The sequence below is a fragment of the Pagrus major genome, chromosome 6, assembly GCF_040436345.1.
Source record: "Pagrus major chromosome 6, Pma_NU_1.0".
In the NCBI taxonomy this organism is placed as follows: Eukaryota; Metazoa; Chordata; class Actinopteri; order Spariformes; family Sparidae; genus Pagrus; species Pagrus major.
This window is the reverse complement of record NC_133220.1, coordinates 16318253-16428187: the sequence shown is the minus strand read 5'-3', so window position 1 is coordinate 16428187 and position 109935 is coordinate 16318253. Positions and strand designations below refer to the sequence as shown.

Sequence of the window (109935 nt, the reverse complement as noted above, 5' to 3'; positions counted from 1 at the left end):
AACTCAGACAACTTGTGAAATGTAGCAACACTTTCAGCTCGCATAAATCTACCAGATGAAACCTCTATCACCTCCTGAGGTACAAAGTGGTATTATCAGACAGGACAGACCGGAGCTAGCTCCTTAGCATGCTAACTTCATCTCTACAACACCTACAACACATAGACCTCTTTGACAAAATGTCACAACTGATATTTCTTTAGATTTTGATAATGTTAGCTGATTTCCTGAATGTTTTAACTAAAATTCTGGCCGTTTCTTACACATTGGACCTTTAAGTGAATATCTAAGAAAATATTATGTAACACTACTAAGAAGAGGATTTTATCAATTTACAAAAGTACAGAATTCATGTTAAAGATTGTCTGAATGTCTGATGTGCTCGAAGTTTCATAAAAAATGGACCTCTTAGCAATTTTGGTGCCACATTTAGCTCCACCAGATCTCCAAATTTCTTTAAATGTAGTTTTAAGCTATGGTATACCATTTATTATAGTAAGAAAATAATTATGATGACAAAGGAGAGGGTCGGAGGAGGTGTAAGAACTGATATGAGCTGGAAACAACATCGCACTCATGAATGTAGGGCTGCTGACATGTCACAGTTCAGAGGCTGTATCACTACAGTGAAAGTTATCATGACTTTTTTTCCTTTACCTCAAGCTGAATTATTCAATTACTTACATGTGCAACGAGGAAAAACATACATTAGAAACTGGAGAGAGAAAAGCAGTAAACAACAGTGCTGTGAGACCAATTTCATATAAGGCATCAGAGGAGAACAACATTGTGTTCAGTTATTTTAAGCCTTCTATAAACTAATAATATAAAACTTATTTGGAAAAAAACAAAATTCACTCAGTTCATTCAGTATTTGTTATTCTTATATTTACCAAAATAATAATATGTATGACTCATTAAATGAAGTGGAACAACCCCTTTAAGACACCTTCCTCCTAAAAGTCCAGCGTATCTGAGTGTAGGTCACTCTCAGTAGTAAACAGCTATAATACAATAACAATGTAAACAATTGTAACAACATGAGCGATGTGGATGGCTGAGGCTGGTTCAGACGTTGGTGATTTCAACACTCTTGAAGGTGTGCATCGGGCTGCCTTTGGCCCGAGGAATGGCCTGAACCCGGGCCTCTCTGGGCAGAGAGCCGCAGCTGCCGTGGAAGCCCAGACCTCGTTCTGCAGAGTGGCTGTTTGCACGTAACCTCAGCGGACTCTGGAAAAATGAAAAGGCAATCCAGAATGAGACATTGAGCTTCGAGTCTGATATTATCAGCTGACATGAAACTGCTTTACATTCATTTTCCAACCCGACTAACTAAGGCAACCAATCACAAGCAGAGTAGGGCGGCGGGGCATTCAAGAGATAGTCAAAGACGTTTTTCCAGAAGTGCAGTACAACAAAAATGAAGCTGAATGACCTGAAATGCCTTGAGAGAAGAGATGCTACAAAGACACCCAGCCTGAGTCAAACCAGGGACTCTGCACTTAGCTGGTACATGTCTTAGAACACTACACCACGAGGACACCAATGTAAAGATGTGAAATGAAATGATACCTTGATTGGTCTTCTCATAGACACTCTCTCCTCAGCAAAGCGGTTAATAGCCACAGGTGAAGAGGAACCGATAACCTCAGCAACCTGCTCTGGACTGCTGTAAACACAAGACATATTCATTTATGTGCATGATGTTTAAGTTTAATTCTATAATCATATCTTAAATAAAATAAAACTAAAAAAAATAAAAAAGAGAGGACGTACTTTAATATCGTAGAACAGAACCACCTGTTGCAACAAGAGTCGAAGGGTTTTTAATCTACCTGTGAGGGACGGCGAGTGATTTCATCTCTTCGTACAGGTGCCGATGCAGCATGTGTTTGTTGCTGGGGATCCCCAGGGCTTTGGCCATGACATCTGTGTCAAAGGACGGGTCCAGAGCCATCAGAGCTCCATGAATCCCTTTACCCTGAAGATTGTCTGCATACTCCTGAGGAGCACAACACAAAGGCAGCAGAGAAAAGTGAAGTCAGACTCCATCTACAGATTGGGGTTACTGAAAACTGAGGACTGGTAGTATCAGTCATCATGGATCCAGAAAAACACTGTTTTCTCACGTTTCTATGTATATACAAGTTTTTTTTCCCCTCTATTCTTACAACAGTGGTGAGGCACCAAAGCAACAAAGCTATCATTATTTTTCGAGGGAGTCTAGTTGTGGTGGTATCTGGTTGCAATCTGGCCCAGAAATCTCCAGAGCAAAGGGGAATGCCGTCACTGACCTCCCACCCACCTTGAGGTCTATGTCTCTGATCCACTTCATTACTCTGTGACATGTCCAAACAATGGGGTCCCGGTCTTGGTGCTCACATTTTACCCGCCGTGCCTGCAGGGCCTGCAAACAACACAACACACAGATAACTGCGCTAGAACTAATGTGGCACAGAGAGAGGTCAGGGAAGGATGAGGGCCTGCTGAGATAATGTGTGCCTCAAGCTACGGTGCATAATAATGGACATCACATGCAGTTTAGTGAGTGAAGTCGAGTAAAACTTTATGGAGCGGTTGAGGAGCAACCGTTGATCACTATCATCGTGTGAGTTTCGATCTGTAATCTGACCTCTTTGTCGAAACTGAGGATCTGCAGGAGCTGGATGGCCAGCAGCAGACTGGTCTGGTGGTACTGGTCACTGATGTTGAGGAATCTTTCCAGGTCTCGGCGGCTCAGAGAGTTCAGCACTCGCCCGTCCACTAAATGAGTCTGGAAGGTCTGCGAGTATTGAGGCAAACCCACGTCACTCAGCCAGGATGTTGACACCCAGTGATGGTCCATCTCAGACGCTTTTGATAGTCTAAAAAGATGATTAGATACCTCGTATCAGCAGTGGTGGGAGAAGTTTTTGATTTATGAGGCTATTAGAAAAATGTACAGTGTCAAAAGTAAGTGCTGTTACGTATTATATTATTAGATTATTGTTATTTATACATTAATATGTAGCATTTTACAGTTACAGCTGCTCCATGTGGAGGGAATTTCAAATATATACTGTTGGGTGGCTTAAAATACACAAATACATCATACTTTTCAAATGTAATCTGGATTGATTATAGTAATCTACTTTATGTAATCTGATTTGCCAAACAGATTTGCATGTAATCCATAAAAATCCATCCCTGGCAGTTTGTTACCTTCCACTGCTGATCAGTAATATTAAACTTTAAGAAGTTTTAACTTTTTGTTTTGTTAACTTCTTCTCACCCTTGGTCCCCTTCAGCTCTCCTGTAATCCTCAATGGCCAGTCTTAGCTTCCTTCGATGAATGGGGTTACTGATACCCAGACCTAGCTCTAAGTCCTCATCTGTCAGGCCGAGCAGCACCTAAAGAACAGAAATCCAGTTCTCTATCAAACCATGAACAACATCTGAATATACCCATCTGCTGAAATCATCACACCAGCAAACAAACAGCATCAGAACGGCTTGTGCCAAAGGTGTACCTTGCCACTTTTGACGTTTTCAGAGCAGGCTCGCATGTACATGGGCATTCCCATGACAACCTCCAGCCAGGCCTGGACTGCACCTGCCCTCCACAGTGACATGCATGTGTTTCGAGTGAGCTCCGCCTGCTGGAGGCGGTCCAGCTGCTCCTCTCCATCAGACAGGCTCTGCTGTGTGAGGCTGTCAGAGTCTGGATTGGTCAGGAGAAGTTATGGTGTGGCATACAGGAGGGGGTTCAGGGTCAGAGGGGATATGAAAATCAAAAAAATGACTAATCTGGCGACAGATTAATGTCAAAATCAGATGGTGTTTGCATCAAAAATACACCTCGACATCAGTCTGTAATCACAACAAACTGGACGTTACATTAAAATATCATAATGTTTTTGCTTTTCTGGCTTGTGTTTACTGATTTCAATCAAGCCAGAGTCGTCAGCCAACTGGATGAAAAGTCGTCTCAACCCTTTCTATTGTCCAATATTGACATGAAGTTCAACTATATGGCCACTAGATGGAGCCAGAATAATTCAAATGAGCTACACTTCCTGTGAGCTACAGGGCTAACAAGGTTTATTTGAAGAAATAAACAAAATTAAGTGTTTCAGTGCATCTAAACCTGAAGTGGTGAAGATATACAACACACGTATTTCTTTAATGAGGGTGCAGTAGTCTGGTGAGCTCTAAAACTACAGTAAAAAGTTTAGTAAAGTTGTTAAAATACTTCAGTAGCTACCTGATGATTATGAGGGGGACTTCAGACCATTAGAGACACAGGGATTATTCATAAAACGTCATGCTCCTACCCATTGACCGCCCATCTCAACAGGAAAACACTGATTCATACTGAACCGACGTATCCAGGATGAACTCTGTGTGTTTCCCTGATTCGTCCCCACATGCTGACAAAAATGCTTCATGCAAAGTCCACCATCTCTTTCAAAAGAGTTTCCACGAAAAAAAAAAATGACACAAACTTGATTTTTTTCCAGTGGACCTGAGTGATATGAATAATCCCCAGAGTGTAGAAACAGACAGCTGGTAATCACAGATGAGGAGTTACTCACTGGCAGGAGACAGTTGCCATTATAAAATGGCAGGAGGAGAGGGAGAGACACGTTAGACTGGGACACAAGAACAAGATTACTCATGGAACAGAAAACTGCCACATAGGATGTATTCAGTTACTAGTTTTATTTTTAAAATAAGATTTCATTTCAATTATAATTCATTTTGAAAATGCTAAAACCTCCTCGACATCTGGCCGCAACAACTGCGGCAGATAAATATTTGAAGTTAACTCTTGTTTGTCTTTTCTTTTTTAAATAAAATACTTCAATAGATTTAATCTTTTATGGAACATCTCCTAAATTACAAAGCATTAAACATAGAATTAATAGAGCCACATTTGCAAGAAATGAGGAGGGATTCTACAGAAAGCAAAAACAGCAAAATAAAATAAAAATAAAAAGGGACCGTGCATTCATAATGCAAGGAGAGATAACTCGGTAAAGGGAAAAGGCAACACAGGAGCAACACAGGATTGTGGAGATTATTAATTTGACTGGCAATGAATGGACATCTAACCAAAGCAACACAGAGGGAACATGCACATTCCTTCGTCACATGTTGGCACATGTTAGAACGCTCTCAGTAAGAAATGAGTCAGACATAAACAATGCTACGAGGCTAGCGCGCTAACAGTGACAGAATGAGGCGCAGATTTCCTAAAGATGAGTGTATAAACTTTGGCACTTGCACATGGTTTTGACAGCAGACGAGCAGTGTGCCTCTATGCATATCTGTTCATTTTTTGTTTGTGCATTCAGGTCTGTGCAATTACATTTTTTAAGGATGACTGACCCGTGATGGCCAGTCATAAATGAGAATATCACTTTCAAGAATAAAATCGATGAGGTGCCCTTCATGAAAAAACTCCCCGCTGCTCACACTGTGATTTGTTTTACCCGCACATACTGTGAGCCAGCACTTATACAATTAACATGATGAAGAAGTAGTGTTTTTCCTATCAGTAAGCAATTTAAAATAACAGAATGTGGCCAAGAGATCCATTTTTGAAGCCGATCACGTAATGTCTCCTCATTTATAATAAGAAATGGGCCGAGTAAGACTGAGGTTAAGAAAAAAAACTTAGAAATCAAAGCTGCAAAGCATGATAGAAGCAACTGTAAAGTAACAAAAGCCAGATGACATTTACAGTAAAAACACTAGTTTCACAATAACTCCTATTTACATATGAACAGCAGTCCTTCAAGTCTCCAGTTATAAAAAAACATAAAACATTAAGACATTTGAAAGATAATACAGCATAAACATGTCTACACATAATAATAACCCCATGTATATATTTATATGCATGTAAACATATATACATATGCATACATGTACATCTATAAATATATATCTAATTTACAAACATACAATGTAAGGGTAATATACTGTACATTTATGGGGATAGCAGTCTCTTTTAGGCTTTTCTTTTAAAATTTACCCTCCCTCCCCGCTCCAGACAAAACCACACTCCAAACACTCTTTACACACAGTTAAAGCCAGGTGGATATCCACACAAATTCAACACGCACGCACACACACACACATTCACACTCTCAGCATCACCAGTCGGCATCCTCCTCTATGTAATAATCAGGGGTGGCTGTACCATCAAACAGGCCGGGGTCCAGTGACTTGCGCTGCTTGCCCCGAGCGAACACTCGCGACAGGGATCCCAGAGTCATCTTCTCCTTCTTCTTCTTACGCTTCTGGTCCTCCAGGTCCTCCATAGACTGAACGGGGCAGAGGAGACAGGAAGTTTAGGTTTGTCCTCTCATACAGTTAAAGCAGTAGTTGACGTTTTGAGAAATATTTCACTTTCTTTCTCAGAGTTAGGTGGGAAACATGTCTGTACAGTAAATATGAAGCTGCTATCATCAGCCAGTTGGCTTAGCTTTGCATAAAGCCTGGAAACAGGTGGAAAAGCTAGCCTGGCTCTGTCCTGATGTGAAAGAAGGCTTAACTTTTAAACCTGGGTTCTCCCGGACAATAATAAACTATCCCAATAAACTAACTCAATCCATGGAAAGTGGATGTAATGTATTTTACATGAAAATGGGCCCCTGGGCACAGATAAGTAAACCCCCCCTCCCCATCCCTCCTACAAGGAGCAAGACATGAAAAACTAGAAGGGGTCCAAGACAATGCGGCTGCATCATTGTTGTTTTTAGTGCACAGTATCGAGTGAGCCTATTCAGTAATCCATCCATGATACTAGTAAGTCAACCAGAGGAGGATTAAGTACTGAGGTCTTTTAATGAAGTAAAGTAGCAATACCACAGCGTAGAAATACTCTACACTACTACTACTACTACTACTACTACTATTATTACAAGTAAAATTCATGCATTTAAATTTTTACTAGTAGAAGTACAAAATCACAAGTATGAGTGCATTGATGTGTTCATCGCTTTAATGTTGTAAAGGTGCTTTAATGACTTAATACAGTTTATCTGCTGGCTAGCTTGTGATTTTCCCATCTAGGATCAATACAGTTTTATCTTAATCTATAATATCATAAAATTACAATGTATTTGTTGTATTTTGTATGATTAAATTAAATCTCCAAAGAAGCTAGCAGCTCAAGTTGTCAAATAAATGTACTGTAGTAAAAAGTACAATATTTGCCTCTGAAATCCAGTGAGGTAATTATAAAGTAACAGAAAATGGAAACACATGATTAGTCCAGTACATAAACCCCCATAAACCACATCATTTTGTACTCATTAAACTAATGAGATACAATGTGCTAATTAAGAGGCTCCAGAGGTGCTTGTAGGTGGATTTTGTTGTCTTTTGACAGAGCCAGGCTAGTTGTTTCCACATTTCCAGTCTTATTGCCAAGCTAAACTAACTGTGTAGTGGCTGTAGTTTCATACTTAGCAAACAATATAAGAGTGGTGTCAATCTTCTCATCTAACTCTCAGAAAGAAAGCGAATAAACATATTTTCCAAAATGTCAAACTACTACTTTAAAATGAGTTAAATGCAAAATAACATCACCACCACCACCAGCACGCAGGCAGGCTGACACCCAGCAGGCCGACAGAACAGAGGGACAGACACAAACAGGAGAGGACAAAGAGGTGGGAGGTACTTATAGAAAAGTGTGGAGGTGTGATTACTTGGTCGAGGGGGCCAGGCAGCTCTTACATTGCAGAGGGAGTGCGTCCGGTGACGAGGTGAGTTGATGTCGCTGGGCGTGGAAGAGCGGTCCCCGTCAGCCGCCGAGGCGTCCGAGATGACGGAGGGCTGGCGAGAGTGGCAGGGGCTGATCCTGACCACAGCTGGATGTACCACACACAGAATACATACACACAGATATATTGACACAGTTGACAAGTCCCCGGAGTTAGTTTGAGAAACCTCCAGGAAACCCTCTGTTAGTATGTTGAGTCTGTAAAAGCAACACCAAGCAGCGCAGAGACTGAGAGGCAGAGCAGATGAGAGAGCCTACCCTGTCTGTCCGTGGTGTGTCCGTGGTAGAGGGTCTGTTGGCTCTGACGGATGGCGGCAGTGAGCGGCAGGTCGGCCTGCATCACCCACTCCTGACTCCCGTTCACCACGGGCTCCGTAGGCATGGCCAATGAGTGGCGCTTAGGTACGTCTTTTGTCAGGGTGGCTAGAGACTGCTTCGCCTGGGAAACACACGAGAAACAGAACCTGAGCACAAGCTGGTAAAACAAACATACATAGATACACATGTGTTTTTTATTTTTGTAATTATTTCTCTGGTTTCAAAAAGCCCAATGTGACGTCTTAAAATTGCTTATTTTGTCCAACCAACTGTCCAAACCCCACTAAAACTCTTCATTTATTGTTTTTGGTTTAGTTTCCTGTTTTTCTGTTCTCATGTGTCACAAAGTTGTTTACTTTTCACTTCCTCTCTTTGTCCTTTTCCCACCTTTTTTCCTCTTCACCTGCATTTCATTTGTTAATTAGTCTCTGTGTATTTATGCCTGTCTTTTCCCCTCACACTGTCAGTTTGTTTTTCTGTCCTGCGTCTCCTGCATTATTACTGTTTAACTGTCTGGTTTATACTTGTTGCCTTTATTTTGTTATTCGCTTGCTGGACTTTGGTTTTCAGCTCATCATTAAAACTCACTTTTTGTTGTTGAACCTGCCTCTGTGTCTGCGTTTGGTTCCTCATCTTTTTGTTAGCCATAATATAATGAATATAATGAACATAAATAACAAAGTGAAACAGCAAATCCTTATATTTAAGAAGCTGGAACCAGCAAATGTTTGACATTTTTGCTTGACCAAATCACTGAAATGATCTATTATCAAAATAACTGCCAATTATTTATTTTTTCGATCGACTAATCAATTAATCAACTAATCATTGCAGGTCTAGTGCTCACAACACTACACAACTAAATATACGGTCTGTCTATTTAAAGTACAAGCGATCACTATTATATTTTTCTTAGTGTCAACAAATCCCATGTAAGGACCAACTGATCCTACAAGTATTGTCGGTGTAGCAATAGCTTGATTTAGCTTATCCTCTGTACTATAGAGCTCCATTGTTGTGCAAAGACTATTAAGAACATGTGACTGAGCCACAATGCTACACTGGGTGACATGTTCATTTACTACAATGGACAAATACTGTAGTTTATTTTGAGTAAGTCTCACATTCAAGTGTGTTCGTTCAGTAAATACTCACAGGAGCACCAAATGTGTATTAATCCACATTAAAGCTCCCAACAGATACACTATTTACTGCTGGTTGAGTGATGTTTGCTGAAAACTACAGTGCCCAGCTGTTTCAGGACATTATTATGCCTTTATTATTATAAAAGAGAAGATTAGACTTTATATTTCAAGCCTGCCACAGCAAGAAAGAGACAGACCAACACACCATTGGTTTTGGTCTTTTCATAGGATTGTTGACGACATATAAATATTGAATAACAGCAGCTTTATCCTTTGAAGTTAGCCAACAGCCAATGCTTTCATACCGCATCTGAAAAATTGTCAATTTCTATGCCAAAACTATACATACTCAATGGTTTTCACAGGATTTAATTATTGGAAGCCTCTGAAAGGGCATTCACAGTCAATTGAGTGGTAAAGAAAACAGTGGAAAACATTGAGATTTTTAAATAGAGGAGTGAAGGATAGAAAAAGAAGGTTGAAATATATTTTGTGGCTCGGTTGCTTGACAGCGATGCAGCTCTGGCACTGATGTACCAACAAATCTGATCTGTGATGCCGCTTGATGTGTGGATCTGTGGGTGGTTGTGAGTTGCCGAGGGAGGAGAGAGATTAATGACACACAGAGTGACAACTGTACCTCGAAGGGACCGACACAGCAACACAGAAAAAAGGCATGAATTTCTTCCTCAGCCCGGAGGAAGACTTAATGCTTTGAGAGCAGGAAGGGATGAGGATATATCGCAGAGCGGCTTACAGCGTGTTTTTGAACTGATGTGAATACAGCGGCAGGATTGCAAACCCACACCTTGTTTGTATTTATGACACCAGATAACGACGCTAAGGTGACACTATTGTGCTCGTTGCGGTAATACAAACAAAGTTATGACTGCATCCATTTCATGACTCACCATGGTGAGCTCGGCCTCCAGTTCTTTGACACGGTTCTCCTTCATGTCCATCTGAGAGCGCAGGATGTTGGCCTGTTCTGTGGCTTCTTTGGTCTGCCTCCTCAGGTCCCACTTCTCCCTCTCCAGCATGTCCTTCTCCTTTGCCAGAGCTTTCACTGCATCCTCACTCTCCTGAAGTAAACAGACACACAAAGACGTGGTTAATCCCTGCCAAACTCACTCTGAACGATGAATGGAGCTCCACATCTGAGTCAAGGAGCATTTCACAGCTACATTCTGTTATAATCTATTTGAAAAGTTGTGCTTTTTTTAAAAAGTTGGATACACGATGACACAAAGAGACAACTTGTTTTAGCATAGGTGTCATTTACACTCGGGATGCTGCGGACATGTGTAATATAAACTAAGCAGCAGTCTACAACATGTGTAGGAAAACTATTACTGTTAAATAATCTATGTGAGCAGCACATATTGTAAAATAATGGACTGATTTGATAGCTTGCCAACATTAGTGCTTCTTATATGCCCTTTTTTCCACTATAAAACATTGACTTACAGTCCAGTGCTGCTTGCTTAAGTAGTTTCTAATGTCTCCTCCCTTTTTCCTCTTGAAATTGCGCAGTTTGTGTTGCTACTAAAGTAATACGTCTCCACCACATTTTAACTGGTGCCCTGGGATTTTAGTGATGTTATTGTCATTGCAGCAGGCTTGGCAGTACAGTACAGGCTGACAGCGATACTGGATTGTGGCAGATACTGTTAGAATGTTTGAATTTTAAAAAATCTGATAATGAGACATCAGCGGACTTTTCTTTGTTCCACTTTAAAGCAACAAAATGTAACTTCCTGGAGAAAGATAGTTAAGTGTTTTGGTTTGGTAGCTCCGGTTGGACACCAACCCAAAGCATCATATTTAACGATCGGGGGATGAGACTCAATTATTTACTATTTTTCTCACAGCAGCCTCTGTTTATTAGTGCCCTCAGGAGGATACATTAATTTACACTCATATATCTGATATGGATAAACTGTAGATCTGATGGATATCTGCTTATAGTGTTTTATAAACAATTTCCTAAACTTTCATATACTGCTTATAAAATGTTTCGCATTCTTTGATGGCCATATATTTTGGAGACACTGTTTCAAACATGACTCTGTATTTTGTCTCTAAAATTTCTGATTGGCCGATATATGAACCAGTAAATATGTATCTGCAACAAGCTAATACTGATCAAACGGGCTGGGCCGTCGTTACCTTTCGGTGTTGGTCGTAGTTGCGTATGAATTCTCTCAGCTGCTCTTCTCTGCTCTCCAGTGTCGTGTACAGCTGCTGCATCTGACTCACCAGGTCCGCTTTCTCCACTTTTAGACGTTTACGGTCAGCTTTCATAGCTGCGAGACACAGACAAGCATATTCACACACTGAGCAGTGCATTCACGTGTTAAACAAGTAGATTTTAACAGCCTGTTCTACTTTTAAAACTGAATATAAGAAATACAGTATGTTAGAAACAAAGCTTTGCCATTGCAGCAGGGAGCCACTAGGTGGCACTGTGTCCTCTGATAATCAGGAGCTGCAGGAGTTGTTTTTTTCAGAGAAAATGATGTAATCTCCTCAAAAGATAAGTGTCACACTGACACTTTTTCATTCATACATGGAGCTGTTTCGGCTGGCATGTGGAGGCCCTGTTGGCTCATCCCTGTGAGGACCATTTGGATCTGATTTCTCTCGACTTCATTCTCTTACAGAGACAACTCATCAGCCATGATGCAACTGGTGGGGCTGTTTCAAAGCAACAATAACAGCCATGCCTTCCTGAAAGGCAAGACCTGTACTTTTCAGACCTGCACACATATATCACTCAGGAAGCATTCCTTCTGTCAACGTTCACCCTCCTCATATTTTACACTCATCATTCAAACCTGTTCTGCAGCAGTTACACAACACAGTTTCTGAGCTTCCAGTTTACCACCTGCAAGTCTCAGGGCAGAAACCAAAATGTACTGCTGCAATTTTGGGTTTCCCTCCAATTTTTGTTGCAAGCAATTATCCTAAATGTACTGACCTTATTTTTTTACTCCTCTCCCAAAGATCGGAACCGTTTGTTTGTGTTGTTTTGTAACGGCAGGATTTGTTTTCATACAAGAATTAAAAACAATGCTATATAAAATACTACATACTCAGCACTGCATTCCAGTCTACATCAATACCACATTAATATTTCAGAGTGAAGCTTCTACGCTGTGATTGATGGATGTTAATTAAAATGAGGTGAACCTGGAGTCTACTTGGCTGCTCATCAGGGGGCGACACCCATTTCTGAGCCTGACTAATGTGGAAACACATGCACATATAAAGTGTTTATGTGCACACATTTTACATCTTTGGCACATACAAGACAAAACTGGAGTTAAACCTGCTGGTCGGAGATGAACAGAAATTTATAAGACAATAATCTTTTTTATTGTAAAGAGTAAAGCAGAGAAGTCTAATGTCATATAGGACCTTAATATAAAGTGTTACCATTATGGACTGTAACTGTAAGACTGTATAGGATTGGATATGAAACAATAAATATTAGCCAGTTACTTGCAGTAAGCCAAGCTAAACTTCAGGTACGTAGCATTTCTTTTTATTCTTTTACTATTCGGCGTATATATATTTTAAAAACTGTAAGAGTAGGAGTACTTCTTGGTCTCAGATTTATTTTGTTAGAGGTGATCTTTGGTCTGGGATACATAAAGACAAGAAAAACAGGAGTTTCGGCATCAAGCCTTCATATTTGGCTCCCAGATGAAGGCTTGATGCTGAAACACTCTGGAGTTTGTTTTTACAGTAAGGTTTAACATGACCATGAAGTGACAAAAAAAGGCATTTAATAGTATTAAAGAGAGTGCCTTGGAGTTTTCTTGTGATTTTTATGTCGCCATATAATTTATGTGAAAATTTTGCACATAAACATGTGATTCGACAGTATATAATGTAATAACTGATGTTTTTTCTGATATCATTTTCTTTGGGGAGATAAAGGTGGAAACTTTCCACTAAAGGCGTGGACAGCTGTATTTGGTGTGCATTCGAGGTAGCTGTTGGACAGAATGGCCTCTGGTGGATTAGGTGAGATGCCTGTGCTGACTCCTGACCTTGTAAGGCCTCCTTGGCACGGTCCAGCTCCTGCTCCTTGTCGCCCAGCTGCACGCGGAGCTCAGTGGCCGAGAGCAGATTGGCGGAGCAGCCTTCCTGGGTCTCCTCCAGGTCCTTACTCAACATGTCCTTCATTTGCCTGAGCAGGTGGACCTCCTCTTGAAGCTGGGCCACCTCCTCACGCAACAACACTGAGGGAGAGAGAGAAGGGGACTTTAGAGTATGCAGAAGAGCAATGAGGAACCAGAGAGCACAGGATTGAGGGAGAAGACTATGTAAAAAGAAACAGGAGAAAAATGGAGGGAAAAGACCCAAAATAGACTAAAAGGAGGAAAAAACTGTGGCAGGAAATGTAGTAGTAGTAGTAGTAACATCTGGAACTAAAGCGAGAGCGTGTGATTATGCAGCACATGATAAAATAAGTCTCGAATCAACACATAGAAAACCCTGTAAAGCCTCACAGCTCTCCCTCAGCTGTGGCCGCAGGTGTTTAAGAAACTCAGATAAATGCTGAGTGACACACTCCAGTGAGGGGAGCATGTAAGTGAGAGACAGCAGTCTGATAAGACTTAATAAAATATCAGCGACACACACTCGAGCCATTCTCACTGCTGTGTTTTCCATCTGCTGTGAAATGTCTCCCAACCCTGAGGGAAAACAGGCGAGCAAACAGGAGCAGGAAGCTGAGGTGAGGACACCATGAACTGAGGAGTGAGCTAACGGGCAGGACGAGGACAGAACAGATGAGAGAGATCAGAAGAGGTGGATGAATTTTAGCCCAGTGAGGGGAATCTATAGCAGCAATAGAGGAACAATATGTCATAATGATTTATAGTTCTGAGATAAATGACATGTATGGCATGAGAAACTTGTAACTTATCAACAAAAACCTTGTAAAAGTATTGTTACCTCAATATCACTCATATGGTTGAGACAGCAAAGGTACTTAGTAACTTGGATAATGCAGGAAAGATCAGTAAACCAATCAAGTAGTGGATGAGTAGAAAATGAATGGACTATTTGGATTAACAAACAATGATTAACCTCTAAAATGTATACATGGATTTGTGTCTCTTCATGAATATAAATCTAATATATTTGGGTTTTAGATTTATTTTAGCACAAATATTCAAGATCTGGGAACTTGTTACAGGCATCTTCCACAATATAGCTGACGGGTGGATTAATAATAAAAATAACTGGAGACCATCTTGCGATGGGATCACACCAGCCGTGATGCCCGTCAACATGTTGATGTTTTGAACCATGACTACTCAGCAGTCATTATGACATTATTACATGAGTCATCAATACTCATGGGTAAGAACACTCCACAGACAGATGTAATCACCTGCCACAGTACTCAAAATGAAAAAAGGTGTCTCCAGGACCATATTTTGCCACGATGATGCACACACACAGCCTCACAAAAGGAAACATTACCAGCCAACGCTGTCGCAGCTGGTAATTATTAGTTTTAACCCTAAACGTCATATGAAAAGTACAAAGACTAAATGTCTAAAGCCAAGGTGGCATCACCAGAAGCTGTAACGCTCATGTTAAAGAAAATGAACTATTAGATAGATAAAGATTAAGTTCCAATAATTAGTTTAATTCTTTAGCAGTTATGGTTTATTAAATTGTGTCAGATTGTTTTATGTCACACAGAAACAACTTGAAAACAAAAGCAAATGCTTTGCTGCCAACAGAATTTGTTCAGGTTGAGAGCTTCTTTTCTCAAAGACGTGTTCAAAGACCTACATGTTTTTAATTGTTTAACTCTCAAAGTTGCCCTGGGTTTTCATACAAAATCTTTTTATACTCCCAGTTATTTTGTTAGTAATATTTACTTAAAATGTACTCATAGCTAATGTCTTATTTAATTCATTTTTTATCAAATCCAGAATTTCAGTTTGATGAGAGCATGTGAAACACTAAGTTCAGCTGAGAATGACGGGAATGTAATTAGTTTTGCAACAAAACTACTGGACAAGTTAGAATTTGACATGATGATGGTGCTAGATAGAAACTCAGGGGATCACCAAAGTTTACAAAGACTATGTTTACACCACAACGCATAATCCATCCAGCAATAGTTGACACATTTCACTCTGAACCACAAATGACAATGTGCTGGTGCAGCTACAGTACAGAAAAAGATGTGGGCCATGAATGTCCCCAGAGGAGATTTAATGGCAATCCATCTAATAGTTATTGAGATATTTCAGTTTGTTTGGTGGACAGAGCGACTGACAAACACTTCCATCCCTGGAGCATGATCCCAGGCTGCTCGCATGGCTGAAAAACAGAGCAACTAAAATGAGGAGTGTGCCCCTAATTTTATGCAGATCCCTATAAGACTTGTACAACTATGTAAAATTCCAGAGCAAGTGTGTGTGCAACAAAGTATGTGTGTGTGTGTTAGTGTGCATGAGTGTGTGACTCAGAGAGAAGAAGAGAGAAGGTCTCGGCAGGCCTGCAGCCAGACGTTGTGGGGCTGCAGCAGCTCCGATAAGAGAGGAAGGGACAGTCCATCGGTCTCTGACGACTCAGGACTATGGAAACACACCGGGCAGCTCTGTGCTGTATGTGACAAAAAGAGTTTCTTCCCCTGAGAGAGCAATCTTTCACGGCCTTCTTGCAGCCTAAATCCGCTTATTCATCTGTTTACCTACAGGCTCTTCTATATTTGTTGCGGGGAGACCAGCTGCAGCGCTTGATGCCATCGGACAGAAGCGTGCATTTTTTAGATGCTTTGTTGCATTTAGCTTAACTCTAAACAAGCTGAAATTAGATTATCGTCTGCTCGTGCTGTGATATGAAGGTTGATCAGCTCTTGTTGTTGGATGTTAAATTAGCAGGAACAGCAGTTTTGTTTGGCAAAGAATTTGTTAAAGTATTTCTATAATGAGGCAATTTGAACCTTTTCCCATTTTTTAAAGCAACATTATGTAACTTTTTTGCCTTAAAATATCAGCTTCAAAATCATGTTGATGGTACAGTGTCTTGTAATAGGGTGAATGGTGTCTCTGTCTCAGCCACTATGTAACTTCAGTGAGAGGGTAGGATCACAGCGTTACATACACGTTTACTTCCACATACAAGTTTTTAAGATGTGATGAGTTTTGTTTGTAGCAGCTACATTACGTCAGACAAATTGTTACAGACCTGGGATTTGTATTAATGACAGTGGTGTTGCACTCAGTAACTGCGGGGGGCGCCTAATCACACCAAATTCCAATTTCTAAATAATGTTGCTTCAAGGAGATTCTATTAATATTCAAATAAGGGATTTTTTAAATATCTTATATTGTAGAAAATGATATTTCCATGTCTTTTTGATTATGAAAAAGGTACTAAATAAATACTGTGAAAATATCAAAATGCTCTTTCCACGGAAAAATGCACACAGCTCGTATTCAGAAACTTAAAACAGGCTGTCAGGACTTCTGTGAGGTTTTGATGTCTCTGCTCTCAGCCACGACCCCAGCACAGCCGTGGTTACAGGCCTGTGAGAGCTGACCAATCAGAGCCGACTGGGCATTTCAGGAGGCGGGTCTTAAAGACACAGGTGCTGAAATACAGAGAATGAATAGAGGTGCTGCAGTAATGAACAGTAATTCCGCGTTCAGAAAATAGGAGCGTCCTCTCCTTCATTGCTTTTCATGAATCGTGCTGCCCGCCGATATCACATCTAGTCGCGCGAATAATTTGAATGATAAGGTCCTGTATAGAATAATAATGTTTTTATGTATGCTTTACTGCATCTTGCTTTACCCATTATATCCTCTTTCATCTCACTGCTTTATTCTCAAAATGATGCTGATTACCATCTGCTACGAACACTATGTTACTTGTATCAGACAGCTGTTTTCAGTTTATCAAAGTATACTGTGTCTGTCCCTTTAAAATAAACCATTATTAAACAGATACATTTAGTCTTCTGTGAGTCATTTAAAACCGTGTTAGAATTGTGTCTTAAAAGTACTCACAGCAGCAGATTTGTTGAGATGGGTATAATTCACAGAGAAAATCACTAACATAATTCTCTAAAATCCAATTTTGCAGTAATTCCCAGCATCATCCTCTCACTCAATAATATGCACAGACCCACAAACACCCACACACAGGCTGAAGCATACAGAAATGCACTCGAACACTTTTTCTTCTTTCAGGTGCCACAGATCAGGGGTGAAAACATGGTGCAGAAAACTTCCTGAGATTCAAAAGCTGCGGTACTTCACACTGACTAGAATTCAAGCTGCATTAATACCACTGAAAGACACAAACCATCTACCTATAGATAATATACCTCTCCACACACTTAGTGTGATCAAAAAAGCAGTTTCAATTGACAGGGCTCGTATAAACCATATGCTGCAGACTATGTGCTGATATTGCCTGGGCTCTCTGGGCTCTGACCCTTGAGTGGTTGTTCAGAGAGCTCGGCCAAGCTATTAGGAGTCCTCCCACAGAAGAAGGGAAGCTCACTCTCCTTCTTCTTCGTATTCAGCAGCAGCCCATTCAATTAACTTCTCATCCAAGCCTCCCATTAGAGTGTCCATCAAAGCCAGCCAGGACCAGGCCATCACTCCCTGTCCCTTCTCCCTCGCATAGCGGAGCTGTCACAAGCCAGCACACACACTGGGAAGAGTGAGTGGCGGTTGGCTCATGAAAGAAAGAAGAGGCACCGTTCTCTGCTCTGAGAGGTGAAGTGCAGGCTGGAAATGTGCGAATTGGTGATCAAAAACCTGAACTAGTCTCCTGTGAACCGTGTGCCGGATTAAAGTGGACCCCATTTATATACATGAATGATCAAAGATGCTTAAAGTGAGCTGTGTCTGAATATTGAGTTTGGATGAGAAGTTACATTTAAAGTTATGGCTGTTGTTGCAAAAAGAAAAAAAAACATTTATTTTAAAAGCAGTTTGAGACTCACTATTCTCAGTGCATCTGAATTGAACTCTTGATTGGCTCTCATCATGAAATAATCATTTTCCAATTTTACAGCAAGTGAACTGACTAACTCCTGCGAGGCTTCACTCCTGATCTGAACCAGTGACAGTGCAGAGTATTGTAAGGATTTTAGACTACTACTAATTTTGCATTTAAAGGCTTAAAGGGTCAGATCACCCCAATAACGGAAAAATAATTACCCGAGATTAAAAATGGGCAGACCGCTGTCCTGGTCCGGACCCAGATACCATCATATCCGGACCTACAACTGATTAAATATTGAGAACTATTCCAGTTTTGACAGAGCAATTCGGTTTTAACTGGCACAGCTTTCCTAGTCTTCACAGCACCAACGGCTCAGGAAACTCACAGACCAATTGCATGCATTGTTAATCACTCATGTGAGGCTACTCAGCCAACAAATCTGTTTACTGCGTCATGCATTGTGATTCAAGTCCGAGACAAGAGACGAGATGAGAGACAACAGTCGGATTAAATCAAGAGATTTGAAAACAGAGCTTTAAAGCTGAATGTGTACAAGAAGTGGTATAGTAAGTGAAAAACTTGTTAATTGTTGTATATTGCAATAGTAATCTATGCTTGTAAATCACAACTGCTCACCATTTGGGAATCACTGATCTAGCAATCCATGTTTTATGCATAGTTCTGCAGCTAACAATTATTTTCATTACTGATTAATGTGCTAATTTTTGTCTTGATTAAAAAAATATTTTTTTATTTGTTTAGTCTTTAAAATATCAGAAAATAAACGTGCGTCACATTTTTTCCATAGTCCACGGTAAAAATGTTATAATGAGGATAATGGATATTCAATTTACAAAGACATGAAACTGAGAAAAGCAGTTAAGTGTTCACTTATGAACATTTAGATAATATTAATATTTTAAGGTCTTTGTAAGAAAATTGATTTTTAAGCCTAATTCCCAACATCAAACACTGACGCTTTGGGATTATAGGTCGGATTGGTCACCATTCAGGAAACAACAGAAATCTCAGAAACACATATCTTGGACAAACAAAACAAAAACAGCTACATGGCAATATACCTCTAAAGGGTAAGAGACAAAATATATACATATTTTTGGGTGAACTGACCGATGAAACGTAATGGAAAACTCTGAGTTCAATGGCCCATCATCTATATGAAAGCAAAAAGCATTCAAATAATATCAGACGATTGAGAAAGGTGTCAAAAATCTCGGCAGAGACAGCAGCCCACTGTTCTGCTCTAAGGAGGTACAATGGGCATGGCTGCCACTTTTCCACCTCAGTCTCCCTGACAATTCAAATATGTGTAATTGTGGTTAGGACAGTGGTTCTGCTCAGCTATTTCTGTCCAAGACAAAGCCTGAGGCAATGATGCTGCCTTTCCCTCTGCTCTAATCTCTCAGGTACAGTAAGTGATAGTTGGATACCAAGGTCAGCCTCTACAGTATTTTCAACCGTTACTACTGTATGTAGACACACAGAGCTGTTATATTAGTGTTCTTAGAGCTATATTTTTAGTAAACGACTCCTGAGAATAAGCAAATCATATCAATGTTAATCAATTGTAGGAGGCGTCCAGAGCTGAACCTTCATAACTTTAAAAAGATCTCATTTTCCATAACATATACTGTATATTCTTCATAACATACCCGTTTACACACTGCAGCTGTGTGACAGACAGGTCGGGGTAGGACAGGAGGGCTGGCTGCTTGGGCTGGTTTAACCGCTTTAACTTCCACGGCACAAACATGTTAGCAAGCTGCTGTTAAAGATATGACGATAAAAACTGCTGTGACTCTGCTGCCTTGTAGACGACATGGTTAAAAGCTTCACCTGGTTTGATCCTGTATGATCTCCATAAGCTTCCTTAATACAACGAGCATTGCACAACATATAAACAAAGAAACAGAGATTTTTTTCTCGTGGATTAGTATTGTGTAGGGAGAGTTTAGCTGAGTATTGGGAAAACATGGCATTAAATGTTCACCCTGAAACAAAAAATCTTTCCTCTTACCTGTAGAGTTTTTATCCATCTAAAAAGTTTTAGTGTGAGTTGCAGAATTTTGGAGCTACAGTATAATACATTTAATGTCTCTTTCCAGAAATCATGATGCAGTTACTCAAAATAATCCACAGACCTGTTTCTGTTTTTGTAGGAGAGGGAGGCCATTAATGTTTACATCCCGTGCTATCATGAGAACAAGCCTCTCGTCCATGAGTAGATGCAGGCTGCCTTCCATGCTGTAATACGGTATAGTTTGGAGAAAGAAAATCGGTCCTACATGAAACTGCTCACGACAAGATCTTTGGGTTATCTTGACTGACTGGGTACTGATTACTGGGAAAAAAAAAACATAGCTCTTGAGTTTTATAAATGATATTTTTTTGAGTGTCATCTAGTTCCATTATATTTGACATCTCTATGATAAACTCAGCAACTCAACACAGGAGAATCTAGACGGATACTAGCACTACAAGTGAGAAGAAAAATATTTATTTTGTATTTTGGGGTGAACTGTGCCTTTAATAAAACATATTGTTACACAGAACCACTTCAATTATTCATCCAGCAATGTAATTTGTAATCTGCTGAATTATTCCAACAAACCTGCTCCCTTGGTGACCAATCAAGGAGGTCTTTATCGCACATATTAACTCTGGGGACAAATTAACTTCAGTGAGTTGAACAAGAAAAACAATCAAGAATTGGTATATGCGCCAAATGACTTATATAGAAGTTGAATATAGAAAAACCAAAGCAGCGACTTTATAAACATTTGTTCCTACACTTCTGATAAAGGACGATAAAATAAAACAATAAAATGCCAACTAAAGAAATGAGGGAATGAATGCAACAAAAACAGAAATGACAATGAATGATTGAGGACTGGTATGCACTTGAATGTGTGAAGTGGAGGAAAACTCAAACATTAAACTGTAAAAGGCATCATTGAGCAGCTGAGATATGTCTGTAGCCAAAGGGGAAAATATCTGGAATAAGATATTAAACATATTTTGAGGGCGTGTGTTATGATAATCAGTAAACATGAGAAAATATAGTAAAGTTTTGGGAAATTGTGCCTGAAGGAGTTCTGTTTGCTCCTGCAGTCTTTCACCGTCTCCTTCGCCTCCTGTGGTGTTGGTGCAGAGCTATGATATGCTGTGCTTTAAGGTGGAGAGGCATTGTGTGTATGTGAGGGGGATGTTCAGGGGAATTGGAGCTAAAGAATGAAAACAGTAATGGCTGTCTACAGAAAGTGCTGAGAGATTCTCTGTTGTAGCATTGCAGGGGGTGCAACTTGTACAGCAGGAAGGTATCAAAGCGACGTCATTTATTGGCGCATTTCTCACACCAATTACTCTGCAGCAAATATCAAATCAGTAAACATTAAGGACAGCCACATCAAGATTCATTGGGGAAAAAACAGCAATACAACAAAAGCCTTTCTGTAACCGCTGATTTGAGCAAAGCTGTTTTAAAACAACAAACGTCTTCATCAAAGCCTCCTATTAAGCTATTCTCTCATAAGCTCTTCTTATTTATATACTTTACCTAGAATGAACCAATGAAAACATCAAAAACCTGCTCAGAGGCTCCCTGTGGAATGGGACACATTACATAAGCGTGTACCTGCAATGCAGTTGATTGTGTTGACTCAAACTGTCAGCCTCCCTGAGGGGAAGAGAGCCAGCACCTTGTCTCTGTAACCACTTGTGAGCTAAATGATATGATGACCACTGGGCCAACTAGCTCATGCTTATGTTTACCTCGGTGACACATTAAGTCACATCTCACTCACTTTCCAACCTCAGTGACAAAATGCACATCATCTACATTCTTGATCTAGTTATTAGATCACTTCTGTCTGTTACACCTTTACCTGATAGTTTAAATGTCTTTCAACTAATCAATTAATAAAACTAAAATGGACCTCAGTAGAGCGCATACCTCCATCAAGGCCAACAGTCCCCTTTCGTACTCATTCATGGATACTAGCCACCTAAGAAATTTGTTCAATAGTTATTATGTTATCCCGCTGACAAACCAACCAACCGACCGACCGACCGACCAATCAACCAACCAACCAACCAATCAACAAGGTTAAACATTTTCTAATTCCTGGAAGACAGACAAGCATTCATAACATATTGTGGATGATGCTGAAGCTACTACTACACTACACCACTGTGCAGGTTGGAAAATGAACACCGGAAGGCAAACAGCAGCTTTGGCATCATATACATATGTAATATTGTTTAGTAATAAGCATTATACAATTATATATGTCTGTATTATATTATATTGTCTTCCCCAGTTGCTGCTGGATTACTTGATTTGTGTTTGTGTAGGCGTGTGCGTCTGCTCACAGCTGGCTATTTCTGCACTGTATTATGAGAGGAGGAGCATATGTCTGCTGAGCTCTGGCCTCCACTAATTACAGTATAAAGATCAGCTGAGATTACTCTGAGAGAAGACAGCAGTCTGCTTCAGCTCTTGATTAAACTCATCACGCAGGTAACAGTGTAGCCTTGACAGGCTGGAAAAACATTGTGGATGGACTGAAATAAACCCCGCAAGTTATGTATGGACTTTGACGAGTGCTTCCTCACATGACACTCTGCCTGTCTCAAGAGATTTACGCTGTACAGGAGAGAGTATGTTTAATATAGTGTGGATAGCACTTGTCAACACGGACCGTCTATTATGTTATGAGATATGCTCTTGTGTCTCACACCTTATCTTTTGATTACAGCCTCGCTAGCAACACGGCTCTAGGGATGATGATGTCAATCTGTCGGCCAACCACTTTGGTCCAGACATCGCAGTGCTGAAGTACTGGGCGCAATCTTTGTACAGACATAAATGGCACCCAGAGACATTTCAACTTAAATTTTGTAGTTTAAGTTGAAATGTCTCGACAACTATTTGATGGATTCTCATGATATTTGGTACAGACCTTACATTTCACCTTGTACCAACATCAGTTTAAAATTTCAGTCTCACACTTTGGCATATGATCAAATCCCTGCACACCTAATGACACTACCACCAGCCTCTGCTCTTCTCTGTGTTTAGTGCTAATTGGCAAATGTGAGCATGGTAACACACTAAACTTAGATAATGAAGATGGTAAACATCTGCTCCTCACTGTGAGCACATGCGTACCAGTGTTGGCACTGCTCAAACAGTGATGTAACTGGTACATCCCTTTCACTTTACAGTATATAAAGACAGACAACATAACAGCACCAAACCCCCAGGTGGCCACACTGTGTAATTGCAACACTGGCCCCAAAAAATACTTTTTCCTATAAGCTTACATGGTGAATTAAGGAGCTGTAAAGTGGTTGATACATTTTTTTTTTAGGGAACCCGATAACATTAGTGAGGGAAAAGTAGGCTAGTTACCTCACTGTTATATTATGAGATAGGAATAAATATTTTAAATTGTAGGCTTAGTCATATGAAACAGACCTATACCTTCTATAATGTAGCCAATAATGACATGACAAGACAACAATCTCCTTTTCTATGCTCCCTTATGTACTTTTATTTTAGTCCACAGAACAGGGGATGCATGGGCATATGTGATTCAAGAATGTAAATTAAAGTGTGCTCGGAGGATTAGGCTTCATCATTAGGTCAACGAAATGCGGCTCATTTCAGCCACACAGAGACCAAACAAAGAACTTATAGGCTTGGCTATATTAAACAAACACATAGCCCATATTATGGTCATATTGGTGTGGATGGATTCTTAAAAAAAAACAGCAATAAATGCTTCACTTCGGTTGGTAACATGGATTGTAACACATTACGAGACATAACTGTAGTAATTTATTACTGAAATATTATTAGTAAGACTCTATATTACTTTGTTACCGCTTAAAAGAAATATATTACTGTAGCGTGTTGCTTTTGTAACGCATTACCCCCAACACTGGTTACTGGTCACTCCCCAAAAGTGAAGCAAAAACATCTTGACCGCCCTTTGGTTGGATACCAATAACATTTTTTCCCCCCAAACATTTCTGTCAGTTTAGGTAGTTTATGTTCAAGTGTTAATTTTTTTCTGATAAGTTTAGTTTCAGTTAGTTATTTGATGCTTGGCTCCAAATGACATCAACAGACAGGAGGAAGTGGAGAACTCTTGTGAAACTAGTTCAAATTTTGTGAAACTATAAGTTTTCATTCAAGACCTCATATTGGGAAAATGTCTGCTTGGAGTTGCCCATAAAAGAAACATGCTGTGATTCTGAGGCACTCTGTTTACAACTCAAGACAGAAGGACAGCCCAAACACTCTTTAAGGATTTATGAAAGAATAGCATCAAATCGGCACCCAGCCGAAATCTGACAGAGAAAGAGACAGAGAGGAGGGATAGGGAGAGAAAAGCAGACTGAAACTGAGAGGCTTCACAAATAAACACATTCATTCTGTCAGCGGCTGCCTGCTGAGTCTCAAATCACAGGGAGGTCGGGTGGGTGGGTGGCAGGCAAAGGTAGTCTACAACGATAAGACTGTTTTTTTTAATCATCTGACAAAATATTTTTAGCATTTTTATTGTTAATTTGTGCTATAGTCAGAGGGGGGACATGCAGTAATGGAACGGAGGTTGTATAGACCTGTGTGGGTCGTATAGTTTCAGATTCGACATGCTTAAGCTACAAATAGTGGTAACAGCCTCCATCTCACACACCAGGAGATTGAAAAGAACACAGCGAAGAACACCTAATTCCTGATGCCTCGACATGCTGAGACTCCAAACACTGTATTTTCTGCATCCCGAGAACACCCTGTATGTAAGGGTCAGGTCGATTTCCCGCTGAGGGTATTACACTGCCCCTCTATAATACATACGGGCATAAATAATGCATGTTGCTGCCTCTGAAACTTTCCTGACCAGAGTATTCACCACTTAATGATAAGTCATCATGGTCTGGAGATGAAACACCACTTTCTGCTTTAAAACATCTAAAAAATATGAAAATATACTGTATGTTGATCATTTGTCCTCTAAAAAAATACCAAAAAAATGCTAATATGGTTGAAGTGTGCGTGTGCTGCATGTAAATTTTTGTTAATGCGGGTTTGTACTCGGTGTTCCGTATATCTGTGAGTATACAGTATCTATTGGGAGCAGCTTCCATTAATTAATTGCCCGTGGGTTTACATTACAACCGAGGTCAGAGCAAGGATGCCAAGAGCAGATAGCTGTAATTGATTCACACGTTTATTATCTGCAGATTAGGCACGCTGCCAAGGATTTGCCACTGGAAGAAGAGCACTGAGAACTTGGACGTGGCTATTTAGATTTTCTAAAACTGCTGTCAAGAGCTGCATTTTGCAAAACATGACCTCACTGTCACTTGACACCGGTATCATTTACAGTGCATGGGTTTGGCTTACATGAAGTGAATTAGCCAGTAATTACGCAAATTAACCTGACTGACATGGCGGATCTGAACACAGCCATTTGACTTATGTCAGCAAATCCACGATAATGAGGCGATTTATTTGTACATTAATTGTATTTAAGAGCCTTGGATATCCTAGTTTTCAACTCAGTCAATCGCGATGAGCCTTGTCGCTCTAAAACTCCTCCCTCTCGTTTCAGTGACATGTCTGAGCAGCGAATCAATGAGCTCAAGCTGTTTTGACTCAAATATTGGCTCAGTTCCACCATCCCCCTCTGAGCTCTGAGCATCAAACCGTCACACACTTTAACTGACTTACTGTAACCTGTGTCTGAGTGCAGGAGGATGTGAAGACTCCTGACACTGTATGACTAATTTATGTATGAGGGCCTTATGAAATCACTGTACCTGCAGAGACCTTTCTCTGGACTGAGGTGTGAGGCGGCTATCTCAGATTGAACTGAGCATAAAATGGTGCAAGTTTGATGAGATGAATGATATGACTTTTTCACATGTATGGTACAAATGCAGCTGGAGCCAAGTTAGCTTATTTTAGCACAAATACTGGGGACAGTGGGCCTGGTTCTGTTTAAATCCTAGAAAGCTCGCTAATAAACACTTTACATCTGTTTAAACGGTGCAGTAGAAACATAAAGTTGTGGTTTGACAAGTGGTTATGTGCCGGACCATTTCTTGGAGCGGGGACGTAACTAATGATGGAATGTAACTAAGTACATTTTCTCAATTACAGAGCTTAATTACAATTTTGAGATACTTTTAGTTACAAGTTACTTTGTATATTGTATGCTGCATCAGAGCCAAAGTGTATTTTTGAGCAAAATGATCTTATCGCCAATCAGATTTAAAAAAAAAATGGTTTTGGGCTCTTTTGAAAGTATGAAGTTTGAGGTTTGAACACACTAAATTATGTTTTATTTTACTCGCATGGATCTTTTTAATGCAAATGTAAGCATGCAGATGACCTGTAACTAATAACAATATCATTGAAAATGAACACTAAACATGCAAACCATTCTAACCCTGATTCCCCTTGTTTCCAGTCTTTATGCTAAGCTAGGCTAACTGTCTTCTCGTCTAACTCGTAGCAAGAAAGCATGTATATTCCCAGAATATTCCCTGTAAATAACCACAATCATTGTCTGAGCAAAACAACATATTTGCAAATAATCTTTTTACCATGTAAGGTGTAAATAAATGGCTCAAAAAGTTAACCAGAGAGCCGTCAAACTCTTGCTGATTTCAGCAGATTTAGCAGGAACATATGTGAAAGGCTGTGAGTCCATAAGGGTTAACACTGGAATTGGGCTTTAGCATCTACATAGCATTGGCTGACCAGAGTAATCAGCGAAGGGGGTGCGGTCCATGATGTCGACCAACTTGTATAAGTCACATAGGAACAAAATGCTACAAGGCATATTGTCCCTGTTTTGAATCTGGAATTGGGAGTAAACATCTGTCGAAAACAGCATGATCTGGTCTTTGGAGAACTGGAAATCTACATGATTTGATACACGACCGCCCTCGTGTCCCGGGGCAAGACAGAATAATCCCTCAAGCTGCATGAGGCGCAGCTGCAGAACAGGCTGGAGCTGCTCCTGAAGCTTGTGTAGGAAAACTTTCAAGCTTTTCAGAGGTGTTTGTAATCATGTGAAATATGGCAATATATAATATATACCTGTTCTGAGCTCATTAATATTCTTAGTCTTGCAAATGTGGAGTTGGTGATTGTATATGGTTCTTAATTAGCGCTGAATAGCTCTAGCTCACACATTGACTGAAGAGAAATGATAAAAAAAAATTTAAAAAATGTGATGTAGATGTGCCACATGTTGTCTCCTATGTTCTTGTTGAAGGACTTTACAACCAAACTGAGTGTGAAGCTTACAGTGATGGGACCATCTGTCTGCTGCAGTGCAATCTGTCAAACTCATCTTCTGCAATTTTGAGTGTTGACCTCAGGGTGCATCAGCCGCAGCAGGAGTGACGTAAAACACACTGAGATCAAACTCATCTCTATTCATTCATAAACCACTGCGACACACAACACACAGCCACTATACAAACATCAAAAACATACTCATGACATCCAAGCAGGAAATAAAGACAACTTCTCAAAGACAGTTATCTCTCCCATGGGATTCAATAGACTTCAGTCAACCATAAAGCTTCTTCACATACTGAAGAATATATCTGCTTTCCACATTAATCCAAACCCAAGAGCCAGAGTAGATATTATTGTCCCTCAGTGATAGTTTCTCACAGATTATTCAAGCTCTAGTATGTCTACTGAGCTACTAAAGTCTGTAATACTGAACTGTCTATCTGACCAAACACCACTCCATACATGTACAGTGCTTATACAGTAGAGGATTAACAGATTACCATATTATCCATATGAACATGTCATATCTAGGTCGCCATATAGTTATTGTCTTAATAAAACAACAAATAAGACTGGGATACGGAAAAGATTAAAATAAATCAGCACTTACAGTAAAGGGCTGTTTCAAAGAGTTGATGGCAAAAGTAAAAAAAAGGACCATGTCCAAATATTACATTAAAAAAGTTACTTTTAAAATCACAACCGACTAATGAGCACAATTTCAATCAATATCCAAACCTTTTATTTGCATTTTTGTGGCCAGTAAGGCTGATAATCTGATCACAAACAGGCCAATGAAAACCCTGACATACAGACAAAAAAAAACCTCTGCAGCAGGCAGCAGAGAGGTCACCATGACCAAACAAATATTTTAGAGACCGCTTACCTGATCATTCGAGAAAACATTAGGTATTTTAATGTAGATTCAGCGATAATAAATTAAATTGTTAGTTGCAGCCCTTCTTCAATTAATGTTGGGTGGTTTATAACAATGTATTTTATTTCTTAAACTGATCACATATTTTGTAGTTTAAAGTACAAGAAGCATTTTGGTCGTGACACCAAAATTCCTGTCATACAATCAATCCAGGTAATCACACACATACACACACGTGAACTCGAGCCTGCTCACACACCTGATTCAGGCCACTGTTATGGCCTACACTGTTCGTCCAACACACGCACAAGCAACGTCTTTCCTCCCCGTCTACCTCCTTCTCTATCTGTCACTCACCGGCCTTCCCCTCCTCCTCCTTCTCGGACCTCATGTCCTCCTCGGCACAGGCTCCACTCGGCTCCACTGTCAACTGTGGTGTGAGCTCTCATAGCAGGTGAAAAAAAAGTGAAAACAGTCACAGACCAGTGCACACACCATTCAAACCAACGCACACAATGCACCACCACAGCAGGGCCGCTCCCAGCCCTGCTTGCTGAGGCTCCACCCAGACAGGTTACCAGGAAGTCGTCCCCTGAGAGCCACTCAGCTGCATTTCCTGCTCCTTTTCTTTCTGCCTTTCCTCTGTTTGTGCCTCTTTTTCTCTCCCACTCTCTGTGTACCTGTTTAAGTGACACGCCTTGTGGCAGTGAAGACAAATTTCACCCCACGCCCACTCCTGCTTTTCATCTTTCCCCCCCTAGTAGTGTACAGACGAGGCGGGGGAGGGGGAGGGGAAAACAAGCTGCACCCCAGGCCTCAGGTGGTGAACCAGGTGAGTTGGTGGAGCTCTCACTCCACCTGATGGCCGAGAGCTAGCAGAGGACAGTGTGCAATTATGCTCATCGACTGAACAGAGAACAATAAGCCCCTCTGTGCACAGGCTATGCCCCCCCCTTTTGAGCCCTCAATGCCTTTGTAGCCTACATGAGTTTAGATTACACACTTCCTGAATGTGAATGCATGTTTTAGCCGCAGAAGGCAGGAATGTAAACTCTGAATAAAAATGCTGCGAGTGTCAATACCAACGCCTCCTCAAAAAATGGATCACGGTTAAGAGATACAAAGTTTATGCTTCTAACCAAACTGCTTTAGCTCGACACACTGAGATCGTCTTATTAATAACAGCTCTCACATGTTTTCTCCAGCTCTCCAGGGATGTTTGCACTTTTGGACTTTTCTTCTGCCTGCTGCTGAGTAAGGACAGTCTTGTTGAGGTGGGAACTCGAGCGCGTTGCAGAGTAAATAAAGTTAAGGCTGGTTCACTTTGTCTGGCACGCCTGAAACCCTCAGGCTGGTACAGGTGGTAACGAGAAAACAGATAGGGCGACAGCTGAATTAATTCAGGCTGGAGAGCTCGGCCGGATATAAACTTATAATGGAATTTTTGGTTTACCAGCACTTGAGTAACATAACTAGCATACTAAAGCACAAGTCATGCATGGGTGTGGGAGAGTTAAAGGAGACATATAATGCTCATTTTCAGGTTAATCGTTTTATTTTGGTTTATTATTAGAATAGATTTACATGCTTTAATGCTCAAGAAACATATCAGTTTTCTCATACAGTAGCACTGTATTCCCCCTCTGTCTGAATCGCTCTGTTTTAGCTCCTGTCTCTTTAAGTCTTTAAGCCCTCTTTATGTTAATGTTGCAAATGCTAGCTGGCTAACGTTAGGGCAGTACAGTATGCAAGGCGCTGACGCAACACCGATACCGTGCGATACCAACTGCGGTTTACTATTGGCTCACAAACCTGGTTAGAACCCGGAACCAGCCATCAGAATTCTGACACTGACATAAACAAAACAATCATTTTGGACCCGACAAACATTGTAAAGTTATTCCTTCACAATCATAATACTGTTTTTGAGGAAAAGATTTACTTTTATTCTCCACCTTTCTACAAGCTCTGTAAATGTAATATTTTACATAAAATATCAATGTAACCTTTAAAACCTCTTGCATTTAAAAGATGGGACATCGGTTCAGAGCAAGCGTGCCATTTGTCCTGCCTGTCAGAGGTTGACGCTCAGTGTTTTAGCTCGGTCCAAAGAGCAGATGTGCTCTAACCAGATACTTGTCACATGAGGCAATGGATCTGTCAATCACACGCTGACACCTCAAGGATTTCTGCCAGGCTCATTCCTCTCTGACTGATCAGAGCTGAGACAAAAGATTGAAACGATAACTCTCGTTATAGTGGATACAATTAACACCTCATTAGAAGGTGAATATGTGCTTATTTCTGCGATGGCCTTCACTGAAATATTACAGCCACAAAATCCCATAGAGCCAGATCATTAGATCTGTTACATCTGCTAATTATACCCACTTAGATTCAAGCTGAACTGAATCCAGCTGCTTTTTTACCCGTCGGAAGAGTTACAGCGTTTTACATGAATAGGAAAATTCTGACCAGATGTGGCACATAATAATGTAATTCCAAGGTCATGCTGTAGCCTGCCTCTCAGCTACACTGAATCTTATTCACGGCATTGCTTTTATCCTGACAGTTCTTCAGTCTGAAATTTTCCACTCCTCAGTGTCCTTATTCTTCAGCTTAACTCCCTGTATCACTATGTCATTCATTTGCTTTGCTCACATTAAAGCCAGAAGAAATCCAAAAAGCCTTCTTCTCTCTCTTCCCTCTGCTGTATCGCTCTCCCCTCTCTCAGCTGCACACTGTTTGACCTGTCACTCTGCATTATCAGTGCTGGGGAGTGTAGATAGAGAGCCGGGACAGAGCAGCATTAAAATATTAGCTAGCCTTGAGAGAGAGGAGGAGGAGGGGGGAGAGGGAAAGGAGTGATGGGCAATAAAGAAGCAGAATGAGTGAGTGAGGTCACCACTGTCGCTGCCCATTGTTGATGGAAATGACATGAGGCTCGTCTAATAGCCGCTGAGCTCGTTTTGCCAGCTTCAAGGGGCCAGATAGGATGAAATTCTCTGCCTTGGTATCAGTGTGAGAACAATAAAGAGTAATGGCAGTCATTATAATGAGAAAAAAAACGAACACAAAGCTTATAGATTAAGCAACTACACATAGGATCAATAGACGTTATGGTCAATACCTTTTGTGGTGTGTATTATTACAGGCTGGTCAGTTTGATTACCACACAGGAGGGATCGAGAGCGACTATTATCCTGAGCCTCTTTAAAACATTTTATTTCTCACACTGATGACAGTGATTGGAGAAAATAAGTGGCCTGGCTACGATGCAATAATTGCACCTTACAACACAACTCTACTGCAGTAAACTTCAATAAAGCTCCATTCAAATTAAAGCAATTTGCAAAGTAAAATGCTTTTCTCTGGCAAGAAGTCAATCAAGCTTCACAGTCTGATGCCAACGCCTTTGCACTAAGCATTGGGTGACAAAATACGTTGTTTAGCTGCGATAAATCAAAGCCTGCATTGAACTGTAAGGCCCTCGTGGCCAGGTACCAAGAGCTGTTATCTGATTGTTCTCACACTCTCAGGTCTTTACTCCAGTGTTAACCTCCCAGTCAAGCTGACAGCTCTGTGTCTTTTAACTGCCAGGAAAAATCACTGTGCACACTTCCTGCTGTCACCAAGGCAACACCTTGTGTTTTTTTCGAGCAGTGCAGCCGTACCTTTGCCTAGCGAGCAATCTGGAGTGCCAAAGTCCATCAGGCTGGAAATCTCTGTCGGGTAGCACATGTCTGTCACCATCGTCTTCTGTCTGTGATGCACCGATGGATCTGCAAGGGAAAGAAATCAACAATTACATCAAATGTTTATTTTTTTTAAATGAACACTTCTTATTTATATTCACACGAGCAGCTTGTTAGCTTTAGCAGGCCTTTTAAATAAGTTGATTAATTCTGACACAATGTCTTGGCACACACAGCCTTTAGGAACGTTACAGATCTCTCCCACAAATTATAGAGGTTGTGATCAGCATTTCAAGGCAATAATTACACTCTCTGTATTAGTAATGATGCATGCTTGTCCTATTATTTTGCAATGCTCGGCTTACTTTTCACTCTTTTTTGCCGTACTCTAGATCAGTTTTTCTCCCATTTCACACCTTTTCCTTTTACTTCGTCTCTTCCCTCCTCAAATAAAAGCCTTCCATTCATGTGATTCCATTAGATTCCACTGACCCATTTTTGTGCTCTTCACATTTAGCTAATGACTCTGATCAAGGACTTCTGTGAGCTCCAGTGACTGAGGCTCATCTACTCAACATTTTCCCTGCTCTCACTTAATAATTTCTTGGCAGTTCAAGAAGAAAATGGAGTGATTGAACATATATCTCTTTGAAAAAAAAATCATCAATGTTCCTTTGTCCACTTTTCTAAATGTTTCACTTCCACACAGCATGAAAAAAGCTGTACAAAATGAGGTCCCTGCTGTACTAGGGAGTGGTTTCATACAGCAGACACCATAGAGTTGCAACATAAATGATTTCCCCTTGAAGAGGGCTTGAGAACCCGCTATTGATCGGAAATCTTCAAACTGAAAATAATTCGGCTGATCTTATACATCCTTCTGAGGCTGTAAATGTTAGATTTCATGCCAGATAAAGGCGTGACAGCACCTCTTCTATGTGCAAATGCAGTGTTTAACGAAGGGTTCGTACTGCTGTTTAAGCTCATTTCAAGCACTTTCATACAGCAGCCAACAAGGCCAACTTAACAAAACACATGCAAATTAAAAAAAAACCCTTCATCAATTTGACAACACATGCCCAGCATTCAGGAAACATGCTGCAGATACACACAACACAAACAAATACACAGGCATGCTGCGAATACACACAAAATAACACATAACTGAAAAACAAAGTGTTTCCGGAGGACATTGGTGCTGAACACGGCTAGGACACGCTTTTTGTTGCCAAAGTTTGTGTATTTGGTTGTTTTGTGTGTATTTGCAGAATGTTGCCTAAATGCTGCTCATCTGTTTTTTTGATAGAGATGTTTTCTTAAAGGGTCACTCCACCAGTTTTACACATTAATGTGTTCACAGGTCTTTGGGAGTGCTACTGCATATGAAAAAAGTAGTATAAAGCCTTTTGTGGCTGCAGAGGAAGCTGCCTGTGATCTAATAAATTGCCTCCAGTGATGTCACTTAGTGGCTAAGTTGCATTGTGGGTAATGTAGGCACCAGGTGTTGAAAAGCAGTCTACTGGTCTAGTATTGCACTCCTACAACAGTGTTGGACTCATTATGGAGAATTTTAAGAAAAAATATCAACCAGAACCGGAGATGTCACCCTTTTATTTCTTCTTCCTTTTCAAAGCCTGCTGCCTACATTACCCACAATTCAAATAAAGTTTACATAATTCCTTCCTGTAGACTATATTGTCACTTTGTTTATTTTACCAGCTGTTTGATTGTCTGTTCTGATCATGATTATTCAATGTTTGCTAATTTTGACACCAGGAAACAAAAACAAATATGACAACAGGATTGTTTAATTTCAAATGTTCAAAGATTTTATGATAATCTGATGAAACACTAGATTAAGATGAGAATCAAGCATTTCTTATGGAGTATATCCATTTTTCAAGCACTACATAATGGATAAAATTAAGCATTTTCAAGATCTGATACCAACGCTGTTAAATTAAATGTGTTTTTTAGTTTAACTTAGTTTAGATGAGCACAGCAAATGGCGTCTACCCTCAGGTGCCTTCTGAGTGGTACCATCTGCACAACCACTCTTCCTCAACAATGATCACAGCTTGCCTCCTAATCTGCATATTTTGACAGTTTCAATTTAATGACCGTATGGTATTTATCTAGATCACTGACCTTATCTACCTTCCTCCCGTCCTCCTGACCTGTCGATAACTGTTTAGGTGTTTTAAACTGACCTTTTCCTCAGTCTTTATTATGGAGATTGGACAGCGGGCTGGCTCTCACGCTGCTTTACTTAGCACCAACCATAATAAGAGCGATAGAGACAGAAAGGATGAGGCCGCTGGCAGTGCGACAAATTCACAGACCATCTATTCCAGCACTTAGTTGAGGTTGTCTGTGCTAAAATAAAAGATTTCAACACATAAATGAACGGCTTTAAATGGCTCGGGGAGCCATTCTTTAAAAATGTCAACACTCTTAAATTAGCAGCCTGTCAAATGAGAAAAAGAACAATTTACCTTATTTATTACAATGTATGGTGCTTACCCTCCTTCATCTGGACTCTTTCATTGGCTAAAATTATCTCCCATTCCCAAGGGTTTTTGATTAGCCAGGTGTCCATTGTATTTCAAGGGGTTTAACACCCTGTCATTGTGTCTGCGTCAGTGCTGTAAAGTATGTGAATGTGCACTATAGAGAGGTATATCCTGAGGACTGGGCAGTATATCTGCCACCTCATTTCTGCCTGGTCGAACCTCTGCTGTGAGAGGTCAAAGGTTATAGAAATGATGAGGCCAAGCTGTGCAGGCTGTGACAGAACTGACCAAACCAGGCAGCACAACAACAAGTTAATAACTGTGTGATCTCAACCAATGCAAAAACAATATTTTTTTGTTATGATTATTTCATAACTCATCATCTGAAATTATGTGATTGGCAACGTCAACTGAACTTAAGAAAATGTTTTCTGCTGATGTATCCTGTCCCTCTAGCCCAGAAGCCTCTGCTGGGACGAGCTGTTGGGTGTGTTTGACTGACAGTTGAGCTTGTGTTCTGATAATGTGAGCTGCTCTCTCAGAATGAACTAACAGTGAAATTGACGTGTCCCATTCTGTCAGACGGGAATATCTATCAGAATGGAGGCAGGTCACTTTGTACTACTCTATTTATATTGTCTTATCTCATGCATCTCAGCCAGAAATAAAGGGGTACCCTTAATAGTGTTTTTTCACAGAAAACATTTTGACTTGTCATAATAGGGGAGTCCCTGGTAATGTGTATTCTGACTCACTGGAAAAGCTTACCAGGACACTTTAATTAATAACATCATTGATGTTATTAATTAACAATGCTTTAAATTTCCCCTATAGCGGTTGATAAATTGCCTTCTCAATTCCACCTATGTTCTGTTCTCTGTTCGAACACTTGCTCTGATGTTAGACCTCTGCTTAAGATAATGTTGGGTGGAGCTATAAAGAAATCATATGAGGTCACCAGACTTCACACCTAGTGTGAGAAGATAAAGATGTAACTTTGCTACAACTATGTAGAGCTTATGGCAGGGAAACCTAACAACCACAAGGGGGAGACAAAAGTTCCACACAGCGACAGCGATATTTCAGATAATTCTCGTTGAATTAAATTAATTAAATGATCATGGGAACCATCTGCATGAATATTCTGTATAGAGTTTAACTTTTGTGAACTTTGGCTCGCACATTTGTGCCTTTCCAATAGCGGCCACACTTGACTGTGCTGAAATTTGAGTCACAAAAAGAGGAAGCTATCGTAGCTTAGCCTATGAGCTGTATTCCTCTTTTATTTTCCCTCCTCTGTTGGAATAAAAACTGCTCATCACATGAGGAGTGGTTTGCAATAGTGAACAAAATGCCAGATTGAAGTAAAAAGAACAGTAGAGAGAAAACAGCGAGACTCTAGGAACTACTGTGACTGACTGGCCGCGTTTATCGTTTATCTCGCTAGCCACCACCAGCCCAGCAAGTAGACTGTCGCTTAATAATATCACTTGTGTGGGTCTTCTACTGGTTGCTCATTTTGACCTGTATTTCCTGCCTTACTGTATGTTTTAAAGTTATATTCAACTGGTCGTTGATTTTTTCCTCAACCTCACAGAATAAGCCATTTCATTTGACAGAGTCATCGATGTGATTTTTAAGTGTATTTATTTAATCTGTGAGAGACTTGTGAGATGGGATAATAAGATGCACTGTTAACAAACTTGTTCTTGGTAACTACTGGATAGCTTGTGAGCCTGGATATCAGTCAGTGTCACAGTCATTCTGATGACAGGACAGCAACAGCACCATGTTATGCAGATATGATTTAAAAAAAACATTTTGTTTGGCTATATTTAAATAAGGTCTTTATCTACAGGGATGGATCACCAATGACACACCTGCTGGTGGATAAAGATGATTAAATGTAAATTTCCCACTTTTGTTTATCATTATTTCCACCAAAGAGAAAACAAGATATATCACATCTCTATTGCTGTAGCAAGAAATATGCATTTTTATTCCAGTTGGACTCATAACTGTGATTATAAATCTTTTAAAAATGTAAGAAGCTGCCCTTGCAAACGTCAGGGGAAAAAGAGAGCCCTGACAGCATCACAAGGGAAAACACCAACTAGTTATTAATGAGAATATGCTGAGCGTGTGTGACTGCAGAAACACCCCCAGGTGTGGTAGGAAGTCAGAGAGGCTATTCAAACATTGTGCACAACCTCCCTTCCCAACCAGCACTTGGCTCATGCATGGGGCATGATGGAAAGAGGAGACACACACTCGGTGGGAGTTGAAGAGGGCATTCAAGCAGAAATGGGAGGCAACTATCATGGCTGTGCAGACAGCTCATCACTGCCCACCCTCAGACAACCTTTAATTACACTGGCATTCAGACTGTCATGCAGGAAGCAGACATTCATTCTTGTATCAGTCATTGCACCAGAAAGGAGCAACACCATGCCACTGTGGAGACAGAACACCCTGAAACACAGTCCTGCTGAGTGCAATACCATAGCTACACCTATGTCCCACTTACTTACAATTTACAAGGCTGGAAACATGCTATTATCAGGCCATGGATTGTATATAACAGAGCCCCAGCTTTGAGAGGTGTTTGGCTCTCAGAGTGCCCCTTTCAGAACAAAAGGTCACTGTAGTGTTCTTGTTTCCACATATTCTCGACCACTAAAAGGTTTTTAGTCTTTGTTAGTTCGGAGAGGGGAGCTGTAGTGTTAATTGGGGGTTGTGGTGCAAATTAAAAATCAGCAGTTCAAAAAAGCCTCAGCAAAGATACTGAGGGGAATGTTTTTTCTTATGTGCTTATTTTATGTATTCAAAAAGGAGAGATGATAAAAAAAAACAAAGTAGTGGAACAAAAATGGGGTAAAAAGCTTGAGAAACATGGGGCCAAAAAAAGAAGTGTGATATTTTATGGGTAAAATGTTATAATCCTAAAATGTAAAGCCCTGAAGAATTCAACCATTTTCTTGGGTGCACAGTAATTATTTCCCGTTGGGATGACAATAACCATAGTGCTCAATTTTCTATTATTTCCTCTCATGCATTTAAATTGACACAACATAATGTAAGAAGAATTTGAAACGCTATCTAAATGGAATTTCACAGCATTGCAGACAGTGAATGAATTAACAAAGCTAAATGATGGGAAGTCTTTAGGGTTTTTAACCTTTGGCACAAGAGTGAGCCAGAAAACCTTGTCTGGTTACATAAGACAAAGGGATTGAGTTTGGATGAGATATTTAGTGTTTGAATATTTCACAAGGGGAGACCGCTCATCCGTGACACCAACGCTCAAAGGTCGCTTCTGCTATTATCAGGCACAGACACATGGGGCTCGTTCAAATCCCAGCATACAGAAGAATGCTGACAATGCACTCCAACAGCACTGGTGTCACTAACATGACACAGACAAATAAGTAGGAAATAAGTCTCCTTTATGATGGAGCTAGATATGACATTAGAAAAAAGTAACTTAGTACATTTACTCAAGTACTAAACTTAAAAGTACACCATGTAAGAATCTTTGTTTAAGACATTCAAAAATATGAAGAAACAACATTTTTCACTTAATGTCAAAGAGGTCTGTATTGTGTTGCAGAGATATCTACTCAAGTTATTTCAATACTTCAGTAACTAGTTACTTTGATGATTTATTTTGATTATACAAATAACAACAACAATACAACAAATAAATGATGATATGATGTAATATTAGAGATTAAGATAAAACTTTGTTGATCACCGAGGAGAAATTTACACGCTACAGGTAGAACTGCATAAAGTAGTCTAACGACCTTTACCAGCTTCAACATTAAAGTGATTAAAGTTTCCATGAAATAGCTTCTGGAGTGCTATTTGCTTTGGCATAGTTACATGTTTCTTATAAGAACAGGCACCTATAGGGATGGACTTTATGTGTTTTGGATAAAAAAAATTTCAGCCTCATCATAATTTGATCCATTCGTTCCAATAACATTTGGAAAGAAAAAATGCAATCCCCACTCAAGTTAGCCAAGTACTAAACTGGAAGTTAGCAAAATGAGCACTTTACTTTTGGTACTTCAAGTATATTTTGCTGCTATTACTTCCTGGTGTTTCCAAGTGGGAATATTGTTTTTTGTTTTTGTTTTCGGATTGTTTCTACCAACGACACAGGACAAAACGTGAGTTTATTCTTTCATTAAGTCTATAATGGAGATGTGAAAGCAGATAGAAAAGGTGCCAGGCTGCCAGCCTGACTGAATCACCCGTCAGTGTATATTTTCCCAGGAGATTTTGTGCCGGACAAAACTGAACAATCAATGGAGCAATCTGAACACCAATGGTTTTATTATTCTTAAGCCATCACATTATGCAATCCACATTTTGTTCATAATCATAAGTTAAAGCAAATAACTTGTCTATTGTCAGTTTAAGTTAAAATTTAAATGCATGGCTTTTAATTGTAAAAGAGTATTTCTACACTGTGGTATTGCTTCTTTTTCTTTAGTATGAGATTTGAGTAATTCTTCCACCTTTGAAAAAATGTAATTAAAATATTGTGTAAAACCAGAAAATGACAAATTGAAGGCACAGATTGTAAACATGTCAAAAAATTGTTTAACAACAGCGGTGAAATATTTCAGGGGAAAGCTGACTTAGTATTCAACACACTGTATACACCACAAGAAAAGCAGCAGATAAATTTCTCCTCTGGGATACACTGAAAGTGAAACTGTATGCTATATATCGAAGGTCGAGCTGTCACATCTCTATTACACAACCCAAACATGGAGCCAAAACACTGCGGCAAAATGCCATTCCTCTAACATTTTACTTTGCCTGGAGCTGAGAACTTACTGTCTATTAATCTGTGTTTATAATCATACGTGACACAGTGAATCAATACTCCCAGCGCTCACAGAACATTAGGCCTGAAAGGCTGCTCCAAGGCTGCTGTGATCCATAGCCTCTGGATGCTGTCTGTGTGCTGCCGTTAAGAGCACAACAGCAGTCTGCCCTGAAGAAACATGCGCAAAAAAAGCCCCTTCAGGGACACATCCATTACATCAACGAGGAGAAATTGCTTGAGGAAGATGAGTGTCCAGGGTGAGCGGTGTTATGGTTGGTGTTGTTCAACTGAACAGTCTGCGGTTTTGTTGCATCTCTTCCGCTCTAGAGATTAAATGAAGGAAGGGTTTTAAAAAGCAAAATGTATAGAGTTGGAGAATGCTAAGAGGACTCACAAACCTTGGTAAGATCTGCTCAGTGTTGTTAAAGTAGGGGAAGGGAAAACATACTCTTGCCATATCCACTTAATATCTCAGGATGTATCAGGCCTGTGCAAGGTTAGTAACAGTCAAGGAACTTTATATGTTCCTTTTTTATAAACGGTACTCTTTACTGGAGTACATTTTGGAGAAGGCAATCTACTTTTTACTTTGCTAATTTTGCCATTATACCTTCATTGCAAGTCTGCTCTGAATGTGGGAATTGGGGGTTGAGGGGGAGAGCATGTGAGGAGCACCTCTACTGTAGATGCCAAGTTTCCTGCTGCCTGGAAGAAAAAGGGGAACTGTCTGTCTTTTACCCACGAGTTATGTCATGTGTAAAATTTATTTTGATGTTATGATAATGACATTAACTTATCGTTTAGCTGGGGTGGTCTGTTTTGAGCTGTTCAATTGTTGTGCTTTACTGTCCTTCTTTCTGTGTAAGTAAAAACAAGCACAGCGCTTGTTTTCACCCAAAAGACATAAGCCTGGTTTCATCTGCAAGATGATGGAGGGTTTCTTTCATATTACAAAGTTCTAACAAAAACAATGAAAACATTTTTGTCAGAAGAAAATGGTATGATTATATAGTACAAAACTACACTCTGACAGATATCAACTGAAAGGAGACATTTGTGAGCGTTGCTATGAAGGCATATCATTTTTACTCAGCCTTATATATACATAGACAGGGGGACTTTTAAATAAAGTATCATTTGAATCCGTAATTCAGTATCGCATACAACACCTGCTCAAAACAGTATCAGCATTGCAGTGCTCAACCCTGTGATTAAACTGAGCTGTTGTTATGCTGAAACCAAAACAGCAGAAGGGCTCAAGAGGGCAAAAACTACCTCTGTTGATTATTCATAACAATACCATCAGGAAAACAAGGTTACAGGATGACGGCTAACCTTGGAGTCATAACGGGGTGATGTAGTAATGTATCGTCCCATATGACTGGTATCATGATCTTTACTGGCTGATGAATAATCACAGTGGGGCTGACCTGCCAAACAGGAATAGTAAAGGACTAGAGCTTAACGATAAGCACTCCGTGTACTGCTATAAAAAACATCACATCATCCTTCATGCTGGCTACCTTATAGATGTAGACATTGGACAGATGTAGGACAGTGCACCAAGCATTTATAATCATTATCATTGAGGCTCAACCAGTGAAAAATGTGGAATCCATTATGGCCTAGATAATAAATGTTTCTGTAGCCCTGGAGGATTAGCTACTGTCAGTGGTACACTTGCTAATCCAACACAGCCTCTTTGAAGAGCAGCGTTGTGAGCTCAAGGTTCAGTTGGAGTAGCCAGAGTCTAAAATGCAGCCGTCCTCGACCGCAGTCCTGGAGAACAAATTCATAACTCCAGGTTGGTTTTGTTAGATTTTTTTGTCCTCTGACTTAAACAGTCCAACAGAAAAGCTGTTAAAGCAGAATAGAATACATTTTTATAATACAGCACCGATTTATATTCCACAATGCAAAGCAAGGTTAGACTAACGTTAAAGTTATTTCTATGCCATGTAAAAAAAATTCATACATTTGCTGGTTTATGCATGTACACTAAGATACACACAAAATCCCTTCTTACTTACACACACACACACACACACACGCACACACACACACACACGTGAGCTTGTCCACACACACAAACACACGCACATACAGAGACTTTATGGCTCATCTGGTTGATTCTGTGGGTCACAGCTGGTCATTGCAGGGCATCATCTGCCCTGCCATAACCCACAGGCTTTGCTGGACCAGGGAATCTAGATGAGGGTGGATTTAAACTGAAGATTAAGCAGAAAAAGCTGCCTGGAAGAAATCCAGCACTGACACAACAAAAAAAAATTCCTCCGGCTTCTTGTGCCAACGCCTTTCCTGCCTTTGGTAAAAGCTGCAAAGATGGCAGCAGCGGGCTGGCTCTGCGCTTTAATATTGTCCTGGTGTGCGGGGGTATTTGGAAAATGTGAGACGTTTTGCTGACCTCTATCCCCCTTTACAGGCCTGGGAATTGATTAACACTCTTTTCACACATGCCAGTCCTGCCACGCCCATCCCAGCTGCCTCTGCAGGATCCAATAGGGACCCTAACCTCCTTTGGACAGCAGGACTGGGACAGAGGACGAGCTGGGCATCAATTCCCTGGCTCTAAAAGGCAGCTAGAGAGGGAGTCTCGGTTGGAAATGGTTGAGCCATTCATATTTGGTATCAACATGTGTCCCTATGTTTCAAAGTGGATGGCTTCACTCCCGTCAGTTTACACCTGGCATTAACATGCGTCTTGACATGTGTCTCAAGTGACTGCTTGTGGTCAGGTCTTACTTCCCCACTCTACATGCAAATACACGCTGTACATCACTGATACTATGGCTTTCACACAAAGAAGAAATATCATAATGCATAACATTTGCCGAATAAACAAGACGGCCCAAATAGTTAAGAATGTGTTGTAAACAGTGTTTCACAGAGTTTATAAAGTTTCTCCACATGCAACAACTCGTCGAGAGTCTGGGTACTTTTTCAGCGGGCGACAACAAAATCATCTTTATTGGTTACTGTTACTCTATTTGTAATATCTGACATGTTTACGGTCAACAAAACATTATAGTCTTATAAATTTTGTGTAAAACGGTGAAATCAGTTGAAACAGTGTGTTCAAACAGCGGGATGAAAGATGCACTTCAGACATGAAAACAGACTCGACATACCGACAACTTAATGTATTGCATCTAATGCTGAATTTACAAGAAAGTTTGAAATATTTACAATTTGCTGTAGCCATTTTGCAAAGTTTCTCGTCATGCACCAACTCTTAAAATCACATAATTTGTTAAGGGAGTCTGGGGATATTGCAGTTACTAGTTGAGCGGTTAGGTGAAACATCTGCTGCCAACATGAGCAGGTTAAGAGAGTAAATCAGACAGTGTGTAAATCCATTCTGCCTGTTGTTGTGGCTTCTTGTTGTTGCTGCGCGGAGGACTTCAGTTGAGTAGTCGGTCCTTCAATGTGGCCCAGGACATGTGTGCTGATCTCAAATGTGTCCTTGATGCGTCTTGGGTGTACTTAGAGCTGTCCACTTGTGATCAAATCACTCAGGATGGATGGTAATACCAGGTGTGAACAGCTGTGCCTTAACTGGCCCATCTTTTCTCTTTTCTCAACCAAATGGTGAATTAATAGTTGTGGTCAGAGGTACAGACACATATGCGAGAAACTGCTCCAAAAACAACAGATTAATGAATGGTTGAAGGGTACCAGTGGGAGAGGAGAGCCTCTTCTCCAGGGGAAACCTTACTCATCAAGCCGAATAACACAACACAGTAACGCAGCCCTTGGAGTCAGGGGTGGGCGTAACACCCTCAATCTTCTGTTGGCACTGCTGCAGTATAATAGCTATAGTCGTATGTGAGGCATAGTTTGAAGAGCTGACCAAGAGAGAAGCTGGGTAAAGGTGTGAATAATAGAACTAAGACTACCATGTTCACCGGGCCTCGACAAGCCAGCTACTGATGGAAGGATGACGAATCACCCACGCAGGAACCCACACTGTCAGCTCTACCAGCTAACATACTGTCTTCAAACAGAATTAAATATCATCTGCAATGTACAACATATCAATACAGCAAAACTCAAGCCTAGCGACTATAAATCTCTGCTGAAGCAAACAATAACATTCAAATCAGATGGCAACATGTTTTACTGATTTAAAAAGATGCTATTGTGGTCTGACATCTCCTGCTCTTGTTATAAATAGTGCCTGCCTGCGATAGTTGCCACTACTGTCTGTTACAGTTGCTAATTGCAGGAGAGAAGCCATGAGAACACAAACGGCACGCTGTGCTGCTGGCATCAAATGTAATATGAAAAAAAGCCACAAGTGCTCCTCTGCTATCTTGGAACCAACAACAAAGTCTCGAGCTATTAGTCAAAATTTGTTCTCTCGCTGTAATGATCCTCAAACTGGCAGCCGCTCAATGGCCCTGAGAGTCTGAGAGATGTGAACAAATGCAGTTATAGTAAACAAATTTACTACTAGATCTGAAATCTTTGTGACACACACAATTCACCAAGTAAGCCCCTTTTAAAATAAATGCATAAAATGAATCTAATGATCTTATTTGGCATTAAAACTCCCCAGCTTGTATTTTTATATCTGCAGGAGAGATGAATAAATGAATATTTGCTCCAGATAGAGTACATTAGATTTTCCCAGAGGGGAAAAGCTTATTTCTCACTGTAGATGATCCCCAATTAAAAAGGCATGTAAATAAATATATAGCAGAAAGAAACTACACAATTATTATACAGAAAAGCATAACTGATGCAAAACATACTCACACAACTGTCACAATCTCATCCAACCCACTCATCCATCAACACAATTGTTTTCTCAAGAGGCATCGAAGGCATGGTGAACAACCACTAGGGTCAACAATATTTTACTTTTGTGTTATAGTAAGTACCTTGACCGCCATGGGAATAAAAGATTTAGCTAAAACTAAGGATCCCCAAGTGTTCAATCAAAGGTAAAGGCTTGAATTTACAGGGCTTTCATATCAGGAGTACAAATTCAACAATGTCAAAGATTTCCTATGGAGAGAAAGCTGCTGTTAAATTTAAATTGAACAGTGACCCTCAGTACACTTACCTCCACAAAGTGCATCCCATGAAATTCTAGCCAAAGTTATAAATTATTCTTTTCAACGTCAGTCTCATTGAAAGTACTCTTGGTCCCTTGTCTGCAAATATAAAGCCTGGTGCCAGAAATTCAGAGTGTTATTTGATTCAGACCTAACCTTCAGACCACACATAATCCACACACCTGTAAAAAGTCGTTCATGCACTCATCTTTTCCCTCCTTTGTGACATAGACAAAAAGTCCCAATCTCGCCTCCAACTTGTTCAGAAAGCAACAGCGAGGCTTTGTACTGGAATGAACAGACGACAACATCACATCAGATCATATTCTGATGGTGCCCATTTCCCTGATGTCGCACTCAAAGGCTGAGATAATGTTATGCCACTCAAAGTCATATAAATGTGGGGAATCTGTCAAAATGTTGTTATTTCACCGCTTCTTGATTGATCAGCAATTGAACTGATGATGGATCGTGAAAGTCTGGAGGGACATCAGGCCACATTTAAAGGCAAAATAAAGGTAAAAAGGTAAACTAACCATCAGCTAACATTAGCATTCACCCACTTCCTACTGTTTTATTACATCCAGTGTGTTTCACTTCCAGGCTTAAATAAATCTGTCCAAGATGTGCACTGATATTTTAAAATTAAGTTGGTTCAGGTGTGAAAAGATAGTCAACAGCTACAAGCCATGCTGGAGTATATTACAACAGCGTGACACCAGAGATGTAGTTTTTTAATGTCCAGGTGACCATTAAAAGTAAAGTTCTGGCTCTTTCCCATTCTTTTAGAGGGTTTCCTGGTCTTATTAACCTGAAATAACTGCCCAGAGGTGTTGCAAAGATGGCTGCCAAGTGGCAAGACTTTCTTAAAATGACTTTGTTAACACTGGAGGTCTCCCAACTACGGTTCGGAGCTGCAGCTCTGGAAAGGTAACATATGCAATTAGTTGCAATCAGTATAATCAGATGAGTCATCGTGAAATGTTTTGTTTTCTTCTGTGATTTTATTTAGCTTGTGGCGCAAAACATAAACAGCAGAAACATTAGAACCTTCCTGCACCTGCAGGCTGTTGAAGCGATAACTACCCCAAACAGCCCAAACTCAGTCTGAGCATGTTTCCTCATGAGAGGATGTCATCTAACATCGCCTTCATTTTTTGCCTCCTCACTATTTAACCCGAGTCGGGGACACTGGCGTCATGCTGGCTTTGGAATGGGGATCTTGCTTCAAACACTCTGTTGTTAGCAGATTGAGCACTGCAGTGAACTGGGCCAGGCCAGAGAAACAGTGAGATCATTGCAGAAATCTGTCACACTGCTGGTCATTACTCACATTACTACACTTGAATCTGGTAATAAGGTTTGATAGAGAGGGGACGTGAGAAAGTGTGAGAAATACAAATAGTAAAGTCACAATGTTATCCTTAGAGGAAGAAATATATCACACAGAATTACATCCCTCTGGTGAGGTGATGAATCACCCATTGTGGTGTCGAGTTTTACAGTAATGGTGAGAAATTCAGCAAATGAAAAATGACCCACGCAATGACTTCTACTCACAGCTAATGTTACAATATACTACAGTATTCTAAAGCCTTTAAGGTCACTGCCATCCTCTTGCAATACCTTGCAGTTGTATAAAAACCTGAATCAGCTTTTCGCTCAGTGGTACACGCCGCTCAGAATGACTAATGTCTCGAGAAGGGAGTTGACCACTTACTCCTTTCCCTACCGCATCAGAGAGTCGCTACGAGACGAGTTCCTCTGTAGCAGAACATCCACATCTAAAATCTAATCCTCTCTGTCAGTGCTACAGTCTACATGAGACTGTAATTAGTGGGATAGCAGTGGAAGTGCTAATTAGCATCTCAGAGAAGTTTTAACCACAGTGTTTCATGCACATGTCAGACGCACACACACCACCGACTGAGTCCCTTGCACTTCACACATCTACCAATTACTGAAGATTTACCTGCAGCTACAGTATTAATGTCTGGTTATTTATAATGATGACCTCTATTCAGGGTCATGGAATTTGTTGAAATGAATGTCCTCATTTTCTGTACTCACATCGCTCCCTTCATTTTAGATCAAATGAAATATGGCAGATTTGCTGCTTTTAAGTAATTATCCAAACTTTGGAAAAACACAGCATGTTCATAATGCAAATAATCTGTGAAACAAAATGTGCAATGGTAATGCTGGGTTACAATACTTCCTAAGATATGCTTTTAAAGCCAAAGTGCTTGTTAATGAACAGCAAAGTAGTTCCTAAATTACCTTATTAAGGCGTTTATCTGTATTACTGCAGTATAGTTTCCCATCACTTGGCAGCACAGAGCTCAATCAAGGAAGACATTTTAGCTTTTTGTCATGTTTTACGTTATTAACCCACCTGTCAATTGATGTAAATTCTCAGTAACTGTTTTCAAGATTTCACCTTACTTGAGTTACACCAACAAACTTTATTTGTACCTAGGTTTAGGGTTAGGCAAGTTAGCTAATGCTAGTTTTCTTGTGCTGTTAAGTCAGCAACAACAGAGGGAGGATATCTGGTGTTTAGATGAAAAAAAATGTCTCCATATAAGGAAGAGTGGGTCGCACTCAATAATATGTCTCTCGATTCACTTAATCATCTCTCTCACAATACACAAAACATTTTTGACCTTCACCAGTGTATGTGCTCATCAGACACTGATGCAGGCCAGATGGCCGAAAAAACCTTCGTTCACAAAGTGTCCTTTGTGAATGAATGTTGCAGGGCTGATATTTCTATTTAAGCAGTTAAGTATTTGCAATAGCATTGCTAGAACTTTCTTTTTTAAGAAGATGGATAAAAAGCACGAGTAAGTCACTGTATCTTTATAATATGTGCATAGACAATATTCACATGGCGGCCATTTTCCTCAGACATGTCACTTAGGGTGAGAAGCTCAAATGACGTACTGTTGTGTTCCAGGGTGCACGTCATGCCATATTTCAAGGTAAAATAACATATTCGGTAACCTGTTAGCTAATGTTAGACAACACTTTAGACATGCCAGTCTCGTTACATGATGTTTGTTGATATTTCAGAACTATTTTATGCGTTTTTGTATCATATTGTTTGCCATTATCAAACGGTAATGTTAGTGAGGAAGCTGTTGATTGCTAACGTTAGCTGTTGTCTAAAGGGTTATCAAATATGTTGTTTTTCCTTGAAATTTGGCCCTGAGGGTGATGTCAGAGGAAAATGGCCAACATGTGAATATTGTATATTGTTTCTTATTTATGTGATCTTAAAGGCCCTACACACCCATGCTAAACTCGTAGACCATGTACAGACTGTGTTTGATTGCCTGACTCACAGTCAGCTCAAAGTAGCATCGTAAGTACCTGATTTATTCTGCACACATTCCTCAGGAAATACTCAGAAATGTGTCTGTCTCATTATAAAGTATTTACCACATCATCAATGTGATCAAGGAAGGGAGCACCAATTATATGTTAGCGAATATAATTTAGCCAATAACACTGTGGAAACAGAAATCTCATTAGGGAGAAGGCAAGCCTTAGAAATGAAGCTAATTTGACCAATAGCAGTGGAATTAGTGGAGGAAGGCCATGCACAGACCCAGTCACTCCTGAGAGATGGAAAAACTAAAGCTGGAATTAATGTAAAACTTTTATGTCCAAGTTGAAAGTACTCTTGTCTGATGAAACTATGTCTCAGTGGAAGACAGCACAACTTCCCCAGCAGCTGTCAGGACAACGGTCTGATGCAAGCTGGTGTTGAAGATTTCTGTTCAAAAAACAGATAAATCAGTTTTGGGGGGCAACAAAGCTCCAGAATTTCATTATCAACATTCATAAAATATGAAGAATGCGGTCTGTTGTTTTATCATTATCCTGATATCTTTTATGGTAGTACTCTAAATTACAGGCAGTGCTGTTTTTATCCTCACTCTGCTTGTTTCCCTGCACTCCTTCTGCAGGCTGCAGTGATAATTACTGATAGAAAGCAGGGTAAGTAGGCATCAGTCCAAAAACGCTCCTCCACCTGTCCACAAAGCTGACCTTTTGTGTGATACTGGATATCAAAAGTGCAGACAATTGCCCACTGGCTTATTGGTCCACTGAGTGATTGATGTCATCTCATTAGCTGTGGGAGTTGAAACTGCTGAGAGCGACGCAGGCACTTTTTCTCCTTATGTCAGTGTGTACACTCTGTCTTTCTGTGTACACCCTGCCTTTTTATATGTCGCCGCCAACACTGCAATTGTGCGAAGAGTCCAACAGCCTCCACTCCCTCACTGCCCTCTCCTCCTGCATCCTCCTTCATCAATCAACCTCTTCTCCAAGTTTTAAAACCCCCAAATCCCTCAACTCATCTAGTTCCTTCTCTCTTAGGATTTTTGGTTCCTCATGATTATTAAGATTCCTCTCCTGTCCCCGCACTGTAACTCCTGCAGTGATAGATTGTCTCCCTCTCTCGCTCTCTGTCTGTTGCCACTGTTTCTCCCTCCGTCTTTAATGCTACCTCCCCTCGGTTGGTTCTGCGTCACTGGTCACCATTGGTTCGATCCACAGAGGCTTCTTCCCAGGAGACTAACTGCAGTAATAAGAGCAGAGAGGCTCTGGGATGCATACTGCCGGCGCCCTGCAGGGCAGCTTGTAACAGAGAACCATGAAGTCAGGAAGGCTTAAACATAGTCAAACAGTAAGATCAGAAAGAAAACAAGGAAGTCTAAGAGGGGTAAAAAACATCTATAAACATTGATTTCCATTTTTCACAAATCATCATGACACCAGTGATTGCTTACTGAGACCACTGCAGAGTATCAGCATGGCAACATCATCGTTGTCGAATCAGAAACAACAAGAGTTTTCTGTTAATGTGTCTCCCCGAGGCAGTGCATTCTCAAGAGACAGCGCAGGAGCGACTGGAGACCTGCATTGGTTCCCTCTTCCTCCACCATGTTGTCTGGTTAATTAACAAAAACAGTCAGCTCAGATTCTTGAGGCACCATTTTGTTTCCTATATTTGCACCCCATTTCTGTAGCAAGACCTCCCAAGACACTCCTCAGCATCTGGCCAAACTCGTACTATAACCATTCTTTTCACTTTAAAGAGCAAAAGAAAGCTGCTATTTCAACACTGGAGATCAATTTACCATGAAAGTTACCGTGTGAGATATGTCTGGGGTAAAGTATGCTTACTCTTGAGTGGAGCAGAAGATTACTTCAGAATTCACAGACAGGAATACGTGTCTGAACTGCCTAAAGGAAATGGCGTAACCTATATCTCACTGAAAAATATGAAATCTAATTTTATGGGTCAGTGCTTCCTCCCGTCTCACCACAACTTCAATGTATCTCTGTTTGAGGATAATTCAGGTTTTGTTACAATCTGGGTTGTATTTTGGCGTTCCGGCTATTAATCCTATTGATAACAATTCACCCACAAGCTTTGTTTCCCAGATTCAATTCAATTCTGACTGTATTTCACGCTCAAAAAGAAGTTGCAAGCTACAGAGTTTTGTCTGATGAAGGTCAGGTACCAAAACATTGCAAATAGACGTATTTTTGTGTCAGAGCTTGCTTGCAACTTTTGGCTGACAAAACAAGAGCCCTCTTTTACAAGTACGGCAACTTTGGAATTTAAAAAGCAAAACCACCACAAAAACTCACAAACACAAAAGAGAAAGTAAAAGATGAGATATAAACCAGTGCTTCAAATCACGAGGATGTGAGGAAAGAATCACCAGAGCATTTACAGATACGTTTGAAGGGACAGTTCACCCTAATTAAAAAATATATGTTTTCCTCTGTAGTACTGTTTGTCCATCTAAGTTGTTTTGGTGTGATTTGAAATGTCTGCCTTCTCTTTAATATAATGCAACTAGATCGCACATGGCTTGTGGCGCTAAAAGCTCCAAATAATAGAACTGGAAAAAATGCAAGAGGAACTTTTTTCTTTGCACCATACTACACTTGCCAACTGTATCACTGCACAGAAGGAAGTGCACATCTACTCATGGACTAGAGGCTCGTCGTCGACAGCTGTCGACAGATGTAAACATTAATGGCATCCTCCCCAGCTAAGCTGTAACATTAGCTAGCTTAGTTAGGTAGCCTCTCGTCCATGTGTAGATGCATGCTACCTTCAGAGCAGCGATACCACTGACAGGTGTAGTTCAGTACATAGAAAATAGTTCCTACATGAAACTGCTCACAAAAAGGTCTGTGGGTTATCTTGAGTAACCGGGTCATGATTTCTGGAAAAAGACATTGCGGTTTTTGAGCATCACAAGTCAAGCGCTATCTAGTTATATACGAGAGAAGGCAGACATCTCTATGGCTGATATTTCTAAAACTCACACCAAAACAATCTAGATGGATAAATAACACTACAGGTAAGGGAAAAATATGGGGTTTTGATTTTTAGATGAACCTTTAGTCATGTTCTCAATGAATTCACTGAAACTAGCTGAAGGCTTTTCTTCACATTTTAAACATTCATTTAACTGTTAAATTATATTATTTCTAAATTGAATCTCTCCACACGATCATCTAAAACCTATTTCAGTGCCAGGATGTAATTTAGTTTCTGGAAAAAATACTAAATCCCTTTATTTTAACAGATTGTTTGGCTTTGAGATCAAAGCATTCACGCATTTTAATACTGACTCTAAAAATACAATATCTGCCTAAAAAAAATCACCAGTTCGTAAATGTGTGATGTAACCCTCTCCTCAGGTCATCAAAGCCTCTAAATTGGCAGAGACAACACTGAGGACACGTCCTTTGTGGCCTGCGTGATAGTTACGGCTTTGACTGCAAATTATTCCAGGTGGATGGAGCAGCATATCTGAAAGCAAACTCTGGTTTATGTATTGTGGGAACCTGAAGCTGGTCTGCAGATATTTAATTGGCTTCAAATCACCTTGTAAGAGGTAAAGACACATAAAATGGTTACCTTGGAAGGCCTTTATCAATAAACAAGATCGATAGAAGGTCAGTGGTGCAGTGGTATGTGTTAGAGCTGCAACTATCAATTATTTTTATTGTCATTTAATGGGTTAATTGTTTTATCAATAGAATAATTGTTTGTTTAAATTTACATCATAGGTCAATCTTTAATCTTGTTTTGTCTGACCAACAGTTCAAAACCAATCAATGTTTAATTCACAATGACAGAAAAAAGTGAGAAAAGCAGCTCATCACATTTGAGAAACTTGATTTTTTTCTTGATTAAACAACTTATATGATTCATCAGTTTTAAAAATTGTCATAATTTTCTGTCAATTGCGTCAGTCAAGTTGGCAGAATAAAATGTGGACAGTTAACATTTCTGCAAAACACTGATATGTTCAAATTTGTACATGCCATATGTACCATATTGACATAGGAGATGGGGGAAGCCAGTGACCACAGTTCAAAACTGTGTTTCAACATTTGTAAGGGTGAAACAAATGGATATTTTTCACAAGGGACCACAGCATTTTAACACTTGTAAGCATAATCACTGGATATTTTTAAGGTGACCCTGGGACAATATCCAGCCATGCTTGTGCCAACAAAAAATAGATGTTTTTAAATGAGAAGTTGGGAGATTTCCAGCTGTGTTTCTGGCGACAAAACCAGGTGTTTTTAACAAGATCTCAACACATCTCATGCCATGTTTGTCACGACCAAAGCAGGTATTTAAATGTTTTTTATGGTTCGGTTTTTATAATTTTATGGTTTTTGTGCCTAAATGTAACACGACCGTAAGCACAGCATTTACACAAAAATAAGTTTCACCATATCCATGTTGTGCATGTACATTCCCAACCGTGAGTGTGTAACCCAATACTATGGATGACTGAACTGTAATATTTAAGTGAAAGTTACTTTCATCTGATGCTAGGTCACCTCCTTTTACTGTAAAATGTATCCAAGAACCAAACAAAAGTTTCTTCTCTTATTGACTGAAAGCAAGAAGCAACTGGAGAGAGAATTGGCCTCCATTGTTGCTCCTTGGCATTCCGTCCCACCAGGGTTGCTAAGTCACAGTTGTTCCGGCAACCTTTGGCTTCAACTTTAATCCTCTCTCTGTAGAAAATGTTGAGGTCGTCAGAGAAAGTAGAGCCTGTGAATAATACACCGTGATTATCGCAGCTGAGGAGCAGGGTGTGAGGGAAGTCACCAAACAACTGATGTGAGGTCCTAAAAAGTCTTCATCCATAAGTCAGTTCAGAAACAACGGTCACCACGCACAACTCCCAACTCTCATTAAACTACACAAAGAGTGTGGGCTCTCAAAACTAGTCCACCAAGATCGCATTTACTCCTTCAACTGTGACTGAGATGATTTAGAAGCATTTTCAAGCATTTTAAAAAAAACATTCCCATATGGTAGTGCCACTTTCTGTTAAATACTTTCTACATCCTCTCTGCATCAGTTGTTTTGAAATATTTATTTTACTTTTTTCTCTAATCTTTACAAGGAATGCTTTTTTAATGAGCTAGCCGAGAGATAATATTTGAATGTTACTGTAGAGAATATTAAAGAACATATATAATGGATAGGAGCAGAGTTTCCTGCAGTGTTTTTTAAGATGGGAAAATTTGCCAGAAACAAAGACCAAACTAATACATAAACTTCTGGAGAATATATTTAATGTACCACAGGGAGCCTTTAACCAATTTAAAGATATAATAAAAAAGTGTATGTATTAAATGTGTAAAGTCGACAAGACCTTTGTTGTATATTTTGCTGAGTTGTGTACTTATATTATCCCAAATGTTTGCAGCAATGTTCAAACCCAGAGAAATCCACAAGTTACAGCTAACGCCTGTTGCTACTTCCAGGGTGGAGAAGTCAGCAACGAGACTAAACTTGAGGTGAATAAAACCTTAAAATATTACATTGTCTGTGCACATTTGTGCCTGAGTCACATCAGATGGATTTTCATCAGCAATGGTTGTTGTTCAATGATGTGTTCACAACTAGCGAAGCCAGTTTGACTGTACATTAGCCCTAAGCTAACATTAGCGAGAAACAGCGCACATCGTAGGTGTGTGCGTCTGTATGTTTGAATTCAGGTTAACTCTCACTGATCTAAGCACTCATCAGAGACTGTGGTTCTCTCTTCTTTTTTTCCTTTCCGCTCTGTAAGGTTACGTTTTGGATGTATGGAAGGTAAAAACAAAGCTCTGAGCTGTCCTCCCATCGGTAAACAGCTCCGGATCAGAGCAGAATCCTATGTGACTCCTCCAGGAGCGAAAACACTCTGCAAATGTCTTTTGTTTTGATACAGACTCCTAGCAGCAGAAGTTGCATATCATGCGTTTAATACTGCTGTCTTTATATAACCTACATAAGCAAACAAGTCCATCAGCGACAAGGCTCTGGTGAGGAAATTTCTATGTAGATATTATAGTCTGACAAAAAATATGTTGCCTCCCATTCACTCACTTCTAAGACAAATGCACATGCTAGCTAGATCAAGATCTTTATGAGATGGTGCTCATACTGCTTTTGTCCAAAAGAATCAACAAAAAATTAAAGAACCTGCTTTAACTAAAATATTACAACAATGATGAGGAGACTAGATGTGTCAGGTTGCAGGTGGCTTACATCTCAACTCTGGGAAGACAATGAGGAGTGTCCTGACACAGCTACTGATACGGGTAAATACGTCATTCTATGCTGAGGACAGAATGGAACAATGAATGAGTAACTGTGTGAGCTGTCTGAGAGTTGCACAGATATCAGGCACACAAATGTAAGTAAGAAAATGTATTGTAATCTTATCTTTTAGTGGAAGTGATGAAGCCTCTCAGATGAAGTAAGTGTTCCAGCTCCTCTGGCTTTAGAATAAAATAATAGGATAATACACATATCTTTACAACTACAGATAATCTAAATTAATTTAGAAAAACATAAAACAGATTCTGTTCAAGCTCTTCTAGCGAGTCTCTTCAACACCTAAGTGCTCTGAAATAACGAAGTCAGTGGGTGGTTGGCCTTTCTTAAATTAACCACCCTTCATCTCTGTACCTGGTCCTGGCCTAGAAATGTCAGAGCAGCTGGCTGCTGTTGGATCAGAAGGACTCAAGCTAAATGGGCTAATTTAGTGCTTAAGAATGTCAGGAAATGGCAAAGCCACAGAATACATAAAAGAATAGTATTCAAACAGATTTAGCAAGTGCATTGTAACACGAAACACAGCTGACAGAAGCAAAATAATTGATAGTGTATGTTTAGCTGGATTGCATCATGAAGAAGCTGTGGGATCTACAGAAACAAGCGGCACGAAAAAGTAACCAAAGCCTCAGAAGACACAGCGTTTATTGTGTCAGGCAATTGTATCAGTACACTGAGCAGCGCTGCATAATGATTCACACTCATCCACTTCCTGTTGCATGATGCGTCTGTGCCCCCCTGTGACACAAACCCAATTAATTTGAAACACATCATCCAATCATGTGCATTCGCCTGTGCACAAATACACAGGCATTGTCCCTTAGAATAAGTGGCCTTCGCTATCAGATGTCCACATTTCGCTGATCACAAGGTTAAATGATAGCATGGTATGTGCACGTCCATGCATATCTCATTACAAGGCTGCAGAAACACAACCTCATAAATCAAAAGTTACTGCACTGCAGCTGCCTGACACTCATAGAGGTCAGAGGTGGATAGCAGCTGGTGCATGTTGAGCATCGCTGCATTTCTGACCCTGGTGCGAAGCATAATGTAGTGCTGCTGTACCTTCATTCATCTCAGGTCCTCGCAGCTCCCATGGTATACAGCTGGGCCGAAACATCTTCTCAGCCCTTAACATGAAGGAAAAATCCATATCTTTTACCTCCTTCGGTAGCTTCCTGCTGTTGCTGCGGCATCAGCTTACTGTTCGGATGATCTCAGATGAGGAATGGGACACAGATTACAGTAAGGATCAGTCCACGCCCTGCCTTTATTTCCATCCCCCAACTAGCCTCTTCATCGATTACGGTAAAGCTCACCCTGTGCCACCCTTGCCCACTCAATCCCAGCAATCCCAGTATGGCAGATGGGACAGTCCTGTACAGACCATGACACTGATAACTGCTGGTTTACAATCACTCCTAAGCCGGGACCTTCACCCTTCAGCTGCGTAATCAGACAGTTAAAGTAGTCTGTATTAAAAAGCTAATACGTGATCGTGACACAGAGACATATGTAAGGCCTGAGACAATCTTGGTGTAATCCTTTGATATCAGCAGTATTAAAGGATTGCATCCACTCCACTTGGAACATACAGTACAATGTCTCCACTGCCTCTAATACCAAGAGCACATTTGCACATGAAAATGAGACACTTTCGTAGTCACAGTCTGCGTTTAACAACAGCCACTTCAGTTTCTCACAGTCTTGTCGAAGAAATCAAATGACGTCAATATGCCGTCTCCCCTGACAGTACGTAACCAGCGCCATACAAGTGCGGAAATCAGTAAAGTCAACATAATGTGTGCTGAAACACTCTGAGAGATACTGTATGTCTATGTGTTTACAGTACAGGCTCACTTTGCAGTTATAATTACTACTGTGAAGTCCTCGTATTTGATATCTTTATTATGATTTTTTTCTATAAACGCTTCAACTTCCTTTATAAAATGACAATTGAATGGCTTTCACCACTTACATATTTACTGGCATTTCTGCTGCATTCATCTTCTTCTTTTGATCCGCCATATCTACTCCTTTTACCTTTACTCCTTTTTTACTTCTTTTAGTTTTTATAATTGGACTGACACTCAACTTCACCTGAAACTTCCAACACAGTTTATCGTCCTCACTCCGACTGTCATTTCAAGTCTAGTCAGCAGTTTCACTTCAGGTGAGACTTTGTATCTGTCTTCCTAAGAAGGACAGCATCAGTTGTTTCTACAAGTGCCCCGACACATCTTTACATTCAAGTGACAAAACCCTCTAGAGCCCATTTTAATTATGACAGGAGCAAAGGAGGAGGTCAGTGACATTGTTATGGATCGTTGAGTCTCTTTAAGGAGGTCAACAAACCACCTGACATGGGAGGCTGCTGTTTCTTTCCCTGTTTCTAACGGACAATCAAAGTTGTTGTTACATAACATTAACTGAGTGTTTGTTATTGTTATCATGGTGATTAAGGTCCCATTATGTAACAATTTTTGTTTAAAATGTTCAAAAATTCCACAGGTCCACAGCTTTACATGTCTGAGCTTCTAGTCAGTACTCCTGTCTGCTTCTCCAAACTGGCTCTGTGCCGACCGCCATCTACTGAAGGCAATAAACAGACTTTGTAAGTACCTAATACAACTCAATTTAAAAAGGATTTGAACAAACCCTTTTAATCTAAACAAGATCTTTCCCTAAACCCAACTAAACCTTAACTATAATTCTGACCAGATTTTTAACTACACCTTCTTTCAGTCGTTTGACTTTAATAACCATGTCAACGTACATGAAGCCTTCTCTAGTGACTACAGACATGGATTCAGATAAGAATAGTAAGCAACATTTGAGCATCCATGGAGTTGGTCATTTATGGATGTAAGCACATTTTCCAAACAAGTAAAAAGAGATCCAAACAATGAGGCCTTCGAATGAGGTTTGTAGCGACTCACTCAGCCAACACCTAACCACGGTTTCTGTCAACTACATGAGCAAAGACAGGAGCCATGTCTACAGGAGAGAACCAATTAGTCCTCTGTCCATGGCTTGTCACCTGACAGTCTGCTCATCCACAACCTGATGGAAGAGCCTCTCCAGCCCGCTCATTCAAACCAATTAAGGTCTGGAGGTGTATTACCACACACTCATTACCTGTCTCTCACAGTGCTCTGCTGCTCTTCACATTGCAGCTCATTGGTCTGATGAAAGTCTCAGAGATTTACCCTTTCATATCGTCTTGTCTGTTCCATATCATTGCTTTCTAGTTTTCATAGTTGCCTTCCTCTTTATTTGTCTTTTTCATTCTGTTACAGAAGGAAATATCCTCTCGTCAGCAGAACTACAGAGAATAGCATCCGTGCCTGTCAGTGGTGGAAAATAACTAAGTACATTTACTCAAGTACTGTCCTCAAGTACAGATTTGAGGTATTTGACTTGAATATTTTTGTATTTTCTTCTCATGCCACTTTATACCAATGCTCCACTACATTTCAGAGGAAACCAGCTCATTTACTAGTGACAGTCCTTAACATTTACAAGATTTTTGGACACAAAACATGCACAAGTAGAGCTGAAAGAAGTAGTGGAATAATTGGATCGGAAAATTGTGGCAACTATTTTGAAAACCAATAAACATTTCATTATTTTTAAACTTCTCAAAGTTAAGGTTTGGCTGCTTTTCCTTATAATGATTTAATCATTTTGAGGATTGGACTGGTGGTTGAACAAAACAAACATTGTGGCTTTGGGTAATGGTGACAGAATGTATTACTATTTTCAGATTTTTTAAAAACCAACATAAATAATCAGCAGATTAATCCATAACGAAAACCATCATTAGTTGCAGTTCAAGACAAAATAACTACTCCACTTCAACCAATTATAACATTAAAGTCCTGCTTTTTACATTAATGCAGCAATAATGCTCTAATGATATAAAATATATATATATATACATATATACATATATAACAGTCACAGGCAACATTTTTCTGCATTGAGTACTTTAACTTTTAATAACTCAAGTATATTTCCCTGATTATACCTACACACTTTTACTTAAATGCGAACTGGAAGACGATGGTTTATCAGCTTTGCATTACTACATTTAATGGTAGTATGCTATCCTTTATTGTACTTCCACATTTTGCATCCACGGACACAAAGAGTATAGTCAGTCGAGAGAGAGATCCGCCCTTCTCTCTCTCATTTGGATCAAACTGTCTATACAAGGCAGTGTTGTTTAACTATAAACCAAGATTATATTAATACACTGCCTATTTCTCACCTACTGTAAAATGTTTTCAGAAACATATTTTTGCGTACTGTTAAGCTACAACTGAGAAAGAACCGTTTCTGTATATTGTTCCTTACTAGAGGAAACGGTGGCTAAAAAAACTTTGATCAAACTGTTAAGTCAAGGCGGCGCTGATCAAATATGAACCACAATTTTGTTCACTGGCTGGCCGCCTTACTGTTTTCTGTTTCAAAATGGACAACAAGCCAAAACCAAGCACAGCCCAACTCGCGGTGTATAATCCATTAGTGGGAGTGTGTATTAGTGCGGTGTGGCGCAATGCATTCTGGTTGTTGTAGGTGTTCTACCTTTTGAGCAAAAGGGAATACCACAGCCCCTTTTCTCTGTTTTCTCTTTTATGCAAGGGCCATTCAAGCAGTGAAATACACCTTTAAGTAACATTTTCCATGCAGAACTTGCAGGAGTATTTTTACAGTGTGGTATTAGTACTTTTACTTAAGTAAAGAATCTGATATCTTCCTCTACTTCTGGTGTCTGTGAATGAATATAAATCAGTATGGACATTAAAGAGGAGCGTGTTCATGAACCCATGAGAGTCAGAAATATGGAAATGCCCTCAAGCGCCAAATAAACACAACGCAGAAACATCAAAACATCCATAAATGCACAGACACTGACAAAAGGCTGGCTTCTCATCATTTCCCCAGCCTGCTGGCACACACAACAATAAAACAAAACACTCAGATGTTGGGGTACAAAGGGTTGAACTCCTGTCACAGGCAGAGTGTGTGTATGGACTTGCTTAAGCTGTCCAAACAGTTTATCCGTGTGAGACGGATGACATATCTGGAACGCTTCAAATTCCCTCTTGCAAAAGACGCTACAAACCATGTAACCATAAACCTCTCAGAAATGAGCTGCAATTTCGGGGCACATTTTGACTCAGCAATGAGATGGTTGGAATACCACCCCCGATTGTAGTGGTGCTTGGGAAGAGCAAAGAAAGAGCCATTATTCCACTACAACAGCTTGAGGGAACAGGAGAGTGCCAGACTTTCACTTTCACAAGAGCAGTTTATGATCATTTCCGATTCAGAAGAAGTCTCGCAATCACCTACCTCCATACTGCTGTAGGTCTATGAAGTGAAACCAGCCTTTATAATTACTGTACAGCTCTCCTGCTCCAGGTGCCCACATATCTTTTCATTTATTCATAAAGGCAGCATGTGGGTCAGTGTGAGTACAACCCATTTAAATTCCTACTGGGCTTGTGTTAACTTGAAAGGGCACAACACGACTAATAGGGAAAAGTTGCATCGATTAACAGGCATTAATGGTCACTTGAGCTCGATAGTGAATACCAGGACCTCTAATTGAGTCCAGATGGAACAGCCAGTGAGTAAATCCAGCAAAATAGAGAGCCTGTAGAGGGCCCTGTTGGTCCTGCTGGTAGACATGTTGAGATTTACTTTTGGTGCTTATTAATTTTTAATTAAGTTCAAACTTATTGCATTTATCTTGCCCAGCTATTAATGTCATTTTGTAATGATGAGGTGTGAGCCGGCAGGAACAGCAACACCTCTTTTGTCAGCCTGCTTCTACTTCACAAGGAAGGATTTACTGTTACAGGTGTGTCGCTGACAGCTGAGAATCTTTCACATCTGGTGAACAGTGGTGAAAAGCATTTACAACCTGTAAGTACTCTACTTATGTGCAATTTTGAGGTACTTACTACTAATTTCTTTTGCTTTTAATCCACTACACTTTGGAGTGAAATTTACTTTTTACTCATTCTTGCCGATTCTTTCACAGCTGTAGTTAGTAGATAGTCATTAGTTTGAGGTCTTTAATAAATAGCAAATGATCATATACTAGGGCTGCAACTAAAGATCATTGTCATTATCAATTTTTGCCACGATTAATTGATTACTTGTTTAGTCTACAAAAATGTAAAGAAAAATGCTGATTGCAAGAGCCCGAATTCTCCTTTCTCTCTCTAGATCAGCAGGCGTGTTTAACACACCTTTAAATTACTCCCACAGCTCAGCCAGCCTCCCATTTCTGCCGATCCTCTCCCTCTCCACTAATAACACCATAATGGTGCCACTGTTAGTACAGTGCTGAGGCAGTGTGCTTTATGGACTGACCCCAAAATCAATTCAGGAGCGCATAGGGTCTATTAATGGAGCTACGTCTGAAACTCCTCTTCTCCTCTCCTCTCTTCTCCTCTCCTCTCTCATAACCTCTGATATTTATCCCCTTACCTCTTCTCACCTCTTATAGTTTTTGCTTTAGGACCTCAGTGCAGACAATAAATTACACACACCCAGCTCTTCTCATCAGACCAGCGGTGGACGTTCTGCAGGCCTGTGGCTCACATTAACCTCACAAAGGGAAAGTAATAGAGCCCGTCTCAGCTGACACACAACAGCTATGAAAAAATGTATCACTGTACCTGCATTGGATCAGACCCCTAGGTAAACTTGACTCAGTGAAACACACAGGTATGGTAGGTGCCTTCTATCCCTCCACGGCAGATACGTTTTATGGTCCAACCAGGAAATAAACTGCTGTAGTTTTGCTCTCGTTAGCATCTCTGGTGCACGTGATTTGGAAACAAGGAGGGTTTGCAGCCAGGATGGAACAGAGGCATACTTGGGGCTTTTGAGAGCACATTCCTGGACAGCAAGAGTAGCTGAGTCTCTTGCCGTGGTTAATTAGGGGAGTCTGTGGGAAACCCCTGAATCTGAAACCCCCCTCCAAAAAACCACACCACTCCAAGTAATGGCGGCCATGTTGAATGGAATTCATTGTTCAGCAGCCAGAACGGAAGTTTCCATCACTTGCATCCAGTCGTCTGAGCTGTCATCCCAACTATGAGAGCGCCAATACCAGAGAGTGGCTGGGGTAATAATGCCAGACGACAGAGGAGGGAAAAGTACAAGGATGATAGCGGTTAAAAGGGGCATACATAACATGTCAAAGTAGTCACAAGGAGAACTGCACAGCCTGTGAAAACACTAGCACAGTGTCCTCTTTGGCTCTGGAGGCCTTGTCAAGTCTTTGGTGACATTACAAACTGAGGGCATGAGTTTGAAAAAGGTAAGTGCAGGGAGGGATTAACCTTTAACGGACCCTGGTATAAAGGCAAAAGGCAAAAGGCAAGAATGAGCTGCAGGCCCCTATCGTCTTGACTCCACTGGGTGCACCTCTGTTACCTGGTGTGTGCGACACTGTTTCTTTCCGTCCTCCACATGGCTTCATATCCCACTGGGAGCATTTCAGTGACATTTTTCTTGATTTTTGTGTTTCTACTATGGTTCAGTTGTTAAATTGTTTTTTTATTTGTCTGTTTTAGGTGTGTTTATTGTTAATATTTTCCGACTTTCTTGTGCTGTAGATCCCGAATCTTCACAGGCTGTTTTATTTTGAAAATCGACCAGATGTACAATGCTGTTCCGCTGTCTGACTTCCTGTCTGACTTCTGTAATATTTTGTGAACCCCATATATATAAATAAAGATAGACATATGTATATTAGATATTATTATAGATATATATTAGAAACACCTCTTATTACAACTTAATACAAAAAACCCAGCCACCAACATGATCATTAAGGTAAAACACCACCTCCCAGTACAGCCATGAAGGGAGGATTTATTGCAGGGCTGTTTTAATAAACTACATTAGTTTAGCTGAGGGAATGTAATGAAGTGGCAACTAAGTTTATTTTGCATTGAGCTCCGAAAATGTAAGCTGTAGAGGCTGCACTTAGTCACAGTATGTATTAAAGTATAGTTTTATCGTGTTTTTTATGGTGCAGAAATAATAAAGGTATCAAAACCAAACTTGACCCAGGGCTCTCAGCTAGATGAGGCCTCGATATTAGATAAAAAGGTTAAGTCACCTCAAGGTTTTCATCTTTTCATATTTACTGTGCTGATTTAGTGGTCAATATTACCAAACAAAGGGTATTACGGGTAATGTAGGATCCAGCAAGCAACGAAGTCAACTTATCTTAGTCTCTGCTGCATCATTCAATTCAGCCGTTTATACAAAAAAAAATAGTCAGAAATAATTCATATTTCAGTGTTGCTAAGGATAAGCAGTTCCATACCTTAATTAGAACAAATTAAGACTGCCATCAGCCCTGGCTCCTGATTAGTTAAGAGGTATAGCATGCTGTCCTGTCCTTTTTGGACTATGGCGTTTTTGTTGAAGCACGCGTCAACTTTATGCTTGGACTATACAGCTTACAGTATTTTCAGGACGGAACAACACTAAGGCTGGATTCACACCAAACATGATGCAAAAATGCAGGTCTTCCCATGTATTTTAATGAAGGTAGCGCGTTTGCATGGGGTTCCGAAAAAACAATTGCCTGCAGCGAAAAAGTTGTGACAGACTCAACTTTTGGTCCCAAACACAGTCCCATGTCACGCTGTGGTGGCAGAGGCATGACCGCAGATCATTGTCAGAGCAGAACGGGTCAGTACAGTAATACTATTTAGCATGGTTGAATGCTACAGAGAGAACAATATACATTTCTATGTTTCACTTGTGATCATTCGCCTTGTATCCTGGTTGTTTACTATCATTTTTAATCCGTTGATGTGGACAAACGGTCACTAGTAGGATCAGCATGCTAGTAGCGTAACAACATAGCAGCTTCTCCTTTCATCAAACTGATCGTCTTGGGTCATTAAAGTTCACAACTCCTCACACACACGGGCCACAGAGTGACACTCATACAGTGTCTGTACAACATCTGTTTTAGTTGGGACACAACAATGTTGATGTTGTGAGTGGTGTAATGTAGCGATTCAGCCTGAGATACAAAAAAATGATAGTGAAAAAGAAGGCATAGTAATCAATGCACAAGGCCAAATGACATTGGTGACTAAACTCTGTTGGCCAAAACATACAGTATAATCATAATGTGTCACACACACAAAGAGCTATTAGTCCAGCTTCAGTACAGAATCATTAAAGACATACTGCTGAGACTCTGATCACAAACATCAAACATGTCATTTTGAATAATAAATGAAACAGAATAGAACTTTTTAATCAAAAGATCACATACTCAGTGACCCATCAGATGAGAAAATAATATATCATTTAATCAATAAAGTGAATCACTGCAGCGTGGAGTCATACTGATTAATTTGTCTTATTGCTATGCATGAAAACTGAAATAATGTGGATACAAATGATTCAGCAGCAGCCTGCTGGGAATATAAACACAGCTTTCTATATTCTTGGTTTAATGGGACGCAGATACTGTAAAGCTAGAGAGAAATGCTGAATAGAATAGAAATTGCTGATTGGTTTCATTCTTATTTTTGCATAATTCTGGATCAAATGACTGATGCCGCTTTTATGGAGTAGCCTATGCATAGTTGTATAGTCAATTTTGAATTATATTTCCATAAGCTTAAATAGATTAGCAGGTTTATTTTTGGTGTGTTTGTTTTTTTTATGGAGGATACTGATGTATCTAAAAAAGGCACAATGAGAGTAATTAATCTGCGCATATTGTGAGATTAACATGAGGTGCTTTTATATGAAAAATTGAGGTTGAAAATAGACATTTTTTAGACAAAGAAAGCAATCTCTCTGGCCATTGATCTGGCTGCCTGCTCGCTGTGAGCAACTTTAAGAGGCCTGGTGATGAAGATGCCTGTTTGAATTGCCTCCTCTACAACAAGAATGCACAAATATGCTTCTAACAATACACGTAAGCTTTGAGAAACACCACCCTGTCTCCTGGGATAGTGGAGCACATATGGTTTGAGCTAAAAGTTAGCCAGACACTTATTGCAAACAATAAACAAATTTACAAGAATGTATACACACAAGCTTCTCAACAGAGCCACACCGTGTTCGTGTTTGTGTTTGTATATGCCTGAGCACACAGGGTACAGTAATTGGTGACCTGATAAATATTTGTGCAGAACCGCCACAGCAGGAGAAAACAGAGAGGCATGCTTTCAACACCAATGCCTCCAGGCTGCAGACCAAAAATAAATCAGGGATGGAGCCCACTTACATGCTTCATGTTTTTAGGAGGCCTGGAGAGATGATGAGGATGCGTCAACAGAAACATTAAAATGTAATGTTGTGCTCTTCTGTAATAACTGGTTATGGCTTTTTACCCAAAAGAGAGTGTGATAAAATAAAACACATAAATAATAGAGAGTTTTGTACAAAAACGAAAACAATAAAGTCGGTGAAGTAACTGGTTTTGGGTGATAACAACAAGTAGCTTTAATCCACACAGGCAGAACCAGGTAGTCACATCCTGTCTGACTTTAATGCCGTGCTTCCTTAGGAGTGTGTAATCTCATTTGTGAAAGACACGTTCTCCCTAATGATGAATTCAAACACTGAATTGATTCATTTAAGAGTAATTGGAAATAACCTGAGCAGTGGTGCTCAGAGGAATACCGCTAGAAAGTAAACAGCAAGGTGTGTCGCAGTGTGAGCCATCTGTCGTTCTCTAGGAGAAGAAGTGGAGAGATTTAGTGAAGATGTATGAAGTCAACAACGACTACTACATGTCGACATATATTCTGACTAAGGCAGCAACTAATGAATATATAGATTATCAATACATCTTTGGGCTTTATTTGTGTTGTTGTTGTTCAAGTCCTTTACACTAAATGTTATAAAATGACACTATAAATATGGCCTACAATCATAATACTTGCCGCTGTCATATAGGCCCAAAAACATTTGTTTTTCTATCATGTTCAGGGGTGGAAGTAACTAATTACAGCTACTCAAATTACTGTAATTTAGTCACTTTTTTGGGCACTTTTGTGAGTATCATTTCAAATCTGTAATTCTACTCATAATTAAAAATGCATTACACCATGTAATCCACTTAGTTACTTTTAAAATCATAATTGATTACTGAGTACAATTTGAATTAATATCTAAATGTTTCATCTGCATTTTTGTAGCCAATGAGTCCACCTGATCACCGACGGGCCAATGAAAACCCTGACATACAGACAACAACAACAAAACTCTGCAGTAGGTGCAGGTTTGGAGAGGTGGCCGTGATCACTGAGCTTAAAATTACATTTTTAAAGAACTTGTTTAGTAAGACCAATTAAATTTACAAGGATACAAAGTAGCAAAAGAGAATTTTACATTTCTGTTTGATGAGTCTTTTTTCTGTCAATGAACTTACATCATCAATTAATCTGCTCATTATTTTCTCGATTAATCAACTACTTCTTTTGCTTTAAATGTTAGAAAAAAGTAAAGAATGCCCGAGTTGACATATTTTAATTGCTTGTTTGTCCAACTAATAGTCAAAAAACCAAAAGATCATCAGCTAATTGTCATATAAGATGACAAACCTTAGCATTTTGATTAAAAATGACAAAAACAATTAGTCATTAATCAATTAATTCTGAGCTTTGTGTGATGACCCAAAGGCTGCTGATTAAATTAGCAGGCAGATATGATGATAACGTCCTGACTTCATATACTGTATGTGCATTTACTATGCTTGGTGTCTATTATTAACTAGTTGTCTGCATAGTTTGACCTCCCAGTCCTCGAGTACAATCTGAAAAATGTAAATGTAAAGTGTCTTCCATTTATGGATTGTGTGGGTGTTTAAAGTGCACAGTCTTGTCCTGATGCTCAGGAAGTCTTCAGCCCATCAGTCTTGTAAGAGGCCTGCGTGAACCAGATGATTCGTGGAAGAGGCAAAGTGTTCTGCTTATCCTCTGCTCTGCTGGAATGGCATGCTTTGCGTCCTCTGGATACAAGGGGGGGTGTTCTGCACTTCCTCAAAACTCATTTTCCTCCATGCCTCGTCCATTCTCTACTGGGAATGGATTTAAACTGCAGCCAAGGCAACAATATGTACCAGCAGCAATAAAAAGTCTCCGCTGCTAAAGCAATGAGGCATTTTAATAGGATGAGCTGAGACTGTTGAGAAGGCAACCAGGCTTCCTCTCCCTCGCTCGCTGTCTGTCTCTTTCTGAGAGTTGCAATTGTTTGAAGTTTGGACTCAACAGGGATTTGCATGATTTAAGGTGAAAATGAAGGGTTAGATGTGTAGAGTGGAGGCATGGAGGAGACGGGGGAGTAGGTTCTTAAAAGTCTGATCATTATCTGCGCCCCCTGTTGCGAAGCGGGCACCACAACACCCTGGCAGCGGCCTTAAATCGCCCCACCTGGGAGAATTATACTAAAGACTCTGTCACAGCTCATTTTTTGTCTCATCGCAGACACACTGAATCTTTTTCCCTCATGAGCCCGGTGTGTGTCATTCAAGGAGACACATATCCTCCATCACATGATAGTCTGCTGTTTCAGGCTTCATAACTCCATCCCAGCTTACGGTATCTTGCACTACCTTAGCCAGAGTCAAAGAAATTCTTTCAAGTGAGCTGCTTGTTGCAGGTTTCCCAGTCCTGGACTTATGATCCTCTCCAGATGCACATGATGCAGATGAAACCTCCAGTAGGTCCATAAAACACAACCAGGAAGCAATACATCACCCAACCCATAACATGAATTCTCTACTGTGACATATGGTGGTGATAAATACAAGATACCCACTAAAGAAATGCAGAGTTCTTATGGTCCTATTCCCCACAGTCCATTTCCTTTCCTGATGGAAAAAACAATAGAGTACTTTGCAGGATGCAAAGTTATGATGAGGGGCCCGTGTGAAGGAAATGGGGGAGAAAAGGATCATAAGAGGGGAGCGATAACAGTGAGGAATATCCTCATTAGTCAATCCCTCTCTCTACTCCCCAGCCAATAAAAGCCAGACTCATAATGTGCTCTTAACCCGAGTCATGACCTAGACACAGGAAATCCATATTTAAAGTGCGTCTTCATCAAAAAATCATCTGGGAGACAAAGATTGTTTGGAGCCAGTGGCAGGGAAATAGTTAAATGAAGACTTTTGCTTTCATGGATCTAATTAACATACGGAGACGTAGCAGTCTCACTGATAGGAAGAATATCATCTCAGAGGCAGAGTGTCATACGGGTAAAGCGATTCAATGCTTAGTGTCATGGTTAAAGTACTCCTCAGTTCTCCTTGAATTGGCTTTCACTGAGTTGCTCTGTGAAGTTTCATTCAGATAAAGCTTGCCTGGAAAATTTAAGTGCAGAGGAATGTCTGTTTGAGATGTTTCCTGTCTTTGAGTTGGCATCTTTCTTGCAGCTCCTTTCCCGGGTTCTGCTCCACTGCCTGTCTGCCCTGATACCCGCCTGTCTGCCTGCCTGCCTGCCTTTTTTGCAGGTTCATTCTCTCTTAGGTGGCAGAATGCATCAGGGGGCCGCATGGTGATGGCACCGCAGCCATCTGCCAGCCAAACTGAAGGAGTGCAATCACCAGCTGGCACCCAGGGCAGCACTTCTGTCACCTCCGCTAATAGACCCAAGACACACAGGGGTCAGCAGTCATTAGTCAACTCTGACCCTGAACGAATACTGCAACATGCAATCAGGAGCGCGCCAAAATGCCCTCCTGCTGAACCACAAACTTGGAAAGATTTCAGAGTGAATTTGAACAATACGGGCCGGCTTCCTCTGCCCCTGTATGGACATGAAAGTGGATACGTGCCGCCCAGCTGTCCTCCCTGCACGATGTGTAGCCAAATTCAGGAGTGGAAACTCTTTCACAAGTCAAAGTCCACTGACAGTAAGTTCATTACTGGAGCTTGCATTCCAATGCAAAGCAAAAACAAATAACCAGAGAGACTTTATTTATAGCCATAACCAACTAAGCTCTGTTCAGTTATGTAGTGCAGATACACTCAACTAAAACTGACAAAAGAAAGAAAAAAATAATTAAACACTGAAAAAGGACCTTAACTATGAAGTATCGAATCACATGTTACGTAAAAGTCTAGTGTGTAGGATTTAGCGGCATCTAGCAGTGTTGTTGCAGATTGCAACTACCTGAACACTTTCGTCTCACCCTCCCGTATGGTCACTAAAAAAGCAAGTAAGCTCACTATGTTAGTTAAAAGAACTCACTGTTAACTTCTGGTTTCACGCTGGACATGATCAGCTGTCTGAGAATAAAAGTATCCTGTGCTTGTTTAACCAGACCGTTGATCCCAGACCTACTGCCTGTAGGGGGGGTCACCAACCTTTTGAGACCAAGAGCAACCTCAAGGAGAGAGCGTAATGTGGATGGCAAAATTACATAGTGTTGCTTTAAAGTCCACATTAATATATGCACACTGGCTTGCCTCACCTTTCTGTGTGTCTCTACCAGCAACGGTCTCTCGTTGAGTCGCCCAATACATTTACATACATTTAATTTAATAGGTTACATGTATTAGAGGACATATGCGGGGGACTCATATGTGGGCACTTTGTACAGTGTACAGACTTTACGCTCTTTATACTACTTCTCCTCACTTCCTCCTTTGCAGAGATCGCCGCCTAACATGAAACGTAAATATGGGTCGTAATAAGGTGCTTTCATTGTCAACCGATGTGGTCTTTTTTCTGATGAGGATGGGCTGGTAGAAATATGGTGAACTCCGTGGTAGAGGACCCGTTCCCTCTGTAGATTAAAGTCTCATTATGGGGAAACGAAAACACAATGATTCTTAGTTTCAGGTGATTATACCCTTAAAAAAAAAGGATGAATATCATATTCTGAAGAATAGATCTCCCTAACCTTTGAGGTTGCAAGCCAATTAGCAGCATTAGTATGCTGCATATACTATGTCCATCCATCATATCCCTTTGGGTTGGCTTCAGTCTTCTTCTTCTTTTTGATGCAGGAGTTTGTCCTGATTTGCATTTGTTGTCGTATTTTTCAGCTTTCCTTGATGTATTAATCTAGTTAAACACTAAATATAATGATTAAATTGTCCTTATTATTCAACATGTAATCTTCAATAAAGCAATGCAATAAAAATGTCATGAATTCCTAATTTGAAAGTGAGCACTGTCGGCCATTAGTTTACCATCATTTAAGAGGATAATGAGGAACTGTTAGATCATTACTTCTGTATTTAGAGACACCACTGTAGTCTGCATCTTCTCTAAATGTAAGGAAAAATCCTCCCACCCACCCACCCACCCACCCAGCCCCCTGGCAACGGTATTTTCAACTGGTTTTGAACCCCTGGAGTCTTTGCTATGCCATGATTAGTTCTTTGACTGGAGGAAGTCTAGTGAGGAAGAGGAAGAGAGAGGGAGAAATGTTAGGGGAGTGAGGGGCTGCCTCTCTCTGGCTATTGTTTGGACACAGTTCCTCTCACGCTGCATTGACCACAGACAGGGCGTGGCAGAGGGAGGCCACGCAGGGAATATGAGGGAGGGGGTGGTGGAGGATATTCGGGTGGTGATGGATACAGGGGGAAGGTTAGAGCGCATTGCATATTTTCTCTGCATGTGGACAGCGAACAGGAAGGCGGGTGGTCCCTGGAGAGAGTTACAGAAAGAGAAAGAGCTGGAGTGGGTGGGATTTTGTCCCTGTAGTTTGGAGTTCTGTTCCCAGCCCTGCTCATGTGCACGATGAAGTAATGAGAGACCCGGGGCCTCTGACAAACTCAGGCCAGATGGGGAGAGGATTCTTCCCCACAATTACTCTGCAGCAGAGAGCATTAGAGCCAGTGCAGCTTCTCCTCTACGGAGAAAAGATAATCACTGGGTCTTTACAGAGAATACTTAATCAACACTGTTTTACAGCACAGAGTACAGTTTGGAGGATGTCTTTGAGCATTTCAGCTGTTTTATCTGCTTCTTTATCTGATTATAGAATCCTAGCATACTCCATGTCTCAATAGAAACCATAATAAGGTTGCAACGTTGCTAATCGGGGAAGTATTTCTTACCAATCCATTATAAAGCTTACTTGAAAAGATATTTTCAAGGTTCCTCAACATACTGAAGAAACATAAAAAGGATAGAGTGCATTTTTCTGTGTAAACAAAAGTAAAAGCTTTGGGGGTTGTTCTTTTTGTCCCACTCAACAAAAAATGCTCTTTTGAGTCAAGACCCTTGACTACTGCAAACCAGAAGGAAAACAAAACTGAGGAGAATAAAACACATTTAATGTTTAATGGCTGACACAACAGTATTCTTAACAATCTGAGAATACCAGAACTGCCATTAGTGTTAATTGTTTTAATTTGTTTATCAGAAATCATGTTTTTTTCTTATATGGTGGGTGGTTGTTATTACTAGAAATAACAACAAGCCTCTGCCACTTTCTCTGTGGAGAAGAAAACATTTACAGGCAAATTCAAAACGCTGCAATTAGTCGATTAACAAAAAGATTATTGCACAGTATATTGATAATCAGTTAACTGTAAAAATGGCTGTTTTCAGCCTTTTAAAAATGGACAATTCCTGATTTTCTGTGTTATATGTTATATATTATATAAAAGTGAAAATCTTTGGGTTTTGGACTGACAAAGGAAGGCATTTTAAGGCCTCGCCTTGGACTTTGAGAAACTGGGATGGACAATAATGATAGAACAATCATTACTGCTAGCTCTATTTGTCAGTCCAATTGAGAGGCAAACATGCAGCTATAGTTGCCAAATTCATCCAAAACCGACCCCTAATCTAAAAGTGAACGATTACATTCCCCCGCGTGTAATAATAAAGTAGTTCGTCTTTTTCTTCTTAAACTGCTGAATATTTCATCAGGTTCCAAAACATAATCTTCAGCTTCTGCTCGCTGTTCTGGCAGCACAACAGAATCTTAATTGTCTCTCTCCTTGGGTGTTGTAGTTGTTTCTCTGATTAGGTTTCTTGTTTTTACTTTTAGCTTTTTATAAATGGAGATATTTTAAAAATGTAGCTGCTAATCTTTTGTTCAGCCTGGAGAATTTCATCCCCCATCACTGACCTGAACCTCAAAAAAACCTCCTCTCACTACGTAAAGCCAATGGTTCTAACCTTTAGGCACCTGTTTTTTCCTTGACCTTCACCCATCATGATGCTCTGAGACAAATACAAATTGGTAAATTCATACACATGTCACTGCTTTCTTCTTTTGCATTCAGCACATCGTTCCCTGCTGTGTCACCCTTTATGCCCTATGCCGTATGAGTCACCAACAGCTGCCTTACTGTTGTTTTTCAGAAAGGTTTATGGATTAGTATTAGCCGACTCCCATGAGTCCATGATGAGCACTTTCTCACTGACCGACTGCAGGGCACTGATCTACCAACACTATAAATGATGTAATCTCCCATAAGGTTAGCTTACATTGATTTTAGAGGATAAAATATTTTCATACAGCCTCTGTTCGCTGAGACAAATTGAGTGGCGCTGGATATGAGCTTCAGATGGACATTAGGTATGTCAGCAAGGCTGTCGTTTGGTCAGCGTCATTTAGGAATGTTAAACAAGGCCTTGACTTCACAGTGATGGATTAAGAGGAAGGTCCAATAAAAAAAAAGGGTGTCATCAACTTGGCAATGAATACATTACTGTCAGTGGCTTAAATAAAAAGAGGCAGGTTGTTTATAACAGTCAAAGACCTTTCCATTGACTCTAAATAGAAGATAAGACAGAAGAAAACAAGCTGAGACAAACATGAGATTTGCGTCGAAAAGTTACACAAATTGCACAAAAGCAAAATGAAGTCAAGCTGGATGAAAGTTTTCCAGTGATTAAACTCTTGCTTCTCATGATTTGGTCAGTAAGAAGGACAGACTCCAAAGCCAACACGAACAGCAGGCTGAAGTGCTGTGTTTATAGCCTTATTGGACATCTGTCAGAAATGTTACTAAAGCTCCACAGGGAAACAGCACAAATTCTGACATTTTGGCACAGTGTAATATATTTACAGGAAGTCACCTCATACATATTAATGAAAAAACCTTGTCTGTGCGGCTGCTTTGATCCTGCACAGGGCAGAGCCAACAAATGGACTAACAAACAGCCTGGCCTTGAGAGGGATGCACACCTAAAGAACATTTAATCTCCCGTAAGCCACTGGACGCTGACGCTGGCTCATCACACACCAAACTGCCTCACCCGAGAGATCTCTCAGACGAATCATCTTAAACTTAAAATCTTAAAAAAACATCCTTAAGCTAAGCATTTCTCCGCCTCATCCCTCTTAATGTAGGGGAGGTGAGGGCTCTGCTGTGTTAGTTTTTCAGTTTAACGGAGAAGAGGGTGGTGGTGGTGGTGCTGGAGGAGGACTGTGTGGATGTGTTTGGTTCAATCAGTCACCTGACTGCTGGCCTGGCCTCTGGGAACAGGAAGTATGACATCACTGCTCTGACATTCAGGAATGTGGGAATGTCAGGCTGCCTGTTCACACTGCTGGAACGAAAAAGAGCGAGCAGGAATCACACAACAGATAACTCACTGCAGCTGCGTTATTCCAACAATAAAGACTAAACACTAACAGCTTCAGCCCTCTGGGCAAAAAATGCTGTCCCCGATTTGAGTGAGGCCACTCTGTTGACACAAGGACGTCCCGCAAATAAGTTGAACCTGTCTCAACTATTACTGCAGTGCAAATCGAGACCATACATTGGCCAATCACATACATGCAATTGGTATTCCTGGCAGATGACACTGTAATGTGAAAGGAGTATTTACTGTTGACCTAGCAACCCTCTCAACGAAAGATGATAACTTTTCTGAGTTGTAAAATCCCTCCTCATAAGAATATAAACCACTCACTGTTCAGTGTTTGGGCATAACTTCCATGATAGTTTCCTATGTGCGCAGTATAAACATAACTGCTCATTTGTGGTGGTTACTTTCTTCTTATTGAGAGCACAGGAGAGACAGCAGCTGCAACGACGATCTCAATTTCTCTCGAATAACTTTTACTTGTGGTTGTGATTGGTTTATTGCATGCTGCTCACCTTACATTACATCCTGATTAACTGCCGCTACTGTTTATGTGCTTCAAGTCGATATTATTTACTCTTGGCCACACATTATGGTATGGATTACAAACGTAAAACAAAACTATAATACAATGGCAAACAACCAGAATAGATTCCCAGCGAAGCCAAGTTATCTAAAGAGAGGCAGAACATCACTTATCAGTCTTTATCAGTCTGTAATAACAGTATAAATTTGAAAGTAGGCGGATGATTTACAAAGTATTTTGGCATATATTTTTTTACCCTTTTAGATAAAATCTGCAGTCACATTGTGCGCTGATTTAACGATATATGCCATATAAAAATAGAAATGTCTTTGTTTCTTGAATTAAAATCCAATCATGTTTTCTTCCCATAAAGCAAAATATGATGCGTCCTTATGAAGACTTGAACAGACTTATTTCAACCGATAATGTCATCAAAACAAAAAACTACCACACTTCTTCACTTGCAATCAGAAAAGATTTTATAATAACGTTTCGATACACAGATTTTGTCGACCCTTGGTCTCCTCCTATCGATCCACAGACGTGCAGAATAGGGCTGTCACAATTTCAGATTTTCGTGGCCAAACAAATTCACGATAACGATACTATCATGACAGCTGTAGAAAATTAACAAAAAGAAAATGCTATCAGTAAAATTCTTATTAAACTCTGTTTACTGTTTGTATGGTCTTGTTTCTGGTAAATTACATTCAAATATATGTGTGCAGGGAGGTGGAGAGAGAGTTTGTACCCCTAACTTGACAAAAGTGCACAGAAATAGCAGTTACACTTACTAAATATTGAAAAGGCAATCAGATGAACTGATAAACAAAAGATCCACAAAGCCTTACATCTGCACTGGATTATTCACACAATATTATCATATGTGTATTATGAACACAATAATAATATTCAGTTTATTAATATATCACATTTATCATCAATGCTGGCATATTGCAACAGCTCTAGTGCAAAAGTTTTGCTCTGTGGATCAGTAATGTCATAACATCCATTCATTTGTTAGCTAGCTAGCAACAGCATGGCACGTTGGTGCATCTTCAGATGTTCGCCAACTCAAACCTTCTTCCATTTCCCCCAAAATACTGTGGTTATAGGCCTGCTGGCAAGAATGTAATCCCTTGAGGAAAGCTGTATCGGTGTACACCATGTATACAAGATCACTTTTCAGTGTTCCTCGACTTTTCGTCTCAAAATGCTGTTTCATTTGGACTTTACAGCAGCAATTTCACTTCATAAAAAGGTGGTCCTTGTAGGACATAATTTAAAATATAATGTCCAAAATCAAAGCAGCAAAAGCATGAATGGATTTAACTCGAAAATCACTGTATCCAACATTTCCGGTGCTGCCTGACATCATTATAATAACAGTGTTATTATCTCAGAAGACCTCATTGTGTGAAATCAGTGAGGTGCTCCTTTAATTGCATCTTGAGGACGCATTGCATTAATTCCTGAGAATGTGCAAAGCCACGGCTCTGAGGATAAGTCTGGTAGCTGTGATTCACATGCCAGAGGCGTAGTTAAAAACAAGAACATCAGCGCTCTGAAACAACATTTCACATCAGCCTTTAGGACCAGCAGTCGGTATGAGGGATCACCTGCTGCTGAACAACATATGACCAACAGAGGAAGCCATTTAATGGAAACTGACAGCAAGCTGCTTTGTAGAGTATCTCCATAACCCCAGGCTTCTAAACATATCCAAGTCAAACGCAGAAGACACACAACCCTAAGGCCAAAGACCTGCAACTTTTTTGGCCAAACTTTCTGTACTATCAGGCGATGAAAAGATTAAGTCATGTCATGCTATATTCTGTTGTAAGCCTTATGGTTGCCATGGCTAATTAGTTGCTCCATAAATCGATTTGATCACCAACAGTGGTATTTGGTGTTCAGTTAACAACATCACAGGGACTTTCCAGTCTACACTGTTGTTCCAATCGTTACAAAATAAAACCTGTAATTAATGAATCCAAGATGTCAGCTATATAAAAGTAGTAATAGGGTTTAATGAGACACAGACCAAGCTGAAGCAAACATAAAACAACTATAAAAAATGCAACAGCTAAATATACAACAGTATTCATCAGATTATAACTTAAATAAAAAAGTGATATTAGAAGTCACGACATGAAGCCAAAACTTCATCATTTGTAGCTAATGAAGCCAAAATGCAGTTTATCAAACAGTCCCGTGAAAACTTCAGCTTAAAGCTCATTCCTCATTCATCACATCTCCTTCCCAGCTAAGTGATGGTGCCATATTGTCGCCAGCCCCGTCAGAGATGTTGGCACACAGTTCTTTGGGCCTGAAGCTCAGTTTTGAGACTCCTTTGCCAGGCTCAGGGAGAGAGAGCAGAGAAGGAGCCAGAGCTGGAGGGAGTGCAGCCCCCAGAGGAGCCCAGCTGCTGCCTGGGAAACCAAACCCTGGACCGGCTCTGGCCCACGCTCTCTAACCTCAACCCCTCCCGTCTAATAACAACACTCAGTCTGTCTCTTGTTCTCTTTTCCACTGTCATTCTGGAGTGGAGTTTGGGGAAAAATAAGTCAGTATAGGATGATATTAGTCAACCCGCTGCACATTCCCAGAATACTTCCAAATTCAAAACACTCACACATGCTCATGTTCTCACCCTCACACAGAGACAGAGAGGCAGTGGATTAGTGCACACATTCACCCACATGCTCGCATACATGCTGTGACACTCACCCCGGTAGTGGAGGCTGTCATCGTGGTTGTGCTGGTGGTGGTTCTCCAAAGCAGGGGGGCTGCTGGCACCCAGCTCTGTCAGTCTGCGGCTGGTGGCAGAGAGCTCGGAGCGGAGGTTGGTCACTTCCTGACTGGCAGACTGGATGGCCCCATCGATCCTCTGTGCCAGCTGTTTGTTGTCTTCCATCATTTTAAGGATTTTCCCCTGAGGACCAAATCCACACAGAGCAGCATGATGTCAAGTGGAGCATTAGAGAGAGGGGGAAGTTAGGACCCTTTCCTCTTCCTCCTCTTATCCCCCTCTCCTCTTCCTCCTCCACCTGTGCTTCTTCTCTCACAGTTTACTTTGCACATAAAACAAGCCAAAAAACGCCGGTCCCTCCGCTGTTGTCCGCTGCTGTCTACCTGTTACTGCAAAAAGAGAAACGTCTGTGTGGCCAAGCACCACACCGTCAGAGAAAGCATGTGTGTGTGAGGGAGATAGAGTGCAGGGCAGAGGAGAAACAGGAGTGAGGTGAGCGCGGGAGAAATAGAGAGGAAGCAAAGAGGGAAAAAAGACAGAGGAGGAAAAAGAGATGAAGCTCAGCAGGCGGAGGGGAAAGTGAGCGCTCCCGCCGAGGAGAATGTGCTGTGAGCAGCTGCTCTCAGAGAGGACCCAGCACACACTGAGATGACATGCAGCCTTTTAAATGGATTGTACCATGTGCTGGACCAGGGGAGAGTGCGGGGGGGACGCAGTTGGACTGAGCTGCTCTCCTGCAACTCTCTAACATACAGAGTGTGTTGTGTGGATCCCACACCCTATGGAGTCTGTAATGAGTTAGTAATCGGGTGTAATAGGGGAAAAGTACAGATTGTTTCCCTTTACTTGCTCCTCTCGCTGCGCTCAGAGCTTCGCAGCACTTTGACGAGCACTTGTCAAGCCCTCTATATCTTTCCCCTCCTGCTCCCACGTTCCCTTCCTCCCTCGCACTCACACACCCGCTGTCTCTTTGTCTCTCCCACCCCCTCTTTTTTCATTCCATTATATATTCATCTCTTTGTCCTGGGAAAGCTCACCCCCACATTGGTGGAAGGGGAAGGGGGCTGGCTCAAGGCACCCAAGGGGAAAACATTTCAACTCTGAGAGCAAACTTAGCAGAGGACAGAGGCATGGCCCTCTAATGGGCTCAACACAAAGAGGAGAGGCCAGGAGAATTACAATCGAGCTGCGGCGAGAACGTAGTGGAGCTTTACTTCTTTGATCAAAAACAGTTGGAAGGATTACATTTCAGCTTATCCGTCAGCCCCAACAAACAAACAGCACTGCCATCAATTCTTATCTGTACAGCTGTAAAATTCCATCACACACACAGAAAAAGGTTAGAGACCGTTCATCTTAACTTAAAACAATTCCAGATATTGCTGAGCCATCACAACTTTGAATCTGCATTTGACATTTCATTTCCCAAGTAAGAAAACACACCCTGTCTCTGGCAAGAAAGCGAGGCGGATGAGTGATACATCACTCAGACGCTGTCATCCGAAGCTCATGGTGATAACGGCTCAATGCTCATTGGTATTCACACAATGGCAGAGAGAGACAAACAGAGATGGGACTGCAAGCGTGCAAGACTGAATGAGACACACAACTTGTTGGTTACACCGGCAGTTTGCTCACCGCACCGCACCCTGCTTATGATGGAGTCCCTGCAGTGACTCGGGTCAAGATCAGATCATGTTTATAAACAACAGCCAATCAGTGTGGCCTTGGGCCTCAACTTTAATCTCTCTCAAGTACATAAGTGAAAGGTGTATACAGTGCCACTTTTATTTTATCTTTATCTCTTTTATCACTCTTTTCTTCTACTTTGACAGTGACAGAAACAGTTTCTTTCTGTTCTCCCTTTGTCATAGCAGGTGGTAGTAATGCCCCTGAACGCTGTTTGCCACCCGAGATACAACGGGGAAAAAAGAAGAAGAAGAAGATGCGGTAACTAGACAGCTAGCCATTACCACAGTATGTGGCTACGCTGGAGGAAACGACAGACGGAAGTGAGACACTCTACCTGCACCTGGAAAAAGTTAGCTCGCCAGTGTGGGAGTTTTTGGGATTACGTAATAATGAATTTGACTGATCGCATTATCTATTTTTCAAAATTCAATAGATATCACAATAATATCCTCATCGTGAATTATTTTGGCGAAGATAATCATGATGTGAAAATCTGATATTATGACAGCCCTAACAATGAGTAAAGGCCTCTGTAACAGTATCCCCAGGTATAAACGACCTCATTGTATTTCCTAAAATTAAAAAAGGTAGACTAGACAATCAATAAATAAGTTGGTTAGACTAATCTGAGAGACTCATATTGTTGTAAATGAAATATTTGGGGGCTTTTAACTGCATCAGCTAATTGGATTTAATTTAAAGATGTCACTGTGTTCTCTTGGAAATTGTGATTCCATTTGCCGGCCTTTTTATAGAGAACAAGATCAAGACGTGAACGGCAGTGAGCGACACAATGCATTGTGATAATTTAGGACATGGAAGCTATGGTAGAAATTGAGTAATACTGTAGTAGTGGAGGAAGTAGACCTTATTAAACTTAAAAATCTGGATGGAAGGTGGAAAACATGATGAAAAACACAGATTTAAAAAATGACATCATGCTAACATGTTGATGTTTAGCTGGTAGGCACGAAACACAAAGTAAATAGTGAAAAGCCCATCGATAGAAACGCAGAAATTGCCTCCCACTGTCTTTAATTGTTTATTCTTTTTATAGCTTTATGGAGTTATTAGAATTCATCCTTAGGGCAACATGGAGATTTAATGCCAATCCATCCAATAATTGTCTAGAATTTTTATTAGAAGCCAAAATTGTCACCTGCTGGCAGCAATGAAAGGTCAGAGGATGATCACAGTCTGTAGGATTCTGAAGACCGTGAGTTTCTGTAATAAATTTCAAGGCAATTCCTGACATATTTGTCCAGATATTTCTGTCTGGAACAAAATGGTGAACTGACCAACCACCTCTTGAGGCACATTAAAGGCATGGCTAACAATTGTAAATTAAAGCTGTAGATGAAAGATTTTATCCAATCCTGCACCACAAGGACACACACAGTATCAAAACAGCGCTTCTCTTGTTGCATGCCACTGTTTGTTTCTTCTTCTCCATCAGTCCTCTTTCTGTCTGTACGGTCTCTTTATCACATAATCTATCTGTGACATCCATCAGCATCTGCTCTTCAACCCACGACCAAGATACGCAAACATGACAATTATTTCAGTTACGAGAGAAAACTTCTCCAGCAGCACTGGCATGTTTGATCATATCGCATGTTAGCAGATCATTATCACCGTCTAGACAGTCCCATCACTGTCCCCAATTAGTGCATTGGCCCCAATTTGTACAGACAGACATTGAACAGATATAGCATGAACTATAGGGATGATCGAGGTTCATGTCCAGTTCTTGCTTTACACTGAAGGGCCCCGTTATTCCAGCATGGCTGGTTTTCTTAAACAACATGACAGCTTCATTCATATAAAACCACAAGCACAATCTGCTTTGAGCTCTGTAAGGGAAGGCCTTTCATACGTTCGACTGTGGAATGCGAGGAAATTAATGATTATAAGGGTCAAGGGTCAGGACGTGTCCCAGATACACATCAATAACCGGACAAATACTTTGAGGACTCATAATTGTGTGTGTGTCCAAAACACACAAAGTCCTCCTCTGTCTTCACAACTGGACTGAAAGCATTTGCAGCACAGCCATGGCAGAGACCTTCGACCAGTGCAGGAACTTGACTTCCTTAAACAACCACTTCTCCCACCACTGCTTCTGGTCCACTTTTGCAAACTTGGCCGAGTGTTTGTGTTGTTAGTTTGCTCACTTGTTTGATGCTATTAATGGGAAGTTTAATTAAGTGTGCCGAGGGTGTGCAGTTAAAAAGAGGTATTGATAAACAGTCACCATGACTGTCTGCCTGGGTTAATTGAATATCGACTAATCCTCCGCACACTGGAATGCTTTCCATTTTTCCCAATAGCAAAGTGATATAATGCCCTGCTCAACTATTTATACAAGTCTTATCAGGGGCCTGGGGAAAATATCCACTCCACTCTCCAAGACTCAGTAATGTCCATCAAATACTGTGAGGAAAAGGCAGCTATAGAGCCTGTCAGGTGTGAGAGAGTATGGGAGAGTTTTCTGTGTGAATAGATGGAGCTGGGTGAGGTGTAAAATTAATCTTTAGAACAAAAATACTTTTAGGAGGTACGTTATGTCATCCGAATGATGTGTGTATTACCAGTGAGCCGAGAAGAAATCAGCAACCACATTTCATGGAACAACTTCCATCTGAGTGACGATGAGAGGGCAGAAAGATCCATCAAAGTGCGAGGGAACACTTGACTCTGAGACCTCAGCGATGTGTTGGTCAAGGACTCTTCCTGGTGACACACGGTGCAGAGTTGAGGCTTTCACACCCACAGAAGCACATTTGGTGAGGAGTGATACTTTAAAAAGAGAGCAAATCTTTGAAATGAAGACATGTGGTGCAACTAGGCTGGTGTTTGCAGGTGGACAGAAAGGAAACTCCCATTAAAGAGCACAGATATACTGCAGAGTAACAGCTCAAGTTGTGGCTGTCCCTTTGGGACTAAAGGGGAGGGTGAAGGTGTGAGTTGCTGATAACAAGAAACAGAACAATCAATAATACATGGCAAATTTATAGCTAATTAAACTTAATTACTAGTTATTTCACTGTTAACAAACAATGGAATTCTATAACAATTATAAAGGTTTATAAACATCAGTTGCAACTTTATAATGGCCATCCAAATAATGTTTCTAGATAACCTACACAGTATTTATTAACAAAATAATATAAACATTAGTTGCACCTTTACAAAAAAAAGCTGAATAAAAGGTTATTGAAGCATTTTACTACTTGTTAACAGTGAAATAACTATAAATTCAAATTTGATTAACTATAAATTTGCCATTTATTAATAGTGGTTGATATAAAGCGTTATCCAACATACTCAGCCACATGCTACTAAAGCCACAACTGCATCAGAATCAGAATCAGAATCTGGTTTATTGCAAAGCAGGTTTTCGCATACAAGGAATTAGCCCTAGTTTACTGGTGCATAACAACAGTCTGACAAATATATAACGAAGATAAAAGCAAGTACTGCAAGTCAGGAAGCATAAATAGATCATAGAAAATTTACAAAGTTAGTATTTGTTAGTAAACAGTGAGAACTAGGTCACGATGCTCTGCATGTCACTAAAAGGTCTTTCAAAGTTTGTTTTTTTTCTCTCATTGGACTTATTTTAAATTTGATTCCCAAATGAAACCTCCTCATTTGTGATTATGGCAGATCTGAAATTGAAATATTTGGGGTTCATTCCATGGTCAAGTAATAACAGGCCTCTTAATTGGCACTGAGAACGACAAAATTCCTCCAATAGGAACGAGGGACCATCGACAGACAAGAATCATCTCTGGAGGGCTTTATTACAGCATAATGGTTGTTTATATATTCCAGAGAGATACTGTGGAAAGTATTTCTCAGCCCCCATACGCAGCAGAGCTGCTCTGAATCTAAACCTTCACAGACAGCACTTCTGAATTTCTAAATCTCTGTATGTCAAAATATTGTCTGCTGGGGACTGAAACAAAACGGCAGGTTTCAGGATGTTTTATTCTGGAAATAAAGGCTGTCTGGGTACACAGCAAACTGTCTGCAAACATCAAAGGGTACAAGAGTTTGGATTCTTTACTTGTAGGCAGGTTAATTGGAACCGCATTGGGATTCTACTTTTGTCTGTTCACCATCAGCACAGTGCAACTAGAGGAGAAAAACAGAGAAAGGCGCTGCATGAAAAGGATGACAGGAAGAGTTTGAGTGCCCTTATCAACGTTTGACAAATTAGAACAAGTGATTCCTGTGCCACTACAACTACCTCTTGCTTTCTTTTGCCAACAATCGTGACAAACAAGATACTTCAGACAAAACTGGCCATTGTGGGCTTGGTGAATATAGCACCACTTTCCCACAGCAATAAGGCTGCACTGATAAGTTTGTGCTTGTGCAACAATGCTGGTTGACTATTTAAGAATGGGCGCTGATGTAATGTAAAAAAGATCATCAAGCATGAATCACTTGACAGCAATAGAAAAAAGACAAAAAAGAAAGCCGAGTTTAACTACTTTGAATGCAGATTTATAAAATGCAAATGTCACAGTTGGAGGGAATAAATGGGTATTTATGTCTGTACAAGTGACGAGAAGAGAAAGCCTTTTGCCCTGAGTGGTCACACACAGGGACAGAGGGTCATTGATGGAGTAAACAGTGAATGGCAGGGAGCGGAAACTCAACTCCTTCTCTTTGTCTGTGTGTTTTCCCTCTCTCCTTTTCTGGCTATGCTTCTACATGTTTGCTGGTGAAGTAAATATGCAACTGTTTGTTCACCACCACAACAACCAGCCAACTGGTTTGTGGACTACTATTTTGAAGCTGGAAGATGGCTGTCAACATCTTGTTTTTTTGCCAGAAGTGACCATTTTTGGATGAGAGGGTGGAACTGGGGAGAAAATCCTGACTGGATCTAACTGAGAATGGTCACAACTTGTCAATCAATAGCCACGCCCTATAGCATACCCTGCTTTAACATCTATTTTACTCTAAATGGGACCATAATTTAAAATATGAACATAATTCTTTTCTGAAGATGACTTGAAACTAGGGACTGAGACCATACAGTCATTAGCAAACTGTTTACTGAGGTAATACATCCAGTGAGAAGTAGGGTCAGGTTTTGAAACCAGCTAGTTCAAGTGCAGCTTTTTGGCCATGACATAGGCAACATGAAGTGATTCAACACTCCTTCATTGCTGCTAGTTTGATGTCGGTTTGGTGTGTCTGGGCCCTAATAAACCACACAATTAACTGAGGACAGTCATCATAAAAAACATCAACAGACAATCTGAGTTTGAAAGACTGCAAATATAGCTTGTGAAAGAGGCAAAGGAAGCAGCATTCAGCATTCAAATTGTTGAAAAGATTTGCTGCACACGTTTTTTTGGTCTATAACACCCCCATGAAGATAAAAGGGTACAAAGAGTACAAAGGATCACTTATAATCTAAGAAACCTTGGTCTTTGTATTTAAATTATTCTCACTTTGTTGCATGTGGGGCTTCAAAGTCAAAGTAACTGACATTTTAAAACAGGCATAAGTCATAACATCTGAAACAAAACCCTTTATCAAAAGTACTTGCCATCCTTTAAAGCCAAGCTATCAAATGCACCTGTCTACAGTCCAGGCAGTTTCTGACGTCACTATATGCTCTGTGGCCTTTAACCCGTGAATGCTCATTTAAACCTACAGCAAGGTGATATCAACAGGTCACTGAATAGGAGACAGCAGCAGTTTCACTTCAGGTTGAACTCTGGCTGAGGGGTAAACTCCTATAAAAGCCTATAGAGGCTGAGATAAGACCTGGAGAGAAACACCTATTGTCAAACTCAGAATGTCTGTAACCTAAAGTCCTCCTGAAGTTCCACTCCAACGCCTTGCAGCCGTGTCCTTCTCCCATCTCTGATAGTCTCTTAATAATAAACAGTTTGACAGCCTCTCCGCTTGAAGATAATGGTCAGCAGGGTTGCGGATAAGGTCGATGCCAGATGCCTTGATGAGTATGAAGATAAAGGTTTGTCTGCAGGACTCTGGGGGAATCACAGGCAGAGAGGATGTAGGGGTGAGGATGGCGGGAAGGGAGAATGGGACCTGCGGGATGGGAAATATGTATCTGATGATGGAGAATAAAACTGTTAGAAATGACACTCCTCCGCAGTTTCATATGTCTTACCCCCACCAAGACCCATTCTGCTTCTTGCCTCATTTCCCCTCGATCTCACTTCTGCTCCCTGCTGGCTGTTTTCTTTCATTGTTTCTTCTCCCAGTTATCCCCAGGATGCATTGCCAGGCTTTAACGCAATATGTCTGCTCAATCCCATTCTGCCCCACTCATGCTTTTGTCTTCAGACTTGAGCATGCAGAGCTGAATGCTGCAGTCATCTCTAATGACATGCAGATCACTGTGAGATCACAAACGGAGGCAGCATGGATACAAAAGGTGCATGTTTTGCACGTTGCGTGACAGACTCAGCTACTTTGCTGCCATCTAATTGAGTTCCTCGCTCCTGTCATCGTTCTCTGCTTCCTTCTGCAGGAGGCGCAATTACATGGTGATGCCGAGAGAATGGGAGATGTCCCTATAGCTCACCGGGGAGATGAGAAAGATAGCTGACAGTTTTATAATCATCAACATAATTAAAGTGCCATTTGAATGAGTCCAAGTTACACCAAATCGTTGGAGTAGCTAGTAGCAGCTTTATCACAGTCCTGATCCGATAAGAAAAAACTGCAGGTTATAACTATTGACCAGCTGTTCAATACAGCAAAAGAGCTGTCTCTGGGTAATGCTACGAGAAGATATCTCTCAAGGTAAAATGTTTTCTACAACACACGGAGAACCTCATTCATCGCCAACCCTTCCTCAATCCATCTCTCCCCCTTTCTTTTCTCAGAGCAGCAGGGTGATTTTCAATGGGCAACTGCACTGAAAATCACTCTGACAGAGCTCTCCCTGTTGATTTATGATATACGTTTAGTTATTTATTGGCTAATCATGGCAGGCTGCTGAGAGCAGGTTAGAGTACACCTCCCAAGACAACTGGGCAAGCCTCAGATGAAGAGATGAAAGGGCTGAGCCGCTGTCTGGAGAGCTTGGGAGACACTTGCTTTCAAGGCGAAAGAATAAACCTCCAATTAATGAAAGTCAGGAAGATCATATAGGAATAGTCTGACATTTGGGGGGGGGGGGGAATCCTTATTTGCCTTCTTGCTGAGAGTTAAAGGTCCAGTACACAGGATTTAGGGGCATCTAGTAGTGTGGTTGCAGATTGCGACCAACTTAACACTCCTAAAACTGTGAAAAATACTAAAAAAAAAAAAAAAAAAGTATGGAGTTATGAAGCCAATTCTACATAGTGGGCAAACTGTGTAATTAGGATGTCAAGTAATGCTTAAGCTTACATTGTGAAGAAAGCGGCTGTTAAGTGTCACAAGACCCGCAGAATAACTTGTTTCACGATCATAATTTGATCCAATCCGCCCATTAACATTTGGACAGTTGAAGACAGCAACATGATTAAATCATTTTATCCCAGTTCAAGTTAGTAGGGGGCTAAACTAGAAGTTAGCTGTCTTGGTGGACGAAATGCACAGATGCATGGGCCCCACAATGCAGAAGATCTGAGTCATTTTAAACCCGAAAAGTAACATTTTTTTGTTTCATACGCCACTGAGGAGCTTTCATAGGAATGAACAGGGCATCGCTTCTGATGCTGTATCCAGATCTCACCATATCTCCATTCTGATGCCTCTGCCAAAAAAAAAGTTCTCACTCTAAGGTAACGAAAACACAGCGATTCTTTTTTTTAGGTGATTATATACCAATGAAAACATAATTATGAATATTATGTATTAACACATAAAGAAGACTGATACCACTCACATGTCTGTACGGTAAATATAAAACAACAGTCAGCAGCCTGTTAGCTTAGCTTAGCACAAGGACTAGATACATTGGGAAAAAGCTAGTCTGGCTCTGTTCGCTAACTAGCTACTCAGCTGACAAACAACACATCATATCTTGTCTCTTCATATCAACATACAAACATGAGAGTGATAATTATCCTCTTATCAAATTCTTGTCAAGAAATTTGGTTTCCCAAAATGTCAAACAATACCTTCAAGTGACCAAAGCTGGTGTGCAGCATACAGTAACAAAAGCCATACAGGGCCAAAGACACTGCAGTCTGCAGAGAAAACACTCTGAGGCCAAACAAGAATTTTCTGCACCAAAGACGAACACACCCAGGTAAACTGTAGCACTGCAGCCAAATAACTGACAGGTTTAGGGGGGAAAAGCTGTGCAGTGCTGAGGACGGATTAATCCATATCTGACGGAGAGCTGTTTCGGTACAGTGTATTGATAAGGAGCTTATCCCCTTGTCGGTGTGTGTAAAGGCACATCTGCAGAGCCTATTGATTAAGAGACTCATCTCACTCTCATGTGTTCCCACTCCGGAGGACAGTTCCAATGAATAGTAACACTAGAGACAACAATCACTCCATCACTGCTTTATCACTGTCCTCATGCAGCTACTCTGTATGCACGGCAGTGCACTGTACACTTTTTCCAATTTCTTCACGTTCAACTGACATCTTCAGCCCACTTCCCATCAAAAATGCACATTACAGGCAGTTGCACTTAATTTCTTTCAGCTCTAATTTTTTTTCATAAAAAGATTCAAAATATCTTTAAAAAAATTGTGAATGTAATAGAACGAAATTCTTGTTGCGTTGTTAAAGATACAATAGCAGCTCGTGGCACCAAGAGAATTCAAAAATTGTTCCCAAGACACGAATTACTACTGGGAATTACTTCCTTTATTTGCGAAAGCTAATACTACAAGATATGAAACTTGTAGGAACATGCTGAAAAATGAGCAACAAGGGAAGCGGAGAGGAAGATAAATAAAGCAGAGAAATGGAAGGGCACCGAGACAGCACGAGAGAGACAAGGTTGGAGCCAAAAACATGTGAAGTCGCAAAGTCATTTATTATATTTCAACATTTATCTCCACGAGAGAGAGCCGAGTTATCAGAGGGACTAAATTGAAAGACATTCAAGCGTGCAGTAGAGAGTCAGTAAAAGGCACACTGACGAGCAGACCGGCACAAACTCTCTCAGTATTCTGGGCTTAGCATACTGTTCTGCATCGAAAAGTCTTTCATGCACATATATGCACCGCACACACACACCTGGACCCACATACATATGCACTCAAAGAGATAGCTCAAACATTAAAATGCAAAAGCAATTAAACGCAAGCTACAACAGGGCTGAGGAAGTGCCAACGTGACAGTGGGACTTTGATTATTTTAATTAGAGCAATATGGCTGACTCATCTGTGAATATAATTGAAGGAAAAAAGAAGATCATTCTCCTGACTGAAAACCTGTTTTAGAGTTCGAGGCTGCGACTACTTTACATATGCTTTCGAAAGAAAGGGCAAAGCACTTATGTAAATGTGTTTAGAGAGCCAAACTGTGCTGATGAGATACTTTTGTATTATGTCTTTTATTTAATGGCTCCAACTTATTCTAATTGTAAATGTATGTGATTTAAATTTGTTTAATAAGCTGGCTCCTGCAGGGGCTGCGAGTTGCATTAATCTGCATGCTAAATTAGTTTGTCTGAATCCAAAACTTGTCTGGCTCAGGGAGTTGAGCTCTTGTAAGGGATTATAACAGGGTATTAACATTAAGATCCATGGAAAGCAAAACAATGCAATGTTCCTCTGTTTCTAAAAATGCTGCATGTGGGCAAACTAATTAACATAGTATCATTTTACAGTCATGCTGAAGAGATGGAATACGCTCCAAGCGCTTCCTTGCAGACATGCCCCTGTGTTATGTTGTCCTTGCTGTGTTTCTAGTTGTAATTTGGTGGTGCATCTAATAAAACTATCCAAACATTTGAATAAAATGTCTGCTGTCTTCCTGTTCGTTTGTGTGATTCTGTCAGGATAACAAACACAATAAAGATGGAGTGAAGCAAGAAGGTGGAGGACAGAAAAGAGTATTTGTTGATCACCACAGCCTCAAAGCCACAATCAAAAGGCAGTTTGTTTACCGAGGATAACAATCAGGTTGGAGTGCAATTCTTCAAGACCTAAAAACCACCTTTCATTACACGAGGCTTTGAAAGCTTAATGGTCACCCTGCTTCTCCCTGAAGAGTCATCCAATGCTTAAATATAAACCACAGATGAGGTAGAGAAGCTGAAAAGTGCAGCGAAGAGCTTTTACACTTGAATGCACAGACGCTCAGTGGGTACCTTCCGGTTGTATCACTTTGGATAAACATATAAAATGTTCTCCACTCCTCAACCTGCTGAAATGTATTAACTCTCATTCTATTGTCACTTATATCTGAACAATGTGATGGAAAATGCATTAAAGTATATCATTGTGTGGGCCTGTAAAATGTTACCTATCTAAAACTATAATATTTATGGAATTGCTAAGTTGAGGTCCATTTTCTGCCCCGGCGTAATATTTTCTACCTTATATTATCCCTTTGCCTATATTCCACTACTGGATAACACTATAACACTACTACTAAATTGTTCCAACGAAACATTACGTTCCCCTGTAATGTTTTTCCCAGTGTTCAAGTGTTACCCTCTTGTAGCATACATACTGTGGGAAGTATAGTGCAGCAGAGATTAGAGTTAGTATTCCTGTATGTATATTTAGGCTGCTAAAACACAAGGATTGATGTTAGGTCAGTGAAAGGTTTGCTAATAATCATGGTTTTGAGTAAATACTGAAAAAGTAAAGTCTTGTGCTTCCTGACAATGTCAACTTTTCCAGTGCTGTGAGAGATAGCAATAAAAACGTTAACCAAGTTTACATTGTGACAAGTTAATGTTGATAACAAGACTACAGCGATGCTGGCCGTGTGACTGTACTTGGGCACAGCATTGCATTCAGCTGAATGCTAATGGGAGCATGCTAATATGCTTACATGCTAACATGCTGATGTTTAGCAGGTATAATGTTGATAATGTTCACCATCTTAGTTTAGCATTTTAGCATGTTAGTATTCGCCAATTAGCACTAAAAACAAGGTGCAGCTGAGGCTGACACAAATGTCATAGAAGAAAAGTATTGGACAAAATACTTGAAAACAAAACATTAAAGGGGTTCTAGGTAATAATTTGTTCCAACATACATGTATTCACTTTTTTATTGGCCATATGTGAGCAGATTGTAACGTGACGTGAAAAATTAGACCATCCCCGTCTCTCTCAGTTGTCTATACAAGCCTGTCGACAAGTTGTTTAACGCTGCTGGAATGTGGATTTCTTTGTGAAGGACTCAGGTCGGATTTTCCGAGACAGTCCCATGGATGTGAGTTTATGCACGTTCTCGAGTGCCTTGTCTCAGTGCCTCTCTCCACTCCGCTATCAGGGATCAACAGTAGCTAGCGTTAGTTTAGAAATGTAGTCCACTAACACAAACTAACGACCAACTTCCAGCACAATGGAATAGTTCTACAGAGCCTCTTTAATTTCATGGTGGGACTAGGAAAGTCAGGGGTTCATCCTCTAAGGACCATGAATGTTTGTACCAAAGCTGTTTGCCGCCAGCATGGCTGCACACATAACCATGGAAAGATAACCTTTCTCTTAAAAAACGCTTGCAGTTTTAAGTAAGTGGGATATAAATGTAAGTTTTAGGGGACAGGGCTGGAAATAGACTATGATCTAGCCTTTAAAATTGGACTTCATTGACTTAATTCCAGGATTTGAATGTTTGACACAGTTTTATCTGACACTAAAAGATACTAAACTACTTAAAAAATGAGAAAACTAAAGGAATGGAAGGGAGCTGGCAGGATTTAAACCATTTGGAGCACCAGCTCTCAAATTGTTCCACCGGAGGAACATCTTCTAAACAGTCATGCTCTAAATCAAACAAGGCTTTAGCATGTTATAGTAAACAGCCAAAATTGAGCTGGTTTGGGCCAAACTGGAAATCTGCGTAGAGTTTCATTCTGCAGGAACCTGGGAAGGTTTTTGGAAAGATGAAATATTGTAATAAAAATGTCCAGACTGAAAAATGATTTACACGGTACAATATATAGCACCCTGGATGCTCAAAAAAAAAAAAAATGGACATACATTTTTTATGACTATCATTGTTTGCTGCCACACAGGGAAGGAAACACTTCTCAAGTAGATCCTAATGTTGTTGGTGACATTTTCATTCATCTTTAAACAATAAAATGAAGTGAATTTAGACCACAAGTGTGACTCCGTGGGTGATTTACAGTGCACAACAGTAATATTAAGCCTCACCTTGACTCCAAAGAATAACAATTATAGCGTTTTTCAAAAGCACCTGCTTGGCAGTTTATGTCAGGGTTGCAAAAGGACAAGCATCACATTAAAATATCTTCTGTGGAGTTCATTAAAATACCATCTGCTCGCCAAAAAATCACAAAGATTCATGACAGAGCAGAATGCTCTCCGGGGAATTGTAAAAAAAAATGTTAAGATTCAGTAATCTGACAACAGCGGTATTAGACGGTGCATGATTATGCATGCTGATGGGCTTTCAGCTGAGATCCCTGGAAACACGTTCACACCGAAGCACCAAACTGCAGTAAATGGAGCATCCAGGCAGAGCAAAGCTTCACAACCAGCTAACAAATTCATACATGAAGAACCGCAGGAGAGCATAAGAGGATTCAGAGTAGATTCAGAGTCGAGAAGAGCAATAGTAATCATTCTCATGAATACTAAAGAAGCTGGGAAAGAACAGAGTCGCACATTACGAACATGATTCATTACACAAGAAGACGTACACAGCACAATCAAACCCACTGCTTCCATTTTTAATAATAGGCTTATGGAAACATACTGAAAATGGGTTTTCATTTTCAGGGGTTGTGTTTGACATTTCTGATCCAATTTCCTGCATTTGCACAGTAAATCTTTTTAATAAATATGCACTTAGCATTCCCTCTTGTTCCCAGTAAGTGACGAGATGATGCAGAAGTGTGTTAATATATGACATGAATGTGGGAAATTGAGCGAGACACGTGGATTAGGGCTGAGCGAAACATGATATAGAATACAGTCCAGTACCATGCAACGAAAGCTGAATGTAAATTAACTAAACATGAGGAGAATGCTGACACACTTTAAGGTGTTGGATCTCTGTGCATAGTGAATCATATACAGTATGTGTAGGCTTTGTTAGCTCACTGTTGTAGCACACAATTCAATGTGTATCAGAGCCAGAGGTAACTTAATTATCTACAGTCCCTCTTGTGTTGACTTTGCGAAACAGAGAAATAACTATTGCTACGATGAGAATATAAAGTAAATGAAGCTGACTTGTGTCGCGTCGGAATATTACTCACTTTTTCTCAGTGTGCGCTGCAATTCAAGTGTCTGCATCTTAATCAGTCTATTAGTCTGATATTACATTCCAGAGTCCTTTTTTCATCAGGATGAAATTATTTTCACTAGTTTCTATCAAATTCTTTCAATTTCTATCAAATCTGAATTTCTTGAGAATTTGCTGGAATCAAATGTCATTTGTTGATTCTATTGTCAGCAATTGGCCTCACTCTGTCTTCTTTCACAATATCAACACTCATTACCATGAAATTTCTTATTGAATATTTTAGTAGGATGTTTGTTTGTTGTTTTGATTAACAGAAAACACAAAAGCACCAGAAACGCAAACCAGAAAGATCAGAAAAACAAGCAGATCAGGCCATCTGAAGCGGACCATTTACCACCCTTGTTGTGTCTGCATGACTTGTGCATTTTTAAAAGGTACACAAAAGACCCACTATGGTCCTCTCTGGACCCAAGAACCATAATACTAGCCTTAAAGGAATGGTTCACCCAAAAATGAAAATTCAGTCATTATCTACTCACCTCAATGCCGACAGTGTTGCAGCATCTCCTAAACAACTGAAGTAGATGGGGACATGTAAAAAAATACAGCTCCATATAGCTCGTCCAGCATAATCAAGGTCTCTGGAAGCCCTGAGATCCCAAATTGTTTAGAAAGAAAGCTGAAATCTTCACTGTAGCTGCCATGCTAAAAGCGTTAGTGTGCACTCTGTCTCTTTGCAGAGACTTGGATTATAGAGTAGGGGTTTCTGGCACAGCTTCACCTATCTCAAAGGTGCATAGAGAAGGGAAAAATGTCTAAAGAAGTCAAAAAGCTCCAGCAACACTTGTAGTATATAGAACTACTTTTAGATTAACGTGTTTCAGCAAAAGCCAAAATGTTCTCATCTACTTCAGTTGTTTAGGAGAATGCTGCAACACTGTTTTGCTGTAAAACTCCAGAAATGTTTTGAGGACTATGAAATTTCACCAGACTTTCCATCGACATGAGGGTGAGTAGATTATGACTGAATTTTAATTTTTGGGTTAACATTTCCTTTATCATTTAGTGCACATGCTGGTGTTAGTGGTCTCATTAATAATATACAAAAGAACAGTAAACTTGTTGAAGATATTTTTGTCAACAAGTTACTTTATTTTCCAAGTTATAATAAAATTAAAAAATTCTTTTTTGTATTTTTGTTAAAATTCTGTTTACATCCAGTTAAATGGTTTATATTGAATATAAAACTCCAATATATTAAACAAATGTTTCAAAGTCTCAACAGCAAAAGCTCTTCAGTCTTTATCATCAAAAATAATACCCCATTAGGGGAACTTGATTTTGCATTATACTCCTTGGAACCGTAAAAGAACAATTCTTTTGAAATACTATAATGATTTTATTGTGCAGAATTAATGGAGGTGAAAGTAAAGATACCTGAATAAAACTATAGCGGACAGGAAACCACTGCTCCTATTTACAAACCAAAATCTGACAAAAACACTGAGTGATTCAGACAAACCTCACCTGAGAGACAATGTTTTTGTACTGACCACCTGATGGCGCACTCTTCACAGGGCAGCAGAACAGTGGGTCACTGTGTCTGGACCCATGAGACAGGTGTAATGAAGGGGCTAATCCTGAGGTCTGGTGGTCTATAACGCCCTGCACCTCCTGAGCCTGATTAACAAAGTGGGATTACGAGCAGATAGCCTCTTTGTATGAGTGCATTACTCCAGATTACATGATCAGATTACAAGATTGTGACACTGTATGGTTTAGCATCAGAGGGAGTAGTTTTATGACGCATATGATGTGATTTCATGTATTGTTTCTGTGTATTATGTGTTGCATTTTTGTAGTTTTTTTGTTTTGTTTTTTGTTTTTGTTATCATTGGTGAAACAATAAAAATTTCCAGAGAGAAAAATAAATATTTAGTAAAAAGTAAAAAAATGTTCATAATTTTTATATTCAGACTTAAAATCCTAAATTTTTCAAATTCTAATGAACAAGTGTTGTAAAACAATAGCAACAGTAATTGGTGCATACGCTACTGTACACACAAGAGCTTCTTCCTTTAAAATGATTTCTATTATTCGATTAAAATTTACATAATTGCTGCTTCACACTACCTCTACAAGGGCTCTTTTCCCTGATGCTCTTATTCTAATCTGTTATTCTTTTCTCTATTGTTAAATTTCTTTATGGTCAAACTTAAACTTTGATTCAGATTGTAATTTAATGTGTCAGCTGACAGTACATTAAAGGGGATACCAGAGGAAGGCAGTCTATAGATAATGATATTTGGTTGGTTACAGAGATTAAATTCTCAATCAAGCCATTTCATATAGAAATACCAGCTAAAAACTGATCAATCTAATTATATTAAAGGAAACCTATTATTATGTGTTTTCGTTTTTTTCCTCTTTCCGTTTTTCTACTCCTTCAGTGTTTTATATAGGTTCCTGTTGGGTAAACAGTCTTTAAAGTTAAAAAGCCTAACGTCCACGCCAAACAAGAGCTTCTCTCTCCCACAGGAAACACTGCTCCTGAAACACCTCATCAGTAGTCCCACATTTAATTTTGTGACTTTGTGACATCACACTAAATCACCATGTCATACATTTGCATAATTTATGCTTATATTCACAACAGAAGTGAAGCTAACTGGAAGCTGAAAACACAACACAACCAACTGGAGATACAGTGCCCGGTGCATACACAGGCGTGTGTGAGCAGACCAATCAGAGCAGATTGGGGGGCCTTAAAGAGACAGGAGCTTAAACAGAGCATTTCAGACAGAGGGGGAATACAGAGCTGCAGCACTGGACAGTATGACAAAACAGATGTGTTTTTTGGGCATTAAAGCACGTAAACCTATTCTGGTGGTAACCCAAAATAAAACTATGAACCTGAAAATGAGCATAATGTGTCTCCTTTTATATTGACCACAAAAAAAATGAGATGAGAACTAATAGATCTAAAGAACAGTCAAATTATTAGCGGACAAGTGAAGGTTGTGGTCAAATAAAAGAACCTGGAAGTGTGTGTGTTAAAAAAAAAAGCCAGATGCCCACCTGGCCCGACTCCTCACAGCGATTGCTTCTGGCAGGGAATCAGATAGAAGGGAGAGTCATTTATATTTCCTGCACCACCCCACAAGCTGTGGAGGCAGGGAGCATTTAAATCTTGTCTAAGGTCAACAGGGAACTCAATGGCTTTGATAACAAGTATCCCATCTTTGATTCCACACTCTTTGCTTCGCTGCAGAAATTCTGCCTTTGATGGGGGGCTTGTGCAAGAAGGTTTTAAAGTAAACAAGACACGGTGGGCGACGGCGAATAACTGTGTTTAGGAGGTTGAGCTGACATGTGGAAAAGGTTGAGATAAGGGAAACAAAAAGTAGCTGTACGTCACATTAATATCCCCACTCATGTCTGCTGTGTACACAGAAGCTGATGTTTTCTCATGTATTATTCAGGTTTCTGTCCTGTGGAGGCGACTCCACGAGGAAGCTCACCTGAGGCAGAATGCTAAATAATGGACTAATAGATGAGTTTGCGCTTTCTTTGCTCTCGAACGAGTCAAAACAGAACTAAGTGGAAGGTGGGCTCACTTATCTGCTGTGAAAATCTCTCCAGGAACTTTAAGCTTTCTGTGGTTGGCAGACAAAGTCACAGGAGGACACGTAGCCGTCTCTCCCGCGTAAGCAAACCAATCCTAGACACTTATCCACATCAGCTAGACACAAACAACCCCACAACAAAAGGGCTGCAAAGAGTACAAACAGTGTCTGTCACTCAAGAGGAGACTGACAGGGAGAGGAGGCCCTTTCATATCACCCAAACCCCCACTGAAATTGAGGTGAACACCTTTGATCTGCAGGAAGATGCGTGTAGTGATCCAGATCAGCTTTGTGACAGCGCTCGCGGGTTTCCATAGAAACATGCCAACACGCCAGACTTAAACATCCAGAACTGCATCAACAGATGGTTTCTGGAGAGGCTGAAAGAATGATGAAGTCTCACAATCTGGCATGCGTCATTTCATCTGACGGAGGCCATATTGTCATCTTAAAAAACATCCACAGTGAGCGATACCTCTTTTATTTGCAGAAATAGCATTTGTTTGATTGAATGAGAGATTACAGTGTGTGTATAATGATGTGACGGGGTCTGGGAACAACACAAAAATGAATGTGTCTGTCTCATGGCATTTGAAAAACAATCTCATCTGTCATGCCATATCAGGAAATATAAATCTGCACTGTCATTTTATCCCCATACTCAGGTCTGCCTAATCATCAGCTGTGACGGACGTGTTTTAAAATCTTCCCGCAGTCAACTCCAATATGGTCATTTTTATGTGTAGCCATTAATCTTTTTTGTTCCCTTGGTGTTTCTGAGTGGGTAGAAATGTGGAAAAACTGGTGAGAGATGACTTCTGGCTCAAAGTGCAGTTGTTAGAAAAGAGCAACCCCAGCTCTTTGAAGTCCAGCCCACTACAGCTCGCACTCTAACACAAAGGATGTCACACTGGAATAGATGCAAAGGATGAGGGCCGGACTGATTTCCATACAATAGGGTAAAAGAAGGGGAAAAAAAGAGTCAAATTGAGGCCTGAGATGAAAGCTGTGGTTTGCGCCATCACGTTCAGGTAATAGCTGTTCACTCGTGTTCAAACAGCCAAAGATACTTACAGAACAAAGACGGCTGCACATAAAGAGGATCTCAGGCATTGAGACTCAAAATGTCTGAACAGAAATAACAGAAATCATGGATCAATTTCAGGAGAGGGCTACATTTCTCCCTCAATCCCTGGGCCACCTTTGTCTCTGACTATATCTTGTTCTCTGCTTCTCTATCTCTGTGTCAAATAGTTTGGTTCATTATGAACCAGATCTGAACTGATCCATTCTCTCACTAACAACTGAAGGACAACCCAAACCTCACAGAATCATTAATGTAGCCTCCAAATCTATTTTACTTTGGGCTCAGGCTCATATTGCTCTTTTAATTCTTCTTTGGTCAATAATGAATTAAGGTAGATCTGCCAACATAGTAATTGAAATGAGTAAACTGGCAGCTTACCACTCTCAATCAGCTATGATTTCTGGCTCATACAAAACTTTTTAGTTTCACTACTATGCTCATAGGTTTCTGAGCTTTCTTTTAAACCCAGGGACTCTACTTAAGGATTAGGCCTCTCTGAGACTGTGAGGCTGCAAAGCAGGGGGAAACGATAAACTGTCAGAGTATGAAGTGTGCTGTATAAATTATAATTGTTAATATAAATAAACAAGCTAGGTTTTCACTTGACTTAAACCCTGGAAATTTAAGTTTTACAGTAAAAGTTGATAACAAGAGTTCCTTTACAGTTGTGCTAGTGCCTTCTTCGAGGCTGTAGTTAGATACAGAACTGCTTTAAATGAAATGCAAACACCAACATGCTCAAAATGACATAGTTAACATGTTCATCTGTAGCACCATCTTAGTCTAGCATGTAGGTATGAATGAGGCACTGCCACAGTGGCAACGAAAAAAATCCCTTATGGCCCAAAAAGAAGATTCCCTATAGAGCACCATCATGACATGAGTAGAACTTACAGGACGCCAGGAACTGCAAACAAGGTCAATTATTAATGTTTATATTTTCACAGAGCAGGCAGAGCCAGGAAGATGCAAAGTCAAACAAATAGGCGCCATTTTGGAGTCCAGTATCCAGTTCTTACAATACCTCTGTGAATAATCACCAGCTACTGAACGTGTACCAAATGTTACAGCCACCCATCTAGTAGATGATCTGCTGGCGGCACCCACTAGCGACAACCTCAGAGGGCTGCGTCTATACTCATAGAATCTGGAGTAACAGTACATACTAACATTAACATCTATTCAATTTGAAAGAGCAAAGGCCAAAGAGGAAACTCAAACACACGACCAACCAATGCTGTAACTTCATCACTCACTTAGTAGCTCAGGGACTGACTTTCATGTTATAAGGCTGGTCTTGCTTGCTGAAAGTGAAACCTGAAAGACATTGATAGGAGAGCTAAAAAATATATTTTACAAATATTGCTATCAGCAGCAATTAATTGCATCACAATTACGTGGTTAAAACTTGACCTCCCAACATACAATAAATGGACTGAGAAGTTATGGGAAATTTACAAGATGGAACAAATAACATATTCCTTAAGATCCGAAAAAGATATATTTATAGCCTTACACTAGTTAATAAATACTCATACAGTGAGGTGATCTGAATCCCTCTAAACATTCTGAATCGAGGATGTATCTTTGTCACTCCATTTAATTCTTCCTCTTTGTGCATTTACAAACACCCATACCACTTTCTATTATTATTATTATTAGTATTATTTGTTTAAAAATGGAAAAAAAAGCCGGAATGATTGTTTAAATTCTGAAACTGCAATAAACTCTAAGTTAAAAAAAAAAGTCTCATAATAATGCTAGATCACCAATCAATAGGGTACAGGTCATCTGGGGACCATAAATGTCTGTTCACAAATTGTAATGGCAATTTATCCAATAGTTGTTGAGATATTTCAGCCAGGAACAAAGTGGTGGACCGGTGTATCTGATTTCACCACAATTGTCTTGTTCTTAGAACATAATGTTCCAGGACAATAGTTTCAACTTATGAACAAGGGACACAGTCTGCCCCTGGAGCTTGCTGTTAGCCAAATGAGATAGGTTTAGGATTTCACTTATTACTTGCCATCTCTTTTTCTTCCGTTTTAAGTCGTAGTTTGCTTAGTTTTAGGCAACAAAAATACATACCGCAAGGTTATGATATTCAAAAAGACGTGATTGTCAGTTGCAACGAAGGTCTTGGAGCAACATTAATTACGATGTTCCAGAAGCAACACCAACACGACATTATCAGGTTGTGGCTGAGGGACCATCATTAACAGCCACAGTATTAGCAAGGCCATGAAGCGTGTTCTCACTTGATTTAAACAGTAAAAGGTGATAAAAACAGGAAGAAAAGAGGTGAAAGGAGTCTGCAGATGAATGGAACATCCGGCCTACAATGGACCAATCAGTTATACTCTCCTACAGCCTTTTAATCTCACAGGTGCTCAGGTAAAGTGCTTCTATTTGTACAAACTTAGAGTTTCTGAGGTGACTGAGCTGAGTATTTGCTCTGAACTGAACCTTTCTCTCAGGTTGACACCTATTTCTTGTGCATTTTTAAAGATAGGGTGAGCGACGTCTCCTCTGTCACACCATCATCAGGTCGCTATTGTAGCTCCGCTGACTCCTGGACCAAAGTTGCTAATGCAGTGCAATGTTCCACTACATCAATTCACAGCTTCCACACCCACTGAAATGCATTTGATTAGTCACCCCAGCACAGCAATGGGGACATAAATAATTCATCTGTGCAAGTGACAAATGAGGCAATCAATTCTGGGACAGCATTCAAAGAGAAACTATTCAAATCCCCTCTAAATTAATTTTCTGCCTTTAGTGGCCATGGACTTGAAATTTGAATGCTGAATTCATCTGATGATGTTTTAACGCTGACTTCTACAAACTAAAACAGAAAATGTTTCCAAAAGATACACATTCAAAACATCAATGTTTCTTTACCGACAATAAGCCTCAGAGAGTTCATTATTCTTTCTGATCATCTCTAAAAGCCTCACCACTGGCAGCACCAAGTTAAATATTGGACATCAGAGCGTTGTGGTAATTTGCCTGCACAGAGAATAGCAGGCACTTTGAGACCAGACATTAAAAGAGTAGAACAGACAGAGGGCTGGACTAATTTCATATTCCATCTGACAGTGGAGACTCTCCATGAATGCAAAAACCTCTGGATGAGCCGAGCTCCTCATGTGGGATGAGCTCGCACTTGACTCTGACCTCTGAGACTCAGAGAACAAAGAAATCTGAAATCTGGCCACAATTATTTTGCAGCCTGAGCGATGATAAGGAGCCTGAAAGCTCAATCCTGCAGCACAGATAAGGTGAATTACGTACAGAGACATGGGATGGAGTATTGAATCTGAATCCAGCATCAAATCCGCTTATTGACTCTGAATCCTTTCAAATTCCCTATTCTGTCCAATTAGGTTTAACTTTCAACATTTACAAGTAAGTACAGCGATAAAGAACTGAAGCTCAAAGGTCTCTAAGCAGCTTTTGTTGTGTGAGAAGGCAAAAACATCAAGTCCTCCAGATTGAATGACAAAATATGTATTGATACAACTGATATGAAGTCTTGTTCTGAGTATCAATACTAGTGTCAAAAGGATTTATACAAAAATAAAATGGATCAGGTTAGATCACATCATGGGCACATCAGTGCTCTTGTTAGTGCTGCAGTCTTTGCATATCTGCTGCTGTTGTGTGCATGCAAGGATTCACATGATGAATATTGGTTATTTATCATTAAAAACTGTCTTGTGTTTGAACACGCATGTGATTAAATCACAGCTAATTAACAGTAAAAGAAAGCGCCTCATTTTGTTTGGCCAGTTATTTGGTGATAATTAAAATATATTCATCCTTGTGCATTCAACCCATAATCCATGACTTTTTTTGTCTCTGATAGTACGTGAGCTGCTTTTAATAATGAAAAATATAGATATGAAATTAATACCTGTGATCAGGTAGCGTCACATTAAAACTGTAAATGGTTTGTCATGATAGTTTGATAATGTGAACTGGCCAAAGTTGTGTACAGAATTGTCAATCCATTGTTAGTTATTTTTTACAGATATGTTTATGTAAGCAGTAAAACAGCGAAGTGGGTTGACAAACTTGATTACAGTGTTAAGTAGCCTGTATTGTGAAAGCTGGTAAGCAGCAGTAACTGATTGTGAGTAATATGACTTTTGACATGATGAATTGATGACCTGTAGCTCAGGAGGTAGAGCAGGTCGTCCAGTAATTGAAAGGTTGCTGGTTCTAATCCCAGGCATGTTGAAGTATCCTTGAGCAAGATACTGAACCCCAAATTTGGACATAAACATGTAAAATTTTACAAATACAATAAGCAGCAAGGCTACATATTTGTCCTACATGGAGAAGTTCCCTGGGCTCCTTTGAAAAAAGCATAAATCTCAGGAGTATTTAGGTTAGTAGAAATATATAAACTATAAACATTGTGAAACGACAACACATTCTTAAATATTTGGACCGACTTGTTAATACGGCAGATGACATACATGAATATAGATCCTTTTTTGTGTAAAAAATGTTTTATCCGCTTGTTCCGGCGATGTAGGTGTATATTTGCATATAGAGCGGGGAAGTGATATCTGGTCACACAGTGTTAATGCCAGGCGTGAATTGATGGACCTAAAGCTGTCCACTTGTGATCAGATCACTAAGGACTCATGGTAATACCAAATGTTGCTAGCATGCAGCTATTTCATCAAACACTAACCATGTCCCTGATTGCTTGGTAAGACACAGTATCTGTAATTTTGCAGCATCCAGCTGCGCTATCCTTGAGGGCTTTTCTGCTTTTAATGCAGGTGGTTGTATGATTTGTTGAGCTGGTTGCCAACATACAAAACATAGTTCAATATAAATGAAACATAATAGTGTTTAATGTTTTTACATTTTTTTAGGTTTTTGTACCAAACATGATGCAGAATATCGGTATGCTGGAAATTATATGGTTAAGTATAATTATGGAATAATTTAAGTGATGTGTACACATACCCATCAATCAGTCGATACATTACTAAATTTATCTGAATTGTAGAAGCCAGAAGTGGCACTGAATGCGATTTGGGTTTGGGAGCCAAAAAGAGACGGTTCTTTATGTTGAACTGAGCCAAATGAGCTGGCCCCAAAGAGCCAGAATTCCCATCACTACCACGCATTGACTGAACGCCGTGTTGATGCATGTGAACATTCAAGTGTGATAACAGGTGGAGATCGAACTATCATATTAAGGCCGGAGGGGTGGTTACAGACAGTTCTACCTGACTGTAGCTGTCCCATGTTTTACCCTCTTTTTACCCTAACCCTTTTTGTCTTTTTTTAAATTTTACAAAGCTGACCTGTCAGTTGGGCAGGACAGCAGGACTTATTTCAGTTCCCCCCAATAGTCAATTTGGGTCTGTGTACCAACCAGCCAAATATTTCAGTTCAGCTGTTCAGGAATTAAATAGATACACCAGCGATGTTTTCCATTTTAACCAGCGAGATCTGCAGTCAGCACTGGCTAAAAATGGGAAGAGTGAAGAGAGATAAAAGGTTAAAAAGTGTAAAAACTTCTTCGCATCTTAGTTTAGCAAAGTGTTGTGTCCAAGTCTGCTTCTCCATCGATTTGTGTTTCCCCTCACCTTAACCCTGACACCAGCCAGTTATTTTCGTTAGATTTCTAACGTCCTTCACAACCCTAACCAGTTATCTCTTCAAAACCTAACCATGACTTTACCAAAGCATTAACCCAGGCCAGCTATGCACCAAACACTGTTTGTAGAGGAGGGAAACAGCATTCATGGGCGAACAGACTTTACCACGAGATCCAAAAAGGACCAGGCTATTTTGGACGGACAATCTCTTTTTTGGAGTTGTTGTGGCCTCTGAGTAAACAAACATATCGCCACAGCAGCTGTCAGTCATACGTCAGTACCCTGTGTTAATCTGTTTTGTCCTCTGACAGTTCAGAGCTACATGCTCCCAGCTGACAGAGCCCTCCACTTGACGCTCCTTCTGATGAAAAAAAACTGCATGTAAAGGTTTTGGGTGTACCGTCTGACATGATCAAGGCCAACAGGCAGAGAGATCTGTCATGCTGACTGGTGTCTGAGCGCTTCACTTAACATTGAACTACCGGCAAAACTTTTTTTTTGGTACAACTTCTCGGGGAGATAATCGGCACTCCATCCGCGGCTGAGGTTCCCACTCATCCATCACCTCCCAATGCTATATTCCCAACTAACAGAAAAAAACTGACCGCGGGCTAACAATCTTTCACTCCAGCTTGCATACGGCTGAGCCGAGGTGAAAGCAATGGCCTTTTCTTGAATTACCTTCCCTTTAATCAATGACACTGTGTCGGAGAAAATATCTCCAGGAGAATGGCGGGGGGACACTGTATCCATCATGATGGTGCTAATGGATGACCCAAATGCATCACCGTGTCAAGATTCATCAGACATTCATCAAAATGTAGAAGTAATATGAATAAAAGGACAAATGGTCGCAACATAATAAGGATGAATTATCTTCTAGTGAAGCAGAGGAGAAAGAGGAAAAGATTTTATTGCTTTGCTTTATTTTTATTGAGGAGAAAAAAATGTAAGCCTTGCACTGGTTGAGCTGTTGGCTGAGGGTAAATGTTTCATGAACACACTAGATTTAGCCTTGAGCAGAAGTCACACTGATGTGCTGTGGGAAAAAGCATGCTGCATTGGCAACAGCATGGATTATTTGAATCAAATGTTGTGAAAGTGGCAAATTTTTCCAATCAGGTATAGTTTAGTGCACACATTCTTGTATACAGATGGTCAAAAGTGGTAGAGGTTGTTTAACTTTGATGTTTTTTTCCCCCCTTTCCTTCAGTGTTTTATTTAGGATCTTGTGCATGTAAAAGATCTTGAAAGTTAAAAAGGTCAAAGTCCGCACCAACAGAAGCTCCTCCTTCCCACAGAATACACTGTTCCTAAAAACACCTCGTCAGTAGTACCACCTTCAATTCAGTGACTTTGTGACATCACACTACATCACTGAGTCACACATTTGCAGAATTTATGCCTAGGAGCTACTTTGGCAAGTAAGAATTAATTTAGCACAGCTGCTTTGTTGTTGTTAGCGGTGCTGGGTCAGGCATGTGTGAGCTGACCAATCAGAGGAGACTGGGTATTCAGGAGGGGGGCCTTAGAGACGGAGGGGCAATACAGATCTGCAGCATTGGACAGTATGAGAAAACTGATACCTTTTTTAAGCATTAAAGCATGTAAACCTATTCTAGTAGTGACCCAAAATGAAATTATGAAACTGAAAATGAGCAGAATATGTCTCCTTTCAATTTACTGATTTTGTAGCAAAAGCCTGAAAAGCTGATTTAACTAATGCTTACTCCAGTGAGTAATCCATGTGATTTCTCCAGTAGTATATAGTAAGTGTTAGGGCTGCACAGTTAATTGAAACATTATCAAAATTGCAATATGGCCAAGTGCGATATCCAAATTTCCAGAAGCTGCATTCTTTTTTTTTTTTTATAAAAGTACATTTTGTGACAAAACAGGATTATAATGTATTAAAAACTGTAGTGCTGGAGAGATGCACTGACTTTGATATTGTAATATTTGTCAAAATAACTGCAACATGCTTTTTTTTAACCCTATTTTGCCACCCTACTAAGCGTTAGGGTTTGGGTTAGTGTTACTATGAAATTTTCATTGATTAGTTTTCTATTTTTAAAGTTTTTTATCGTATTGTCTGAAAATGTATACCTAACCCTTTGATGCCTTAATGCATTTATGGTGTCTTGGGAGCCCACATGAGCTGTGCATAGTTGTATGCATGGCATTATAATAAAAACTGAATTCATTCTATCATGTGTCTTAGAAACTGAAAAGTAATTGAAAAAAACCCTAAACCGGAACGCACTGAGCAGTCAGTGTGCTGTCTGTATGAGTAAAACCTGCTTGTAGGTCGAGATAATTGGGAGAAATTCCTCTTGTAATACTTAGTGTCCTGCTGTGTGCCTCTGGAAGTCTCTGATCAGTGATTAGTCATCTGTCCCAGCAACAGTACTGTAATATTTCTTCTCTGGGCTGAACACTGTTTGTAGTTTCTTTCTAAAAATGATCTTCAACAGAGGAACAAGCCTCCACCAAGCAACTTTGTTGAGAGTGCAGAGGCTGTACCTGAGCATCCACGAGCAGGTGTCTCATCAGAGTCATGGACTTCCTCAAGGTGTCCCTCTCTCCAGGGATGAAGGCTTCGTCGTCGTCGGTCAGGCTACAAGGTCTGGTCACCATGAACTGAGCAATCTGGTCGTTCAGGTTGTTGAGAGACTGGACCGCTGCAAAGGAAGTAAAGAGTCCTGGGTTAGTGAAAACATACAGAAGCATTCACAATAGTTGTTCTATGATTTCCTCTCCTGCCATGTAGGTCAAGAAGCTCCAGAGTTTGATTCTTCCCTCTCTAGTGGGATTTTCTGGATCAGACTTGTGTGACTTCCTTCATCCATGGCCATAATCGAGTCCATTGTTCTCTTCCTCAGAATAATCCCTCTTTTAGACAAGAGGGGCATCATTAGGCTAAATCCATTACCAATACATTCACAGTCAACCCATTACTGTACATAATCCATTTCTATGGAGACAGTCTGAGTAATAAATCTGTCTGTTTTTCTTTTCACTCCGAGACTACATTAACAGAGTTAGTTCAGAATTGTTTTCTTAGAGCTCGACTTTGCTCAGAGGTTTCCATTAAGGTCAGAGCCTGTGGGTGGTAATGTAGAAATATCTGATCAATGCTGAAACATTTCACTGATGCATACCAAGCCAGCAGGTGATAGAAGAGCATTTTGTCAGAGAAGCCCAGCAGACGTGGAAACAAATACTAATAAATAACATGCAGCTTACAGTTATTTACATGATCGATTCTTCTTTGGATTCTTTTTCCAGCTGAAAACAAGCAGCAGTGGGCCGGAAATTACTCAGCTCAACACAAGGTGTCAAACACACAGACATTTCTCTTAAATTCTAGTTCAAGTTTTTAATTGATTGGTTGATAGAAACTAGGGATCGACCAATATGGTTTATCAGGAACAATACTGAAACTGATTATTAGTAATCAAGGAGACCAATAACCGATACACATTTGCTGTAAAAAAAAAAACCCTAGTTCCAAAGTTTAGATCAACCAGTGATGAAATGTAACTAAGTACAATCTACTCAGGTACTGCACTTAAGTAAAATCTTGAGGTACTTGTACTTTACTATAGTACTTTACTATAGTATATTCCATTTTTTACATCTTACTATACATACTTCCAATTAACTACATTTTGGAGGCAAATATTGTACTTTTTGCTCAACTGCATTTATTTGATAACTTTAGTAACTAGTTACTTTTGCAGATTCATACTATTAAAGGGGCCCTATGTGACAATTCGTAGCAATTTACATGTATTATTCACTTTTTTATTGGCCATATGTAAGCAGATTGTAACGTGATGTGAAAAATGAGACCTTCCCCGCCCCAGTTGTCTAAACAAGCCTGTCGATGATTTGTTTAAGTTGTTTAATGCTGCTGGACTGTGGATTTTTTTGTGAAGGATTCGGGTTGGATTTTCCACGACAGTCCAAAGGATGTGTCTCTAGAGCAACAGTACCTAATGTTCTATTTGGAAAAGAGTCCACTAACATAATCTAACAGCCGGCTCCCAGCAGAACACAGAACAACAACAAGATCAACTATAATGAATGATTATAATGTATTATCATATATTAAGGTACCAGCACTATAAAGTAATTAAAATGAGCTCCACCTTAAGTGAGACCAAAGCCTGTAGACTACAGACAGAGAGAGGCGGCTGCATCAGAGCCAAATAAGTGCAATTAGTCGATTCCTATTAGTACCCTTCATTTTTACAAGGGTACACAGGCAAAACTCACTGCGAGCATGCTCACTTTTGTATAAGTGCTGTTTGCAGGGATACAAGTAATAAGTGTGACAAGTAGAGGTTGCATTCAGTTACATCATAAAACACATTGCTGTCAAATGACTGATAACAATGACAAAGATATTCATGAAAACATTCATATTCAACTGGTAATGTTTCAATGATTGAGGCAAACTGTGAGACACTTATCAGTGTTCAAGTTGTCAAAGAAGTCAATAATGACGTGTTGAATTGTGTATAAAATGAAGATAACATTTCCATTAGAATGGTGCAGCCATGAAAACACATGGTCTTTGGTCTGACAATTTCACTCAGTGTATTGATGATAATTGTCATATTTAAAGATGAAATATTGATATTCTTTGTGTTTTCGTTTTGTCACAGTAGGTGGTGGTAATGCACCTCAATGTGGTAACCACCGGCCATTACATGGAAAAAGGAAGAAGATGCGATAACTAGCCAGTTAACTACTGCCACAGTGTGTTGCTACTGTCAGAGGAGATGACAGACGAAAGCGAGATACTCTACCTGCACCTTGGGAGTTTTTTTGGATTCCATAAAAGATCAATCTGACTAATTTTCTGTAGATATCATGAGGCCACGATAATCGTGTTGTGAAAATGTGATACCATTACAGCCCTAGCTTCAATAAAGATTTGGGAAAAGCAAATACAGAACACAGTGATTATGATGATGCCAGTCAGACAGTGTAGACTTCAATGATTCGTTGATGTGATGTGTTAACTTTTAAGTGTTTAATATATGCAGTGTCTAAAAAGAGTGAACAGAGACAGCTGACGTCTTCAAATCAGACAAAAACCCAAATATATTATATTTAAAATGCTATATAACAGAGAAAAGCAACAAATCCTCCTATTTGAGAAGCTGCAACCAGCAAATGGTTGGTATATTTTGTCTGATAAATCAAATCCATCAGTTGATTAATTTTCTGCCAGTGGGCCAACTGTGCCAACATTACAGAGAGAGCATGTTTGAAGGAGGTCAGGACACCTGCTCCAAGTCAACCATCACTTTCTCAAACACCTACCGACGAGCAGGCCAAGAGGTCAGTTCAGGGCTGAGAGTGACAGAGCGACTGAGGTGACGTGTGACTCACGGACGACAGCCAAGGTCGACTTTTTGGCAGAATGATCAAAGATTTATGGCCACACCTTGCAGCCTTCTCTTGAACTGCAGCAGCACGGCAAAAAGAGGCATGTTTACGAGCACACTGCGGCCCTGCAGGCAGCACGCCGTACATCAAATCAGCGCCAGGGTGGGTGGAGCGGGGGAAATAAAATGTTTACGGCAGAGGTTGACGATTGGATTCTAATTTCACATTCAACATTTACAAGGTGTACCTATCTGACCCGAAGACGGCCAAACACGTCAGCATAATGGCACGCTGCTGCAGAAAATGACATGCTGTCAAACTGGGAGAACAGACACACCCACCTCTCCTCTCTGCTCCACTTTCATTTTTTATTTAATGTATTCTGTAGCACACTGTGATGCATGATGGAGGAGACAGGTGGCTTTCTATAAAAGTAATGTTACTTTGCCCACTATGAATGTGTCAACACATCATATAATGATCAAACCCATAAAGCATCAGACAGACACAATGCATCATGTTGAATTTATTGTAATAACTGATTGAACTCATTCATGAAATAACAACAAATGCTGAAACTCTCAGCTGCTGACATGGTTGATCAATGTTAGACAGCTGTGAGGTGTGCATCTGCAAGTCTCCACCACCACCACCACCTGCATGTTTAATATTCTTCTGGTTGGAGAAAACCAGATGAGGCAGCAGCATAGGAATGATCGGTCCTCTGCTGATTATGCAAGTAAGGAAATGTCAAATCTTGTTTTCACATCGCTGATCAGATACAATAGCCGGTGTAGGAATTCAAAATGGCCTGCTGGAGCTGACCGTTTGTGAACTTGAGTGTTTTAATAATACAGAGAAGAAGCCAGGGGAGGAATGTTGATGAGAATTTAGATTATTGAGAAAGATATTTTCATTAATGCTCTAGAGACGAGGCTTCGATGTTTGTTTCTCTTATTCAGTAACTTTAAAACTGTTCTTACTAGGGGTGCACAATGATATTGGTACATCATCAGTTTCAGCTAATAAAGTTGTTAAAAATGACACTTTCATTATGTACAATTTGAAAAGCATTGTATATCTGCATCTGCCAGTGGGTGAGTTGAAAAAAAAAATCGACATACTATACCATTAAACATAGGTGTCATTTACACCAGAGACATGTCCTCATCACCTTTAGACTTTTATTCATCCCACATCGGGGAAATTCACTTGTGACAGTAGCAGGTAGACAGACATACAATACATTTTAAAAGCATGATTTGTTAGAAAATGTCTGTAAAATAGCTTGCACCAAGAAATGTTAGCAAATAAATGTCAACAAATGGTTTGCTCTCCATCAGCACCTACGGTTGAAACTGGCTGCTGCCACAATTGGGAGGGCTACTTTAAAAATGTGCTTTGATACAATTACCTGTTAAAGAATATAGTCAGACATTAATCCAAGTATCACAATAATAAAGTAATGTAACTTGATTACATTCCATTACTTTTGGATTACCTCATTACCAAATACATGCAAATAAAGACTAGAGAAAAGAAATATGAATTAGATGACTTTTATTTAATCTTAATAACGAGTGTGTCTTATGTTAATGTCTGTATTATTCCCTGAGAAATTAATGAAAATGCCCTATCTCCCAGTGTTAAAAAGAGAAAAATTTCTGGATCCGTCCTCTTATCTTGATCTGCATCAAAAGTAAATGGGAGTCTACTCTTGGCTGAGACACATCCTCCATCCAAGTTTCACTGAAATCTGTTCAGTAGTTTTTGTGTAATCCTGCTGACACTCCAACATGGTCAAAAACATAACCTCCTTGGTGGAGGTAATAAAACCATAATACAGAATATTTATATGGGAGATGATTTTTATCCCAACTTGTTTTCCTGCCTTTTCTCATTTAAAGTCTGTGTATGCCTCTATATCACTGATAATATGAATAATTCACAACTTTAAAAATGTCTTTAAAAGCACTGTGTGAAAACCCCACCTCTGCACTTTCAACTGGTTTTCTCAGCTTGTCTTCACATATCATATATCAACAGTTATGTTACTATAAATGAGAAATGAAGAGACGTCAGACTAATGTATAAAATGTCTCCATTCATGAGTCTTTGATTTACTTCCCACAACATCTCATGGTTAAATCCTTTATTCCAAGAGCTTTGTTTTAAACGTGCATACACAAGATCCTCCACCATCAGGTTGTTATTTCTACACGTCTGTGCTTTTGATGTGTAGGATCATTTAAATCAGAGGGGTATTGTATTGTTTTCTGAAGCACCCTCCCACACACAGGTGCCCCAGTGTTGCTGGTGACTCTAAGATGTGGACAGCTCATTACAATCTTTGTAGCCACCCACAGGAGCACAACAACGTCAACAATGAACTCTAATGAGGCATGCTGCTGTTTTGTCAGCATGTACAGTCCTCATGAAAGGAGACTATAATGTGCATATGAAAAAAACAAAACACATCACTCATAAAATGTAATGTCTCTTCCAGGAAAAATACCGGTTCCGGTTGTTAATTTGTGAAATCACACAAAAACATGATCAGGGGAGTTTTAATGCAGATGTGTTGAATACAGTAAAATACATTCAAATGAGCTCAGCAAGCTGTCCCACCAGGAAGTGTGATGAGAAAAAATATCAAAACGACTCTTTCGCTGCTGCTCACTTTTGGGGTTACAGTCAGAGTAGCCAATCAGCCTCTGCCAAAGCAATTTGAGGAAACTCCAAAAACTTCACTCTTCAAGCCCCAACAGACCCTGAGTCGGATGAAAGGACAAGAGAGTCTATGAGAATTTGAGGCAATCCTGAGAAAGAGAGGGAGAGCTCGGCTACATTTCAATTACACCAGTGCCAGATAAATACACAGCACGATCTTGGTGGTGGACACAAGCCTGTATTGAACGTAAACCGGGGGTATAACACCACCTGTCACACTCAGGATGGGAGCTGGCCAATGTTCATTTTATAGCTTTGGAAAACATGCCACTGTAAAGTTAAGTGCA

General features: G+C 40.1%; 1 protein-coding gene across 1 annotated transcript; it reads right to left on the bottom strand.

Moving 5' to 3' along the window:
* Positions 1–5892: 5892 nt before the first annotated feature.
* Positions 5893–104080, bottom strand: kaznb (kazrin, periplakin interacting protein b). The gene is made up of 9 exons (XM_073468463.1): positions 104039–104080; positions 76107–76311; positions 32138–32245; positions 13299–13490; positions 11410–11546; positions 10152–10322; positions 8036–8216; positions 7732–7865; positions 5893–6311 (listed from the first exon to the last, which is right to left on the bottom strand). Exons 1-9 carry the CDS (start codon positions 104072–104074, stop codon positions 6141–6143), a joined length of 1335 nt encoding a protein of 444 aa, XP_073324564.1. The 5' UTR covers positions 104075–104080; the 3' UTR covers positions 5893–6140.
* Between the last annotated feature and the right edge of the window lie 5855 nt (positions 104081–109935).

Excerpts from the sequence above, each read along its gene's own strand:
- kaznb (XM_073468463.1), bottom strand. The coding sequence starts at position 104,074 with ATGACTCTGATGAGACACCTGCTCGTGGATGCTCAG. Across the intron at positions 8,217-10,151 it reads TGGAGGCCGAGCTCACCATG|GCGAAGCAGTCTCTAGCCAC; the intron begins GTGAGTCATGAA and ends TGTGTTTCCCAG. Across the intron at positions 7,866-8,035 it reads ACACACCACGGACAGACAGG|CTGTGGTCAGGATCAGCCCC; the intron begins GTAGGCTCTCTC and ends TGGTACATCCAG.